This window comes from Apium graveolens, chromosome 5 (genome assembly GCF_009905375.1).
Source record: "Apium graveolens cultivar Ventura chromosome 5, ASM990537v1, whole genome shotgun sequence".
Classification (NCBI taxonomy): Eukaryota; Viridiplantae; Streptophyta; class Magnoliopsida; order Apiales; family Apiaceae; genus Apium; species Apium graveolens.
In genome coordinates this window covers 43,118,291-43,262,469 of record NC_133651.1, presented here as the reverse complement: position 1 = coordinate 43,262,469, position 144,179 = coordinate 43,118,291, and the positions used below count along the sequence as shown (strand labels likewise).

The 144,179-nt window shown below is 36.8% G+C and overlaps 1 non-coding gene across 1 annotated transcript; it reads right to left on the bottom strand.

Moving 5' to 3' along the window:
• Positions 1-116,187: 116,187 nt before the first annotated feature.
• Positions 116,188-116,292, bottom strand: LOC141662157 (small nucleolar RNA R71). The gene has a single exon (XR_012550284.1). It is a non-coding gene; the product is annotated as a small nucleolar RNA R71 (small nucleolar RNA).
• Positions 116,293-144,179: the final 27,887 nt, after the last annotated feature.

Here is a 144,179-nt window from a genome sequence, read left to right as displayed (position 1 = left end):
AGTTCAAAGAATATAAACATGAAGTGGAGAAACAAACCAAACACAGTATTATAACTCTTCGATCAGATCGAGGTGGTGAATACTTGAATGGAGAGTTTCTAGATTATCTTAAAGAAAATGGTATAGTCTCCCAGTGGACTCCTCCATATACTCTGCAGTTAAATGGGGTATCTGAAAGGAGAAATCGAACTTTGTTAGACATGGTTCGGTCCATGATGAGCTATGCGAATCTTCCAGCATTCCTATGGGGTTATGCATTGGAAACCTCAGCATATTTACTGAATAAGGTGCCTTCCAAATATGTTCCTCAAACACCATATGAGATATGGAAAGAAAGGAAACCGAGTCTTAAACACGTTATGATTTGGAGATGTCCAGCTTATGTCAAGAAAGTTGACCCAGATAAGCTGGAATCTCAATCCGTAAAATGTAATTTTGTGGGATATCCTAAAGAGACTTTGGGGTATTACTTTTACACCGATCATCGGGTATTTATCTCCAGACATGCTACCTTCTTGAAAAAGGAGTTTATCCTTGAAGGAAACAGTGGGAGAAAAATTGAACTTGATGAAGTTCAAGAAGCACAAACTACTACGGATCAAGTGGAAACACCTGTTCAGACTGAACAACCTTCTGTGTAACAGCCCATTCGTAGGACAGGGAGAGTGTCTCGCCAACCTGAGAGGTATTATGGCCATGTCATTGCGAATGATAATGAGTTGTCAATCGTTGATGATGACAACCCTGTGACCTATAATGAGGCTATGAGTAGTATTGACTCAGAGAAATGGCATAGTGCCATGAAATCCGAAATGGAATCTATGTATATTAACCAAGTATGGACTCTGGTTGAGGTGCCTGAAGGTGTTAAGCCTATTGGGTGCAAGTGGGTATACAAAAGAAAGATTGAAGCAGATGGACAGGTGGAGACCTATAAGGCCAGGCTCGTGGCAAAAAGATTCAAACAAAGGCAAGGGATTGACTTTGATGAAACTTTTTCGCCTGTAGCCCTGTTAAAATCAATTCGGATTTTTCTTGCGATTGCTGCTTACTACGACTATGAGATCTGGCAAATGGACGTGAAAACGGCCTTCCTCAATGGGGAACTTGAGGAGGAAGTGTATATGACACAGCCAGAGGGTTTTCTTTCCAAGGGAAATGAACACCTAGTGTGTAAGCTGCTGTGAACCATATATGGTTTAAGGCAAGCTTCTCATAGATGGAACATCCGTTTTGATGAGACAATCAAAGAGTTTGGTTTTATCAAAAACATAGATAAACCACGTGTCTACAACAAGGTTAGTGGGAGCGCGGTAACATTTCTTGTATTGTATGTGGATGACATACTTCTTATAGGAAATGATATACCGATGCTACAGTCAGTCAAAGTATGGCTATCAAAGAACTTCACCATGAAGGACTTGGGAGAAGCATCCTACATTCTTGGTATGCAGATCTATAGAGATATCTAGAAGAATGATAGGTCTTACCCAAGATACATACATCCAGAAAGTGCTTAAAAGGTTCATGGAAAACTCCAAAAGAGGTCTCATACCGATGAGCCATGGAGTGTCCCTTTCCAAAAAAAATGTCTCCTAAGACACCTGAGGAAAGAGAGCGTATGAGTAAGATTCCTTATGCTTCAGCAATAGGATCTATCATGTACGCGATGTTATGTACAAGGCCTGATGTTGCTTATTTAATTAGTGTGACGAGCAGATATCAGTCCAATCCAGGTGAAGACCACTGGAAAGCAGTGAAAAACATCCTTAAGTACTTGCGAAGGACTCAGGACATTTTTCTTGTTTTTGGTGGTGAATCTGAGTTAAAAATAGAGGAGATATCAACGTCGAGAGAGTTGACACACATAACAACATAGCAGACCCACTCACAAAGCCACTTTTTCAGAGTCACTTTGATTGTCATAAAGACAAGATGGGTATTAGATACCAGAGTGATTGGCTTTAGTACAAGTGGGAGATTGAAAGAGATATGTCCTACGTCCAATCATGTCTGAGGATTTAGGAATAACTTTTATGTAATCTGTTTTGATTTCATTGATATTAATAAAAGGCTTGTTTTGTTTTTATTGCGGGCTCTATCTATTTAAATGTTTAAATAAGATATACCACAGTTTAGAGTAAAGCTTTTTATGGATTGTGATGAGATCATAATAATGAGACCTAAAAGATGATAACTCTAAACTTAAATAGTTCCTGGTCGTAGGATTACTAACTGGTAATTAATAATCCGCAAAGATCGGTACATACTATGCTTGCTTCATTATGAAGGATGTCTATTCTCATAGACATTTGTGTGGTGACACTATAGCTAGTATGTAGGTGCTTATTATAGAATAAGTTCACTGAACATGACTCACACAGTTAAACAACTGATGGAGTTCACTCACGTGTCAGCAGTTGTTCACATAGTGATAGTTGTACAAGTATCCTTAGACTTGAGGTCATCATAGTCATCTTGTGTACACTGAACTATGCTTTGGTTTAGTTCTTAGTCTCAAGGGACAATTATAAGGGCTCTAGTGGGTATAGAAATTTGTACACGAAGATAGTGTATGATCAATAAAGGATCTACCCCTTCCAGTGAAGGAATAGAATGTTCAATGCTGATCCACTTATGCTAGTTCAGGAATCTCTGGCCAGAGTGAATGAAATTAGAAAGGAGTTTCTAATTTACATTAAATAGAACTAAGCATAGTGAATGGGAAAACAAGTGATTAAATAAGACAGGCTTGACACAAGTTCCGTGCCTTGTATTTAATCGTGACATTGCAGGGTAGAAGGAATTAATTGTACGGCAACTACTCACTGAATAGGTTCTTGGTATTCTAATCAGTGAATTCGTATTATCCGGATAGTCGCGATATGCTGAGACATATCCCTCACGATGTAGAATAAATATGATTAAATAATTAATCATATTTAATGAATTAGAGAATTTATATAAATAATGATAAAATAGTTTTATTATTATTTATTTCTACTACCGGCTTAATATTGAACCTACAGGGTCACACCATAAAAGAGAATGATTTAATGGTGGAGGAATTAATTAATAATGGCTGATAATTATTTATTTTTGAAATAAATAATTAATTGGCAAATTTAATAATTGATTAAATGAGATTTAATTGATAATAAATTAATTAAAAAAAGGTACTTAATATTATTAATTAAGAATTTAATTTTTGGAAATTAAATCAAGTGAGAGAATTATTTCTAAAGAGTTTAGAAAAATGATTAATAATTAAAAGGTGTTTTAATTATTAGTGAGAATAATAAAGGGTTAATAATAATAATATTTTATGGGAAAATTTTCAGCTGAAAATTTTGCCTATAAATATACTATTATAGACCCTATTTTTGCCTCAACCAAAAAGATTTACAAAACCCTAATTATCTCCATCTCCTCCTCCTTCATTACAACGTTTTCTTGGTGGATACCGGTGGAGTGCTTCACACTTGAGGAGCAGCTGCTAAGGATCTCCGTTCATCATTTTTGGATCGCCATTAAAGACCTCCCTCTTTCCATTAACGTAAAGCTTCTTAAGGTAAATATACTGAACTACGAATTAAATATTATTTTTCGCATGGATCCTGCGGAGGGATTCGGTTTTTTTTTAAGATTTAAATTTACATTTTCGCTGCGTTTATGTGCTAAAAACCCTTCACCGCTAACCTAACGCTCACTACATGGGTATTATTGCATAAGTCTTTTGGGACCTCATTCATTGCACGGTCAAATAAGCATTTTTGCTATGTGTTCAATAATAGTGTGAATCCTTTTATAATTCTAGTAGAAAGGAGGTGTTGTGAGTCATAATACGTTTATTGTCTATTCTGTTTATAAACATTTGATTGTTTTGATAATAGATAAGTTAGGGTTATTGATCTAGTATCGAGAGTATATCTGTTAAGCATCCTCACACGTATGTTTCTGGTTTGTGAGTTGGTTTGTGGGATTTATTCGAACTCTGTTTCAAGTTATTGCATTCTTAGAGGCATTGGCTTATTCATTTGTTTATGGTTATTCTGAGGGGATCGATTGCATTATCATTTAGTTGCATTCACGTAGTTGCATTCATGCATTGGGTTTGTTTTGTAGTTTTTAGTCTGTTTATGCTTGAGGACAAGCATCGATTCAAGTTTGGGGGTGTGATAAGTGGATTTTATATCCACTTGGAATGCTTTATTACAAGCATAAATTGATGTTTTGGACTCAAGTTGTTGGTATTTTGATGTGTTTTTGTGTTATTGCATTTCAGGTATCAGTTATATGAAGAAATGAGCTTTTAAAGGAAATATGATAAAAAGTAATCAGAATTGGAAGCCAAGGCCATTTTCAAGTTGTAGAGAATCTCAATAGCTTCGCGTGGGCAGTTGAATCGCCTAATTCTGACGAGTAGAACTCAAGTTATGGCCAAAATAATATTCATCAGAAATTTTTCCAAACAGGAGCTGAGCGCCCGCCCGGAGAGCTGAGCGCCCGCCCAGGAGAGCTGAGCGGCCGCCCAAGGTGCGGCTGGTCGCTGATTTCGCTGAAAAAGCCTTTTTTGAGTGGAATTTGACGATTTTAAGGGTCCAGGTCTACTAGGGGCGTATATATACTTAAAAAAGGGTTTTCATCATCCGGGAAGATTGGGATACCAAGGAGAAGACCTAGAAGTACAGAACAACTCCGAAAAAGAAGATCTTGTTTTCAACTTGTGATTCTTTGAATTAGCTATAACTTTGGATGCTCGTTTTCGTTCTTGTTGAACATAGATCTCGTTTATTCGTACTTTGATTATTATTCAGTTTATTAAGACCTTGTTTTATACCATGCTTTCATTGAAACCTATGGTGACAATGAGTTCAATTATGGGCTAATCGTTGTCATGGGATTCTAGCGGATTTACTTATGGATTTCAATAATTAAATTGTTCCGATATCTTGGTATGTGGTGATTGATTGATATCCTAGTATTAGTTGTGCTTATTCTCTTATGTGCGTAGCTAACATATAAGATAGCGTGTTAATCTCTATTAAAGCGACAGTGAATATAGAAGTTTAGAATTTTCCATGCTAGCATAGGTTCATGTATTGTATGCATGATTAGTGGGTAACTCTAACCGTTTTACTTGCCCTATGTAATCATTATGGATAACTTATGCTTAAACCGTTATGTTGTCAAATTCTATAGACATATATGGTCTCAATATAATTGGTGCCTATTCAACTTCTATCTCTTTTGTGGATGTCTGGTAGAATGGTACTCGTGCAACGAAAGTTGGTATTTATCAGTTTCGTGTTATCTGATTAGTGTCATCACCATCACATGCTAAGGTTAAGAATAATAAGACTATTGAATGAAGTATTTAATGAAGTTAGAATCTCATGTTTGTCATATATATTAATTTAACCATTCTTGTTCTCTTAGTTATAATTGTTAGTATAATCTCTTAGTTTAATAAAAACCCAATTTGTTATTTGTCTTAGCATTGAATGATAACCATACATTGTTGCATAAGTGCATAAATTGAACTTAACCTAAACCAGTCTCTGTGGGAACGAATCTGATTAATATCTTATACTACTTGCGAACGCGTATACTTGCGTGTATTTTAGTGCGTGTTTTCGCCCTAACAACATACAGTTTTTAAAAAAAACTGTTCCCACTAAACAAATGATTATTACTGTCTTTATCTCACATAAACCAATATTCTGATAAAATATAACCGTTCAAGTATTGACTTATAAATAAATCAAGTAAATAAATACTGCCACGTCATCATTAGAACTTGATTATTATCATAATTTAAAAGTCATCAGAATATGGCTTCTTTACTAAAAAAATTAATGTTTATTTCTGTAATTCTTCACACAAATACTGACATGGTTTCAACAGAACTTAATCATCAAAACTTCCATCAGAACTTTTCCTCAGAATTTATGCAACTGACACTTAAACTGTTCATCTAAAACAACATTGATCGCCACAGTAATTTTCATCATTCATATGGAGTGTAAGTGTGTGCATTAAGCTAAATATCAGACAAAGAGTAAAGTCTGATTCACTTCAGTACATCTTAGAAATAAGGCATAACTAAGAACTTTGCTTAAAATATGTCATTAGTCTGAAGTCTACTATAGAATGAGTTCATGCGTGAGTCCACCTCAACTGTTTTGTGCTCATTTTATGCATCTTTTGAAATTCCTTTTTACAGTGGCTTCTCAGTGTAAGTGAGTCACGACTGCTTATCAGAATTTATGCTGTTATCAGAGTATTTCTCCAGTAATCAGAGAATTTGAAAAGTCACCAAGAAAATTTTATTTTGCTTTTCTAATGCATATTACTTAATACCAGCAATGCACTTGGGTCTTCCCTACCACAAATATTTTTCTCTAGATCTCAAAGGAGTACTTGATATTTATTTCTTTTCTTTACTTTTTCTTTTGATAAGTGAGGCTTATCAACACTTAGTACGTCCATTAGATTTACTAACATCAGAACTTAACAGATAAGAAGCATTATTCTAGTTTTTGACTTAGTAATAAGATACACAAAGTAAACCTAACCAAGCTCAATATCAGAATTTGCTTATGTTAAAAGATTTCCACATAAACAATTACTTCAAACATGGGATCTTTAGTATATTAGAGACTAATAGGTCAACATCTAGCACAGTTATCCTCATTGGATTGAATAGTCACATAAACATTCATATCACTATCAGAGTTTAGAAATTCACATCAGACAACAATCATCACTTAGGTAAATTTCAATTTAAGCAAATATTACATAAAGAGAGTAATATCTGTAAATACTGATCATAAAGTCTGATGTATCATAATATAAACTAAACAGATTTAGAGAAAGAACCTAAAACCATTCCAAGTTCATTTACCAATCTGGTAAAAGTAGTTTCACATAGTGGTTTCATGAAGATATCTGCTAGTTGTTGATCGGTTGGAACAAAATGTAATTCTACTGTACCTTCCATCACATGTTCCCTTATGAAGTGGTACCTTATGTTGATGTGCTTTGTCATAGAGTGCTGAACTGGATTACCTGTCATAGCAATAGCACTTTGATTATCACAGTAAATAGGGATTTTAGAAAATTCTAACCCATAATCTAGTAGCTGATTCTTCATCCAAAGAATCTGTGCACAACAGCTTTCTGTAGCAATGTACTCTGCCTTTGTAGTTGATGTGGAAATTGACTTTTGTTTCTTGCTAAACCAAGAAATTAATCTGCCTCCAAGAAATTGGCAGCTTCCACTTGTGCTTTTTCCTGTCAATTTTGCACCCTGCAAAATCTGCATCTGAGTAACCTATTAGCTTAAAGTCTGATTCCCTAGGATACCACAATCCTAGATCATCAGTACCCTTAAGGTACTTGAAAATTCTTTTCACAGCTGTTAAGTGAGGTTCTCTTGGATCTGCTTGAAATCTTGCACAAAGACAGGTAGCATACATGAGATCAGGTCTACTTGCAGTTAGATAGAGTAATGAGCCTATCATACCTCTGTAATCAGTAATATCTACAGATATACCAGTATCCTTATCCAATTTTGTTACAGTGACCATATGAGTGGAGGCACTTGAACAGTCTTGCATTCCAAATTTCTTCAACAAATTTCTGGTGTACTTAGATTGACAAATAAAAGTTCCTTCTTCATCCTGATTGACTTGAAGGCCCAAAAAATAGCTAAGTTCTCTCATCATACTCATTTGATATCTTGACTGCATTAGCTTGGCAAACCTTTTACAAAGTCTGTCATTTGTAGAACCAAAAATGATATCATCAACATAAATCTGTACCAAAAGTAAGTCATATCCATGGTTGAGATAGAATAAGTTTTATCAATAGTCCCTCTGTTAAATCCACTTTCCAGAAGAAACTGAGCTAATGTCTCATACCATGCTCTTGGAGCTTGCTTAAGGCCATAAAGTGCTTTATCAAGTATGTAGACATGATTAGGAAATTTTGAATCTACAAAACTTGGAGGTTGTTAAACATATACTTCTTCTTCCAATTCTCCATTAAGAAAAGCACTTTTTACATCCATTTGAAAGACTATAAACTTTTTGTTAGCAGCATAAGCCAAAAATATCTTTATGGCTTCCAGTCTAGCAACTGGTGCAAATGTTTCATCATAATCAATTCCCTCCAGTTGAGAATATCCTTTTACAATCATTCTTGCATTATTCCTTGTAATTATGCCATCACTATCAGTTTTGTTCCCGAACACCCACTTTGTACCAACAACTGATCTGTCCTTTGGTCTTGGCACTAGGGTCTAGACTTTATTTCTTTCAAATTCATTTAACTCTTTCTGCATTGTTTGCACTCAATCAGCATCTTGAAGAGCTTCTTCCACTTTCTTTGGTTCAGCCTGAGAAAGAAAAGAGTGATAGAGACATTCATTTAATGTTGTTGTTCTAGTTCTTATACCTGCTTCAGGATCTCCAATAATCAAGTCAGGTGTATGTGCTTTAGTCTACTTTCTTGCGGATGGAAGATTATCTCTAGAACTGGATGCTCCCCCATGATCCATGCTGTCTCCATCAACATTTTCTGATGCTCCCCCTGAAATTATGCTCTCTGAATTGGATCCTTCAGAATTTGAGTTTCCAGAATTATCAGAACTTGGCCCATCAGAACTTGATGAATCAGAACTTGAAGAGCATGTTCTAGGCTCTAATGCTTCTTGAGATGTGGTTGGATCTTCAATATGCTCCCCCTGCACAGGTGCATTTTCCTTTGGCGTAGTCACCACAGTTTCAATAACATCAGAGTTTAACCCATCAGAGTTTGCAGTATCAGGATTTAGACTATCATAATTTACAGAATCAGAATTTAAAGCTTCATTCTCAAATCTCAGCTGATCATGATCATTGAAATCTTCAAGTCCAGTAATCTTCTTATCATCAAAAGAGACATTGATAGATTCCATGACAACCCTTGTTCTTAAATTGTAGACTCTGAAGGCTTTTGTGGAAAGTGGATATCCAACAAAAATTCCTTCATCAGCTTTTAGATCAAATTTGGATAGCTGTTCAGGATTAGTCTTAAGAACAAAACACTTGCATCCAAATACATGAAAGTACTTCAGATTTGGCTTCTTTTTCTTCACCATCTCATATGGTGTCTTTCCATGCTTGTTGATAAGTGTTACATTCTGAATAAAACAAGCAGTCTGCACAGCTTCAACCCAAAAGTAGGTTTGTAACTTTGCTTCATCAAGCATAGTTCGTGCAGCTTCAATAAGAGTTCTATTCTTTCTTTCAACAACTCCATTTTGCTGTGGAGTTCCAGGAGCAGAGAACTCCTGCTTTATTCCATGGTCTTTGCAGAACTCTTCCATGATCAAATTCTTGAACTCAGTGCCATTATCACTTCTTAAAATTTTCACAGAGTCTTTGACCAATTTATCCAGTTGTTTGACATGATTAATCAAGATAGATGCAGTTTCACTTTTTGTGTGCAAGAAATACACCCATGTATATCTGGTAAACTCATCTTCTATGACCATAATATATTTCTTCTTTGCAATAGACATGACATTCACTGGACCAAATAGATCAACATATAGTAGGTGATAAGGCTCAAGAATTGAAGATTCAGTCTTGCTCTTGAATGTGGATTTTCTTTGTTTTGCCTTTTGACATGAATCACAAAGGCCATCGGGAGCAAATACTAATTTTGGCAGTCCTCTCACAAGATCTTTCTTGACTAGTTCATTTATATTGTTCAAATTTAAATGAGAGTGTTTCTTGTGTCAGTGCAGCTTTTTTCAATTGATGTTCTACTCATTAGACAGATTGCAGAACCATCAGTACTTGTTGAAAGCTTGGCTTCATAAATGTTACCATGCCTGTATCCTTTCAGAACAACTTTGTCTGTAGATTTGCTTATAATTTCACAGTGTTCTTCAAAGAAATCCACATGATAACCTCTGTCACAGATTTGACTAACACTCGGTAGATTGTGTTTAAGTCCTGAGACCAGAGCTACTTGTTTAATGATGACATTCCAAAGATTGATATTGCCATATCCCAGTGTTTTTCCAATGTTGCCATCTCCATAAGAAACACTTGGGCCAGCCTTCTCCACAAAGTCTGATAGCAGGGCTTTATTTCCAGTAATATGTCCTGAACATCCACTGTCCAGAACTAGGATGTTTTTCCTGTTGCCCTGCAATCACAAAGACCACTAATGATTAGTTTTAAGGACCCAGATTTGCTTGGATCCTGTGGCCTTATTAAGTTTGTTAAAATTTGCAGCGGATTTAGCATAAGAGTTTATGTTAACATTTTTCTTATCAGTATTTGTACTATCAGACTTTGTATCAGAACTTACACTAGAAGGAACAATGCTAACTTTCTTTAAAGAAGGTTTTATTTGATAATAATCATAGTACAAACTATGATATTCCTTACAAGTATAAATGAAATGCCATAAACTGCCACAATGAAAACAAGTATTTTGTGGCTTAAACCTAACAGACTGACTCTTAACTCCTGACTTAGAAAGTAAGGAGTTTATATTCTTATTCTTCCTGCAAAAAGAAGTGTTAGGTCACACACACTGTAGAAGGGGGTTGAATACAGTGTATAGCACAATCAAATCGAATTCAAATAACACAAGTAACAGAAAACAAACTTTATTCAATGCAATAAACTCTGTTATAATATGGAACTGTCCTCTCTCAATGATGAACAAATATCACGAGAGCTGCTAGGGTTACAATTAATAATATTCTCGATAATGATAACACTTATAGTGTAAACCCTATGTCTGTGTTTATATATCACACAGTTACAAGATAATCGCTAATTGATATGGAATATAATTCAGCTTCCTAAAATATATCAATCAGTTATCTTTTCTTCCAAGTATTCCATTCTTCATAGAATTCCTTCTTCATGCATATCTCTTCTTACGTTTATCTTGATCTTCTTTCCTTTCAATCAGCCGTCTTCCTTATCTGAAAGTTTCCTTTAAGTTCTGATATTATCTCCTGATAATTATCTCCTGAACCTTAAGTACTGATCACTTAAGTTCTGACTTCAATATAAGTGCTGATTTCAGTTAAGTACTGATTTATCCTGTTTAAGTAAGATCTGAAAACTAAACATAAATCACATTAGTCATGACATTATCAAATATATCTAACAAGAAGCCAGATGGTTAGAATTTCCACATTTATAGCATTTCTTTCTAGGAGCATTAGGAACAGGCACATAATTATTGCTTTTATTCATACCTTCCTTTCCATTCTTATTTTTCCTAGGTGGCTTTACCTTGTTTACATTCTTAATCTCTTTCAGCTTATACTTAAGCTGCTTCTTTGTCATTAAGCCTATATTAACTTCAATTGTCTTATCCTGTTTTAATTTGTCAGAAGTTGACTCTGCCTTAACTTCTGTCTCAGTATCTTTCATCTTTTCAGAATCAGACTTTCAAGATTTAGCTACAAACTTAACAGGATTTAACTTTGGCTTAATAGTTTGTTTAACAATAATTGGCTTAATTTGTTCAGTTCCTGTTTCACTTTTATCATCTCCATAACCTAAGCCCTCTTTCTAGTTTCCACTACTTAATAAATTCTGAGTTATTCTGCCAAAGTTAGTCCAAGTCCTGATAATCTCTCTTTCCTTTTCTAACTCAGTTTTTAGAGATTGATTCAATTTTAACACTTCATCTCTAACATAAAAAGCATCATATCTTTCTTTCTGAGTTTGATGGAACATAACTAACTCTTTTTCTAAATAGTCATTCCTTTTCTTAAAAGCCAGATTTTCAGAAGTTAACCTATCACAAGTTAAAGTTTGATCTCTATAACTAATGAATATGGTTTTAAGATAAGATCTCAACTCAGTAATATCATCAGTATGAAAAGCATAAGTTGTTTGAGGTACCTTTAACTCAGCAGCATCAGAACTGCTATCAGCATTTGCCATCAAGGCATAGTTCACCTCATTATCAGAATCTGAAGTGTCTGCCCAGCTTTTCTTCTTTGTGACAAGTGTCTTGCCTTCGTCACCTTTTCCTTTCTTGTAATCAGGAGATATGTGGCCTTTCTCACCACAGTTGTAGCATTTAACATTTGAGTGATCTCCTCTATCAGACTTTCCAGCTTTGCCTTCAGATTTTCTGAATCCCTTCTTATCAGAACTTCCACTTTTCCTGGAAAACTTCTTTCCCCTTCTGAATTTCCTGTAGGTTATCTTTGTGATACCCTTCACCATAAGAGCACACAATTTTATTATCTCTTCATCAGCATCCATTTCAGATAGACTTTTAGTTTCTGAGTCCTCATCACTATCAGAACTTGATGACTCAGTATTAGACTTTGTGATGAGAGCATTTCCTTTGCCTTTCTTTGAGACATCCACTTTGGGGCATTCCTCCCCAGCCTTAAGAGCAACTGTTCTTGACTTTCTCTCATGCCTCTTGCTTCTTTGATCCATCTCAAGTTCATGAGTTTTGAGCATACCATAAATTTCATCAAGAGTAGTTTCATCAAGAGCATAATTGTCTCTTATAGTAGTTGCCTTCAAATCCAAACTTTTAGGAAGAGCTAAAAGGAATTTAAGATTAGTATCTTCAAGATCATATTCCTTATCCACCAGTGACATATCATTCAAGAGTTTGACAAATCTGTCATATAAACCAGTTAATGACTCATCAGGTTTTGAGTCAAAGTGCTCATACTCTTGAGTGAGTATAGTCCTCATGTTCTTCTTAATTGAATCAGTTCCCTAGCATCTTGTCTCCAAGGCATCCCATATCTCCTTTGCAATCTTGCAGTTAATTACCCTGTTTGACATGACATTATCAATGGCACTATGCAGCAAATGCCTTACCTTTGCATCCTTGGAAATAGATGAGATATCTTCAGCTGTATATTCACTTTTCTCCTTTGGTACAGTCTGTGCTGGCTGATCTACAACTACAACATAGAGCTTGGTTGGCTTATGTGGTCCTTCATTAATTCTGTCAAGGTATTCTGGATCTGTAGCTTCTAGAAACATAGTCATCCTCACTTTCCATATGGGATACTCAGAAGGTTTCAGTATGGGAACCCTAATAGTCTCATATCGATTATGGATTTGAGTCTTTGGAGTTTCTTCAGTTTTGGTGGGCTTGTTTGGAGTTTTCTCTTCTTCAGAAATGATTGTTTTGGATCTTTACTGTATATGTATTAACAGATTGCTTTGATACCACTTGTTAGGTCATACACACTGTAGAAGGGGGTTGAATACAGTGTATACTACAATTAAATCGAATTAAGAACACAAGTATGAAACACAGAATAATCTTATTAATAAAACAATATTACAATGTAACCGTTCTCTCTCAGTGATGAACAAATATCACGAGAGCTGCTAGGGTTACAATGAATAATATTCTCGATTATGATAACACTTATAGTGTAAACCCTATTATGTGTTTATATAGACACACAGTTACAAGATAAACTTCTAATTGATATCGAACATATGTCTGTATCCTAAAATATATTAACTAGTTATCTTTTCCTCCAAGTATTCTATTCTTCATAGAATTCTTCTCCATGCATATCTCTTCTTGTGTTTGCCTTAATCTTCTTTCCTCTAATCAGCCGCCTTCCTTTTCTGAATGTCTTCTTAAGTCCTGATATTATCTCCTGATAAATATCTTCTGATATCTTAAGTTCTGATAACTTAAGTTCTGATATCTTAAATTCTGACTTCAGTATAAGTACTGATTTCCATTTAAGTCCTTATCTGTCCTGTTAGTTAAGATCTGAAAACTAAACACAAATCATTAATAGACATGACATCACAAATATATCTAACAACTTACAGGATCAAGATTTATGTCATCATAATTTATAGAATAAAAATTTAAATCTTTATTATCAAATCTCAGCTGATCATGATCGTTGAAATCTTCAAGTCCGGTAATATTTTTATCATCAAAAGATACATTGATAGATTCCATGACAACCCTTGTTCTTAAATTGTAGACTCTGAAGGCTTTTGTGGAAAGTCCCTTCATCAACTTTTAGATCAAATTTTGACAGCTGTTCAGGATGAGTCTTAAGAACAAAAGCATTTATATCCAAATACATGAAAGTATTTCAGATTTGGCTTCTTTTTCTTCACTATCTCATATGGTATTTTTCCATGCTTGTTTATGAGTGTAACATTCTGTGTAAAACAAGCAGTCTGCACAGCTTCAGCCCAAAAGTAGGTTGGTAGCTTTGCTTCATTAAGCATAGTTCGTGCAACTTCAATGAGAGTCCTGTTCTTTCTTTCTACAACTCCATTTTACTGTGGAGTTCTAGGTGCAGAAAATTCCTTTTTTATTCCATGCTCTTTGCAGAACTCTTCCAAGATTAAATTCTTGAACTCAGTGCCATTATCACTTCTTATTATCTTAACATAATCTTTGACCAATTTATCCAGCTGTCTGACATGATCAGTTAGAGTAGATACAGTTTCATTCTTCTTGTGCAAGAAATACACCCAAGTGTATCTTGTGAACTCATCCACTATAACTATAACATATTTCTTATTTGTAATTGACATGACATTGACTGGACCAAATAGATCAACATGCAGGAAGTGATAAAGCTCAAGAATTGAGGATTCAGTTTTGCTCTTGAACTTTGTTCTGCCTTGTGATATGAATCACAAAGGCCATCAGGAACAAATACTGATTTTGGCAGTCCTCTCACAAGATCTTTCTTTACTAGCTCATTTTTGTTGTTGAAATTTAAATGAGAGAGTCTCTTGTGCCAATTCCAGCTTTCTTCAATTGATGCTCTTGTTGTGAATATGTTGTGTACCTGATGATCACTTAAACAAAACATCTAAGTAGATTTTACTTAGTGAAATAATGTAGCACTCGACGGATAAGAATTATAGTCCCGACGGATAACTCATTATAGTCCCGACGGATGATTAACTTATTATCCATCGAGTGAGTAGCTTATGTAATAATAAGTTTGTAGCACAGTGATGTATGCACCTTTGTATAGAATCTGTAGTAGCATATAAGTCATGTTGACTTTAACTAGATATGCAGAATAGGTTATTTATTTGTACATAAGTAATGTCTTGTAATTCTGTATAAGTGAAATGAAGTCAAGTGCCAAAATAGCTACCGACGGATTATTAACAAAGCCTTCGACGGATGATCAAATGACTATCAACGGATGTTTAACATAGCAGTCAACGGATGATCAATTAAGTCATCGACGGATGATCTGAAAGTCGACGGATGATCATATCAAGAATTCAAACATCAGTTGAACAGTGAAAGCTGACACACTGTTACGACCGGCATTTTATGTAATATTATTTGTGGATTGGGTATAATATTAAAGTCAAATGAAAATATATTCAATGATTGTACGCTAGTGTGAGTGAAAATTTTATTCAATGATTGTACGCTAGTGTGAGTGAAAATTTCTGCATTATAAATTTGCTTTGTGTAGTATATGATTTTTCAAAGCAAGAGTTTATTTAATTTCTTTATTTTTGATTTATAAGGAATATTCTAAGCTTTGGAAAAAATTTCTTTTAAAAGGTATTTTGTTCACAAATTTTGAAAATGATTTTATAAAGTCTCTAAAAATCCAAGTTATTTTATGGTATAAATTTTATAATTTTTGAACTTGTATTTTACTTTATAAAAATAAATCTTTATAAATTTTATTTGTTATAATTAGCAAATTACATGGCTACCCTTGCATGCAAATACTCTTCCAATTCAACTAAGGGGCAAGGAAGACATTTCCAACCCCACTCACTTTCATTCTACTAACCAAATTACCACTTTACCCTTGCATGCAAATCTACCTAACTATATTGGAAGGTTACTGTTGTAAAATCTCAAATCCACTCACTTTTGGCCAAATAAAAACCAAACTAACATGATTATTACTCCACATTCACCCCACCATTTCCACACTCCTCCTTTCCTCCCCCTCCCTCTCGGATTTTCCCCCTCCCCTCTCGGAAATTCCCAAAAACCGAGCCCCCATCCCCTTCTTTCTTCATTTCTCACTCAAACAATCATCCTATTATTAAGTAATCCTACTCCCTACATGTTGTTCTTGTATATCTTAAGAGTTTAGAGTAGAAAAACTTATGTGTTGACCTTGCATGGTGGTGTTTTGTTAAAACTTCAAGTGAATATCCTTGATTCTTGTGAATTCAAGGCTTTCACCATGAGTTATAGTAGCAAAGGGTTGAGAATGGCTAGACATGAGTATGCTACACTCATGCAATTGTTGTTTTCACCCTAATCCATTCGGCCATGACTTGATAGGAGCCGAATGGATGGTGTTTTGGTTGTCATGTTCCACTTCGTGTGTTTTTATGATGATAACATAAAAATCTTAGTGAAGTCTTGATAAAACTCTTTTCATGCTAAGTGATCATCTAGGTATATCTTATGCTAGGCTTGCATGTCAATTTTATGATAGAACATATGTAGAAAATGTGTTGTTTTGGTTTGAAAAACCCGAAGGCATGCATGCATGTGGATTTCTCTTAGAATGTTGTAAGATTTTGATCATTTGGAAAGATTTTGTTAGTGAGCCTTAATTTCAGTAGGAATAATGTGTTAATATTGAATTATGCTTCTTGTTGCATGGTAATAATTCGTGGTTATCTTTTATAAAAATATATATCTTGTTGTTTCAAAAGTATGAAGATTTGTGATTTGTGAAGTGTAGTCTCTTTTGTTTTTCCATAATTGTACCTTAGGTAAAGATGATCTCACCAAGGTTATTTTGAGAATAAGGGAGTTAGTTCAGTAGAATATCATGTATAAGTCTTGGTTTAAGTATTGAGTTGTTGTTAGTTGAGTTGTCAAGTCAAAACCTTGGAAAATGAGAGTTATAGTTTCTGCAGAAAAATCAGTATAGCACCCTGAGGTTTAGAGTGAGTTTTGACCATGTCATTGGTGTGCACTTTGAGGCCCAAGCTACCAGAAGTTAGTAATGGGAGTATATAAAAGGTTTTAGGAGTTGATTGGAGGTTTGCATGTCATTTGGTTAGGTGCACAAGTAGAATAACAAAATCTGTCCAGCAGGGGACAGTTTTGTTGCAACTTAGAAATAGGGAGATTTGACCATGTCATGGTAGGCCCTCATTAGGCCCAATTGGGCCTTAGTTAGAGGGAGTGTCAGAGAAGTTTTTACAACCATAGTTCATAGGATATGAGTTAGAACCATGTGTCACAAGTTAATTCAAGTCAGGGCATTTTCTTCCCAGAAAAACAGGGGAACCTTGGACTTTTAGCTTAGGTCCAAGAAGGCCCAAGCCAGGCCCTTGAGCCACATCAAGTTTGTGAGATGCCCTTAGGTCAGGAGAGTCTTGTGTAAAAGTTTTGAAGGAAAACTTGTAGTTTAAGAGTGTCTAATGTACTCAAAAAACCATAGTTGTCATTCTGACATTTGCACCAGTGAGCACTTTCACTTATCGCATAGTTTTAGAACACTTAGAAGTGAGTATTAGGTCGACCACCATAGTTGTAAGATATTATAAGGTCAGTAGAGAAAAAGAGACAAGTGAGGGTCAATAGGTTTTGGATAATTTAGGAAAGGCACATCGAGTTAGGAAGCCAAAATTTGAAGATCTTGTCTAGTTTAGCGACCAAGTGACTTAAGTTGTGAGTCGAGATCATCCAAGCCTCGTGTTGCATTATGATGTTATTTGGTATTAATATACGATATGTGATTATGTGGCTACGTGTGTGCATTTTGAAATATAAAGGTGGATATAAACTAAGTGCATATAGGCCTAAGTGCCATCCGTGTTTAATTTCGGGTTGTAAATAGGTTGAGATGGTAAGAATATATTATAATGAGGATTATTATTATTTATGTAGGATCTCGAGACGAGGAAAAACTTGCCATAAAAGTCGAGTGAAGCTCCAGTTGCTCCTACCAGTCAGACCAGACCGGCCTATCTCAAGGCAAGTGATTCAACTTGACCTTCATATTTACTATAAACAGTTCATATTTATCGATGCAATTATCCTGAGTCATTTTGATATGTTTAAATCTAGCATATCTCTCGCTTATCTTTGAATTACATAGAGATGTCATGAACCCTCAAGTATGTACTGCAAGAATTTCAAAAGTCTTTTCATGATAGTTAAATGCCATGATAAAATAAAGAGTTGTTATATTACTTGATTGATCCTCTTGATTAACATGATGATGATTCCTAAGTATTGATATCTCATCCTGATACTTGAACCCCTATAGAACCTTACCTTGAACTCTGATAGTCAGAAACTTACCAACATGATTCCTCATTGATTGATACCCTCTTTCCTATCCTATAGCTTGACAATTCTGATATATCCTGAGTTAAAGATCATTTCTTCATACCTTAACACCCTTAGTATTCATGAAGCTTATCTTCTTGATGTTCTAGCACTTGTACTTTGACGAGAAACCATTGCTTTAAGCCCAGTTTGACATTACCCCTTCATATTACCCATTAGTCTCACCATATTTTCCTGTCCAAGTTTTGACATATGAAAACCTTTTGGTTACCCTAATAGAGTAAAGTTTTGTGAATCATGGCCCTGAGATTTAATACCATATTTCCCGTGTTTCGAGTTGATCTATATTCCCTTAATAAAAATGTTTACCGTTAAAAGAGATTTTGTTACAATTCGGCATCAGCTTTTGAAATAAATTAAATGTGGGTTTTCAGTCCCAAAGGGGGATAAATGTTTTCTTGAATAGTGGATCTGGACTGAGACGCGAGTCCTTTCCACACTTATTTTAGGCTTAAAAGTTGCCTAGGGATTCCCGTTAATGTTTTAGAACCCAGCGAGGTTCGGGATTACTTCGCGGCTGATCACCGGCTGTAATCCGTAGCGTCATAAAATGATTTTGATTAAGACATGATTTTTTTTTAAAATTGTTTTGATACAAGCAAAATGATGCCATCTCACATAGTTTTATCTCTCGTTATCATTAGTTATGTCTTTCCATTGGCATTCTTAAAAGTATATCTCGATTTACGTTTTGTGTTGTGTTTTTAGCACTTGTTGAGCATTTGGCTCACTTCTTGCTTTACCCTGATATTACAGCTAGCAGCTATGGTTAGATTCAAGCAGACTGCCCGTAAGATCTGTGATGCTGATGCTTATGTTCGAGCTCAGGTAGAATAAGTAATAATAGTTGTGTGAGGACTCGGTATTTGTAACCAGATGTAATAGTTGGTAGTGTTGGGCTGTTCCAAACCCGAAACTGTAAGATCTTGGATTTGGTTGTGTATTCTTCATTAAAATGATGTAATAGCTATATTTATTTTGCTGTTAAAGTTGGGGGTGTGACAGGTTTTGGTATCAGAGCTAAGGTTTAGAGTCCCTGGACAGCCCAAATAGGTTATAGGATATGTTTGTAGGTTATAGATAATATGCGAGAGAGTAGGTTAAGTAAATTATTATTAATACTCCTCTTATTGGTTGTCAGCAAAGGGCGCATTCCTCATCATCCTCTAGGTCGGACGACACTATTGCTTTCACAGTGTATGCTGAGTTGAGGCGCGAGTTCGACATGCTTCAGGGCAAGTACGACCGACTGATAGACCGACTGAAGAACGTGTATCCGGACAGCCGAAACTATGAAGGGAAGCCCAAGGAGCAGATGACTGCGAGACTTGAGACCTTGGTTCAGTACGCCAACACTAAGCTTGAGGAGATGTCAGCACACCGGGACCGTACCAGCCAGTATGTCATTCAGATGGTGGCGGATGAGCTCCAGAGCATTGTAAAGACGCTTCGAGGGGAAAAGACTACCAAGCCCCGTTCAGATGGAGTGGAGCCTTAGTTCTTTCCATTTACCTTTCATGTTGTTGTACTGTCAGACTCTGTGGAATCCCCAGTTATTTCCGTTGTTTCCTTTAAATAAACCTGTTATTCCTAGAATCAGACCTTGTCCTAATCTTATGTACTGTGACCTTTAAAATTTCAATAATTATGTGCTATTGTTCCATTTGCTCTCAACTGTTATTTTATGTTCATATCTTCTTAATTTGGAAACTTGACCCCATATGTAAATGAGAATGCCATGCGATACCCTCGAATCATTTTATCATTCATATCTGTTTTGACACAACTCTTATTTCAGGATCATGCCTCCCAAAAAGAAGAACCCAACAACCACCTCCACCACAGACCCAAATATTCTTCGACTACTGGAAACCTTGCAACAGCAAACCAATGCTATAGCTCAACAATAACTAACTCTTCATCAACGAATTGAAAACCAAGATAACCATGAGCCACACCAACCACTTGAACTACCAGTACCACCTAGACAAATTGTCACTTTCAAGGCTTTTCAGAATGTGAATCCACCTGTATTTCATGATACCACTGATCCAGTGATAGCTAACACATGGATCAAGGAGATGGAAAGGGCTTTTGAGTTGGTACAGTTAGGAGACAATCAGAAGACGCCGTATGCTACTTACTTCTTGAAGGGAGAAGTCATCTATTGGTGGGAATCAGTAAAATCTATGGAAGTCACTCAGCAGGTTTCTTGGGAGAGATTTAATAAGTTATTTCTGGACAAGTATTACCCTAAGTACATGCAGAATCAGATGGAGCTAAAATTTCTTAAGTTGAAGCAAGGGAACATGACTATATTGGAGTATGAGAAGAAGTTCACTGAGTTGTCAAGGTTTATGACAAAGTATACTAGCACTGAGGAGGAAAAAGCAAAGAAATTTCAGCAAGGATTGGAGCCTTGGATCAGAGATAGGGTGGCTATGTTTGAGCTTGAAACTTATGCGGGAGTAGTACAAAAAGCTGCTCTGATTGAGAATAATGGGATGCAGTCAAGGAAAGAGAGGGATAACAAGAAGAGGAAGGTTCCATTTTATGGAGAAAAGTCTGAAGCTGGAAGTTCGCAAGATCGGAATATAAAGAGGATTGGTTTCCAGAAGGGCGGAAATTTTCAAAAGAAGGGAAATTTGGGCAAAAGGCAAGAATCAAAAGGGAACAACCAGGCAAGCCAAGGGCAAGTTGGAGAAAATAGGTTCCAGAGACCGGAATGCAAGCACTGTGGAAGAAGGCACCCTGGAGTATGCAATAAGCTGAGCATTTTATTTCGGTGTTTGATAAAAGCAGCAGAAGACTTTTGTTGATAAAAAACTTACAGAATCCAATCAAACAGAACACACAAGAGAAAAAGGAGCAGAAAACAAAAGCATAACATTTTATTTTTCATCTGCTTTTCTTCAAGATTAAATTTCTAGATTGTAAAGTTAAATCCAATCAACTAGAAATATTTATCTTGTTCTTGTGTATCAATCTAGCGGATTAAAATCCCTAGAACTTAATCTCAAATCGCATTTAGTATTTGATCTTTTAATTACAAAAATAGAAAAAGTTCATGTCGAATTTATTCTAGATTTGTAATAATTGATTTGAGATTAATCCCTTGTAACCGATACCGTAGTTGTAACACCTTTCAAGTTTAATAAAAGTTTTATTTAACTTGAATTTTGTTTCACAATTTTATTCCGCATTTTATTCGATTAAACGGTATTGTTTGCATTCAACCCCCCTTCTACAAACAAATTGGGACCTAACAATTGGTATCAGAGCCTTCTGATTAACGTACAAATCTAGATCCTAGACTTTTGTGTTTCTTTCACTTCTTGAATTTTTTATTCACTCAAAAAATTCATAATGACTACACAAAATGTTGGAACCGTTAAAATTCCACTTTTCGATAAAGAAAATTATGTTATGTGGAAGAAGAAGATGCTACTGTTTTTACAGGTTGCTAATCCCAAATATTTGCAAGTGTTGAAGAAGGGTCCAAAAATTCCTATGGTTATTGAACCAGAGATAATAGAAAATGATGTGGTGATCACCAAAGCGAGAACTTATGTGAAGGATCCTGAGGACTTCTCTCCTGCTGAAATAGAAGAAGCTTCCTTGTATGCTAGCCTTCAATTAATCTTAGTAGATTCCCTTAATCCCCTGATGAATAGACATGTGATGAATTGTAAAGATTCCAAACATATCTGGGAAACTATTGAGATTATTAATGAAGGCACAGAGGAAGTTAGGGAGAACAAACTAGAAATCCTAACCTCTGAGTATGAATACTTTAAATCCAATCCAGGGGAAGGAATCACTGAAGTGTTTGAGAGGTACAATGCATTGATCAACAACCTGAACATTAATGGTAAATACTATTCCATCAGGGAGGTCAACAAAAAGTTCCTTTTAACACTGCCAACTCATCTCGAACATAGAATCACTGCCATAAGAGAAGCAAGAGATCTGAGTGAGATTTCTTTGGAAAGGCTCTATGGTGTGTTAAAGACTTATGAGTTGGAGCAGATTCAGCAGAAGGAAGTTTACGGGAAAGGAAGAGTGGTCAGCACGTCTACTGCTCTAGTAGCTGATGAACAACAACAACAACCACAATATCAACAACAATCTCAACAGTCAGAAAGAATGGTACAGTCTTCCAAGGTTAAAGATAATGTGATAGTAGCAGAATTTGATTCTCCTACTACAAATCAATCAGGAGATGATTATTATTCCTTGGAAGAACTGGAGCAATTGGAGGATGAGTCAATGGCCCTGATTGTCAAGGGATTCTCAAATGTCAGATTCAAAAGGAATCCCAAGTTCAAGTACAAGTCCAACTACAACAGATTCCAGAAAGGTGGATCTTCATCCTCTAACACCAGCAGTGGTGGGTATAAAACAGGGATGGTTGATCGAAGCACCATTCGATGCTTCAACTGTAATGAGTTGGGACACTTTGCCACAGAATGTAGGAGGCCAAAACAAGCTAGGAAGAACTCTTACGATTCTAATCAGAAGAGTAAATCTGAAAGGGCTTACCTGGCAAAGGGAAGAAGCTGGGATGATACTGACAGTGAAGATGAAGAAGTTGGGAATCTTGCTCTCATGGCTAGTGATGCAAGCACCTCATCGTCAAGAAAAGAGGTAAAATTTACTGATGCTGAATTAGTTTATCATCTAGGAGGTTCCTTAGATTGTGCTCGTCATGATAATGAATTGTTAAATCAACAAATCAAAGACCTTGAGAAAGAGGTCAATGAATTAAGACTTGTACACATTAATCAAGATAAATTCAAGATCAAGTGTCTTTTCTAGAGAATAGAGTTGACTGTTATAGAAAACTTGAAACTATTCTTAAAGACAAGATCACTGGTCTTGAGGCTAAGGTTAAAGCTTACTTTAATTCTTGTTCGAAGTCCAAAGAGTTTTACAATAAGCAAGCTGTTAATCAAACATCTGGTATAGGTTATGATTATAATGCTGCTATTAGAAAATTAGGCATAAACTCCCCTCCTCATGTATGTGCTAAAGGCAGGGAAGTACCACATGTGCTTAAGGGTGTTGATGAACCCCTCTATAAAGAATCAATTGCTGAACCATTTGATGAGACCTCTTTTATTATTCAAGAAGAAATCCGTGCTGAAGATAATGTTAATGGGAAAGCTGTCTCCAAGTCAAGTGTGTCAAAAGTTCCATTCAAGGTTGTGAAAGCAACTGAGACTAACTCAGACACACATGAGTTGGATAACACAAATGCCATGTCTACCATGCATAAGTTGCCTATTGTTAATCTTTCTCATAAAGCATGTGGTGTTCCTGATTGTATGTCTTGTGCTTTTAATCTGATGTTTGCTTATTTTAATGGTAAGCATGTTTCTAATGATAAGACTACTCCTCGTCAGCATGTGAATAATAGAAAGCATGATAGGTCTAAGACTACTAGTCCTCCTAAAGCTAGAAAGGAGACATTTGTGCCTAAGCCTAAACAGAAATTTGTCAAGGCTGTTCACAAGGTCAAATGTTCAGTCATTGAGAACGTTGAGAATATTAAAATTAAGAATGTTGTTTTGCCTGATAAAGGCCAATTTTACAAGAATGCCGGATGTAATAACCCCAAAATTTTCAAATTTTTGTAACCCTTGTGAATAGTGTTTTAGCTGAATGAGAAAACTTTTCACGCCACACTATGTAGGGGTTCTGTTATGGATATTCTGGGATATTATTAGTACTCTATGTAGTATATAAGTGTATGTAAAGATCGTCAGAATCCAATTCCGAACACTTTGGTTTTTCCCGGAAATCCACAAGATACGGAGAGAATTGAGTATAAGGTAACAGGATAAAAAAAAAGGATTTAAATTAAAGGATTATAATAGAGGATCATAAAAAGGAATATAATGTATTGAGAAAGGTTAAGGGAACCTAAGTAATAAGATCCCGGGTATGATCCTTCAAACGATAAACGAGAACGAAAGTTAAGCGAACCGTATAACAGATCAGCGGTCATTAGGCAAACGATTAGGAAGTTAATCAAAGGGATTAGTGGGAATGATGTCATCCAACCAATAGAAAGAGGACAAGGAAGGGAGGATGACATCATGAGGATGACATAAGCATGACATGGGAAGGAAGGAGGTGTGGTAGCTTTGTAACCACACAAATTCAAGGGCAAAAAGGTAATTGACTAAATCAAATATAAAAACCAAGCAACCAAGCCAAGTAAAATCATTTTCATCAAAAATCAAAAAGCAACCAAGGCTTTGTTCTTGAAGCTCTCGGCTTTTCACTATTCAAAAGGCAAGAAGAATTTCAAAACTCAAGATCCAAGCCTCCTAAATTGGTAAGATAATTCCCTAATCATCTTCATGCTTAGTTAGGACTATATCATGAGTTTAAGCCATTAATTCCTTCTCAATCTTCTTCATTTAATCAAAGAAGAAGACAATGAATAGTGTTTTCAAGTTTTTAACTTGAAATTTTTCTTGTTTTTCTTGAAGATCCAAGCATTCTTAAGACTTCTCAAAGCTTCTTAAGGCTTCCTAGCTCCTCCCACCACTTCAAGGAAGGTATACCATCTCCAAACCCTAGATTCCTATATATTATAAGATGATTTTGATTAGTAGGATGATATTGTAGCTTGTTGTTATGATTTAGAGTTTGGGATTTGGAATGGTAGTGAAATGGAATGGTAATTGTTGTGGTTTTGATTTAAAAGAACTTAAGTATGATTAAAGTTAATTTTAGGCATAAGTATGAATGATTAAATTGAATTGGTTGGGATTTTTATGATGTGATAAGGATGGGTGTTGGTTGTATGTTGGATTTGAGGTTGGTTTGTGGTTGGTTTTGAATGGTTTAAAATTTGGAAATCGCGTAAACATAGCCGTCGTAACGTCCGATTTTCTTTGGACTGTTTTTGTGCATAGCATTAGGACCTGAGAACCCCCTTCTAGAATATGACCACTGCCATGTTTAGATAGCTCATGTTACGAGCTTCGTTTTGATATGTAGTTCGTTCGATTCCGATGCACGGTTTAGGAGAAACGACCGTTTCAAGTAACGGCGTTTCGCGAACGAAACTTTTTCCCTCGCCTTACTTTGAAACATAGGTTAAAGACCAAAAAGGGTTAATTAATGTATGAAACATTTATGTTAAGTGTGTTAGGCAGTTGGTAAGACACTCGCGAAGGAATCGCTTTAAAATTCGTAAAGGTTAAATTATTAAAAATGGTGGAGCCGAGGGTACCCGAGTGACTTAAGCAAATCAGTGAGCGCAAATCAAGCGTTAGAGTCTAAGTTAGTTAAAGTATAGATTTACAAGTGATTTTGGTTTAATTCCAACTTACTTGTTGTTTATAGGTTACCAGACTCGTCCCGAGCCTTTTATCACCCCAAGTCGCTCAGGCAAGTATTCTATCCGTTATACTGTTGTTGTGATGTATACATTTGTATATGCATGATCTTGCGATAAATGCATATTGGTTATTTAGCAAAATTCTTGCGATATATTGTAGCATGTGATATGGTATATATGCATGCCTGTTTCATATTCTTGAAATATATATCTGTTGATTCAGTTGATAATACCTATGCTAGAGAATAGCGGTAACTTGCATATACCCTTAGTATAGGGACCCAAAGGTGAAAATATTTTCTAAAACCGGGAGTCGAGGATCCCGAGTAGATTTTGTATATATGGATATGGATATATATATATTTATATATATATATGGTCATAGTTTTCAAAACTATTAATCGAATAAGGTTTATTCGATAACTTTAACTTTATTTTATTATTGAATATTATTTCGAATATTATTCGAAGGCGTATGACTCCTTTATATTAAATGAATATTATTTGAATATTCAATTGAGGATGTATGACTCACTTTATTTTATTTAATGAGTATTACTTGAATATTCCTCCGAGAACTTATGACTCCTTTTATTTTATTATCCGAATATTATTTGAATATTCATTCGAGGGCTTATGACTCAGTTTATATTATTTAATGAATATTTTTGAATATTCATTTGAGGATCTATGACTCCGATTATTGGCTGAGATTTGTTCTTTATTTTATTAAAGAATAAGGTGCAAATAATCAAACTTATTTTCGATTATTCAAATAAAGATAATACTTTCATATAAGTATATCTTTGGTTATTTAATACTCGTTTCAAGTATAAGTTTTAATACTTCTACTTCAATTATTTTTATAAAGATTATCCTTTATGGGAATATTATTTAAATAATAATATTCAGTCATTTTCTAAATATTCTGGGGACTGATTTACTTCATTAAATCAGCTTTACTCCAAACACTCTATAAAGTGTTTTCGAGTCTTCAAAATGATTTTTAAAGTTAGAGCGGATCCCAAAACTCATTTTTATATTTAAGATCTTCCTTTTTAAGGGGATTTAAATACTCGCTCAAAACCTGGGGAATCCGGCTCTGTGGTGTATTTTATATTCGCAACGAGGTTGCAGTTTTGGTAAATGAATTGGTTACTTGCCCAATGTTCGGGAAGTAAGCCCATCTAATTGAGTCGGCATAAGCGACAAGCCGGGGTACGGTCTATTATTGTGTAAGTGGCTGGGTGGCAGTCCATCAACGCGTAAGAGGCCGGGTGGCGGTCCAGCACAAGGTCCTTATGAGGCCAGGGTGATGACCGGTGGGGGATTCATCCATCTACTAGTAGAAAAGGTTACTTATTGGTATCTTTGCCTGATCAGCAAGATATCTGGTTTATGCCAAAATTCTTTTCCTTTCCAAAATTTATTGGATGTTTCAAACTCTGTTCATACTTTACATAACAGAGGTTCCAGGAAATGTTTAAAGAGATATATATGTGGATATATATATATATCGGGACTAAATAAAGTATCTCATAACTTTTTCATTCAATAATATTTCAAAGATTGAATCTATTCAAGTCTTAACTTGTGGTCTCATCTATGGGATGTTATTCTTAAAACTTATAATACTTTGAACGGTGGTAGTTCAAGTAGCTTTATAAATTATATAAGTGTGGTGAAGTATTGGTAACTTCATTCCTTGTTTTTACTTATATCTAGTAAGTAATTATCTTACACATGATAGAGATTCTATTAAGTATCCATTTAGATACTTATATTATTGTTATCACTATGTATTATCTTGCGAGCTGTAAGGCTCACTCTTGCTTTATTTCTTCATCACACAACAACAGTTAGGAGAGATGGCCAGACTCCAGCAGACCCAGCGCAAGCGCGTGGGAAGCGTCCCGCGTCTTCCCGATGATGTTGTAGCTGCTATAGCTGCAGAGGTAGATCCATTGTAGTTCAGACCATCTACTTTTGAGAATCAAATTATGTATAATTATAACTTGTGGCAGATAATGGCAATTAACTGTAAATTTATCAAGTAATCATTTTGGGTTGTAATAACTTTTAAATGGTGGATTCAAAGACTTGTACTTATTTCAATTTCATCTCTGAGACTATAACGGGTTGTGGTGTGTGTTAGTATGGGGTCACAGCATGAGGTTATTTATTATTAATTAAGTGAAGTGATATTGTGGAAAGAAAGACCGTGACAACCCGGATCCCCGACCCCGGATCTGGGGGTGTTACAGAAATGGTATCAGAGCTAAGCGTTATAAACCTCAGAGATGATGCGTCGATATAATAACAAACTCACAAAGATAATAAGAACTCTTGCCAAGTTCATGGTCGGACTACTTAAAGTAGTGCTGACAGTTAAAAACCCTTACGGGAACCCTTATAAGTATCATGATAGTAACTTAGCTCGTTTAATGTGTAGGCGCCTGAGATAGAGGACCCTGAGATGTTCGAGCGTGAGCATGATGAGGCATTGCTAGATGTTGAGGATCAGGAGGAGCCTGAGATGGAGGAGGATGAGGAGGACCCCTCAGAGGAGCCTGAGACGGAGGTCATTGCTGTTTCAGATGAGGAGGACCCCTCAGAGGAGTCAGCGACAGAGGTTATTGCTATTCCAGATGAGGAGGACCTGGATGAGGTCCCAGTAGCTGAGGAGCGTGTTGGACCTATGGTAGTGTATGCTGGTACCCCATTACCCACACTTCCGGTGGTCAGAGACCCTACCCCTCCACCACTATCTTGGATTCCTGATGATGACAGCTCAGAGACCCATACTTCCGAGCCTAGGCAGACCGAGGAGGCACCCTCAGCGGCTCCGGATTCACCACCTCTTGACCCTGCCCACAGGCAGTCTTCGTTAGCTCATGAATATGTTCAGGATGTATTGAGGACCCGAGTGGCTGTTGCCGAGGGCCGACTAGATGAGGCCAGGAGGGAGTTGGATGCAGAGAGGGCGGGTAGGCGTACCCGAGCTTATGAGACTAGGGCTTCTATACCCCGATCCTTGAGGAGGGAGCTTACGGGGATAGAGCTCACATCCCGAGCGAGGCTCAGATCGCTCCAGGGGGACAGGCATGGTAGGATCTCCAGACGGTAGGCCGACTATATCTTCCGTCGTACGATGGAAAGGGTTTGGGAGCTGACCCGCTCCGGTGTGTGATTCAGGATTGATGATGGAATAGTCTAGTTGTCTAGTTAGCCGAGGCCTTAGTAAGAGCCAATTTTCCGGGATAGTTGACTTGTATATAGCATCCCTTTTTCTGACTAGACAGATAGACTCTTGTGTATCACTTTTGGGACAGATGACTGTAGCACTGTTGTACTTTTGACCAGATCAAACTATGTATTTCTCGCATTATGTATATATTTGTTTCCTTTCGGTTCAGTTCCATAGTGACGGGATCACTGTTTTTATCATTATTATTACTGCACTTCGTATTAGAACTTTCTTAAAATAATAGAATTGCGATATACGTTCTCCCCATTATAAGAGCTGTGCAAGGCACAATATTGTATATGATTGTGACCTAAAGTTGAATTTTCCCAATAATTGTTTTTATAATTATCAGAATCATGCCGCCAAGAAAGATTGGAACTAGGGCGAACCCTGGATCTGAAGACCAGGGAAGCCATAACCAGGATGATAGGAACCAGGAGCACAGTGAAGAGGAAGATGAGGATTATGTGGAACAGGATGACTCCCTGTATGAAGAGGAAGAGGAAACATATGATGTTGAGGGATTTGAGATAGAGGCTGAAGAAGGAGAAACTGAGGTTGAGCAACCAGTACCAAACCCAGGCATGGATCCCATGGGCTAGTTCATGCAACTCCTAAGGCAGAATTTGGAACGTCAACCCAACCCACCCCCTCAAGGAAGTAACAATGCTGTGGCAAACTCTTTCAGGGCTTTTAAGTCCCTTAAGCCCCCTGAGTTCCACGGATCAGCCGACCCAGTTGAGGCAAGGGCATGGTTAAAGGAAATGGAGAAATCTTTTGAGATTTTGAGTACCGAGGAGGCACAGAAGACTGTATTTGCTACCTACCTTCTGAAAGGAGAAGCTAACTACTGGTGGGAGGCCAAGAAAAACATGGAGACAGATGCTATTATAACCTGGGAGAGATTTAGTCAGTTGTTTCTGGGAAAGTATTTCCCGAGGTTTATGGAAAACCAGATGGAGCTCAAGTTCTTGGAGCTAAAGCAGAATAACTTGTCTGTAGCAGAGTACGAGGCGAAATTTACTGAGTTATCAAGGTTTGTGCCGGAGTTTGTGAGCACCGAGGAAAAGAAAGCTAGGAGGTTTCAGCAGGGACTGAAACCGTGGATTCAGAATAGGGTGGCAATCCTTGAGCTTACGGACTATGCCACTCTGGTGCAAAAGGCAACGATTGTAGAAGTTGGAAGTGAACGGATGCAGAAGGAAAGAGAGAAGAAAGGAATAAAGAGGGAAAGTATGAGCATGGGTGGAGGTTCCGCAGGAAGGAGCTTCCCAACTAGATTTAATCGAGGAGCAGTGTCCCTACCAGGAAGGAACACTGGGTTTAAGCGTCCAATGAGTGTGAGTGTGAGCCAGGGCGGCCAGAAGTCAAGAATGTCCTATTCCAACCAGTCTCGACCCCCATTGCCAGCCTGTAACATATATGGAAGGAATCACACTGGGGAGTGTAAAGGAAAGCCAGTAACCTGTTTTAAGTGCGGTCGAGAAGGCCACTACTCAAATAAGTGCCCATCATCAACCCCTGCCGTCATTCCAACCGCCACTTGTCATCAGTGCGGACGCCCAGGTCATTGGAAGAGGGAATGCCCAATGAACAAACCAGCAGCTTCGGGAGCAAGCAGGGCTGCTTCCAATAAGCCACCTACTGCGAGGACTTTCAACATGACAGTCCAGGATGCTATGAAAGATTCAGATGTGATAGCAGGTACCCTTTCTCTAAATTCAGTCAGTGTAAATGTTTTATTTGATTCGGGAGCAACTAAATCTTTTATATCAAAGGACCTTGCGCGTAAGTTAAAACTTAAGGCTGAACCCTTGATAGAACCCTTACAAGTAGAAATAGCCAATCATGAAATTATTCCTGTTAACCAGATTCACCCCGCCTGTGAGATAGGCATAGGGGAGCAATCTTTCAGTGTTGATCTGATTCCTTTTAAATTAGGGGAGTTCGATGTGATTTTGGGAATGGACTGGCTATCTAGCAACGATGCTCAGATAGACTATAAAGGGAAGAAAGTTAAGTTAAATATCCCCGGGAAGAAAGAAGTTATATTTAGAGGAAAGAGGCAGACGCAGAAATTTTTGACTATGGCCCAGGCCAAAAGGATGCTACGAAAAGGAAGTGAGGCTTACCTAGCCTATGTGGTGGACACGCAGAAGGAGGTGCCCAACTTACAAGATATTCCAGTAGTCAACGAATTTGAAGATGTATTCCCCCAAGACCTTCCAGGATTACCACCCGATAGAGTGATTGAATTTGCTATTGAGTTGGCCCCAGGGACGGCGCCAGTTTCAAAAGCACCTTACCGGTTAGCCCCATTAGAAATGAAGGAATTAGCTATCCAATTGCAGGAACTCTTGGATAAGGGTATGATAAGACCCAGTGTGTCTCCGTGGGGAGCACCAGTTTTATTTGTTAAGAAGAAAGATGGGAGCATGAGTTTGTGCATAGACTATCGAGAATTGAACAAGCTAACCATAAAGAACAGGTACCCATTACCTAGAATAGACGATCTGTTCGACTAGCTAAAGGATGCTGTTTATTTTTCCAAGATCGACCTGAGAACTGGATATCACCAACTAAAGATTAAACCCGAAGATATTTCCAAGACAGCGTTCCGTACCAGGTATGGGCATTATGAGTTCTTGGTAATGTCCTTTGGATTAACCAACGCCCCAGCGGCTTTCATGGATTTAATGAATAGAGTATTTAAGAAGTACTTGGACAAGTGTGTGATAGTTTTTATCGATGATATTTTGATCTACTCAAGGACTGAGGCAGAACATGCAGAGCATTTGAGGATAGCTCTAGGAATACTCAGAGAGGAGCAGTTATATGCCAAATTCTCGAAGTGTGAATTCTGGCGGAATGAAGTACAGTTTTTAGGACATGTGATCAATAAAGAAGGAGTATTGGTCGACCCCTCCAAGATAGAGGCGGTCTCAAATTGGGAAAGGCCAACCACACCCACAGAGGTAAGGAGTTTCATAGGATTGGCCGGCTACTATCGTAGATTTGTTCAGGACTTTGTGAAGATCGCAGCCCCTTTGACACGACTTACTCGTAAGACAGAGAAGTTTGAATGGACGGAGAAATGCGAGAACAGTTTTCAGGAATTAAAGAAAAGGTTGATAACGGCTCCGGTATTGGCATTACCGGACGGAAAAGGAGATTTTGTGATATATAGTGACGCGTCGCACAAAGGATTAGGATGTGTGCTTATACAGCACGGTAGAGTTATTGCGTAAGCGTTGAGACAACTGAAGGAATACGAGGTTAGATATCCTACTCATGACCTTGAGCTCGCGGCAATAGTATTTGCTTTAAAAATTTGGAGGCACTACTTGTATGGAGAGAAGTGCGAGATTTTCACAGACCATAAGAGCCTCAAGTACATATTTACGCAGAAAGAGCTCAACATGCGCCAGAGGAGATGGTTAGAACTAATCAAGGACTATGATTGTGAGATTCTCTATCATCCAGGGAAAGCCAATGTGGTGGCTGATGCCCTTAGTAGAAAGGAGAGACTCAGAATGATAACGACTTCGGAAGAGTTGATAAGGGATTTTGAGAGAATGGAAGTAGAAGTAAAGGTAACCGGAACCGGAGCTGAAAAGCTTTTTGAGATCTCAATGCAGCCAGAGTTATTGGAAAAGATCAGATTGTGCCAGGAGAAAATAATGAATGAAGGCAGAGAGTCAATGACTGGAGAGGAGATCCATACTGAGAAAGATGATAAAGGGATAATGAGGTACTCCTACCGAATTTGGGTTCCGAATGTTCAAGAACTTAAAGATGAGATTTTGGATGAAAGCCATAGTTCAAGGTATTCCATTCACCCGGGAAGTACAAAGATGTATAGGGATTTGAAGGAATATTACTGGTGGCCCAACATGAAGAGGGACGTAGCAGAATGGGTAAACAAGTGTTTGACTTGCCAAAGAGTAAAGGCAGAGCACCAGAGACCCAGTGGTCTTTTGCGACCCCTGGAGATTCCCGAATGGAAATGGGAACAGATAGCGATGGATTTTGTTGTAGGCTTGCCAAGGACGAAAGCCAATCACGACGCCATTTGGGTAATTATAGACCGACTGACAAAGTCAGCTCATTTCATTCCTATCAATGAGAGATACACAGTCGATAGACTGGTGGACATTTACCTTAAGGAAATAGTGACACGATATGGAGTCCCAGCGTCCATTATCTCAGACCGAGACCCTAGGTTCAACTCCAGATTTTGGAGGAGCTTTCAGGAATGTGCGGGGACCAAGTTAAATATGAGTACCGCGTACCATCCCCAGACGGATCGACAGAGTGAAAGGACCATCCAGACACTAGAGGATATGTTGAGAGTCTGTGCAATAGACCTTAAAGGAAGTTGGGATGATCACTTGCCGTTGCTCGAGTTTTCTTATAACAATAGCTTTCATGCTAGCATCGGAATGCCGCCTTAGGAGGCCCTGTATGGAAGAAGGTGTCGATCTCCCTTATACTGGGATGAAGTAGGAGAGCGGAAGATGCTCGGACCCGAAATGGTCCAAAGGACCAAAGATATAGTGGATCTTATCAGAGGGTGACTTGTGGCAGCCCAAGATAGACAGAAGAAATATGCAGACCTAGCCCGAAAGGACAAGGAATATGAAGTAGGGGACTTAGTACTGCTGAAAGTATCCCCTTGGAAGGGATTAATGAGGTTCGGAAAGAAAGGAAAACTAAGCCCAAGATACATTGGACCTTTTGAGATATTAAGACGGATTGGAAAGTTAGCTTACGAGCTAGCCCTACCCCCTAATTTGCAACAAGTTCATAATGTGTTCCATGTGTCAATGCTAAGGAGGTATCATCGGGATGCCAGACACATAGTGGAGTACGAGCAGGTGGATATGCAGCCAGATCTAATTTACGTGGAGAAGCCAGTAAGGATTATGGATAAGAAGGAGCAGGTGCTTCGGAACAAAGTGATCAAGCTAGTCAGAGTACTATGGCAGAATCATAACGTGGAAGAATCAACTTGGGAACTAGAGAGCACAATGCTAGAAAAGTACCCCCATTTGTTTTCTGTTTGATTCCGGGACGGAATCCTTTTAAGGAGGGGAGACTGTAATAACCCCAAAATTTTCAACTTTTTGTAACCCTTGTGAATAGTGTTTTAGCTGAATGAGAAAACTTTTCACGCCACACTATGTAGGGGTTCTGTTATGGATATTCTGGGATATTATTAGTACTCTATGTAGTATATAAGTGTATGTAAAGATCGTCAGAATCCAATTCCGAACACTTTGGTTTTTCCCGGAAATCCACAAGATACGGAGAGAATTGAGTATAAGGTAACAGGATAAAAAAAAAGGATTTAAATTAAAGGATTATAATAGAGGATCATAAAAAGGAATATAATGTATTGAGAAAGGTTAAGGGAACCTAAGTAATAAGATCCCGGGTATGATCCTTCAAACGATAAACGAGAACGAAAGTTAAGCGAACCGTATAACAGATCAGCGGTCATTAGGCAAATGATTAGGAAGTTAATCAAAGGGATTAGTGGGGAATGATGTCATCCAACCAATAGAAAGAGGACAAGGAAGGGAGGATGACATCATGAGGATGACATAAGCATGACATGGGAAGGAAGGAGGTGTGGTAGCTTTGTAACCACACAAATTCAAGGGCAAAAAGGTAATTGACTAAATCAAATACAAAAACCAAGCAACCAAGCCAAGTAAAATCATTTTCATCAAAAATCAAAAAGCAACCAAGCCTTTGTTCTTGAAGCTCTCGGCTTTTCACTATTCAAAAGGCAAGAAGAATTTCAAAACTCAAGATCCAAGCCTCCTAAATTGGTAAGATAATTCCCTAATCATCTTCATGCTTAGTTAGGACTATATCATGAGTTTAAGCCGTTAATTCCTTCTCAATCTTCTTCATTTAATCAAAGAAGAAGACAATGAATAGTGTTTTCAAGTTTTTAACTTGAAATTTTTCTTGTTTTTCTTGAAGATCCAAGCATTCTTAAGACTTCTCAAAGCTTCTTAAGGCTTCCTAGCTCCTCCCACCACTTCAAGGAAGGTATACCATCTCCAAACCCTAGATTCCTATATATTATAAGATGATTTTGATTAGTAGGATGATATTGTAGCTTGTTGTTATGATTTAGAGTTTGGTATTTGGAATGGTAGTGAAATGGAATGGTAATTGTTGTGGTTTTGATTTAAAAGAACTTAAGTATGATTAAAGTTAAGTTTAGGCATAAGTATGAATGATTAAATTGAATTGGTTGGGATTGTTATGATGTGATAAGGATGGGTGTTGGTTGTATGTTGGATTTGAGGTTGGTTTGTGGTTGGTTTTGAATGGTTTAAAATTTGGAAATCGCGTAAACATAGCCGTCGTAACGTCCGATTTTCTTTGGACTGTTTTTGTGCATAGCATTAGGACCCGAGAACCCCCTGCTAGAATATGACCACTGCCATGTTTAGATAGCTCATGTTACGAGCTTCGTTTTGATATGTAGTTCGTTCGATTCCGATGCACGGTTTAGGAGAAACGACCGTTTCAAGTAACGGCGTTTCGCGAATGAAACTTTTTCCCTCGCCTTACTTTGAAACATAGGTTAAAGACCAAAAAGGGTTAATTAATGTATGAAACATTTATGGTAAGTGTGTTAGGCAGTTGGTAAGACACTCGCGAAGGAATCGCTTTAAAACTCGTAAAGGTTAAATTATTAAAAATGGTGGAGCCGAGGGTACCCGAGTGACTTAAGGAAATCAGTGAGCGCAAATCAAGCGTTAGAGTCTAAGTTAGTTAAAGTATAGATTTACAAGTGATTTTGGTTTAATTCCAACTTACTTGTTGTTTATAGGTTACCAGACTCGTCCCGAGCCTTTTATCACCCCAAGTCGCTCAGGCAAGTATTCTATCCGTTATACTGTTGTTGTGATGTATACATTTGTATATGCATGATCTTGCGATAAATGCATATTGGTTATTTAGCAAAATTCTTGCGATATATTGTAGCATGTGATATGGTATATATGTATGCCTGTTTCATATTCTTGAAATATATATCTGTTGGTTCAGTTGATAATACCTATGCTAGAGAATAGCAGTAACTTGCATATACCCTTAGTATAGGGACCCAAAGGTGAAAATATTTTCTAAAACCGGGAGTCGAGGATCCCGAGTAGATTTTGTATATATGGATATGGATATATATATATATATATTTATATATATATATGGTCATAGTTTTCAAAACTATTAATCGAATAAGGTTTATTCGATAACTTTAACTTTATTTTATTATTGAATATTATTTCGAATATTATTCGAAGGCGTATGACTCCTTTATATTAAATGAATATTATTTGAATATTCAATTGAGGATGTATGACTCACTTTATTTTATTTAATGAGTATTACTTGAATATTCCTCCGAGGACTTATGACTCCTTTTATTTTATTATCTGAATATTATTTGAATATTCATTCGAGGGCTTATGACTCAGTTTATATTATTTAATGAATATTTTTGAATATTCATTTGAGGATCTATGACTCCGATTATTGGCTGAGATTTGTTCTTTATTTTATTAAAGAATAAGGTGTAAATAATCAAACTTATTTTCGATTATTCAAATAAAGATAATACTTTCATATAAGTATATCTTTGGTTATTTAATACTCGTTTCAAGTATAAGTTTTAATACTTCTACTTCAATTATTTTTATAAAGATTATCCTTTATGGGAATATTATTTAAATAATAATATTCAGTCATTTTCTAAATATTCTGGGGACTGATTTACTTCATTAAATCAGCTTTACTCCAAACACTCTATAAAGTGTTTTCGAGTCTTCAAAATGATTTTTAAAGTTAGAGCGGATCCCAAAACTCATTTTTATATTTAAGATCTTCCTTTTTAAGGGGATTTAAATACTCGCTCAAAACCTGGGGAATCCGGCTCTGTGGTGTATTTTATATTCGCAACGAGGTTGCAGTTTTGGTAAATGAATTGATTACTTGCCCAATGTTCGGGAAGTAAGCCCATCTAATTGAGTCGGCATAAGCGACAGGCCGGGGTACGGTCTATTATTGTGTAAGTGGCTGGGTGGCAGTCCATCAACGCGTAAGAGGCCGGGTGGCGGTCCAGCACAAGGTCCTTATGAGGCCAGGGTGATGACCGGTGGGGGATTCATCCATCTACTAGTAGAAAAGGTTACTTATTGGTATCTTTGCCTGATCAGCAAGATATCTGGTTTATGCCAAAATTCTTTTCCTTTCCAAAATTTATTGGATGTTTCAAACTCTGTTCATACTTTACATAACAGAGGTTCCAGGAAATGTTTAAAGAGATATATATGTGGATATATATATATATCGGGACTAAATAAAGTATCTCATAACTTTTTCATTCAATAATATTTCAAAGATTGAATCTATTCAAGTCTTAACTTGTGGTCTCATCTATGGGATGTTATTCTTAAAACTTATAATACTTTGAACGGTGGTAGTTCATGTAGCTTTATAAATGATATAAGTGTGGTGAAGTATTGGTAACTTCATTCCTTGTTTTTACTTATATCTAGTAAGTAATTATCTTACACATGATAGAGATTCTATTAAGTATCCATTTAGATACTTATATTATTGTTATCACTATGTATCATCTTGCGAGCTGTAAGGCTCACTCTTGCTTTATTTCTTCATCACACAACAACAGTTAGGAGAGATGGCCAGACTCCAGCAGACCCAGCGCAAGCGCGTGGGAAGCGTCCCGCGTCTTCCCGATGATGTTGTAGCTGCTATAGCTGTAGAGGTAGATCCATTGTAGTTCAGACCATCTACTTTTGAGAATCAAATTATGTATAATTATAACTTGTGGCAGATAATGGCAATTAACTGTAAATTTATCAAGTAATCATTTTGGGTTGTAATAACTTTTAAATGGTGGATTCAAAGACTTGTACTTATTTCAATTTCATCTCTGAGACTATAACGGGTTGTGGTGTGTGTTAGTATGGGGTCACAGCATGAGGTTATTTATTATTAATTAAGTGAAGTGATATTGTGGAAAGAAAGACCGTGACAACCCGGATCCCCGACCCCGGATCTGGGGGTGTTACACCGGACCCAGAAATCATGATGCGGATCTCTCGAGTTGATCGGGACAAGACGTTGGATAAAGAATGAGATGGAATGGTATTGGGTATCTAGCTTCTAACAATCGCAGGAGCAGCATATCAGTAAAATGTTGAAAATAAAGACGGTGATATTTTGAGACAGAATGTCAGAATATATGCGGTTTTGCGAGTGTGACTAACTACTAAAAACCCAAAGGCAAGTACCCCTGATTTCACTTATCATTCAAGTGACGTTTATTTCGAATCATATCATGCAAGTATCCCTATCATCACTTATTGTTCAAGTGATATTTATTTTGAATCTTATCATGCAAGTATTGCTTTCCCTATTCAGTTCAAGATAGATAAATATTTTACATATCGTTGAATTAAATAATTCTGTTTATGCAAGTACCCTCTGCTATTCTATGTTCAGAATAGATTTACAAATGTTTTGGGTTTTGAGAAAAATGATTTTGTTGCAAGTATTCCTGCCCAAGTGAATGGGGGAATAAAATTATTTCGGGTATCGAGTATTATGACCCCTTTTTAATAAAAGGTTTTGAGATTGAATGGTTACTGGTAGCGTAAGAGGCCGAGGCACCGGTCCAGCGTGAGCTATTATACGGAAGTGCAATACAGAAGTGTAATATCTTACAAGGCTAGTTATGCCTTTTTCTGGCGCCCTATAGGTACCGTATGTCTTCGGGATACGGGTAGTACCTATATTAACGGTATGGCTGCGGGATACCGGTGTTGTTTCATGACTGATCATCAGGAACAGCATAGTGCATACTTTGGTTCCAATCGATATTATTATATTGCTTTTGATAATCTTTTAAGGAATGATTTATCAACTGATTCTGTTTTGGATTAAAAGTACTGATTCTATTTTGGATTAAAAGTGAATTGCGGTTTTGATTCAGATTCTGATTTATGCTGTTACTTACGTTGTTGTTAAATATCAAAGGTGGTATTAGTATAGATGATTGATGTTAACTTCAGTATGGAATATTGTGAGCATCAAAGTTCGTATTGATATCTAATTTGATATGACAGCAAAATAAGTATTAATTTCCAGAGTTCGGTTTTGAATAAAGTTTATGATTCAATCCATAATCATTGTTTCATGTTATTGTTGTTTACGATATTTCCGTTAACACTATTTTACGAGCTTTGCTCTCGTCAAGATTCAAAGTATTGCTGAAGCATTTCGCTCAAAAATATCAAAATGGTTTTGAATATAATTAAGGAATCAATTCTGGGATTCCTCAACTAAAATTTTATAATTCAGCAATTATATGATTTTAAATGTTCTGCTCTAATGCAGATGTCGGTTTTATGTCAAAACAACCATATATATGTCATAATGAACTTGCTGAGCATTTCTTTCGCTCATACTTGCCTGTTTTTAAATTTAACCTCCAGTGAGGATTAGCTTGCTGTTTAGCTGCGTAATTCGAGGAAGCAAAGAAGAAGCTCTTGGAAGGTGGTTGGTCCAGGGTTTGCGGACTAGTGTAAGTTTTATTGTGTAAAGTTATTTATATTAGATTATATTATAGTTGTATATTTTATTTGGGCCTAGTATACTTCATTTCGAAGTTATACTAGCGGGTTAAGTTTGGATATTGAGAATTATTGAAAAGAGTTTTAAAAGAAAGTGAGAAAAATTTATTTGTGGAATTTGGATATCTTGTTTCTAGAACTGTAACCTTAAAAGATCTTGGATTAGTTTGGGGTCATTTATGATAATTATCTTCCGCTGGCATTTATTTATTGATTTAACAGGTTAATTTGGATTGAAGTTTTATAGTGACGACCAAATCCTCTGACCCCGGATTTGGGGGCGTTACATCTAATCCATTTGTATTGCAGGGCATTAAACAGGTACAACCGGTAGTGTGGATTCTTGACAGCGGATCGTCAAGACATATGACCGGAGATAGAGCCCTGCTATCAAATGTGGTTGAGAAAGCTGGCCCAGTGGTTACCTTTGGAGATAACAGCAAAGGTTTAACGGAGGGATATGGCTGTTTGCTAGCTGGAAATGTTATCATTGAAAATGTATATGTTGTGCAAGGACTTGAACACAATCTGCTTAGCATTAGTCAGTTCTGTGACAACGGCTACAATGTTTTATTCGACAAGCTGAAGTGTCAGATTCTGCACAAGAAAAGTGAAAAACCCTCCTTAATGGGAATCCGGAAAGGAAATCTGTTCGTAGCTGACATGAACTCTGGAAGCAATCTTGAAGTCAATTGTTTCTATGCAAAGGCATCGTCAGATGAGAGTTGGCTATGGCACAAGAGACTTTCTCATCTCAATTTTAAAACAATGAATTCTCTTGTCAAAAGAGAATTGGTAAGAGGTCTGCCTCAGCTGGAATTCTCTCCAGAAGGACTATGTGAGGCTTACCAGAAAGGAAAGTCAAAGAAAGCAAGTCACAAAGGCACTGACACATCTTCCATAACTGGTGTTCTGCAATTATTGCACATGGATTTATTTGGTCCAGTTAATATCCTTTCAATGTCAAAGAAGTGTTACTGTCTTGTGATAGTTGATGACTATTCCAAGTATACGTGGGTTTTATTTCTTCACTCTAAGGATGAAACACCACAAGTTGTGATTGATCATATCAAGATGATTGAGTTAGATTCTAACGTCCCTGTTAGAGCAATAAGGTCAGATAATGGGACAAAATTCAAGAATGCATTTCTCAATGGATTCTGTACAGACAAAGGGATTGCCAGACAATTTTCAGCTCCTAGAACCCCTCAGCAAAATGGAGTGGTAGAAAGGAAGAATCGTACATTGATTGAAGCTGCAAGAACGATGTTAAGTGAATCAGGTCTTCCAGTGTACTTTTGGGCTGAAGCTGTCAATACTGCATGTTATACTCAGAATCGAACTCTAATCAACAAAGACTTCATGAAAACTCCTTATGAGATTTTGAATGAACAGAAACCTTCTATCAAATACTTTCATGTATTTGGTGCCAGATGCTTCGTGCTCAAGGATGGAGATGATCGTCGTGGTAAGTTCGAGGCAAAGGCATATGAGGGTATTTTTGTTGGATATGGAAGAAGATCATATAGAGTGTATATCATTGATCAACACAAAGTAACTGAAAGTGTCAATGTTACATTTGATGACACTAAACTCCCTAGTATCCAAACTGAAGATCCTTCTGAGAAACTGAAGTTTGATGATACATCAGATTCAGAATCAGAACATGGTCAAGAACCTGAGGTTGTTGCTGGTGAAGAACCTGTTAATCATGATGATACTCAAGGTAATAGTGATGGAAACTTTGGCAACAATGAAGATACCACTGCTACTGACGGAGAATCTTCAAGTCAACATGGCAACAACTCAGGGGGAGATACTGAAGGATCATCTAGCAGGACACAACATCACAATGAATTTCAAGGCGAATCATCAAGATCAAATCTTCCAAGATAGACTGTCTGGAATAAAGCTCACCCTTTTGAGTTGATTATTGGTGATCCAGATGTTGGAGTCAGAACTAGACGTGCTACTCAAAATGAGTGTCTGTTCTCAGGATTTCTTTCTGAGATGGAACCTAAGAAGATTGAAAAAGCACTAACCGATCCAGATTGGGTGATTGCTATGCAAGATGAGCTCAATCAGTTTGAAAGTCAACAAGTCTGGAAACTAGTACCTAGACCTACACACAAGAAAGCTGTTGGTACTAGGTGGGTATTCAGGAATAAACTAGATGAAGATGGTGTGGTTACGAGAAACAAGGCAAGACTGGTAGCAAAAGGGTATTCTCAAGCTGAAGTCATTGATTATGATGAAACCTATGCTCCAGTGGCTAGACTTGAGGCCATCAGGATAATTCTGGCATTCGCAGCATTCTCAAACTTTAAAGTTTATCAAATGGATGTCAAGAGCGCCTTTCTGAATGGAAAGCTGGATGAAGAGGTATATGTAGAGCAACCTCCTGGTTTTGAAGATCCAGATCATTTGCATTTTGTCTACTTTCTTTTCAAGGCAATCTATGGTCTCAAACAGTCTCCAAGAAAATGGTATGACACTCTCTCTGAATTTCTTATTGAAAATAGCTTTGTTAGAGGTGTCATAGACAAAACTCTCTTTTCTAAAAAACATAAGAATGATACTATATTAGTCCAAGTCTATGTGGATGATATAATATTTGGGTCTACTAATGATAATCTCTGTAAGAGATTTGCTAAGTTAATGCACAGCAAGTTTGAAATGAGCATGATGGGAGAGCTGAAGTTCTTCCTTGGATTACAAGTAAATCAAAGGTTAGATGGAACATTTATTTGTCAATCCAAGTATCTCAAGAAACTCCTCAAAAAGTACAATCTAGAGGACTCTGCATCAGCAAGGACTCCATCAACTACAGCTGTCAAGCTTGGACCATGTGAAAACTCCATTAAGGTAGATGTCACAAGCTACAGAGGTATGATTGGCTCGTTACTCTATCTTACTGCAAGTAGACCAGATATTATGTATGCTACATGCTTATGTGCAAGGTTCCAAGCGGATCCTAGAGATATTCATCTCATTGCTGTTAAACGAATCTTAAGATATCTTAAGGGAACACCAAATCTAGGTATTTGGTACCCTAAAGAATCTGGTTTTAACCTTGTCGGATATACAGATTCAGATTATGCAGGAAGTGTTGTTGATAGGAAAAGCACCTCAAGGAGTTGTCAATTCCTAGGTAGCAGACTAGTCTCATGGTACAGCAAGAAACAACAAACAGTTTCCAACTCAACGGCCGAGGCTGAATATATTGCTGCTGGAAGCTGCTGTGCTCAGATCTTGTGGATTAGGAACCAACTACGAGACTATGGCTCTGTATTGAACAAAATTCCTATTTTATGTGACAATACAAGTGCAATAGCCATCACCAACAACCCTGTGCAGCACTCGAGGACAAAGCACATTGACATCAGGTATCATTTTATTAGAGAGCACGTCATGAATGGTACTGTTGAACTATTTTTTGTTCCAACAGAAGAACAAATAGCAGATATTTTCACTAAACCACTTGACGAATCTACATTTACCAGATTAGTTGGTAAATTGGGCATGTTGAATAGTTTTAGTGATTAATTTAGTTAATATCTGGGATCTGTTCTTGAATGAATTTACAAATTTATTTTATCATTTTATCATATTTCTTGCTTATTTCTATGTAATTTATATTATCTTATCTGTTTTTATTTTCCCTACTTGTTAATTTAAAATATCTCAGAATATTTTATTTTCTCTAAAAATATTTTTCTATGAATTTTATTTGCTAAAATTCAATAGAAATCTATTTTTAGAATAAAAATAATAAATTCTGATATATTGTCTTTGTTTCTGTAAATATTATAAATCTGTATTTCAGTTTTACTAATTTGTTATATAATTTCAGTACATAGATATATATATATATTTATATAAGTCTGTACATATTTGATTGTATTTCTACTAAAATGACAATCGGCAAGACAATTGAAATTGTCTTGCTGAAAGTCATTTCAGTACTTATATATATATACTTATTTTCATGAAATCGGTTTATTTCCAGAATGACAATCGGCAAGACAATTGAAATTGTCTTGCTGAAAGTCATTTCGATATATAATTGTCATATTAGTGTTTTTCAGTATAGTTTATACTGGCAAGACAATCGGTATGACTATCAATTGTCTTGCCAGTTATAAACAATATATATATATATATATATATATATATTTTCTTTTATTTTATACTGGTATGACAATCGGTATGACTATCAGATTGTCATACCAGTTATATATACTCAGTGTTTATTTTGTTATTTCTTTTATTTCTGTTTTTTTTTCTTTCCTTTCTTTTGCCTGGTATGACAATCGGTATGACAATCCAGGATTGTCATACCAGCTGTAATATAAAGGCGTACAGTTCAGTTTTCCTTCAAATCACAACAGTTTTCTTTTCTTTCAAATATTCGAACAGTTTTCTCTCCTCTCTCTCTCTACTCGATCTAAATCAAACCCCAACTGCCATTGTTGATCTTAATTGCTCGAGTTTTTACTCAGCATACAAATTCATCACTTTGTGATATATACATACAAGTATATATATACAGAGGTGTTGTTGGATTTTTGTTTTTTTATACAAATCAAAATCAGTTTCTGTTTTTTTATTTTTTATTTATTTATTTTGGTTATTTTTAATTTTAATTTCAATTTCTGTTTTGTGTCTTTTGGCTTTTCAAAACTGCGTTTGTGAGTTAAGAATTTTAACGAGATACATTTCTGTCTAAATTTTTCGATTATAATTAATTTAATTCGAATTATTAAATTAATTTAATTAATTCGAATTTTCTTAATATTATTCTTAAAATTCTGAAAGTGTGTGTCTTATTATTATTTTAAATGGCTCTCAATTTCCAAATTGTCGCGCATAATCAGGTTGGTTATTTTAATCTAGAAAAATGTGATGTGGAAAAATTTAAGCCATGGATTCGATTGTTAGCTCTACTATTAAATCAAATGTGATTTTAAACGTCGATCTACTTAGACTGATTTGCACAACCTCTACTGTGGCCGATGATTCAAAATCTTTTTCATTCACCGTCGCAAACACACAGTATGTAGTTGATGAAACAGTCGTCAATCGTGCGTTAAATTTTCCACTAGACAATTTCTGTAATTTACCCTCGGAAAATGATATCACAAATTTTTTCCATGCTATTCACTATCAGGGGGTGATCAATTTAACCAAACTTTCTAAATCCAATTTGGTGTCTGAATGGGATATTTTCTTCGATACACTTTCCAAAGTGTTTGCCAACTGCACAAAATCCAATTTTCATAACATCACTTCCACTCTGCAGTATATTGGTCTTGCGGTTGTTTTCAATCAAAGGATAAATTTTGGCAAACTACTTTTTCCCATTCTCTTGAGACGTCTAACTTCTGCTTTACGTGATCATTCTGCAAATCGTAGGGTATCATGTTACTATGCTCGTTTTCTCATGCTTATAGCAGATCATCTTCTCTCACCTGAACACAAAGCCCTTTTTGCTAACTCTGCAGTAACCGAACCCCCTCCAGTTAGCAAAAAGATTTACACTCGCCAAGACACAACCTTCAAATTCATGCAAGTTCCAGTACTTGTATCTGCTTTCATGGCCACTTATATTCCTTTACCTATTTTCAATCTTCCCGGTCATGAACAGCAACCTCAACCTCCAGTGGTTCAAGCCACCCAGGCTCCTCCAACATCAGATGCTCTTCCATTACAGGTAGTAATTTCTCACTCTCACTCCCTTCCTAATTCTGTTGAAAGACCCCCGGTGGTTGATAGGGCTGACAATGAAGTTGTAGAACCACAGCTTCAATCCCAGGTCATAGAGCCAAACACAGAGTCACATTCTATCTCAACCTCTCCCCCACTATCTAAAATGTTACCCAGAAGATTACTAGGAAGTAGTACATTGTTAAATATGAGTGAACCCTCAGCTCTGCCTCCTCCTAAGAAAAGAAGAACATATTCTGAGGCATCTGAAAGCCCATCCTTGTCCTCCCAACAGGACATGGACTTTGAAATGGCCAATGAACAGTTACTAGAGGCATTCTCTCAACAGGATGCATCTATTGAAATTCGCCATAGGGCCATGGCATCTTGTACTGAGTCAAGCACAATTCCAGTACTCACAATGGAACCATACACTTCCCCAGATCATACTCAGGACACAGAGCGAGGAGTGCACGTAGAGTCGGTTACAGTGCCTGCCATAGTTACGGCAGAAGAGCAGTCACATGCTTCAGAGGGAAAATCTGACTCTCCGCCATCCTTAATAGAGTCATTTTCTCCCCTCCCAGATCAAACACCTCTGGCTCCCTCACGGGATTCTCTACTCGTAGATTTATCTGGAGAAAGTGGAGGGCAACTCGGTCAATCTATCCCTGAAGCAATTCAGACATCTATTTCACATGAAATGATAGGTTTGACTGAGGATCGGGACTCGCGAATTCCCATTGCACCACCACTGACCTCTCTTGAAGAGGCTAGGGTGATTTTTACTGTAGGTACAGAAGAACAGCAACAGGAAGACTCCTCACGAGCAATTATATTGAGAGAAACACAAGCACGTGAGGTGAGTGAACCAAACATGAGTGAAATTCAGGTGAGAGCACACACAGACACAGATACTCAAAACCTGTTAGCTCAAATTGCTGCTCTAAAAGAAGAACTTGCTAAAAGCCAAGCTGAAGCTCAAGCATTCAAAGCACAAGTGGTTGAACGGTCTTCTTCTTCCACCTCTGTCAACAATCAGCTGGCAATCATAAGGAATGACATCTCAGATCTCAAGACCACTGTAATACCAAAGCTCAATTCCATTCAGGACACTCCAACTTTATCAGCTGATGACATATCCAACTTCTGCTCTCTACATACAAGAATGACTTCTCTTGAAGACCTCGTTGAGATGAATCATTCACTGGACTCCTCAAGATTTCTAAAGATAGAGACGGGCATGGAACATCTCAATGAAGGGATGAAGCACCTATATTTCATGATCAAGAATTCTCATTGCCCTAATGAAGAACAAAGAACTTATTTTGAAGGACCGTCTGGTGGAGGATCAGGCTCTGGAGGTGATGGAGGTTCCAAAGGAAGGTCAGAAGAGGATCCCTCAACTAAGGGGGAGAAGAAAGGGAGTAGTGCCAAAGGGAAGGAAAAAGATACCTCTGCTGGAGACAAAGGAAAGGCTGATGATGTCTACTACAGTGGAGAACAGGATGACTTTGATATTTTTGACATTCCCACTGAACCAGTTCAGGAAGATAAAGATGGTTTATTTGAAGCTGAAGAGGAAAGTGATTTTAGAGAATGGGAAGAAGAAGCTCAAGTGGATCCTCTGTTTGAGAAAGAATTTCAGAAGGAGCAGTCAGAGATGAAAAGAAAAGAAGCTGAACTCAAGAAGGTCTCTCAGATCATTGACATGAGGAAAGACATTCAAAGAACAGAAACTCTTCAAAAGCAACGTCTTCATGACATTAAGGCTCAAGAAAGGAGAAGAGATGTCAGACTGAAGATTGGTGAAAAATGGGATGAAGCTAGGAGAGTACTTGATATGCCTCAGCTGAGCACTAACAATGATAGGCAGTTCTTACATCTTCTTGACAAGCTGGAAATCTCAAATCCTAACAATGACATGTACATGAATGCTATCAAGACTGAAGTCTCAAGGATCACAGCTGCTTTTGATAGATCCCTAAATGAGATGAGCATTTTTGTATATTGTCAGAGTGAAGGATCTTTCAAGGTGTCACTTCATCTATTTGAGAATCGTTCTTTGTCAGAGATTTGGGTTCTTTTAAACAAAGTCAAAAGAAGCTCAGAATTGAATGAAGTTCTTCGAGAATGGATTAAAGAGTTTGCCAGCAGGGCTAGTCCTCAAGTGGTCAACAATCCTCATCAGGTGAGATTCTTTAAGTCTGATTGTCTTCAAATCTATCAGCTAGATGTACAATCTCTTAAAGACTACTCAGCTAAGCATCTGGTCTGGATGGAACATCATTTAAGAACTGCTGGATACTCATCCATGTTGAAGACTCAAGCTGCTGATTTGATTCAAGCTTATTGTGAAAAGAATATTAAAAGGTACAATCAGATCAAGAATAAGCTGAAGTCAATTGGAGTTCAACTAGTCAGACCAGCAAGCTTCACTTCAGAAAAGGATCGTGTCTTTGACAAGGAATTGCTTCAAGATTTAGAAGAAGGTGAAGTCAGAAGAGAAGACAACTGAAGTCAATTAGCTCAAAACTCAATGTAATATGATTAGAGCTTTATGAATCAAGATAGTCTAATGTAGTTATATGTTCAGGCTAGAGGAACATCTATCTTGTATTCACTTGTAAATTTCATTTGGAATCTGGAAAATGTTAAATATAATCCAGAACTTTTCTGCTATTTACTTTGCATTACTGTTTATATCTTTTTCTTATTTGTTAGTTGAGTTATCCTCTAGGTATTTGTTGTTATTGTCTAACAAGCAAATAGGGGGAGATTGAAAGGCATATGCCATAGCCTATTCGTTTATTCGAGGATTTAACTCAACTCAAATAAGAATGTAATAAGTAAATAGTGGATCTATCATCAGAGAGATCTCACAAAGTAACATCTGTCAAAGGATAAAGAAACATTGTTCATCTGCAGACTTAAAGATTCACTGGAAGAAGTTCAAGAATTTGATCATGCCTCAGTGATATAAATCAAGATCGTGGATTTAATCAAGTGACAGAGATCTCGTCAGGGTATCATTTATTACAAGGATTTAATCAGAGTATCAAAGTCAAGACATGAAGAAATGTCACGGAAGTTAGTCACTCATGAACCAGACAGTACATCGAGTGTCAGCATTGAAGTGGCGGAATTGATTCATAAGTCTCAGTGATTTTTAGAAGATTGTCAGAAGAATGGATGCTGCTCAGGGTTAGTATTAATTCTCTATTAATTAATTAAGTCATATAATTTAATTAAGAAAATAAATTATATCTGCAAAGATTAATTTATTGATTAATTGAATTAAATTGATTAATTAATTTAGAATTAATATTGAGGATTTACAAGATTTTAATTGGTTTAAAATCTGCTTAAATTCAAAACAAGACAATTCATTTGAACTAGTATGACAATCGATATGACAATTGATAGTCATACCGAAAGTCATGCCAATACATTTAATTGTCTTATTAGAATTTCTGTTTAGATTAAAATCTGTTATTAATTCAGCAAGACAATTTATTTAAACTAATAGACAATCGGTATGACAATCAATAGTCATACCGAAAGTCTTGCTAGTTCATTTTGATTGTCTTGCTAGTTGTAAATATTGTCATACCGAAAGTCTTGCTGGCCAAAGAGATTGTCATGCCAGTACATTTTTCAGTTCGGTGTTTGATAAAAGCAGCAGAAGACTTTTGTTGATAAAAAACTTACAGAATCCAATCAAACAGAACACACAAGAGAAAAAGGAGCAGAAAACAAAAGCATAACATTTTATTTTTCATCTGCTTTTCTTCAAGATTAAATTTCTAGATTGTAAAGTTAAATCCAATCAACTAGAAATATTTATCTTGTTCTTGTGTATCAATCTAGCTGATTAAAATCCCTAGAACTTAATCTCAAATCGCATTTAGCATTTGATTTTTTAATTACAAAAATAGAAAAAGTTCATGTCGAATTTATTCTAGATTTGTAATAATTGATTTGAGATTAATCCCTTGTAACCGATACCGTAGTTGTAACACCTTTCAAGTTTAATAAAAGTTTTATTTAACTTGAATTTTGTTTCACAATTTTATTCCGCATTTTATTCGATTAAACGGTATTGTTTGCATTCAACCCCCCTTCTACAAACAAATTGGGACCTAACAGAGTGTAAGGCAACAGGACCAGTCAAAGCTCTGATGAATGTAGCAAATACTAGTACGAGTGTGCCAGTTGAGGTATTGGCATTACCTCCACCACCCGCACCAACCCCGCAAGCAACAACAAGGACATTTGATTTGAAGATGAAGGATGCTGTTCAGAATTCTGAGGTGATAGCAGGTACACTTTTACTCAATAATGTCAAAGCTAAAGTATTGATTGATTCGGGAGCAACAAGATCTTTCATATCAGAATCTTTTGTTGATAAGCTCCAATGTGATAAAATGGTTATGAGTGAGGTAGTAAATGTGGTAATTGCGAACCAAGAGAAGATTCCTGTGAATCAATTTTGTCCAAAGTGTGAGATTGATATTTTGGGGTATAAGTTCTCAGCCGACTTAATACTCTTGAAGTTGGGAGAGTTTGATATAATTTTAGGAATGGATTGGTTAGGAGAGAATAGCGCTCAGATAAATTGTAAGACCAAGAGAGTGTATTTAAAGACGAAGAGTGGAGAGAAGGTAGTATTTAAGGGGCAGAGGCAAGAGCAACTATTTCTTACAGTTGTTCAGGCTAAGAAGTTACTTAGAAAAGGTTGTGAGTCGTTCCTAGCATATGTAGTGGATTCAGAGAGAGGCAGCCTCAGAATGGAAGATATTCCTATAGTTAACGAGTTCCCCGATGTGTTTCCCAACGAACTACCAGGCTTACCACCAGATCGACAAATTGAGTTCGAGATCAACCTTGCTCCAGGCACGGAACCAGTTTCAAAGGCCCCGTATAGGATGGCACCAGCAAAAAATGAAAGAGTTGGCGAGCCAGCTACAAGAATTATTGGATAAGGGAGTGATACGGCCAAGTGCGTCGCCATGGGGAGCACCTGTTCTGTTTGTAAAGAAGAAAGATGGGAGTATGCGTCTATGCATAGATTATCTGGAGTTGAATAAGGTGACGATCAAGAACCGCTACCCGCTACCAAGGATAGATGACCTTTTTGATCAGTTGAAGGGAGCAAAATGCTTTTCGAAGATTGATTTGAGATCGGGATACCATCAATTAAAGATCAAAGAAGAAGATATTCCTAAGACCGCATTCAGGACCAGATATGGGCATTATGAATTCCTAGTAATGCCATTTGGATTGACCAACGCTCCGGCCGCATTTATGGATCTGATGAATCGGGTATTTAAGAAGTATTTGGACAAATTTGTCGTGGTATTCATTGATGACATCCTTATTTATTCTAAGTCGGAAGAAGAACATAAGCAGCACCTCTGGATAGCATTGGAGATACTCCGACAAGAGAAGTTGTATGCCAAGTTTACCAAATGTGAGTTTTGGTTAAAGGAAGTTCAATTTTTTGGGCATGTTATTGGAAATGAGGGAGTTAAAGTGGATCCGGCAAAGATTGAGGCAGTTATGAGCTGGGAGAGGCCAAAGACTCCTACGGAAGTGCGAAGTTTTCTAGGATTGGCCGGATACTATAGAAGATTCGTCAAGGATTTCTCGAAGATCGCCACGCCATTGACCAAGTTAACCAGAAAGAATCAAAAGTTTGAATGGAGTGCAGAATGTGAAGATAGCTTTCAAGAGTTGAAGCATAAGTTAGTAACAGCTCCGGTGTTGGTACTTCCAGATGATCAAGGAAATTTTGTAATATTCAGCGACGCTTCACATAAGGGTTTGGGTTGTGTGTTGATGCAACACAGTAAAGTGATCGCATATGCATCAAGACAGTTGAAGCCGCATGAGTTAAAGTACCCGACGCATGACTTGGAACTAGCCGCCATAGTGTTCACACTCAAGATCTGGAGACATTACCTCTATGGAGAGAAGTGTGAAATCTACACGGATCACAAGAGTTTAAAGTACATTTTTACTCAGAAAGAGCTCAATATGAGGCAGAGGAGATGGCTGGAATTGATCAAGGACTATGACTGTTTGATAAATTACCATCCTGGAAAGGCGAACGTAGTGGCCGATACTCTGAGTAGGAAGGAGAGACTGAATATGATGATAACATCAAAAGAGTTATCTGAAGAAATCGAAAGATTGGAATTGGAACTTTGTTCTTATGGAAAAGTCGAGGAAGTTTGTCGTGCAATGACCTTTCAGCCAACACTAGTGGAAAAGATAAAGAAGTGTCAAGAGGAAGTAATGGAAAAAGAGCAGAATCAGTTATCTGGAGAGGAGATTAATACTCAAAGGGATGAGCAAGGGATACTAAGGTTTTCATCCAGAATATGGATTCCCCATGTACCTGAATTAAAGAATGAGATCCTCCATGAAGCCCACAATTCGAAATTTTCAATCCACCCGGGAAGCACCAAGATGTATCGAGACTTAAAGAAGAACTTTTGGTGGCCAAATATGAAGCGAGACGTGGCGGAATGGGTTGCGAAGTGCTATACTTGTCAGAAAGTAAAGGCAGAACATCAACGACCAAGCGGATTAATTCAGCCCCGGAAGGTTCCAGAATGGAAATGGGAAAATATCGCTATGGACTTTATAGTGGGACTACCGCGAACGAAATCCGGGCATGATGCAATATGGGTTATAATTGATCGTCTTACGAAGTCGGCGCATTTCTTTCCAATAAATGAGAAGTCGTCACTGGACATATTGGTTCATATGTATATGCGCGAAATCGTACTAAGGCATGGAGTACCCGTATCAATAGTTTCAGACAGAGATCCCCGATTTAACTCAATATTCTGGAAGCAATTTCAGGAATGTCTTGGCACAAAGTTGAATATGAGCACGGCGTACCACCCGCAGACTGATGGCCAGAGTGAAAGGACAATTCAAACGATTGAAGACATGTTGCGCAGTTGTGCAATCGATTTTGCAGGAAGTTGGGACGACCATTTGCCGTTGATTGAATTCTCTTACAACAATAGCTATCATTCCAGTATCGGCATTCCACCATACGAAGCTTTGTACGGGCGAAAATGTAGATCACCAACAAGTTGGGATGAAGTAGGAGAAGGAAGAATTCTCGGCTCGGATTTGGTACAACAGTTGCATGACTCGGTGAAGTTAATTCAGAAAAGGTTGCTTGTTGCTCAAGATAGACAGAGGAAGTATGCGAATCCAGTGCGTAAGGACGTTCAATTCCAAATTGGCGAAGCTGTGTTGCTGAAGGTGTCACCTAGAAAAGGGTTGATGAGATTTGGCAAGAAAGGGAAGTTAGCACCTAGATACATAGGTCCTTTTGAGATTTTGAGTCAAGTGGGAAAGGTGGCCTATGAGTTGGCCTTACCACCTCAGTATCAGCATGTGCATAATGTGTTCCACGTGTCGTTGCTTAAGAAGTACAATCCTGACGCTAGCCATGTGATAGAATATGAACCTGTAGAAATTCAGGCAGACCTGTCATTTGTGGAGCAACCGGTTAAAATACTCGACTGGCAAGTAAAGAGTCTTAGAAATAAGTCAGTAAAGTTAGTAAAAGTACTTTGGAGGAACCCTAAGGTCGAAGAGTCGACCTGGGAGTTAGAGTCTAATATGCATTCCTGGCATCCTCATCTTTTCTCTTAGATTCTGGGGACAGAATCCCTTAAGGGGGAGAGGATGTTACGACCGGCATTTTATGTAATATTATTTGTGGATTGGGTATAATATTAAAGTCAAATGAAAATATATTCAATGATTGTACGCTAGTGTGAGTGAAAATTTCTGCATTATAAATTTGCTTTGTGTAGTATATGATTTTTCAAAGCAAGAGTTTATTTAATTTCTTTATTTTTGATTTATAAGGAATATTCTAAGCTTTGGAAAATTTTTCTTTTAAAAGGTATTTTGTTCACAAATTTTGAAAATGATTTTATAAAGCCTCTAAAAATCCAAGTTATTTTATGGTATAAATTTTATAATTTTTGAACTTGTATTTTACTTTATAAAAATAAATCTTTACAAATTTTATTTGTTATAATTAGCAAATTACATGGCTACCCTTGCATGCAAATACTCTTCCAATTCAACTAAGGGGCAAGGAAGACATTTCCAACCCCACTCACTTTCATTCTACTAACCAAATTATCACTTTACCCTTGCATGCAAATCTACCTAACTATATTGGAAGGTTACTTTTGTAAAATCTCAAATCCACTCACTTTTGGCCAAATAAAAACCAAACTAACATGATTATTACTCCATATTCACCCCACCATTTCCACACTCCTCATTTCCTCCCCCTCCCTCTCGGCTTTTCCCCCTCCCCTCTCAAAAATTCCCAAAAACCGAGCCCCCATCCCCTTCTTTCTTCATTTCTCACTCAAACAATCATCCTATTATTAAGTAATCCTACTCCCTACATGTTGTTCTTGTATATCTTAAGAGTTTAGAGTAGAAAAACTTATGTGTTGACCTTGCATGGTGGTGTTTTGTTAAAACTTCAAGTGAATATCCTTGATTCTTGTAAATTCAAGGCTTTCACCATGAGTTATAGTAGCAAAGGGTTGAGAATGGCTAGACATGAGTATGCTACACTCATGCAATTGTTGTTTTCACCCTAATCCATTCGGCCATGACTTGATAGGAGCCGAATGGATGGTGTTTTGGTTGTCATGTTCCACTTCGTGTGTTTTTATGATGATAACATAAAAATCTTAGTGAAGTCTTGATAAAACTCTTTTCATGCTAAGTGATCATTTAGGTATATCTTATGCTAGGCTTGCATGTCAATTTTATGATAGAACATATGTAGAAAATGTGTTGTTTTGGTTTGAAAAACCCGAAGGCATGCATGCATGTGGATTTCTCTTAGAATGTTGTAAGATTTTGATCATTTGGAAAGATTTTGTTAGTGAGCCTTAATTTCAGTAGGAATAATGTGTTAATATTGAATTATGCTTCTTGTTGCATGGTAATAATTCGTGGTTATCTTTTATAAAAATATATATCTTGTTGTTTCAAAAGTATGAAGATTTGTGATTTGTGAAGTGTAGTCTCTTTTGTTTTTCCATAATTGTACCTTAGGTAAGGATGATCTCACCAAGGTTATTTTGAGAATAAGGGAGTTAGTTCAGTAGAATACCATGTATAAGTCTTGGTTTAAGTATTGAGTTGTTGTTAGTTGAGTTGTCAAGTCAAAACCTTGGAAAATGAGAGTTATAGTTTCTGCAGAAAAATCAGTATAGCACCCTGAGGTTTAGAGTGAGTTTTGACCATGTCATTGGTGTGCACTTTGAGGCCCAAGCTACCATAAGTTAGTAGTGGGAGTATATAAAAGGTTTTAGGAGTTGATTGGAGGTTTGCATGTCATTTGGTTAGGTGCACAAGTAGAATAACAAAATCTGTCCAGCAGGGGACAGTTTTGTTGCAACTTAGAAATAGGGAGATTTGACCATGTCATGGGTAGGTCCTCATTAGGCCCAATTGGGCCTTAGTTAGAGGGAGTGTCAGAGAAGTTTTTCCAACCATAGTTCATAGGATATGAGTTAGAACCATGTGTCACAAGTTAATTCAAGTCAGGGCATTTTCTGCCCAGAAAAACAGGGGAACCTTGGACTTTTAGCTTAGGCCCAAGAAGGCCCAAGCCAGGCCCTTGAGCCACATCAAGTTTGTGAGATGCCCTTAGGTCAGGAGAGTCTTGTGTAAATGTTTTGAAGGAAAACTTGTAGTTAAGAGTGTCTAATGTACTCAAGAAACCATAGTTGTCATTCTGAAATTTGCACCAGTGAGCACTTTCACTTATCGCATAGTTTTAGAACACTTAGAAGTGAGTATTAGGTCGACCACCATAGTTGTAAGATAGTATAAGGTCAGTAGAGAAAAAGGCACAAGTGAGGGTCAATAGGTTTTGGATAATTTAGGAAAGGCACATCGAGTTAGGAAGCCAAAATTTGAAGATCTTGTCTAGTTTAGCGACCAAGTGACTTAAGTTGTGAGTCGAGATCATCCAAGCCTAGTGTTGTATTATGATGTTATTTGGTATTAATATACGATATGTGATTATGTGGCTATGTGTGTGCATTTTGAAATATAAAGGTGGATATAAACTAAGTGCATATAGGCCTATTGCCATCCGTGTTTAATTTCGGGTTGTAAATAGGTTGAGATGGTAAGAATATATTATAATGAGGATTATTATTATTTATGTAGGATCTCGAGACGAGGGAAAACTTGCCATAAAAGTTGAGTGAAGCTCCAGTTGCTCCTACCAGTCAGACCAGACCAGCCTATCTCAAGGCAAGTGATTCAACTTGACCTTCATATTTACTATAAACAGTTCATATTTATCGATGCAATTATCCTGAGTCATTTTGATATGTTTAAATCAAGCGTATCTCTCGCTTATCTTTGAATTACATAGAGATGCCATGAACCCTCAAGTATGTACTACAAGTAGTTCAAAAGTCTTTTCATGATAGTTAAATGTCATGATAAAATAAAGAGTTGTTATATTACTTGATTGATCCTCTTGATTAACATGATGATGATTCCTAAGTATTGATATCTCATCCTGATACTTGAACCCCTATAGAACCTTACCTTGAACTCTGATAGTCAGAAACTTACCAACATGATTCCTCATTGATTGATACCCTCTTTCCTATCCTAAAGCTTGACAATTCTGATATATCCTGAGTTAAAGATCATTTCTTCATACCTTAACACCCTTAGTATTCATGAAGCTTATCTTCTTGATGTTCTAGCACCTGTACCTTGACGAGAAACCATTGCTTTAAGCCCAGTTTGGCATTACCCCTTCATATTACCCATTAGTCTCACCATATTTTCCTGTCCAAGTTCTGACATATGAAAACCTTTTGGTTACCCTAATAGAGTAAAGTTTTGTGAATCATGGCCCTGAGATTTAATACCATATTTCCCGTGTTTCGAGTTGATCTATATTCCCTTAATAAAAATATTTACTGTTAAAAGAGATTTTGTTACAATTCGGCATCAGCTTTTGAAATAAATAAAATGTGGGTTTTCAGTCCCAAAGGGGGATAAATGTTTTCTTGAATAGTGGATCTGGACTGAGACGCGAGTCCTTTCCACACTTATTTTAGGCTTAAAAGTTGCCTAGGGATTCCCGTTAATGTTTTAGAACCCAGCGAGGTTCAGGATTACTTCGCGGCTGATCACCGGCTGTAATTCGTAGTGTCATAAAATGATTTTGATTAAGACAAGATTGTTTTTTAAAATTGTTTTGATACAAGCAAAATGATGCCATCTCACATAGTTTTATCTCTCGTTATCATTAGTTATGTCTTTCCATTGGCATTCTTAAAAGTATATCTCGATTTATGTTTTGTGTTGTGTTGTTAGCACTTGTTGAGCATTTGGCTCACTTCTTGCTTTACCCTAATATTACAGCTAGCAGCTATTGTTAGATTCAAGCAGACTGCCCGTAAGACCTGTGATGCTGATGCTTATGTTCGAGCTCGGGTAGAATAAGTAATAATAGTTGTGTGAGGACTCGGTATTTGTAACCAGATGTAATAGTTGGTAGTGTTGGGCTGTTCCAAACCCTAAATTGTAAGATCTTGGATTTGGTTGTGTATTCTTCATTAAAATGATGTAATAGCTATATTTATTTTGCTGTTAAAGTTGGGGGTGTGACACACGCAGCAGTCGAGTTGTATACAAACACATTGTGGAAGCCCATTAACTGGGTAATAGAGGACGAAAAGCAACAAAGATTAAGACTGTTAGATTTTATATTTGTTTAGTCTTTTTGACTTTGTAATCTTGGTATTATATAAACCAAGAGAGTAGCAAATAGAAAAATAACAGAGATAACTGATAGAAACTCAAAAACAGAGAAATCTTTGTAAGCATAATCTTTAGCATTTCCTGTATTCTCAGCAGTTTTATTTTGTAAGCAGCTGTGAGAATTTCTGCACACAGAATCCTCTCGATATATTATATATATCTCTGGTGGAATTTTTTAAATCCACCAGAAAGTTTTTAAAGACTCTTGTTTTTAATTACTTGTATTTTGATTCATTTAAGTTTAAATTCCGCATTGTGTTAATCAAAACAAATATATCAATAATCGAGTTGAACATTTTTATTTCAAGAAAAAGGTTCAAGAATTCCATTCAACCCCTCTTCTGTAATTCTTGCTACATTGTTAAGGGACTAACAATTGGTATCAGAACAAGCTCTTAATCTACAAAGAGTTTAAAGATCAAAACAATTCAGCAAGATGAACAAGAAAGATGTTGGAGTCAAGATTCCTTTTCTTGATAAAGATAATTACCATCATTGGAAGGTAAAGATGCATCTTCATATGTTTTCTCAAGATGAGGCCTGTGTGGACTGCATAGAAAGAGGCCCTCATGTTCCAATGAGAGCTGCAACAGGAAATGAGCCATCTGTTCCAAAGCCAAGGCATGAATGGTCTGATCCTGACATTGAACAAGTCAGGAAAGATAAAAAGGCCATGAACATTCTGTTCAATGGTGTTGATGCAGACATGTTTGATATCTAGGGATGTTCATGCTCAAATCACCAAGGTTCAAGGAATTGAGTCTTTTTGTGATGAAGCCTGGAAAAAAAATAAGGAGAAACTAGAACCTATTTTGGTAGATGGGTTGCTGACAGATGTAGACTCGACGGATGATGAGGACTATCTATCGGATAACAAAAAGTGTTATACGTCGAATGATAAAAATCCTCATCCGTCGGCTGTAAGCAAACCCATTAGGAAAGCCAAATTAATCAAGCTAAATGAAAAGTATGGGTTTGTTTCCAAGAACTTTATTTCAGGAGAGTCAAGTCAAGCTAAGAAAGGGAAAAAGGCTAATGTTGGTCACATGACTGTCAAACAGTTAAGTGACAGACTTGAGAAGATAGAGGTAAAAACAGAGACTAAAAGGAAAAACAATAGGTTTGGTAAAGTAGGGATTAACAAACACAATAACTACATACCTGATAAATATGCTCCTAGAAAAATCTGTGTCAAGTGTGATAGTGTAAATCATTTGTCTGTTAATTGCAAATCTGCCATGCCTACTCCCATGTCTGTTCAGCCTCAATTTCCTAACATGAATGCCATGCCTCCCATGCCTGTTAATGTTATGCCTACACAGAACATGAATGCACAGTTTGCTAATATGCCATTTGCACCTAATCCATATTATGCTGCATACAATATGCCTCAAATGCCATTTAGCATGCCTTACTGGAATAACATGTTTGCACCAAGCAGCCATTTCCTGTTAGCCATAACATGCATGATAATTCTGTTGCATTTATTGGTTTCAAAGGTACAACCCAATTGACTAAGGAAGAATCTGAAATTCCTAAGTTAAATGAGATAAGGCCTAAGAAACAGAAGAAGAAAGCTAACAAGGCAGGACCCAAGGAAACTTGGGTACCAAAATCAACTTAATTTGATTTTGATGTGTGCAGGGAAACAGAAAGAATCTTTGGTACTTGGATAGTGGCTGTTCAAGACACATGACTGGTGATTCTACCTTGCTCACAGAGTTTAAGGAGAGAGTTGGCCCAAGTATCAATTTTGGAGATGACAACAAAGGTTATACTGTGGGATATGGCTTGATTTCAAAGGACAATGTCATCATTGAAGAGGTTGCCTTAGTGGATGGTATCAAACACAATCTGTTGAGTATCAGCCAGCTTTGTGACAAAGGCAACTCAGTAACCTTCAACAAAGAAGCCTGTGTTGTGACTAACAATCAAAACAACAAAGTGGTTCTCACTGGTGTGAGAAGAGGAAATGTGTATCTAGCTGACTTCAATTCAACTAAAGCAGAATCTGTAACTTGTCTTCTCAATAAAGCAAATCAAGATGAAAGTTGGCTATGGTACAAGAAGCTATCCCATTTAAACTTCAAGACCATGAATGAGCTGGTAAAGAAAGAGCTAGTTAGAGGCATTCCTCTAGTGGAGTTTACAAAGGATGGACTGTGTGATGCCTGCCAAAAAAGGGAAGCAGATCAAAGCATCATTCCGAAAGAAACTTGATTCAGCAATTGAAGAGCCTCTGCAACTCCTTCACATGGATTTGTTTGGACCAGTCAATGTATTGTCAATTTCAAAGAAAAGATTTTGCCTAGTAATTGTAGATGATTTCTCAAAGTTCTCTTGGATATATTTCCTAAAGTCTAAAGATGAGGCTAGTGAAATCATCATCAATGACATAAGGCAAATTAACAATCATCCTGATTTCAAAGTTAGAAGAATCAGGAGTGACAATGGAACTGAGTTCAAGAACTATGTCATGAGAGCATTTTGTGAGGAAAATGGGATCTTGCATGAGTTTTCAGCAGCAAGGACTCCACAACAGAATGGAATAGTGGAGAGAAAGAATAGATCTCTTATTGAAGCTGCAAGGACAATGCTTGAAGAATCAAAATTACCAACATATTTCTGGGCTGAAGCTGTAAACACTGCATGCTACACTCAGAACATCTCTCTGATTAATCAAGCAAGATGCATGACACCTTATCAATTGTTCAAGAACAAGAAGCCAACTCTAAACTTTCTTCATGTCTTTGGCTGTAAATGCTATACTCTGAGAAATCAAACTGATCAAAATGGGAAGTTTGATGCCAAAGCAGATGAAGGAATTTTTGTTGGATATGCTGTTGGTAAAGCATATAGAGTCTACAATCTAAGAACCAACATTGTTGTGGAATCTATACATGTTGTGTTTGATGATAAAAAGATTGAAGGACTGAAAGATGGAGATTACCATGAGAGTCTCAAATTCGACAATGTTGAGATGGTTAGTGATGAAAGTGATGATGAGAGTGATCAAGAAACAGTGTCTAAGGATAATGCAGATAAATCTACCACCAATGAAGCACAAAACTCAACATCCATCGAGTTGCAAAATGCTTCATCCGTCGGAAGGTAATCTGTGTTATCCGTCAGTAGGCAACCTGCCTCATCCGTCGGTACTCAAGATTCACCATCCGTCGGGTTATCAAAAGAAGCAGGAAGTCAAGGCAGATCACCCATAGAAAGTACCCCTTTCTCAAATCATATATCCATAAACTCAGGGGGAGTTTCTAGCAATCATAACTCAATCACACATCAAGACAACATTGAGGTCTCTTCATCTAGAGCTAATCTACCTCAACCAAGGAAATGGACAAAAGATCACCCCTTTGAACTGATTATTGGTGATGTTTCTTCTAGAGTTCAAACCAGGAGAGCAACTCAAGAAGAATGTCTATACAACAGCTTTCTGTCAAAGGAAGAACCAAAGAAGGTAGAAGAAGTCTTGTTAGATCCTGATTGGATTTTAGCTATGCAGGAGGAGCTAAACCAATTTGAAAGGAATAAAGTATGGAAGCTGGTACCCAAGCCTAAAGGAAAGAATCCAATAGACACCAAATGGGTATTCCGAAACAAGATGGATGAAAATGGCATAGTAGTAAGGAACAAAGCCAGATTGGTTGCTAAAGGCTATTTCCAGCAAGAAGGGATAGATTTTGATGAAACATTTGCTCCTATTGCAAGACTTGAAGCCATTAGAATCTTCTTAGCCTATGCAGCCCATGCCAATTTCAAGGTCTATCAAATGGATGTCAAAAGTGCCTTTCTGAATGGAGATTTGGAGGAAGAAGTGTATAGTAGTCAACCTCCTGGCTTTGAAGATCCAAATTTTCCAGAGTATGTCTATTATCTACTGAAAGCACTTTATGGACTGAAGCAAGCACCTAGAGCCTGGTATGACACTTTATCAAAGTTCCTTTTGGAAAATCACTTCACAAGAGGTACTGTAGATAAAACTTTATTTTTCAGAAATGTTAATGGCTCTAGCATACTTGTTCAAATTTATGTAGATGATATTAACTTTGGCTCTACAGATGAGAAACTTTGTAAAAAGTTTGCCAAACTGATGCAAAGTAAGTATGAAATGAGTATGATGGGAGAACTAACTTACTTTCTTGGTTTACAAGTTAAGCAAGTTAGTGATGGAATATTCATTAGTCAAACTAAATATATTTTTGATCTTTTAAAGAAGTTTGATCTAATGGATTGCACATATGCAAAAACTCCCATGGCCACTGCAACTAAGCTTGAACTAAACACTACTGAAAAGTCTGTGGATATTTCAAGCTATAAAGGCATGGTTGGCTCAATTCTGTACTTAACAGCTAGTAGGCCAGATATAATGTTTGCTACATGCTTATGTGCTAGATTTCAGGCTGATCCTAGAGAGTCTCACTTAATAGCTATTAAGAGAATTTTCAGATATCTCAAGGGAACACCAAAACTTGGCATTTGGTATCCTAGAGATTCTGGTTTTGATCTAACTGGTTATTCAGATGCAGACTATGCAGGTTGCAGAATTGACAGAAAAAGCACAACAGGAACTTGTCAATTTCTAGGAAACAAGCTTGTGTCCTGGTTCAGTAAAAACCAAAATTCAGTTTCTACCTCTACAGCTGAAGCTGAATATATTGTTGCTGGCAGTTGCTGTGACAGATTTTATGGATGAAAAATCAATTGCTAGACTATGGTTTGCAAGTTGAGAGGATTCCTATTTTCTGTGATAACACAAGTGCAATTGCCATCACTGAAAATCCAGTGCAACATTCAAGGACAAAGCACATAGATATCAAGTACCATTTCATAAGGGAACATGTAATGAATGGTACTGTAGAGTTACATTTTGTTCCAAGTGAGAAGCAACTTGCAGATATTTTTACCAAGCCACTAGATGAATCCACCTTTTCTAGGTTGGTAAGTGAGTTAGGTATGCTTAATTATTCTTGAATTTATCTGAGTTATTTTTGCAAGTTGAAAAGTAGCCAGAAATTTAACTGACTTTTAGTCTTGAGTAAAATTTTGGCTCAGTCAAAATTTGCATCTCGACGGATGACCATTATCCATCGAGTTGAGTCATCCGTCGATATACTATATGCAAATAAAAATCAATTACTTTTCTGGAATCTTTTAAAACTCGACGGATAATAGTTTATCCTCATCCGTCGAAGTGTCTAAATCTTAACCGTTAATTCCCTGAACATTATCCATCGAGTATACTTACAGTTTGTAAGCATTACACGACGGATAATGGGTAGAATTTTTACAGTTTATTTTGAAACAGCTAATTTTAGACAATTTCTATTGGGTAATTTACTTTTCTTTATTATTTTCATCCGTTGTTTTTTAGTAAAGTATAAAAGCTTATTTCATTCTAATCATTTTCTTTTATCATTCTCAAATTCAACTGTGTTTATTTCATTCTCTCTCAAGCAAAAATCCTTTTTCTCTTCAAGCTTTCCTTCTCTAACAATGGCACCCGTAGTAAAGATTATGTCTCAGACTGGGTTCATTTATGAGAGGAACAACTTCACGGCTTTGGTCAACAAGGGTATTCAGCAATCAGAAGACTATCACAAGATGATGGACTTCGTGAAGAACTGCAAGTTAAGTTTTGCCATGCTTGAATCACCCACAATCTTTTGCGAAGTTGTAGAAGAGATGCGGACTTCAGCAATTTACAACTCTATTGACAAAACCATCACTCTGACCATCAAAGGTAATGAATTATGTATCAATAGTGATGTGATAAAAGCATGTTTCAAGATTCCTGATGATAATGTAACTTCACCACACACTGACACTGATTTGATCAATATGCTTAATTCCATGCATTATGCACTTCCTACTACTAAGCTAAGTGATATTAGGAGATTAGGTCTTAGGAAGGAATGGAGTTTTATGTGTGATGTTGTAACTAAAGTTTTCTATGGAAAAATCAGTAATTTTGATTCTGTGAACATTTCCATGCTTAACATGCTATACATGCTAGTTACAGACAAATTTTACAATTTCAGTGACCTTGTCATATATGAGTTAGGTTTTAAGCTAGGTGAGTTAGCCAAAAGGGGAAAGAACATATATTATGCTAGATTTTTTATGCTATTGGCTAACCATCTTTGTCAAGAAATTACACTTGAGAACACAAATAACAAATTAGCTTGTTGGGTTCAAGAGAGAAGAATCATTGCAGATTTGAACAGAGCCAACCACCATAGGGATGTGCCAATGTTCTATTTACCTGTAATGCTGACACCTCAGGTAAGTGAGGTAAGTTCATCCATACCCTCAACTATTCCAATCTCCTCTATTTCTTTGAGTTCAGGCATAGATATGGCAACTGTGACAATGACCAAACAGTTGCCTACCAAAGCTGCCAAAACAACTGTAATTTCCAAATCCAAATCAAAGAAAACCCCCTCTAGTATCTCTCAAAAGGTACCAGTTGAAAAATCTACCAAAGCCAAAGAGGGGAGTGTGAAGGAGGGTCAGATAGGTGAGGGAAGGGGTGAACATCAAAGAAACCCCAAGGATAAGGTTGGAGAGTTGAGTGAATCCCAGCCTAGCTGTAATAACCCCAATTTTTGGAATTTTTGAAACACCAATAGTGTTTTGCTGATTATGCTGAATAAGAAAACTTTTCATACCACACTATGTAGGGGCTCTTTTATTGATCTTCTGGGATATTATTAGTACTCTTTATGATAAATAAGTGTATGTAAAGATCGTCAAAATCCAAATTCGAACACTTTGATTTTTTCCCGAAAATCTACCAGATACAGAAAGATTTGAGTATAAGGTAACAGAATAAAAAGGATTTAAATTCAAGGATTAAAAGAGAGGATCATGGAAGGAATATAATGTATTGAGAAAGGTTAAAGAAACCTAAGTAATAAGATCCCGAGTATGATCCCTCAAACGATAAACGAAAACGAAAGTTAAGCGAACCGTATAACAGATCAGTGGTTATTAGGCAAGCAATTAAGAGTTAATCAAGGAGGTTAGGGATGATGATGTCATCAAACCAACAAGAAGAGGACAAGTGTGGAGGGTGACCTCACATGATGACCAAAGCATGACATAAGGGAAAGAAGTGTGGTTGATTTATAACCACACAATTTTTCATGGTTAAAAATGATTAAAACAAAACAAAAGTCAACCAACCAAGGCAAATCAAAACAAATCACAAAACACACAAAAGCTCTTCCCTTTTCTTCATCAAGCTCTCGGCCAAAATAAACACAGCAACTTCAAACTGCCATATCTCCTTCAATACTCACTCAAATGTTGTGTTCTATAGCTCGTTGGAAAGGTATTGAGATGGCCTATAACTTTTGTTCACAAGTCTCTTCCAAATAAGAATGGTAAGACCCTCATTTTTATAGTTCTTTCAATCGGACTTTTAGAAACTTTAAAGCCTAACTTTGTGTTCTTGATTTCTTTGGAAAGATCAAGCTTGTAGGAGGCTCCATAAGGCTTCCTAGTAAATTTCCACCCTCCAAGAAAGGTATAAATCTTCACACCCTTTAGTAATAAGTTTGAATGTTGAAGTTTGGAGATGGTTTGGATGGATGAGTAGTAATTTGAATGATAAGCATGATTCGAGCTTAATTGTTAAGTAGTTTAGTTGAATTTGGAGATGTTATAATATATGATTGGATTGAGATCCTTGAGCTTATTATGACTGAAATCAGTAGCATTGATGTGTATCTTGAGTTGTTGTTGATTGGTAGTTGGATTGATATGATTTGGAATGGTAAAAATTTGGGAAATCGCGTAAACATAGCCGTCGTAATGTCCGATTTACTTTAGACTGTTTTTGCTCTTAACATCAGGACCCGAGTACTCCCTGTTAGGTTTTAACCATTGCCATGATTAGATAGTTCATGTTACGGGCTTCGTTTTGATATGTGGTTCGTTTGAATCCGATGTACGGTTTAGGAGAAATGACCGTTTTAAGTAACTGCGTTTCGCGACCGAACCATTACCCCTCGCCTTACTTTGAAACCTAGGTTAAGGACCTTAAATGACTAATTGGGGTATGAAACATTTATGTAAAGTGGATTAGGCAGTTGGTAAGGTACTCGCGAAAGAATCGCCTTAAAAATCTTAATGGTTAATTTATTAAAAATGGTGGAGCCGAGGGTACTCGAGCGACTTAAGAGAATCAGTAAGCGCAAAGCGAGCGTTAGAGTCTAATTTGGTTAAAGTATAGATTTACAAGTGACTTTGGTTTAATTCCAACTTATATGTTGTTTATAGGTTACCAGACTCGCCCCAGGCCATTTATAACCCCCAGTCGCTCAGGTAAGTTTTCTACCCGTATAACTGTTGTTGTGATGTATATGTGTATATGCATGATCTTGTGATAAATGCATATTTGCTATTAGCAAATTCTTGCGATATATTGTAGCATGTGATATGGTATATATGTATGCCTGTTTCGTATTCTTGATTTATATATCTGTTGGTTCCAATACTTATTAGTTGCATAATACCTATGTTAGAGATAAGCAGTAGTGGCGTTTACCCTTAGTATAGGGGACCCAAAGGTGATAATTTTTCTAAACTGGGAGTCGATGTTCCCGAGTATAATATATATATACATATATATATTTATATATATATATAGATATAGTTTTCAAAACTATTAATCGAATAAGTTTTATTCGATAACTTTATTAATGAATATTATTTGGAATATTCATTCGAGAACTTATGACTCCGCTTATTTTATTTAATGAATATTATTTTGAATATTCATTCGAGGACTTATGACTCCGCTTATTTTATTTAATAAATATTATTTTGAATATTCATTCGAGGACTTATGACTCCGCTTATTTACTAAATAATATTCTTTATTTTATTAAAGAATAATGTTTCGATAATCAAACTTATTTTCGATTATTCAAATAAAGATCATACTTTCGTATAAGTATATCTTTGGTTATTAATATTCATTTCAAGTATGAGTTTTAAAACTTCTACTTCAATTATTTTTATAAAGATTATTCTTTATGGGAATATTATTTAAATAATAATATTCAGATATTTTCTAATATATTGGGACTGATTTATTTTATTAAATCAGCATTACTCCAAACATTCTTAAAAATATTTTCGAGTCTTCAAAATGATTTTTAAAAGTTAGGGCGGATCCCAAAACTCATTTTCAAATTTAAGATCTTCCTTTCGAAGGGGATTTAAATACTCGCTCAAAACCTGGGGGATCCGGCGTTGTGGTGTATTTTACATTCGCAACGTGGTTGCTGTTTTGAGAAAACAATTTGATTACTTGCCCAACGTTCGGGAAGTAAGTCCATCTAATTGAGTCGGCATAAGCGACAGGCCGGGGTACGGTCTATCAAAGTGTAAGTGGTTGGGTGGCAGTCCATCAACGCGTAAGAGGCCGGGTGGCGGTCCAGCACATGGTCCTTATGTGGCCAGGGTGATGACCGGTGGGGGATTCATCCATCTACTAGTAGAAAAGGTTACTTATTGGTATCTTTGCCTGATCAGCAAGATATCAGGTTTATGCCAAGGTTTTCTCCTTTCCAAATTCATTGGATATTGCAACTCTGTTTATAATTTTCATAACATAGGTTTTCAAGGAGTGTATGAAATGTATATATATAGGTGTGTATATAAATATCAGGACTTAATGAAGTATCTCGTAACTTCATTATTTATAATGATATTTCAAAGGTTGAATCTATTCAAGTCTTATCTTGTAGTCTCATCAGTGTGATGAACTTTTGAAACTAATTATAACTTGAACGGTGGTAGTTCAAGTAGTATTCGGAAAAGATATAAGTATATTGGAGTATCTTGTAACTTCATCTTTTAAACTTATATCTAGTTAATGATTATCTTATGCATGACAAAGATTTTCAGAAAAACGTTGAGACAAGGTTGGATATATGAGATCACCTTGCAACGATATTTTTATACAGTTATAAACTGGAACTCTATGTATATTATACATGTCAGAGGATTTCAAAGATTGTGAAAAGTATATATGTACATATACTGAATATTTTGCGACTTGGTCGCGTTAAGATATCAGCTTGGTTCATTTCTTCTTGACCAAGACTTTCATGAGTACTATGAGAATGCTCATATATTGTTAATCATTATACATATTATTTTGGTGGGCTTGTTGCTCACCCTTGCTTTCTTCTTTCATCACACAACAACAGATAGAAAAGATGAACAGGACCAAGCTCCCAATTCGTGAGCGGATAGGAAACGTTCCGCAGTTTCCTATAGGTGTTGATGTCGCTGTAGCTGAGGTAGGAACTACCAATAGGCTAGGATTTCAACTTTTGATGTACCAGACTTATGTATCTTTATTAAATGTAATAATGGCAAAGAAATGTAAATCTATTCAGAAACCCTTTTAAGGTGTAATGGCATAGAATTTTGGAATAAAATGACTCGTGTTATTTTTGGATATTCATCTCTGAGACTATAACTTGTGGTGTGTGTGTTTACTGTGGGGTCACAGTACAGAGTAGTTGATTGTTTATTAAAATTAGGTGTTATTAAGGGAAATGGAACTCGTGATGACCCGGATCCCCGACCCCGGATTTGGGGGTGTTACAGAAATGGTATCAGAGCTAAGCGTTATAAACCTCAGAGATGATGTGACGTTAAGATAATAAGTTCACTAAGATAATAAGAACTCTTGCCAAGTTTATAGTCGGGCTACCTAACATAGTACTGACAGTTAAAACCCTTATGGGAACCCTTATAAATATCGTGATAGAAGCGTAGTTCGTTATCGTATATGGTAGCGGGACTCCGAACCCTGAGGTTGAGGAGCAACAGCGCGATGATGTTTTATTACTAATTGGAGATCGGATTGTGGATCCGATAGAGCGTCCTAATGCAGGACCGGATGATGTTCATATTGAGGATGTAGTGGTTGAGGATGTTGTCCTAGATGGGATTGTTGCTGAGGAGGATCTCGTGGAGGATCCTAACAAGAATGACTAAAGGACCATTGAGGAATTAATGACCATGGTTAGGGAAACTACCAGAGGTAGGATTGGCCGGTCACTACCGGAGGTTCGTTCAAGTTTGTAAAGATAGTAGCCCCTTTAACGCGGCTTACTCATAAGACTGAGAAGTTCGAATGGACAGAGAAATGCGAGAACAGCCTTTAAGAACTGAAGCAAAGATTGGTGACGGCCCCTATAATGGCATTGCCGGATGGAAAAGAAGATTTTGTGATCTGTAGTGACGCTTCGCATAAGGAATTAAGGTGCTTCTTATACAGCACAACAAGGTAATCGCGTACGCGTCAAGACATCTAAGGGAATATAAAATTCGATATCCCCACCCATGAGCTTGGGCTCGTGGCAATAGTTTTGCCCTAAATATTGGAGGCACTACTTGTATGGAGAGAAGTGGGATATTTACACAAGCCATAAGTGCTCTAGTGCATTTTCACGCAGGAAGAGCTCAATATGCGCCAGAGGAGGTGATTAGAGCTAATCAAGGATTACGATTATGAGATTCTTTATCATCCAGGGAAAGCCAAAATGGTGACTAATGCCCTTAGTGTAAAGGAGAGACTCAAGATGATAATGTCTTTGGAAAAGTTGATAAGAGATTTTGAGAAAATGGAAATAGATATGAAGGTAATCGGAGCCGGTACCGAAAAGCTGTTTGAGATTGCAATACAGCCCGAATTATTGGAAAAGAACATATTATGCCAGAAAAAGTGATGAATGAAGGCAGAGAGCCAACAAATAGATAAGAGATTAATACCGAGAAAGATGATAAGGGAATAATGAGGTATTCCTACAGAATTTGGGTTCCAAATGTTCAAGAGCTTAAAGATGAAATCTTAGATGAAAGCTAGTTTGAGGAATAAGATTTAGAGCAAACCCTGAACGTGATAGTCAGGGAGGTCGCCATCAAGATAGAAGGAACCCATAACATAATGGAGTGCAAAATGAGGATTTAAAATATGTAGGATGACCCCGATTATGGGGAGAATGAGGGAACGTTCAGACTATGGAAACGGGAGTCGGGTAAGGAAAGGGGACCCGAGACGGTACTCCTATACGACAATTCATGCCCCTGTCTAAACAGAACTTATACTTTTATTCCTAACCACCACTTTGAGGAAACAATGCGGTGAGAAATTCTTTCAGGTTCTTTAAGTCGCTAAGCTCTTAGAGTTCCAAGGAACAAGCTGACCCAGTCGAGGCAAGAGCCTTGCTAAAGGAAATATAGGAATCATTTTAGATTCTAAATGATGGACGAATCACAAAAGACTATTTTTGTCACTTACCCTCCTAAGAGAAGGGCCACCACTGGTGAAAGACCAAGAAAGGCACGGAGCCAGAGGTTAGAATAAACTGATTAAAGTTCAGTTAATTGTTTTCGGGAAAGTAATTCCCAAGGTTATGGAGATAGTGTAAAAACTTTAGAGTCAGAACAAAGGCGGACGAGTATGATGAAATATGAAGCAAAGTTGTAAAAGTTGTCAAGATTCGTTCTGATGACAAGAATCCCAGAACGATGTGATGCTTGAAGTTAATGATTAGTGGGTTCATGAAATAATGATAAGAGAAAGGAAAATAAAAAGAAACTGAAGTGGAAAGGAATATAAAGGCAATAGAGTTTGAGGAATGATAAGGGAGTTGGGTATGAGGAAACCCTAATGACTCGTAGCAATAGAAATAGAAAAGTATGTAATCATCAGGATGAGGGTGATTCACCATGAGTTAAAGTTGATGATTGAAGGAATAAGAGATACATATATTTTATCCCCTGTAAGTTGGGAGAATTTGAGGAAACCTTGAGATAGTTCGAAGGATAAATATTGAGACGCGGATAGACTGAGGAGACAAGGAAGTAAGAAATTAGGAAAATTGGATGAAGGAAGTGACCTTCAATAATGTGAAGTGTAAGACCGGTGGCTTGATACCCAGGAAGGGAGACGCCAGGTATGAGAGATATCCCAACACTGAGATGACTGTTGAGATAAACAACAAAAGTAAATACGGAATTATTAAGAAGAAGTTCACGTTGAACACGACCAATATCATCCAGAACATCCTTGTTATCGTTACCAAATCAAGCAAGAATAGTAGATAACCGTAGTTATCTTTTGGAGGCCATATTGATTGACCTCATTTTGAATACAGATGTTATTGTGAAATTAGGCATATACTATCGAGGTGGGAATGATTGAATAAGACACCCTTATCAGGGATATATGACTTGATTTATCCATGGAAGGATGCATGTACCTTTTTAAAGGTGGCATTAAAGATAGAACATCGGTAACTTAAAATGAATCCTAGGGGAATGCATAAAGGTTGGCATTCCACCCTTAATAGGGACAACATAAGTTTTGACAGTATGAATTGGAAAGGATCAAGGTAGCAACAACTTTAAAGATCAGTAAAGAAATTTTTCAGAAGTACATAGACAATGGTTCTAGTATTAGTAAAGGGTATTTCGATATGCCCTGTATCTAGGGAATATAGGAGGAATGATTCAAGGATAACCTTAGAGGTTTTACAAGGAGAAAGGTAATATTCAAAATTCTCAAGAATAGAAATTTTGATAAAGGAAATGTGACGTAATTATAATGATGCCGAGTGGGGCACGTGTTAAACCACGAGAAAGTATGGATCGAACCAGTAAAGGTCGAAATTGTTCAGGGCAATTAGGACCTAAGATAAAAGATGTTCTAAGTATGATTGAGAGTCAGTCGTGACAGTGATTAAACTCTAAAGACAGGCAATAACTTATGGAAAAATGGTAATTTTTTTTTCTCTCACCAGGATTTAAGAAAAACATTTTCACATAAGCAGTGATTGAAATGAGGTAGAAAATTTAGTTGGAGGTGGTTAAAATGACATTGATTGTAAAGAAATTTTACTATCAGGAAAGGCCAAAGAGGTGGCCGACATTTTAAATGTAAGAGGATAATTATAGGCGCTCGTGCGAGAGAAATACAGTGATGATGGTTGAAGCCGGGAAGGTTGTATTACAGTTCGGAAGATTGACATTCCTTCTGATGACTGTGCAATACTCAACCGTAATAGTAGTTGGGTAAAGGTTTAATTCATGTAATTGCCTTGAGCGGGCTATCTATCTTAGAAGGTACTATCTTGAGATAAGCCAGGACCATCTTTCAAGAAGGACTAAACGAACCTTTGAGTTAAGTCTTCTATTGAAGGCATATGATTAAGAAGGGTATTAACTTGCTATAATTGCTTTGATTGAAATTCTTCTGCAATTTTATCTACTTCATGTCATGAAAGTACGTCAGAGTTTGGAGTGTTCTTCATGAATTATGATTAGTGATTATGTTAACTCCTTAGAAGTATTCTATACGATATATATGGACTCCGTATGGTTATATATTAAGATTTCATGGAAAGTGAATGACGACACTAGGTCAGTGGTGGACCATAGTAATGCATCAATGATTCTGCGAGTAATGAGCTGATTACAACCGTGAGAGTTGTATTGGAATGGATGTTGAGATTGAGTACCACTAATCGGGTCGTGGTAGTGCATAAGTTATCATTGATAGACTAATTAAGTAGAGTATCTACCTATTGAATATTTATTCCCTCTTATGAAAAGAGAGTCGTGTTACTATATGAGGAAGGTTGCGGTGCAGGCATAGAATTCTAGTAACGATGATGTCTAAAATGAGATCCCAGATTCGATTTTCGATATCGAGGAAGTTTCAAAGGTGATTGTGTATAAGCTCGAGGAAGAGCATGGGTCCATAGAATGATGGACGGAATAGCAAAAATATTTAGGCATGTGAAATACGATGCTATAATACTTAATGTTGATATAAATACATATATGTTTTGTTCTCCTATGACAAACCTCTATAGTTCAGAGGTAGATTTCAAGCCAGATATTTTATGGCAATAAATTTTTTTTTTTTACGAATATACAATTCTCTTCAGTTCGTTCTTTTCTCTTCTTTTCATTTCATGTAAGCTGAGAAGAACAACCCTTCCAAAAGGGGAGGTATTGCCGAATGACTATCTATCTGTGTGATAGAAGCCTAGTAGGATACCATCTATTATTTAATTGCTTGTCAAGTACTAAAGGTTGGCCACCTTCTGTACTAACTATGTGATATAACAAGTGTTCATGATCATAGTGATTTCTCAATAAATTCTTTTACTTCTATATGAATGACCAAGCTTTCGAAGATGGAAGCAGCTAAAGGAAGTAGTATCAGTACGGTGGTATTCCGATTCTAACGCGTTCGTGATACTAAGGTTGACGTGGTTATTAAAAGGTTATAGAACGCTAACGAGCAAAAGTGCAACCAGTATAGTATTATGTACGGAAGATAGTAATGACTACAAACTGGAAAAGAATGGGTATTGAGAAGCAAAAGCCATAGTGCTAGAAGCTATTATGAGAGTCTGTGCAATAGACTTGAATGAATTTAGAATGATCACTTAACGCGGATTGAGTTTTCTTATGAAAATAGATCATATGTCATTATCGAGATGTCGCCTTATAAGATCCTTAAGGGAAGACAATGTCGATCTCCCTTATGATATGATGATGTTGCAGAGCGCACGATGCTTAGACCAGCAGTGGTCCAAAGGACCAAGGATATAATAGATTTAATTAGAGGACGGCTGGTAGTAGCCCAAGATGGGCACACGAAGTATGTTGATTTGATATGAAAGGACAAGGAATATGAAGTAGGGGACCTAGTGCTGTTATAGGTATTCTCTTGGAAAGGATGGATGAGGTTCGGAAAGAAAAGAAAGCTAAGCCCATGAATTGTTGGACCATTTGAGGTATTAAGACGTACTGGGAAGTTAGCATATGAGCTAGCCCTACCCCCGAACATGTAGCAAGTTCATAACGTGTTCCACGTATCAATATTAAGGAAGTATAATTCGGATGCCAGACAAATAAGGGCATATGAGCGCATAGACATGCAACACGACGTAACCTATATGGAGCAACCAGGAAGGGTTATAGATTGAAAAAGGAACAAGTGCTTAGGAGAAGGGTTATCAAACTATTCAGAGTTTGATGGAAGAACCACAATGTGGGAAAATTTACTTGAGAATTAGAAAGTGCAATGCTAAGAAAGTATCCCTATTCATTTTCTATCTGATTCAGGGACGGAATCCTTTTAAGGAGGGGAGACTGTAATAACCCCAATTTTTGGAATTTTTGAAACCCTTATGAATAGTGTTTTGCTGATTATGCTGAATAAGAAAACTTTTCATGCCACACTATGTAGGGGCTCTTTTATTGATCTTCTGGGATATTATTAGTACTCTATATGATAAATAAGTGTATGTAAAGATCGTCAGAATCCAAATTCGAACACTTTGATTTTTTCCCGAAAATCTACCAGATACAGAAAGAATTGAGTATAAGGTAACAGAATAAAAAGGATTTAAATTCAAGGATTAAAAGAGAGGATCATGAAAGGAATATAATGTATTGAGAAAGGTTAAAGAAACCTAAGTAATAAGATCCCGGGTATGATCCCTCAAACGATAAACGAAAAACGAAAGTTAAGGGAACCGTATAACAGATCAGCGGTCATTAGGCAAGCAATTAAGAGTTAATCAAGGAGGTTAGGGATGATGATGTCATCAAACCAACAAGAAGAGGACAAGTGTGGAGGGTGACATCACATGATGATCAAAGCATGACATAAGGTAAAGAAGTGTGGTTGATTTATAACCACACAATTTTTCATGGTTAAAAATGATTAAAACAAAACAAAAGTCAACCAACCAAGGCAAATCAAAACAAATCACAAAAAACACAAAAGCTCTTCCCTTTTCTTCATCAAGCTCTCGGCCAAAATAAACACGGAAACTTCAAACTGCCATATCTCCTTCAATACTCACTCAAATGTTGTGTTATATAGCTCGTTGGAAAGGTATTGAGATGGCCTACAGCACTTGTTCACAAGTCTCGTCCAAATAAGCACGGTAAGACCCTCATGTTTACAGTTCTTTAAATCGGACTTTTAGAAACTTTAAAGCCTAACTTTGTGTTCTTGATTTCTTTGGAAAGATCAAGCTTGTAGGAGGCTCCATAAGGCTTCCTAGTAACTTTCCACCCTCCAAGAAAGGTATAAATCTTCACACCCTTTAGTAATAAGTTTGAATGTTGAAGTTTGGAGATGGTTTGGATGGATGAGTAGTAATTTGAATGATAAGCATGATTCGAGCTTAATTGTTAAGTAGTTTAGTTGAATTTGGAGATGTTATAATATATGATTGGATTGAGATCTTTGAGCTTATTATGACTGAAATCAGTAGCATTGATGTGTATCTTGATTTGTTGTTGATTGGTAGTTGGATTGATATGATTTGGAATGGTAAAAATTTGGGAAATCGCGTAAACATAGCCGTCGTAATGTCCGATTTACTTTAGACTGTTTTTGCTCTTAACATCAGGACCCAAGAACTCCCTGCTAGGTTTTGACCATTGCCATGATTAGATATTTCATGTTACGAGCTTCGTTTTGATATGTGGTTCGTTTGAATCCGATGTACGGTTTAGGAGAAACGACCGTTTTAAGTAACGGCGTTTCGCGACCGAACCATTACCCCTCGCCTTACTTTGAAACCTTGGTTAAGGACCTTAAATGACTAATTGGGGTATGAAACATTTATGTAAAGTGGATTAGGCAGTTGTTAAGGTACTCGCAAAAGAATCGCCTTAAAAACCTTAATGGTTAATTTATTAAAAATGGTGGAGCCGTGGGTACTCGAGGGTCTTAGGAGAATCAGTAAGCGCAAAGCGAGCGTTAGAGTCTAATTTGGTTAAAGTATAGATTTACAAGTGAATTTGGTTTAATTCCAACTTATATGTTGTTTATAGGTTACCAGACTCGCCCCAATCCATTTATAACCCCCAGTCGCTCAGGCAAGTTTTCTACCCGTATAACTGTTGTTGTGATGTATATGTGTATATGCATGATCTTGTGATAAATGCATATTTGTTATTAGCAAATTCTTGCGATATATTGTAGCATGTGATATGGTATATATGCATGCCTGTTTCGTATTCTTGATTTATATATCTGTTGGTTCAAATGCTTATTAGTTGCATAATACCTATGTTAGAGATAAGCAGTAGTGGCGTTTACCCTTAGTATAGGGGACCCAAAGGTGAACATTTTTCTAAATCGGGAGTCGATGTTCTCGAGTATAATATATATATATACATATATATATTTATATATATATAGTTTTCAAAACTATTAATTGAATAAGTTTTATTCGATAACTTTATTAATAAATATTATTTGGAATATTCATTCGAGGACTTATGACTCCGCTTATTTTATTTAATGAATATTATTTTGAATATTCATTCGAGGACTTATGACTCCGCTTATTTTATTTAATGAATATTACTTTTAATATTCATTCGAGAACTTATGACTCCGCTTATTTACTAAATAATATTCTTTATTTTATTAAAGAATAATGTTTCGATAATCAAACTTATTTTTGATTATTCAAATAAAGATCATACTTTCGTATAAGTATATCTTTGGTTATTAATATTCATTTCAAGTATGAGTTTTAAAACTTCTACTTCAATTATTTTTATAAAGATTATTCTTTATGGGAATATTATTTAAATAATAATATTCAGATATTTTCTAATATATTGGGACTGATTTATTTTATTAAATCAGAATTACTCCAAACATTCTTAAAAATGTTTTCGAGTCTTCAAAATAATTTTTAAAAGTTAGGGCGGATCCCAAAACTCATTTTCAAATTTAAGATCTTCCTTTCGAAGGGGATTTAAATACTCGCTCAAAACCTGGGGGATCCGGCGCTGTGGTGTATTTTACCTTCGCAACGTGGTTGCTGTTTTGAGAAAACAATTTGATTACTTGCCCAACGTTCGGGAAGTAAGTCCATCTAATTGAGTCGGCATAAGCGACAGGCCGGGGTATGGTCTATCAAAGTGTAAGTGGCTGGGTGGCAGTCCATCAACGCGTAAGAGGCCGGGTGGCGGTCCAGCACAAGGTCCTTATGTGGCCAGGGTGATGACCGGTGGGGGATTCATCCATCTACTAGTAGAAAAGGTTACTTATTGGTATCTTTGCCTGATCAGCAAGATATCAGGTTTATGCCAAGGTTTTCTCCTTTCCAAATTCATTGGATATTGCAACTCTGTTTATAATTTTCATAACAGAGGTTTTCAAGGAGTGTATGAAATGTATATATATAGGTGTGTATATATATATCAGGACTTAATGAAGTATCTCGTAACTTCATTATTTATAATAATATTTCAAAGATTGAATCTTTTCAAGTCTTATCTTGTAGTCTCATCAGTGTGATGAACTTTTGAAACTAATTATAACTTGAACGGTGGTAGTTCAAGTAGAATTCGGAAAAGATATAAGTATATTGGAGTATCTTGTAACTTCATCTTTTAAACTTATATCTAGTTAATGATTATCTTATGCATGACAAAGATTTTCAGAAAAATGTTGAGACAAGGTTGGATATATGAGATCACCTTGCAATGATATTTTTATACAGTTATAAACTGGAACTCTGTGTATATTATACATGTCAGAGGATTTTAAAGATTGTGAAAAGTATATATGTACATATACTGAATATTTTGTGACTTGGTCGCGTTAAGATATCAGCTTGGTTCATTTCTTCTTGACCAAGACTTTCATGAGTACTATGAGAATGCTCATATATTGTTAATCATTATACATTTTATTTTGGTGTTCTTGTTGCTCACCCTTGCTTTCTTCTTTCATCACACAACAACAGATAGAAAAGATGAACAGGACCAAGCTCCCAATTCGCGAGCGGATAGGAAATGTTCCACAGTATCCTATAGGCGTTGATGTCGCTGTAGCTGAGGTAGGAACTACCAATAGGCTAGGATTTTAACTTTTGATGTACCAGACTTATGTATCTTTATTAAATGTAATAATGGCAAAGAAATGTAAATCTATTCAGAAACCCTTTTAAGGTGTAATGGCATAGAATTTTGGAATAAAATGACTCGTGTTATTTTTGGATATTCATCTCTGAGACTATAACTTATGGTGTGTGCGTTTATTGTGGGGTCACAGTACAGAGTAGTTGATTGTTTATTCAGATTGGGTGTTATTAAGGGAAATGGAACTCGTGACGACCCGGATCCCTGACCCCGGATTTGGGGGTGTTACAGAAATGGTATCAGAGCTAAGCATTATAAACCTCAGAGATGATGTGACGTTAAGATAATAAGTTCAGTAAGATAATAAGAACTCTTTCCAAGTTTATAGTCGGGCTACCTAACGTAGTACTGACAGTTAAAACCCTTATGGGAACCCTTATAAATATCGTGATAGAAGCGTAGTTAGTTATCGTATATGGTAGCGGGACTCCGAACCCTGAGGTTGAGGAGCAACAGCGGGATGATGTTTTATTACTAATTGGAGATCGGATTGTGGATCCGATAGAGCGTCCTAACGCAGGACCGGATGATGTTCATATTGAGGATGTAGTGGTTGAGGATGTTATCCTAGATGGGATTGTTGCTGAGGAGGATCTCGTGGAGGATCCTAACAAGAATGAATAAAGGACCATTGAGGAATTAATGACCATGGTTAGGGAAACTACCAGAGGTAGGATTGGCCGGTCACTACCGGAGGTTCGTTCAAGTTTGTAAAGATAGTAGCCCCTTTAACGCGGCTTACTCATAAGACTGAGAAGTTCGAATGGACAGAGAAATGCGAGAACAGCCTTTAAGAACTGAAGCAAAGATTGGTGACGGCCCCTATGATGGCATTGCCGGATGGTAAAGAAGATTTTGTGATCTGTAGTGACGCTTCGCATAAGGAATTAAGGTGCTTCTTATACAGCACAACAAGGTAATCGCGTACGCGTCAAGACATCTAAGGGAATATAAAATTCGATATCCCCACCCATGAGCTTGGGCTCGTGGCAATAGTTTTGCCCTAAATATTGGAGGCACTACTTGTATGGAGAGAAGTGGGAGATTTACACAAGCCATAAGTGCTCTAGTGCATTTTCACGCAGGAAGAGCTCAATATGCGCCAGAGAAGGTGATTAGAGCTAATCAAGGATTACGTTTATGAGATTCTTTATCATCCAGGGAAAGCCAAAATGGTGACTAATGCCCTTAGTGTAAAGGAGAGACTCAAGATGATAATGTCTTTGGGAAAGTTGATAAGAGATTTTGAGAAAATGGAAATAGATATGAAGGTAATCGGAGCCGGTACCGAAAAGCTGTTTGAGATTGCAATACAGCCCGAATTATTGGAAAAGAACATATTATGCCAGAAAAAGTGATGAATGAAGGCAGAGAGCCAACAAATAGATAAAAGATTAATACCGAGAATAATGATAAGAAAATAATGAGGTATTCCTACAGAATTTGGGTTCCAAATGTTCAAGAGCTTAAAGATGAAATCTTAGATGAAAGCTAGTTTGAGGAATAAGATTTAGAGCAAACCCTGAACGTGATAGTCAGGGAGGTCGCCATCAAGATAGAAGGAACCCATAACATAATGGAGTGGAAAATGAGGATTTAAAACATGTAGGATGACCCCGATTATGGGGAGAATGAGGGAACGTTCAGACTATGGAAACGGGAGTCGAGTAAGGAAAAGGGACCCGAGACGGTACTCCTATACGACAATTCATGCCCCTGTCTAAACAGAACTTATACTTTTATTCCCAACCACCACCTTGAGGAAACAATGCGGTGAGAAATTCTTTCAGGTTCTTTAAGTCGCTAAGCTCTTAGAGTTCCAAGGAACAAGATGACCCAGTCGAGGCAAGAGCCTAGCTAAAGGAAATATAGGAATTATTTTAGATTCTAAATGATGGACGAATCACAAAAGACTATTTTTGTCACTTACCCTCCTAAGAGAAGGGCCACCACTAGTGAAAGACCAAGAAAGGCACGGAGCCAGAGGTTAGAATAAACTGATTAAAGTTCAGTCAATTGTTTTCAGGAAAGTAATTCCCAAGGTTATGGAGATAGTGTAAAAGCTTTAGAGTCAGAACAAAGGCGGACGAGTATGACGAAATATGAAGCTAAGTTGTAAAAGTTGTCAAGATTCGTTCTGATGACAAGAATCCTAGAACGATGTGATGCTTGAAGTTAATGATTAGTGGGTTCACGAAATAATGATAAGAGAAAGGAAAATAAAAGGAAACTGAAGTGGAAAGGAATATAAAGGCAATAGAGTTTGAGGAATGATAAGGGAGTTGGGTATGAGGAAACCCTAAAGACTCGTAGCAATAGAAATAGAAAAGTATGTAATCGTCAGGATGAGGGTGATTCACCATGAGTTAAAGTTGATGATTGAAGGAATAAGAGATACATATATTTTATCCCCTGTAAGTTGAGAGGATTTGAGGAAACCTTGAGATAGTTTGAAGGATAAATATTGAGACGCGGATAGACTGAGGAGACAAGGAAGTAAGAAATTAGGAAAATTGGATGAAGGAAGTGACCTTCAAGAATGTGAAGTGTAAGACCGGTGGCTTGATACCCAGGAAGGGAGACGCCAGGTATGAGAGATATCCCAACATTGAGATGACTGTTGAGATAAACAACAAAAGTAAATACGGAATTATTAAGAAGAAGTTCACGTTAAGCACGACCAATATCTTCCAGAACATCCTTGTTATCGTTACCAAATCAAGCAAGAAAAGTAGATAACCGTAGTTATCTTTTGGAGGCCATATTGATTGACCTCATTTTGAATACAGATGTTATTGTGAAATTAGGCATATACTATCGAGGTGGGAATGATTGAATAAGACACCCTTATCAGGGATATATGACTTGATTTATTCATGGAAGGATGCATGTACCTTTTTAAAGGTGGCATTAATGATAGAACATCGGTAACTTAAAATGAATCCTAGGGGAATGCATAAAGGTTGGCATTCCACCCTTAATAGGGACAACATGAGTTTTGACAGTATGAATTGGAAAGGATCAAGGTAGCAACAACCTTTAAAGATCAGTAAAGAAATTTTTCAGAAGTACATAGACAATGGTTCTAGTATTAGTAAAGGGTATTTCGATATGCCCTGTATCTAGGGAATACAGGAGGAACGATTCAAGGATAACTTTAGAGGTTTTACAAGGAGAAAGCTAATATTCAAAATTCTCAAGAATAGAAATTTTGATAAAGGAAATGTGACGTAATTATAATGATGCCAAGTGGGGCATGTGTTAAACCACGAGAAAGTATGGATCGAACCAGTAAAGGTCAAAATTGTTCAGGGCAATTAGGACCTAAGATAAAAGATGTTCTAAGTATGATTGAGAGTCAGTCGTGACAGTGATTAACCTCTAAAGACTAAGGCATTAACTTATGGAAAAATGGTAATTTTTTTTCTCTCACCACGATTTAAGAAAAACATTTTCACATAAGCAATGATTGAAATGAGGTAGAAAATTTAGTTGAAGGTGGTTAAAATGACATTGATTGTAAGGAAATTTTACTATCAGGAAAGGCCAAAGAGGTGGCTGACACTTTAAATGTAAGAGGATAATTATAGGCGCTCATGCGAGAGGAATACAGTGATGATGGTTGAAGCCGGGAAGGTTGTATTACGGTTCGGAAGATTGATATTCCTTCTGATGACTGTGCAATACTCAACCGTAATAGTAGTTGGGTAAAGGTTTAATTCATGTAATTGCCATGAGCGGGCTATCTATCTTAGAAGGTACTATCTTGAGATAAGCCAGGACCATGTTTCAAGAAGGACTAAACGAACCTTTGAGTTAAGTCTTCTATTGAAGGCATATGATTAAGAAGGGTATTAACCTGCTATCGTTGCTTTGATTGAAACTCTTCTGCAATTTTATCTACTTCATGTCATGAAAGTACGTCAGAGTTTGGAGTGTTCTTCATGAATTATGATTGGTGATTATGTTATCTCCTTAGAAGTATTCTATACGACATGTATGGACTCCGTATGGTTAGATATTGAGATTTCATGGAAAGTGAATGACGACAGTAGGTCAGTGGTGGACCGTAGTAATGCATCAATGATTCTGCGAGTAATGAGCTGATTACAACCGTGAGAGTTTTATTGGAATGGATGTTGAGATTGAGTACCACTAATCGGGTCGTGGTAGTGCATAAGTTATCATTGATAGACTAATTAAGTAGAGTATCTACCTATTGAATATTTATTCCCTCTTATGAAAAGAGAGTCGTGTTACTATATGAGGAAGGTTGCGGTGCAAGCATAGAATTCTAGTAACGATGATGTCTAGAATGAGATCCCAGATTCGATTTTCGATGTCGAGGAAGTTTCAAAGGTGATTGTGTATAAGCTCGAGGAAGAGCATGGGTCCATAGAATGATGGACGGAATAACAAAAATATTTAGGCATGTGAAATACGATGCTATAATACTTAATGTTGATATAAATACATATATGTTTTGTTCTCCTATGACAAACCTCTATAGTTCAGAGGTAGATTCCAAGCCAGATATTTTATGGCAATAAAATTTTTTTTTTTACGAATATACAATTCTCTTCAGTTCGTTCTTTTCTCTTCTTTTCATTTCATGTAAGCTGAGAAGAACAACCCTTCCAGAAGGGGAGGTATTGCCGAATGACTATCTATCTGTGTGATAGAAGCCTAGTAGGATACCATCTATTGTTTAATTGCTTGTCAAGTACTAAAGGCTGGCCACCTTCTGTACTAACTATGCGATATAACAAATGTTCATGATCATAGTGATCTCTCAATAAATTCTTTTACTTCTATATGAAGGACCAAGCTTTTGAAGATGAAAGCAGCTAAAGGAAGTAGTATCAATACGGTGGTATTCCGATTCTAACGTGTTCGTGATACTAAGGTTGACGTGGTTATTAAAAGGTTATAGAACGCTAACGAGCAAAAGTGTAACCAGTATAGTATTATGTACGGAAGATAGTAATGACTACAAACTGGAAAAGAATGGGTATTGAGAAGCAAAAGCCATAGTGCTAGAAGCTATGATGAGAGTCTGTGCAATAGACTTGAATGAATTTAGAATGATCACTTAACGCGGATTGAGTTTTCTTATGAAAAATAGATCATATGTCATTATCGAGATGTATTACGACCGACATTTTATGTATATTATTTGTGGATTGGGTATAATATTAAAGTCAAATGAAAATATATTCAATGATTGTACGCTAGTGTGAGTGAAAATTTCTGCATTATAAATTTGCTTTGTGTAGTATATGATTTTTCAAAGCAAGAGTTTATTTAATTTCTTTATTTTTGATTTATAAGGAATATTCTAAGCTTTGGAAAATTTTTCTTTTAAAAGGTATTTTGTTCACAAATTTTGAAAATGATTTTATAAAGTCTATAAAAATCCAAGTTATTTTATGGTATAAATTTTATAATTTTTGAACTTGTATTTTACTTTATAAAAATAAATCTTTATAAATTTTATTTGTTATAATTAGCAAATTACATGGCTACCCTTGCATGCAAATACTCTTCCAATTCAACTAAGGGGCAAGGAAGACATTTCCAACCCCACTCACTTTCATTCTACTAACCAAATTACCACTTTACCCTTGCATGCAAATCTACCTAACTATATTGGAAGGTTACTCTTGTAAAATCTCAAATCCACTCACTTTTGGCCAAATAAAAACCAAACTAACATGATTATTACTCCACATTCACCCCACCATTTCCACACTCCTCCTTTCCTCCCCCTCCCTCTCGGCTTTTCCCCTCCCCTCTCAGCAATTCCCAAAAACCGAGCCCCCATCCCCTTCTTTCTTCATTTCTCACTCAAACAATCATCCTATTATCAAGTAATCCTACTCCCTACATGTTGTTCTTGTATATCTTAAGAGTTTAGAGTAGAAAAACTTATGTGTTGACCTTGCATGGTGGTGTTTTGTTAAAACTCCAAGTGAATATCCTTGATTCTTGTAAATTCAAGGCTTTCACCATGAGTTATAGTAGAAAAGGGTTGAGAATGGCTAGATATGAGTATGCTACACTCATGCAATTGTTGTTTTCACCCTAATCCATTCGGCCATGACTTGATAGGAGCCGAATGGATGGTGTTTTGGTTGTCATGTTCCACTTTGTGTGTTTTTGTGATAATAACATAAAAATCTTAGTGAAGTCTTGATAAAACTCTTTGCATGATAAGTGATCATTTAGGTATATCTTATGCTAGGCTTGCATGTCAATTTTATGATAGAACATACGTAGAAAATGTGTTGTTTTGGTTTGAAAAACCCGAAGGCATGCATGCATGTGGATTTCTCTTAGAATGTTGTAAGATTTTGATCATTTGGAAAGATTTTGTTAGTGAGCCTTAATTTCAGTAGGAATAATGTGTTAATATTGAATTATGCTTCTTGTTTCATGGTAATAATTTGTGGTTATCTTTTATAAAAATATATATCTTGTTGTTTCAAAAGCATGAAGATTTGTGATTTGTGAAGTGTAGTCTCTTTTGTTTTGCCATAATTGTACCTTAGGTAAGGATGATATCACCAAGGTTATTTTGAGAATAAGGGAGTTAGTTCAGTAGAATACCATGTATAAGTCTTGGTTTAAGTATTGAGTTGTTGTTAGTTGAGTTGTCAAGTCAAAACCTTGGAAAATGAGAGTTATAGTTTCTGCAGAAAAATCAGTATAGCACCCTGAGGTTTAGAGTGAGTTTTGACCATGTCATTGGTGTGCACTTTGAGGCCCAAACTACCAGAAGTTAGTAATGGGAGTATATAAAAGGTTTTAGGAGTTGATTGTTGGTTTGCATGTCATTTGATTAGGTGCACAAGTAGAATAACAAAATCTGTCCAGCAGGGGACAGTTTTGTTGCAACTTAGAAATAGGGAGATTTGACCATGTCATGGGTAGGACCTCATTAGGCCCAATTGGGCCTTAGTTAGAGAGAGTGTCAGAGAAGTTTTTCCAACCATAGTTCATAGGATATGAGTTAGAACCATGTGTCACAAGTTAATTCAAGTCAGGGCATTTTCTGCCCAGAAAAACAGGGGAACCTTGGACTTTTAACTTAGGCCCAAGAAGGCCCAAGCCAGGCCCTTGAGCCACATCAAGTTTGTGAGATGCCCTTAGGTCAGGAGAGTCTTGTGTAAAAGTTTTGAAGGAAAACTTGCAGTTTAAGAGTGTCTAATGTACTCAAGAAACCATAGTTGTCATTCTGAAATTTGCACCAGTGAGCACTTTCACTTATCGCATAGTTTTACAACACTTAGAAGTGAGTATTAGGTCGACCACCATAGTTGTCAGATAGTATAGGGTCAGTAGAGAAAAAAGCACAACTGAGGGTCAATAGGTTTTGGATAATTTAGGAAAGGCACATTGAGTTAGGAAGCCAAAATTTGAAGATCTTGTCTAGTTTAGCGACCAAGTGACTTAAGTTGTGAGTCGAGATCATCCAAGCCTAGTGTTGCATTATGGTGTTATTTGGTATTAATATACGGTATGTGATTATGTGGCTACGTGTGTGCATTTTGAAATATAAATGTGGATATAAACTAAGTGCATATAGGCCTAAGTGCCATCCGTGTTTAATTTCGGGTTGTAAATAGGTTGAGATGGTAAGAATATATTATAATGAGGATTATTATTATTTATGTAGGATCTCGAGACGAGGGAAAACTTGCCATAAAAGTCGAGTGAAGCTCCAGTTGCTCCTACCAGTCAGACCAGACCAACCTATCTCAAGGCAAGTGATTCAACTTGACCTTCATATTTACTATAAACAGTTCATATTTATCGATGTAATTATCCTGAGTCATTTTGATATGTTTAAATTAGCGTATCTCTCGCTTATCTTTGAATTACATAGAGATGCCATGAACCCTCAAGTATGTACTGCAAGTAGTTCAAAAGTCTTTTCATGATAGTTAAATGCCATGATAAAATAAAGAGTTGTTATATTACTTGATTGATCCTCTTGATTAACATGATGATGATTCCTAAGTATTGATATCTCATCCTGATACTTGAACCCCTATAGAACCTTACCTTGAACTATGATAGTCAGAAACTTATCAACATGATTCCTCATTGATTGATACCCTCTTTCCTATCCTAAAGCTTGACAATTCTGATATATCCTGAGTTAAAGATCATTTCTTCATACCTTAACACCCTTAGTATTCATGAAGCTTATCTTCTTGATGTTCTAGCACCTGTACCTTGACGAGAAAGCATTGCTTTAAGCCCAGTTTGGCATTACCCCTTCATATTACCCATTAGTCTCACCATATTTTCCTGTCCAAGTTCTGACATATGAAAACCTTTTGGTTACCCTAATAGAGTAAAGTTTTGTGAATCATGGCCCTGAGATTTAATACCATATTTCCCGTGTTTCGTGTTGATCTATATTCCCTTAATAAAAATGTTTACTGTTAAAAGAGATTTTGTTACAATTCGGCATCAGCTTTTGAAATAAATAAAATGTGGGTTTTCAATCCCAAAGAGGGATAAATGTTTTCTTGAATAGTGGATCTGGACTGAGACGCGAGTCATTTCCACACTTATTTTAGGCTTAAAAGTTGCCTAGGGATTCCCGTTAATATTTTAGAACCTAGCGAGGTTCGGGATTACTTCGCGGCTGATCACCGGCTGTAATCCGTAGCGTCATAAAATGATTTTGATTAAGACATGATTTTTTTAAAAAATTGTTTTGATACAAGCAAAATGATGCCATCTCACATAGTTTTATCTCTCGTTATCATTAGTTATGTCTTTCCATTGGCATTCTTAAAAGTATATCTCGATTTATATTTTGTGTTGTGTTGTTAGCACTTGTTGAGCATTTGGCTCACTTCTTGCTTTACCCTGATATTACAGCTAGCAGCTATGGTTAGATTCAAGCAGACTGCCCGTAAGACCTGTGATGCTGATGCTTATTTCGAGCTCAGGTAGAATAAGTAATAATAGTTGTGTGAGGACTCGGTATTTGTAACCAGATGTAATAGTTGGTAGTGTTGGGCTGTTCCAAACCCTAAACTGTAAGATCTTGGATTTGGTTATGTATTCTTCATTAAAATGATGTAATAGCTATATTTATTTTGCTGTTAAAGTTGGGGGTGTGACAGGTTTTGGTATCAGAGCTAAGGTTTAGAGTCCCTGGACAGCCCAAATAGGTTATAGGATATGTGTGTAGGTTATAGATAATATGCGAGAGAGTAGGTTAAGTAAATTATTATTAATACTCCTCTTATTGGTTGTCAGCAAAGGGCACATTCCTCGTCATCCTCTGGGTCGGACGACACTATTGCTTTCACAGTGTATGCTGAGTTGAGGCGCGAGTTCGACATGCTTCAGGGCAAGTACGACCGACTGATAGACCGACTGAAGAATGTGTATCCGGACAGCCGAAACTACGAAGGGAAGCCCAATGAGCAGATGACTGCGAGACTTGAGACCTTGGTTTAGTGCGTTAACACTAAGCTTGAGGAGATGCCAGCGCACCGGGACCGTACCAGCCAGTATGTCATTCAGATGGTGGCGGATGAGCTCCAGAGCATTGTAAAGATGCTTAGAGAGGAAAAGACTACCAAGCCCCGTTCAGATGGAGTGGAGCCTTAGTTCTTTCCATTTACCTTTCATGTTGTTGTACTGTCAGACTCTGTGGAATCCCCAGTTGTTTCCGTTGTTTCCTTTAAATAAACCTATTATTCCTAGAATCAGACCTTGTCCTAATCCTATGTACCGTGACCTTTAAAATTTCAATAATTATGTGCTATTGTTCCATTTGCTCTCAACTATTATTTTATGTTCATATCTGCTTAATTTGGAAACTTGACCCCATATGTAAATGAGAATGCCATGCGATACCCTCGAATCATTTTATCATTCATATCTGTTTTAACATAACTCTTATTTCAGGATCATGCCTCCCAAAAAGAAGAACCCAACAACCACCTCCACCACAGACCCAAATATTCTTCGACTACTGGAAACCTTGCAACAGCAAACCAATGCTATAGCTCAACAACAACTAACTCTTCAACAACAAATTGAAAACCAAGATAACCGTGAGCCACACCAACCACCTGAACCACCAGTACCACCTAGACAAATTGTCACTTTCAAGGCTTTTCAGAATGTGAATCCACCTGTATTTCATGATACCACTGATCCAGTGATAGCTAACACATGGATCAAGGAGATGGAAAGGGATTTTGAGTTGGTACAGTTAGGAGACGATCAGAAGACGCCGTATGCTACTTACTTCTTGAAGGGGGAAGTCATCTATTGGTGGGAATCAGTAAAGGCTATGGAAGTCACTCAGCAGGTTTCTTGGGAGAGATTTAAGAAGTTATTTCTGGACAAGTATTACCCTAAGTACATGCAGAATCAGATGGAGCTAAAATTTCTTGAGTTGAAGCAAGGGAACATGACTGTATTAGAGTATGAGAAGAAGTTCACTGAGTTATCAAGGTTTGTGACAAAGTATACTAGCACTGAGGAGGAAAAAGCAAAGAAATTTCAGCAAGGATTGGAGCCTTGGATCAGAGATAGGGTGGCTATGTTTGAGCTTGAAACTTATGCGGGAGTAGTACAGAAAGCTGCTCTGATTGAGAATAATGGGATGCAGTCAAGGAAAGAGAGGGATAACAAGAAGAGGAAGGTTCCATTTTATGGAGAAAAGTCTGAAGCTGGAAGTTCGCAAGATCGGAATATAAAGAGGATTGGTTTCCAGAAGGGCGGAAATTTTCAAAAGAAGGGAAATTTGGGCAAAAGGCAAGAATCAAAAGGGAACAACCAGGCAAGCCAAGGGCAAGTTGGAGAAAACAGGTTCCAGAGACCGGAATGCAAGCACTGTGGAAGAAGGCACCCCGAAGTATGCAATAAGCTGAGCATGACCTGTTATAGGTGCAATCAGAAGGGACATTTGGCGAATGAGTGCAAGATGCCGAAGCCTGGAGTTACGTGCTACAAGTGTGGGAAGACTGGACACATGGCTAGGGAGTGTAAGGCAACAGGACCAGTCAAAGCTCTGATGAATGTAGCAAATACTAGTGCGAGTGTGCCAGTTGAGGTATTGGCATTACCTCCACCACCCGCACCAACCCCGCAAGCAACAGCAAGGACATTTGATTTGAAGAAGAAGGATGTTGTTCAGAATTCTGAGGTGATAGCAGGTACACTTTTACTCAATAATGTCAAAGCTAAAGTATTGATTGATTCGGGAGCAACAAGATCTTTCATATCAGAATCTTTTGTTGATAAGCTCCAATGTGATAAAATGGTTATGAGTGAGGTAGTAAATGTGGTAATTGCGAACCAAGAGAAGATTCCTGTGAATCAATTTTGTCCAAAGTGTGAGATTGATATTTTGGGGTATAAGTTCTCAGCCGACTTAATACTCTTCAAGTTGGGAGAGTTTGATATAATTTTAGGAATGGATTGGTTAGGAGAGAATAGCGCTCAGATAAATTGTAAGACCAAGAGAGTGTATTTAACGACGAAGAGTGGAGAGAAGGTAGTATTTAAGGGGCAGAGGCAAGAGCAACTATTTCTTATAGTTGTTCAGGCTAAGAAGTTACTTAGAAAAGGTTGTGAGTCGTTCCTAGCATATGTAGTGGATTCAGAGAGAGGCAGCCTCAGAATGGAAGATATTCCTATAGTTAACAAGTTCCCCGATGTGTTTCCCAACGAACTACCAGGCTTACCACCAGATCGACAAATTGAGTTCGAGATCAACCTTGCTCCAGGCACAGAACCAGTTTCAAAGGCCCCGTATAGGATGGCACCAGCAGAAATGAAAGAGTTGGCGAGCCAGCTACAAGAATTATTGGATAAGGGAGTGATACGGCCAAGTGCGTCGCCATGGGGAGCACATGTTCTGTTTGTAAAGAAGAAAGATGGGAGTATGCGTCTATGCATAGATTACCGGGAGTTGAATAAGGTGACGATCAAGAACCGCTACCCGCTACCAAGGATAGATGACCTTTTTGATCAGTTGAAGGGAGAAAAATGCTTTTCGAAGATTGATTTGAGATCGGGATACCATCAATTAAAGATCAAAGAAGAAGATATTCCTAAGACCGCATTCAGGACCAGATATGGGCATTATGAATTCCTGGTAATGCCGTTTGGATTGACCAACGCTCCGGCCGCATTTATGGATCTGATGAATCGGGTATTTAAGAAGTATTTGGACAAATTTGTCGTGGTATTCAATGATGACATCCTTATTTATTCTAAGTCGGAAGAAGAACATAAGTAGCACCTCTGGATAGCATTGGAGATACTCCGACAAGAGAAGTTGTATGCCAAGTTTACCAAATGTGAGTTTTGGTTAAAGGAAGTTCAATTTTTGGGGCATGTTATTGGAAATGAGGGAGTTAAAGTGGATCCGGCAAAGATTGAGGCAGTTATGAGCTGGGAGAGGCCAAAGACTCCTACGGAAGTGCGAAGTTTTCTAGGATTGGCCGGATACTATAGAAGATTCGTCAAGGATTTCTCGAAGATCGCCACGCCATTGACCAAGTTAACCAGAAAGAATCAAAAGTTTGAATGGAGTGCAGAATGTGAAGATAGCTTTCAAGAGTTGAAGCAGAAGTTAGTAACAGCTCCGGTGTTGGTACTTCCAGATGATCAAGGAAATTTTGTAATATTCAGCGACGCTTTACATAAGGGTTTGGGTTGTGTGTTGATGTAACACAGTAAAGTGATCGCATATGCATCAAGACAGTTGAAGCCGCATGAGTTAAAGTACCCGACGCATGACTTGGAACTAGCCGCCATAGTGTTCACACTCAAGATCTGGAGACATTACCTCTATGGAGAGAAGTGTGAAATCTACACGGATCACAAGAGTTTAAAGTACATTTTTACTCAGAAAGAGCTCAATATGAGGCAGAGGAGATGGCTGGAATTGATCAAGGACTATGACTGTTTGATAAATTACCATCCTGGAAAGGCGAACGTAGTGGCCGATACTCTGAGTAGGAAGGAGAGACTGAATATGATGATAACATCAAAAGAGTTATCTGAAGAAATCGAAAGATTGGAATTGGAACTTTGTTCTTATGGAAAAGTCGAGAAAGTTTGTCGTGCAATGACCTTTCAGCCAACACTAGTGGAAAAGATAAAGAAGTGTCAAGAGGAAGTAATGGAAAAAGAGAAGAATCAGTTATCTGGAGAGGAGATTAATACTCAAAGGGATGAGCAAGGGATACTAAGGTTTTCATCCAGAATATGGATTCCCAATGTACCTGAATTAAAGAATGAGATCCTCCATGAAGCCCACAATTCAAAATTTTCAATCCACCCGGGAAGCACCAAGATGTATCGAGACTTAAAGAAGAACTTTTGGTGGCCAAATATGAAGCGAGACGTGGCGGAATGGGTTGCGAAGTGCTATACTTGTCAGAAAGTAAAGGCAGAACATCAACGACCAAGCGGATTAATTCAGCCCCTGAAGGATCCAGAATGAAAATGGGAAAATATCGCTATGGACTTTATAGTGGGACTACCGTGAACGAAATCCGGGCATGACGCAATATGGGTTATAATTGATCGTCTTACGAAGTCGGCGCATTTCCTTCCAATAAATGAGAAGTCGTCACTGGACAAATTGGTTCATTTGTATGTGCGCAAAATCGTACTAAGGCATGGAGTACCCGTATCAATAGTTTCAGACAGAGATCCCCGATTTAACTTAAGATTCTGGAAGCAATTTCAGGAATGTCTTGGCACAAAGTTGAATATGAGCACGGCGTACCACCCGCAGACTGATGGCCAGAGTGAAAGGACAATTCAAACGATTGAAGGCATGTTACGCAGTTGTGCAATCAATTTTGCAAGAAGTTGGGACGACCATTTGCCGTTGATTGAATTCTCTTACAACAATAGCTATCATTCCAGTATCGGCATGCCACCATACGAAGCTTTGTACGGGAGAAAATATAGATCACCAACAAGTTGGGATGAAGTAGGAGAAGGAAGAATTCTCGGCTCGGATTTGGTACAACAGTTGCATGACTCAGTGAAGTTAATTTAGAAAAGGTTGCTTGCTGCTCAAGAAAGACAGAGGAAGTAAGCGGATCCAGCGCGTAAGGACGTTCAATTCCAAATTGGCGAAGCTGTGTTGCTGAAGGTGTCACCTAGAAAAGGGTTGATGAGATTTGGCAAGAAAGGGAAGTTAGCACCTAGATACATAGGTCCTTTTGAGATTTTGAGTCAAGTGGGAAAGGTGGCCTATGAGTTGGCCTTACCACCTCAGTATCAGCATGTGCATAATGTGTTCCACATGTCGTTACTTAAGAAGTACAATCCTGACGCTAGCCATGTGATAGAATATGGACCTGTAGAAATTCAGGCAGACCTGTCATTTGTGGAGCAACCGGTTAAAATACTCGACTGGCAAGTAAAGAGTCTTAGAAATAAGTCAGTAAAGTTAGTAAAAGTACTTTGGAGGAACCCTAAGGTCGAAGAGTCGACCTGGGAGTTAGAGTCTGATATGCATTCCCGGCATCCTCATCTTTTCTCTTAGATTCTGGGGACAGAATCCCTTAAGGGGGAGAGGATGTTACGACCGACATTTTATGTAATATTATTTGTGGATTGGGTATAATATTAAAGTCAAATGAAAATATATTCAATGATTGTACGCTAGTGTGAGTGAAAATTTCTGCATTATAAATTTGCTTTGTGTAGTATATGATTTTTCAAAGCAAGAGTTTATTTAATTTCTTTATTTTTGATTTATAAGGAATATTCTAAGCTTTGGAAAATTTTTCTTTTAAAAGGTATTTTGTTCACAAATTTTGAAAATGATTTTATAAAGTCTCTAAAAATCCAAGTTATTTTATGGTATAAATTTTATAATTTTTTAACTTGTATTTTACTTTATAAAAATAAATCTTTATAAATTTTATTTGTTATAATTAGAAAATTACATGGCTACCCTTGCATGCAAATACTCTTCCAATTCAACTAAGGGGCAAGGAAGACATTTCCAACCCCACTCACTTTCATTCTACTAACCAAATTACCACTTTACCCTTACATGCAAATCTACCTAACTATATTGGAAGGTTACTCTTGTAAAATCTCAAATCCACTCACTTTTGGCCAAATAAAAACCAAACTAACATGATTATTAGTCCACATTCACCCCACCATTTCCACACTCCTCCTTTCCTCCCCCTCCCTCTCGACTTTTCCCCCTCCCCTCTCGGCAATTCCCAAAAACCGAGCCCCCATCCCCTTCTTTCTTCATTTCTCACTCAAACAATCATCCTATTATCAAGTAATCCTACTCCCTACATGTTGTTCTTGTATATCTTAAGAGTTTAGAGTAGAAAAACTTATGTGTTGACCTTGCATGGTGGTGTTTTGTTAAAACTCCAAGTGAATATCCTTGATTCTTGTGAATTCAAGGCTTTCACCATGAGTTATAGTAGCAAAGGGTTGAGAATGGCTAGACATGAGTATGCTACACTCATGCAATTGTTGTTTTCACCCTAATCCATTCGGCCATGACTTGATAGGAGCCGAATGGATGGTGTTTTGGTTGTCATGTTCCACTTTGTGTGTTTTTGTGATGATAACATAAAAATCTTAGTGAAGTCTTGATAAAACTCTTTGCATGCTAAGTGATCATCTAGGTATATCTTATGCTAGGCTTGCATGTCAATTTTATGATAGAACATATGTAGAAAATGTGTTGTTTTGGTTTGAAAAACCCGAAGGCATGCATGCATGTGGATTTCTCTTAGAATGTTGTAAGATTTTGATCATTTAGAAAGATTTTGTTAGTGAGCCTTAATTTCAGTAGGAATAATGTGTTAATATTGAATTATGCTTCTTGTTGCATGGTAATAATTCGTGGTTATCTTTTATAAAAATATGTAACTTGTTGTTTCAAAAGCATGAAGATTTGTGATTTGTGAAGTGTAGTCTCTTTTGTTTTGCCATAATTGTACCTTAGGTAAGGATGATCTCACCAAGGTTATTTTGAGAATAAGGGAGTTAGTTCAGTAGAATACCATGTATAAGTCTTGGTTTAAGTATTGAGTTGTTGTTAGTTGAGTTGTCAAGTCAAAACCTTGGAAAATGAGAGTTATAGTTTCTGCAGAAAAATCAGTATAGCACCCTGAGGTTTAGAGTGAGTTTTGACCATGTCATTGGTGTGCACTTTGAGGCCCAAGCTACAAGAAGTTAGTAATGGGAGTATATAAAAGGTTTTAGGAGTTTATTGGAGGTTTGCATGTCATTCGGTTAGGTGCACAAGTAGAATAACAAAATCTGTCCAGCAGGGGACAGTTTTGTTGCAACTTAGAAATAGGGAGATTTGACGATGTCATGGGTAGGCCCTCATTAGGCCCAATTGGGCCTTAGTTAGAGGGAGTGTCAGAGAAGTTTTTCCAACCATAGTTCATAGGATATGAGTTAGAACCATAGTTTTGTGTAAAAGTTTTTCTCTACTGACCTTATACTATCTCACAAACATCAAGTTTGTGAGATGCCCTTAGGTCAGGAGAGTCTTGTGTAGAAGTTTTGAAGGAAAACTTGTAGTTTAAGAGTGTCTAATGTACTCAAGAAACCATAGTTGTCATTCTGAAATTTGCACCAGTGAGCACTTTCACTTATCGCATAGTTTTAGAACACTTAGAAGTGAGTATTAGGTCGACCACCATAGTTGTAAGATAGTATAAGGTCAGTAGAGAAAAAGGCACAAGTGAGGGTCAATAGGTTTTGGATAATTTAGGAAAGGCACATCGAGTTAGGAAGCCAAAATTTGAAGATCTTGTCTAGTTTAGCGACCAAGTGACTTAAGTTGTGAGTCGAGATCATCCAAGCCTATTGTTGCATTATGGTGTTATTTGGTATTAATATACGATATGTGATTATGTGGCTACGTGTGTGCATTTTGAAATATAAAGGTGGATATAAACTAAGTGCATATAGGCCTAAGTGTCATCCGTGTTTAATTTCGGGTTGTAAATAGGTTGAGATGGTAAGAATATATTATAATGAGGATTATTATTATTTATGTAGGATCTCGAGATGAGGGAAAACTTTCCATAAAAGTCGAGTGAAGCTCCAGTTGCTCCTACCAGTCAGACCAGACCAGCCTATCTCAAGGCAAGTGATTCAACTTGACCTTCATATTTACTATAAACAGTTCATATTTATCGATGCAATTATCCTGAGTCATTTTGATATGTTTAAATCAAGCGTATCTCTCGCTTATCTTTGAATTACATAGAGATGCCATGAACCCTCAAGTATGTATTGCAAGTATTTCAAAAGTTTTTTCATGATAGTTAAATGCCATGATAAAATAAAGAGTTGTTATATTACTTGATTGATCCTCTTGATTAACATGATGATGATTCCTAAGTATTGATATCTCATCCTGATACTTGAACCCCTATAGAACCTTACCTTGAACTCTGATAGTCAGAAACTTACCAACATGATTCCTCATTGATTGATACCCTCTTTCCTATCCTAAAGCTTGACAATAATGATATATCCTGAGTTAAAGATCATATCTTCATACCTTAACACCCTTAGTATTCATGAAGCTTATCTTCTTGATGTTCTAGCACCTGTACCTTGACGAGAAAGCATTGCTTCAAGCCCAGTTTGACATTACCCCTTCATATTACCCATTGGTCTCACCATATTTTCCTGTCCAAGTTCTGACATATGAAAACCTTTTGGTTACCCTAATAGAGTAAAGTTTTGTGAATCATGGCCCTGAGATTTAATACCATATTTCCCGTGTTTCGAGTTGATCTATATTCCCTTAGTAAAAATGTTTACTGTTAAAAGAGATTTTGTTACAATTCGGCATCAGCTTTTGAAATAAATAAAATGTGGGTTTTCAGTCCCAAAGGGGGATAAATTTTTTCTTAAATAGTGGATCTGGACTGAGACGCGAGTCCTTTCCACACTTATTTTAGGCTTAAAAGTTGCCTAGGGATTCCCGTTAATGTTTTAGAACCTAGCGAGGTTCGGGATTACTTCGCGGCTGATCACCGGCTGTAATCCATAGCGTCATAAAATGATTTTGATTAAGACATGATTTTTTTTAAAAATTGTTTTGATACAAGCAAAATGATGCCATCTCACATAGTTTTATCTCTCGCTATCATTAGTTATGTCTTTCCATTGGCATTCTTAAAAGTATATCTCGATTTATGTTTTGTGTTATGTTGTTAGCACTTGTTGAGCATTTGGCTCACTTCTTGTTTTACCCTGATATTACAGCTAGCAGCTATGGTTAGATTCAAGCAGACTGCCCGTAAGACCTGTGATGCTGATGCTTATGTTCGAGCTCAGGTAGAATAAGTAATAATAGTTGTGTGAGGACTCGGTATTTGTAACCAGATGTAATAGTTGGTAGTGTTGGGCTGTTCCAAACCCTAAACTATAAGATCTTGGATTTGGTTGTGTATTCTTCATTAAAATGATGTAATAGCTATATTTATTTTGCTGTTAAAGTTGGGGGTGTGACAAGATGTCGCCTTATAAGATCCTTAAGGGAAGACAATGTCGATCTCCCTTATGATATGATGATGTTGCAGAGCGCACGATGCTTAGACCAGCAGTGGTCCAAAGGACCAAGGATATAATAGATTTAATTAGATGACGGCTGGTAGTAGCCCAAGATGGGCACACGAAGTATGTTGATTTGATATGAACGGACAAGGAATAGGAAGTAGGGGACCTAGTGCTGTTATATGTATTCCCTTGGAAAGGATGGATGAGGTTCGGAAAGAAAAGAAAGCTAAGCCCACGAATTGTTGGACCCTTTGAGGTATTAAGACGTACTGGGAAGTTAGCATATGAGCTAGCCCTACCCCCGAACATGTAGCAAGTTCATAACGTGTTCCACGTATCAATATTAAGGAAGTATAATTCGGATGCCATACAAATAAGGGCATATGAGCGCATAGACATGCAACACGACGTAACCTATATGGAGCAACCAGGAAGGGTTATAGATTGAAAAAGGAACAAGTGCTTAGGAGAAGGGTTATCAAACTATTCAGAGTTTGATGGAAGAACCACAATGTGGGAAAATTTACTTGAGAATTAGAAAGTGCAATGCTAAGAAAGTATCCCTATTCATTTTCTATCTGATTCCGGGACGGAATCCTTTTAAGGAGGGGAGACTGTAATAACCCCAATTTTTGGAATTTTTGAAACCCTTATGAATAGTGTTTTGCTGATTATGCTGAATAAGAAAACTTTTCATGCCACACTATGTAGGGGCTCTTTTATTGATCTTCTGGGATATTATTAGTACTCTATATGATAAATAAGTGTATGTAAAGATCGTCAGAATCCAAATTCGAACACTTTGATTTTTTCCCGAAAATCTACCAGATACAGAAAGAATTGAGTATAAGGTAACAGAATAAAAAGGATTTAAATTCAAGGATTAAAAGAGAGGATCATGAAAGGAATATAATGTATTGAGAAAGGTTAAAGAAACCTAAGTAATAAGATCCCGGGTATGATCCCTCAAACGATAAACGAAAACGAAAGTTAAGCGAACCGTATAACAGATCAGCGGTCATTAGGCAAGCAATTAAGAGTTAATCAAGGAGGTTAGGGATGATGATGTCATCAAACCAACAAGAAGAGGACAAGTGTGGAGGGTGACATCACATGATGACCAAAGCATGACATAAGGGAAAGAAGTGTGGTTGATTTATAACCACACAATTTTTCATGGTTAAAAATGATTAAAACAAAACAAAAGTCAACCAACCAAGGCAAATCAAAACAAATCACAAAAAACACAAAAGCTCTTCCCTTTTCTTCATCAAGCTCTCGGCCAAAATAAACACAACAACTTCAAACTGCCATATCTCCTTCAATACTCACTCAAATGTTATGTTCTATATCTCGTTGGAAAGGTATTGAGATGGCCTACAACTCTTGTTCACAAGTCTCGTCCAAATAAGTATGGTACGACCCTCAATTTTACATTTCTTTCAATCGGACTTTTAGAAACTTTAAAGCCTAACTTTGTGTTCTTGATTTCTTTGGAAAGATCAAGCTTGTAGGAGGCTCCATAAGGCTTCCTAGTAACTTTCCACCCTCCAAGAAAGGTATAAATCTTCACACCCTTTAGTAATAAGTTTGAATGTTGAAGTTTGGAGATGGTTTGGATGGATGAGTAGTAATTTGAATGATAAGCATGATTCGAGCTTAATTGTTAAGTAGTTTAGTTGAATTTGGAGATATTATAATATATGATTGGATTGAGATACTTGAGCTTATTATGACTGAAATCAGTATCATTGATGTGTATCTTGAGTTGTTATTGATTGGTAGTTGGATTGATATGATTTGGAATGGTAAAAATTTGGGAAATCGTGTAAACATAGCCGTCATAATGTCCGATTTACTTTAGACTATTTTTGCTCTTAACATCAGGACCTGAGAACTCCCTGTTAGGTTTTGACCATTGCCATGATTAGATAGTTCATGTTACGAGCTTCGTTTTGATATGTGGTTCGTTTGAGTCCGATGTACGGTTTAGGAGAAACGACCGTTTTAAGTAACGGCGTTTCGTGACCGAACCATTACCCCTTGCCTTACTTTGAAACCTTGGTTAAGGACCTTAAATGACTAATTGGGGTATGAAACATTTATTTAAAGTGAATTAGGCAGTTGGTAAGGTACTCGCGAAAGAATCGCCTTAAAAACTGTTAGGTCCCAATGTGTTTGTAGAAGGGGGGTTGAATACAAACGTTACCAAATAATCGAATAAAATGCGGAATAAAAAATGTGAAACAAAATTCAAGTTAAATAAAAATATTATTAAACTTGAAATGTGTTACAACAACTGTATCGATTACAAGGTATTAATCTCAAATCAATTATTACAAATCTAGAATAAATTCGACATGAACTTTTTCTATTTTTGTAATTAAAAGATCAAATGCTAAATGCGATTTGAGATTAAGTTCTAGGGATTTTAATCCGCTAGATTGATATACAAGAACAAGATAAAGATTTCTAGTGGATTAGATTTAACATTACAATCTAGAAATTATGATCTTGAATAAAGCAGATGAAGGATGTTATATTTCAAGGCGGCTGCACTTTGTTCTTGACTTGTGTTTTTTTTATGAATAATGATATGCTGCTTCTCTGCTTCTATTTAATCAATCAGCTGAATCAATTGAATTGGAATGACAATCCTTTAAGCTTGTATGACTTTCGGTAGGACAATTGAATGAACTAGCAAGACAATCTGAATGAACTAGAATGACAATCAGAATGAACTAGCAAGACAATCATCCTCCTAGAGTGACTTTCGGTGAGACAATTGACAATGGCCTAGCATGACAATCGGTATGACAATCCTGATTGTCATGCTAGTTCATTTTCAATTGTCTTGCTGATTTAATGCTTGAATTTAATCCAATTAAACTTCTGAAAATTCCTAAAATTCCTAGAATTAATTCAGAATTAATTAATCAATTAATTCAATTAATAAATAACTTATTCTTCGCAGATATAATTTATTTTCTTAATTAAATCAGATGACTTAATTAATTAATAGAGAATTAATTCTAGTCTTGAGCAGCAACCATTCTTCTGCAAATCTTCTGAAAATCACTGAAAATTATGAATCAATTCCATCACTTCAACGTTGACACTCGATGTACTGTCTGGTTCATGAGTGACTAACTTCCGTGACGTTTCTTCATGTCTTGACTTTGACACTTTGATTTTCTTCAGATTAAATCCTTGTAATTTAATGATACCCTGACGAGATCTCTGTCACTTGATTAAATCCACGATCTTGATTTATATCACTGAGGCATGATCAACTTCTTGAACTTCTTCCAGTGAATTAACTCCTCAAGTCTGTAGATGAACCTTGTCTCTGAATCCTTTGACATATATTACTTTGCGAGATCTCTCTGACGGTCGATCCACTATTTACTTATTACATTCTTATTTGAGTTGAGTTGAATCCTCGAATATACAAATAGGTCTATGACATATGACTTACAATCTCCCCCTATTTGTTTGTTAGACAATAACACACAAATACCTAGAGGATAACTCAACTAACAAATAAGAAAAAGATATAAACATACATGCAAAGTAAATAGCAGAAAATTTCTGGATGAGATTTAACATTTTCCAGATTCCAAGTAGATGTTCCTCTAGACTGAACATATCTTCAAGTAGTTCCATCTTCATTTGTACAACCACATTTCCTGTTGAGAAGCCCATATCTCTTGCTTCTCCCCCTATGAGAATCAACTGATTAAAGAAGATCACCTTCGTTTTACCACCTCTCCCGTACAATAGGATCCGCAGATAAAAACCAATGGTACTCCCCTAACAGCTTCTTCCCTTATCAGAAAATCACCTTGTGTTTACCACCTCTCCCGTATAATAGGATCCGTAGTTAGAAACAACAATGGTGTGGTGTAGTGTACATGTAGGACCTTTTTCTTCCTCCCTGCTATTTCTCCCCCTTAGTTGAGGAATCCTCCAAACTATTACTTAAGCTTTTATCTCCCCCTTAAAGAAGGAATGTATGCCATCGTCTGAAGGAGTTCTCATATTTCACTTGGTTGGAAAGGAAATAACAAGTAGTTTCTGTTTCTTCCTCACTGTGAGTGTGTGATTGTGTTTAGTGTACCTCACATGAGTTTCACTCTTCTCTCCACTCGTGTTTACACTCATTCTCACAAGTGTATCACTCTTCTCTCATAGCTCCATAATCCAGCTGTACCTGCAAGGAACCAATGGTACTCCCCTAACAGCTTCTTCCCTTATCAGAAAATCACCTTGTGTTTACCACCTCTCCCGTATAATAGGATCCGTAGTTAGAAACAACAATGGTGTGGTGTAGTGTACATGTAGGACCTTTTTCTTCCTCCCTGCTATTTCTCCCCCTTAGTTGAGGAATCCTCCAAACTATTACTTAAGCTTTTATCTCCCCCTTAAAGAAGGAATGTATGCCGTCGTCTGAAGGAGTTCTCATATTTCACTTGGTTGGAAAGGAAATAACAAGTAGTTTCTGTTTCTTCCTCACTGTGAGTGTGTGATTGTGTTTAGTGTACCTCACATGAGTTTCACTCTTCTCTCCACTCGTGTTTACACTCATTCTCACAAGTGTATCACTCTTCTCTCATAGCTCCATAATCCAGCTGTACCTGCAAGGAAAATCACCTTAGCCATCCTTTAAGGAGGTCACAGGTGGTGCAATGGGAGTTCACAAATCCCCATCCTTGTTAAACTCGTCAGATAAATCTGAGTCATAATCTACAAGTTGCTAGTTTCCCTTTTAGGGTTCCAGATTTGAATTCTGGGAAGGTAAACAATGATCCAAAGAATTTAGCATAAAGATCATAGTTCCCTTCTAATGCCTGTGAAGACATTTCCTTGTGACTCATCAGGTAATATCTGAATCATTGTCAACAAGTTGCCGATCTGCACCTATGTCAGATCCACTATCCGCAGATGCATCCAGGGGATTTAAGCCTGGGGAGGTAGACACTGACCACTGACATATGGCTTTTGGATCAGTATCCTCTCCTAACACCTGTAAAGGCAATTGGTCCACTAACGAACCTTGAACAATCGAATTTGACCTTAAAATGGTCGAAACTCTTGTTTCCGTCAACTCATCCTTTGTGTGTGTAACCTCTCCTTGTGCATCAAGAATTGATTATGTTTGAAGTGGTGACACTACATCGGATACCTTGGCCGACAGGCAAAATTCAATAGACGCACCCTGTTAAGAGAATGAATCTAGTAACTGTTTTTGTGCCTTTTCAGCCATTACATCTTTTTGAGAAGATGTATGGGGGCTAGCAGTTGTCTCGGTTTAAATACTACTCATCTATGTAGGAGACAGAGCTACTGGGTTGACTACAGAATCTTCCTTATGTGGTGCACTAGGCACTATCTCCCTCACGCTCATTCATACTACTTTTAGTGGTAAAAGAGTGTTGGTTGGTTCTGTTTTTGTGTTTGTCTTTACAGTCTGGGATAGACGTTGTGGGTTTTCAACCTCATGACTGTCAATGAAAGAAAGCCATTGGAGACTGAACCTGTAACACAGAACATATGGTGATAGAGAGAAAATGATTTACAATAGTGATTTCAAAAGATTTTACATGAAATAAGAAAACACTAATGTAGAAAGAAGTTTGATTTTGTTTTTCAATATGAATGAGTTTTTGATAAAACATTGATCACTTAGGGTAAAGTCTAAGTAATTCTCATTCATATCAAAAGCTTACAAATATCTGCAACATAATGTTAACAAAATATCATTGACCGATACTTGTCAAGTACTTTAGATACTAATTGTTATGTTGCATAATCAATATACCACTGCACATATAAAACAATATGATTGTGCTTAGTGATAAGATAGTTATTAATATGACGACTCTACTTATTCATATAACATTATAACTTCTGTTAGAGTGCCATACCATGTCCTTGACGATTGCTTGAGCAGTATACTAGTTCATACCAACCTGAAGTGAGATTGTGAAGAAGAGATTGCATAGTCCGATAGATCTGCAGCTGCAAAGTCCATGAACTGTGGTGCACTGACTTCCTCTTTTAACTCACCAATCAGGAGTACACTTGTACACATCTTACTAGAGTACAATTCCAAGTGTAATGTGCAGCAGGTGCCTGATATGTCATAATATTCTCAAGTCTCGTCACTGGTGCTATATGTTAGATACTGCTTCCTGATAATAACCTAGCACAATATACAAAATTACAATGATAACATTCCCAGCTTGAAAACAGCCATATCCCTCAGATAAACCTTTGCTGTTATCTCCAAAGGTAACCATGGGGCCAGCTTTCTCAACCACATTTGATAGCAGGGCTCTATCTCCGGTCATATGTCTTGATGATCCACTTGTCAAGAATCCACACTACCGGTTACACCTGTATACTGCCCTGCACTTCAAATGGATTAGACCTTCTTCGGAACCCAAACTTGGTTGGGCCCGGCATACTTGTAGAACTGTCCTTTGTCAGACAAAACAACATTTTTAATTTTAATGGTCTCAACATTCTCAATGACTGAACATTTGACCTTGTAAACAGCCTTAACAAATTTCTGTTTAAGCTTAGGCACAAATGTCTCCTTTCTAGCCTTAGAAGGACTAGCAGTCTTAGACCTATCATGCTTCTTGTTATTCACATGCTGACGAGGAGTAGTCTTATCATTAGACACATGCTTACCATTAAAATAAGCATACATCATATTAAAAGCACAAGACATACAATTAGCAACACCACATGCTTTATGAGAGTGATTAACAGCAGGCAATTTATGCATGGTAGACATGGCATTATTGTTATCCAACTCATGTGTGTCTGAGTTAGTCTCAGTTGCTTTCGCAACTTTGACTGGAACTTTCGACTCACTTGACTTGGAAACAATCTTCTCATAAGCATGATCCTCAGCACGTATTTCTTCTTGAATAACAGAAGAGGTCGCATCAAATGGTTCAGCAATTGATGCTTTATAGAGGGGTTCATCAACACCCTTAAGCACATGTGGTACTTCCCTCCCTTTAGCACAGACATGGGGAGGGGAGTTTATGCCTAATTCTCCAATAGCAGCATTGTAATCATAACCTATTCCAGATGTTTGATTAACAGCTTGCTTACTGTAGAACTCTTTAGCCTTCGAACAAGAATTGAAGTAGGCTCTAACCTTAGTCTCAAGACCGGTGATCTTGTCTTTGAGAATAGTTTCGAGTTTTCTATAACAGTCAACTCTATTCTCTAGAAAAGATACCTGTTCTTTTAATTTGTCTTGATTAATGTGCACAAGTCTTAATTCATTGACCTCTTTCTCAAGGTCTGTGATCTGTAAACTTAACAGTTCATTATCACGACGTGCACAATCTAAGTTACCTCTTAGATGATAAACCATTTCAGCATCAGAAAGTTTTACCTCTATTCTTGACGATGAAGCTTTCCCATCAATAGCCATAAGAGCAAGATTTCCTTCATCTTCATCTTCACTGTCAGTATCATCCCAGCTTCTTCCCTTTGCCAGATAAGCCCTTTCAGAGTTCTTTCTTACTTGCTTTGGCTTCCTACATTCTGTGGCAAAGTGTCCCAACTCATTGCAGTTATAGCATCTAATGGTGCCCCGATCAACCATCCCTGTTTGGTATCCACCACTGCTGGTGTTAGAGGATGAAGATCCACCTTTCTGGAATTTGTTGTAGTTGGACTTGTACTTCAGCTTGGGATTCCTCTTGAATCTGACATGGGAGAATCTCTTGACAATTTGGGCCATTGACTCGTCTTCCAATTGCTCCAGCTCTTCCAAGGAATAAAAATCATCACTTGATTGATTTGTAGTAGGAGGATCATATTCTGCTACTAACATATTTTCCTCAGCCTTGGAATACTGTACCATTCTCTCCAATTGTTGAGATTGCTGTTGTTGTTGACCTTCAGCTACAAGTGCAGTAGATGTGCTGACCATTCTATCCTTCCCGTAGACTTCCTTCTGTTGAATCTGCTCCAACTCATAGGTTTTTAACACTCCATAGAGCCTGTCCAAAGAAATCTCACTCAGATCTCTAGCTTCTCTAATGGCAGTGATTCTATGTTCAAGATGAGTTGGTAGTGTTAAAAGAAACTTTTTGTTGACCTCCCTGACTGAATAATACTTTCCATTGATGTTCAGGTTGTTGATCAACGCATTGTATCTCTCAAACACTTCAGTAATTCCTTCTCCTGGATTTGATTTGAAATGTTCATATTCAGAGGTTAGGATCTCCAACTTGTTTTCCCTAACTTCCTCTGTGCCTTCATTAATTACCTCAATAGTTTCCCACATGTGTTTAGCATTTTTACAGTTCATCACATGTCTGTTCATCAGGGGATCAAGGGAATCAATTAATATTAATTGAAGGCTGGCATCCAAGGAGAATTCTTCCTTCTCAGCAGGAGTAAAATCTTCGGGCTCTTTTGGATAGGTTCTAGCTTCAGTAGTCACCACACCATCTATTATTACCTCCGGTTCAATAACCATCGGAGTTTTTATACCCTTCTTTAACAAGTTTGAATATTTGGGATTAGCAACTTGTAAAAATAATAGCATCTTCTTCTTCCACATGATATAATTCTCTTTATCAAATTGTGGAATTTTAACGGTTCCAACTTTATGTGAAGTCATTATGAATTTTTGAATGAATAAAAATTCAAGGAGTTGAAAAATCACAAAAGTCTAGGATCTTGATTTGTTCGTTAATCAGAAGGCTCTGATACCAATTGTTAGGTCCCAATGTGTTTGTAGAAGGGGGGTTGAATACAAACGTTACCAAATAATCGAATAAAATGCGGAATAAAAAATGTGAAACAAAATTCAAGTTAAATAAAAATATTATTAAACTTGAAATGTGTTACAACAACTGTATCGATTACAAGGTATTAATCTCAAATCAATTATTACAAATCTAGAATAAATTCGACATGAACTTTTTCTATTTTTGTAATTAAAAGATCAAATGCTAAATGCGATTTGAGATTAAGTTCTAGGGATTTTAATCCGCTAGATTGATATACAAGAACAAGATAAAGATTTCTAGTGGATTAGATTTAACATTACAATCTAGAAATTATGATCTTGAATAAAGCAGATGAAGGATGTTATATTTCAAGGCGGCTGCACTTTGTTCTTGACTTGTGTTTTTTTTATGAATAATGATATGCTGCTTCTCTGCTTCTATTTAATCAATCAGCTGAATCAATTGAATTGGAATGACAATCCTTTAAGCTTGTATGACTTTCGGTAGGACAATTGAATGAACTAGCAAGACAATCTGAATGAACTAGAATGACAATCAGAATGAACTAGCAAGACAATCATCCTCCTAGAGTGACTTTCGGTGAGACAATTGACAATGGCCTAGCATGACAATCGGTATGACAATCCTGATTGTCATGCTAGTTCATTTTCAATTGTCTTGCTGATTTAATGCTTGAATTTAATCCAATTAAACTTCTGAAAATTCCTAAAATTCCTAGAATTAATTCAGAATTAATTAATCAATTAATTCAATTAATAAATAACTTATTCTTCGCAGATATAATTTATTTTCTTAATTAAATCAGATGACTTAATTAATTAATAGAGAATTAATTCTAGTCTTGAGCAGCAACCATTCTTCTGCAAATCTTCTGAAAATCACTGAAAATTATGAATCAATTCCATCACTTCAACGTTGACACTCGATGTACTGTCTGGTTCATGAGTGACTAACTTCCGTGACGTTTCTTCATGTCTTGACTTTGACACTTTGATTTTCTTCAGATTAAATCCTTGTAATTTAATGATACCCTGACGAGATCTCTGTCACTTGATTAAATCCACGATCTTGATTTATATCACTGAGGCATGATCAACTTCTTGAACTTCTTCCAGTGAATTAACTCCTCAAGTCTGTAGATGAACCTTGTCTCTGAATCCTTTGACATATATTACTTTGCGAGATCTCTCTGACGGTCGATCCACTATTTACTTATTACATTCTTATTTGAGTTGAGTTGAATCCTCGAATATACAAATAGGTCTATGACATATGACTTACAAAAACCTTAATGGTTAATTTATTAAAAATGGTGGAGCCGAGGATACTCGAGCGACTTAAGAGAATCAGTAAGCGCAAAGCGAGCGTTAGAGTCTAATTTGGTTAAAGTATAGATTTACAAGTGACTTTGGTTTAATTCCAACTTATATGTTGTTTATAGGTTACCAGACTCACCCCAAGCCATTTATAACCCCCAGTCGCTCAGGCAAGTTTTCTACCCATATAACTGTTGTTGTGATGTATATGTGTATATGCATGATCTTGTGATAAATGCATATTTGTTATTAGCAAATTCTTGTGATATATTGTAGCATGTGATATGGTATATATGCATGCATGTTTCGTATTCTTGATTTATATATCTGTTGGTTCAAATGCTTATAAGTTGCATAATACCTATGTTAGAGATAAGCAGTAGTGGCGTTTACCCTTAGTATAGGGGACCCAAAGGTGAACATTTTTCTAAACCGGGAGTCGATGTTCCCGAGTATAATATATATATATATATATATTTATATATATATAGATATAGTTTTCAAAACTATTAATCGAATAAGTTTTATTCGATAACTTTATTAATGAATATTATTTGGAATATTCATTCGAGGACTTATGACTCCGCTTATTTTATTTAATGAATATTATTTTGAATATTCATTCGAGGACTTATGACTCCGCTTATTTTATTTAATGAATATTATTTTTAATATTCATTCGAGGACTTATGACTCCGCTTATTTACTAAATAATATTCTTTATTTTATTAAAGAATAATGTTTCGATAATCAAACTTATTTTCGATTATTCAAATAAAGATCATACTTTCGTATAAGTATATCTTTGGTTATTAATATTCATTTCAAGTATGAGTTTTAAAACTTCTACTTCAATTATTTTTATAAAGATTATTCTTTATGGGAATATTATTTAAATAATAATATTCAGATATTTTCTAATATATTGGGACTGATTTATTTTATTAAATCAGCATTACTCCAAACATTCTTAAAAATGTTTTCGAGTCTTCAAAATGATTTTTAAAAGTTAGGGCGGATCCCAAAACTCATTTTCAAATTTAAGATCTTCCTTTCGAAGGGGATTTAAATACTAGCTCAAAACCTGGGGGATCCGGCGCTGTGATGTATTTTACATTCGCAACGTGGTTGCTGTTTTGAGAAAACAATTTGATTACTTGCCCAACGTTCGGGAAGTAAGTCCATCTAATTGAGTCGGCATAAGCGACAGGCCGGGGTACGGTCTATCAAAGTGTAAGTGGCTGGGTGGCAGTCCATCAACGCGTAAGAGGCCGGGTGGCGGTCCGGCACAAAGTCCTTATGTGGCCAGGGTGATGACCGGTGGGGGATTCATCCATCTACTAGTAGAAAAGGTTACTTATTGGTATCTTTGCCTGATCAGCAAGATATCAGGTTTATGCCAAGGTTTTCTCCTTTCCAAATTCATTGGATATTGCAACTCTATTTATAATTTTCATAACAGAGGTTTTTAAGGAGTGTATGAAATGTATATATATATAGGTGTATATATATATATATATATATCAGGACTTAATGAAGTATCTCGTAACTTCATTATTTATAATGATATTTCAAAGATTGAATCTATTCAAGTCTTATCTTGTAGTCTCATCAGTGTGATGAACTTTTGAAACTAATTATAACTTGAACGGTGGTAGTTCAAGTAGTATTCGGAAAAGATATAAGTATATTGGAGTATCTTGTAACTTCATCTTTTAAACTTATATCTAGTTAATAATTATCTTATGCATGACAAAGATTTTCAGAAAAACGTTGAGACAAGGTTGGATATATGAGATCACCTTGTAACGATATTTTTATACAGTTATAAACTGGAACTCTGTGTATATTATACATGTCAGAGGATTTCAAAGATTGTGAAAAGTATATATGTACATATACTGAATATTTTGCGACTTGGTCGCGTTAAGATATCAGCTTGGTTCATTTCTTCTTGTCCAAGACTTTCATGAGTACTATGAGAATGCTCATATATTGTTAATCATTATACATATTATTTTGGTGGGCTTTTTGCTCACCCTTGCTTTCTTCTTTCATCACACAACAATAGATAGAAAAGATGAACAGGACCAAGCTCCCAATTCGCGAGCGGATAGGAAACGTTCCGCAGTTTCCTATAGGCGTTGATGTCGCTGTAGCTGAGGTAGGAACTACCAATAGGCTAGGATTTCAACTTTTGATGTACCAGACTTATGTATCTTTATTAAATGTAATAATGGCAAAGAAATGTAAATCTATTCAGAAACCCTTTTAAGGTGTAATGGCATAGAATTTTGGAATAAAATGACTCGTGTTATTTTTGGATATTCATCTCTGAGACTATAACATGTGGTGTGTGTGTTTATTGTGGGGTCACAGTACAGAGTAGTTGATTGTTTATTAAGATTGGGTGTTATTAAGGGAAATAGAACTCGTGACGACCCGGATCCCCGACCCCGGATTTGGGGGTGTTACAGAAATGGTATCAGAGCTAAGCGTTATAAACCTCAGAGATGATGTGACGTTAAGATAATAAGTTCACTAAGATAATAAGAACTTTTAGATGATTTGTTGGCTCACTTGTCAATTCTTTCAGATACTATTGTGACATCTGTGCCTCAAATAACTTCAATCAACACAGAGTCAACAATAGTTTCTCTTCCCACCTCATTCATTTCTACTCTCTCGATGAATATTGCTCATCCGTCGAGTAGTGATTGTATCCCGACGGATAAGCTTAACAGCAGTTATCCGTCGGATAGCTTTACCACTCACCCGATGGATATCACTTATCCGTCGAGTGTCTCTGCACAACTTCAAACTTCAATTATTTCTAGTGCAGAAGATTTAGTGGTAATACAATCACTCTTAGGACTGAGAGAGGAGAGTGCTTTGAGTGAGAGGCTGGGTTGCTCCCAGGCAAAAGGAGAGGAAAAGAGTGAATCTCAGCAATCCATTTATTCAGGATTGGCAAAAGTGAGTGAGAGGAGTCCCACCTTAGTAGGTGAAGGTGAGGGTGTGAGGGTGGGGAGCCAGGGTGAGACCCTGATGTAACAAAAGAGAGAATATGAAAGAAAGGAAGGTACAGGAGAAATAAGGGTGGATCCAGCCATTGCTAGTGAGTCAATGATTGTGGATGATGCTGAAAAGGGAAGACAATTTCAGCAACATTACAAAGCTGAAATTGATAACATTTCCTTGGATGCTGACACTTTTACTCATCCTGTGTCAGCCTATCAATTGTTGGCTGCTCAGGGCAATGTGGAGGCAGAGCAGACTTTGAATTTGGTGCACACCACATAATCTCTTCAAAGAGATAAAGCTGCTGTTAACAGGATGCCTTCTCAAGCTGGAGAGCCATCTGAAGAATTTGGAGTAAATTCTAATGATGATGACTCTGGTTCTTTGGATGGAAGCATGAACTTAGGGGGAGCTGAAGGCCCAAGTTCTGCTTTAAGTTTACCTGAATGAGCATGGGCAAAGGAATCTACACCAGGACAATTTGAGGTGTCTTTGGTCAAACAAGTAATAGCTATTCAACAGGCCCTTCAGGAAACTTCAGATGCTGGTACCAAGGCTGTTCTTCAAGCTCACCTAGACTCTCTACATCTAATAAAGATCCAGCACTTAAGACAGAATCTCAGTGTGGATGAATTGAAAAGAGATATAGCTGACTTGAAGACCTATAACTCTGAGAAGCTGGATTCAGTAATGCCATATGGTACCATGCAAGATCTACTACTAAGATTAAGGAGAGAATCAGAATCTGAAAAGAAGCTAACCAAGCTGGAAAACAGAGTTCAAGTTATTGAAGATTCAGTGGCTATTCTTCTTCAAAATCAACAGACTCAGACAAATCTTCTCATGCAACTGGCTAAAGCACAAGGCCTAACTCCTCAACTTGATGATAACAAAAAGGGGGAGAGAGAATCAAGTAAGGGGGAGAAAGGACCAACAGAGGGGGAGAAACTTCAAGTACAAATCAGCAAAGTAATTGTACCTTTAATTACTATCTCCAAGCCACCAGTTGCAGATGGTATAGATCTAATTGAAGCAGCAGCAACAAATTTAAAAGTTACTGAAAAAGGAAAGTTGAGTTTAATCAACTGGGAAAAGATTGATGAGGAAATTCAGAGAAAGTTTAAACTAGTTAAGGAGCCAGTTAAGTCAGCCATCCATCACTCTCATGTCAAGCCAATCAGTGTGAATGAGATGAGCATGAACTATCTGGAGAAAGGACAATCTTCCTGCATTAAATCACAAAAGGCTGAAATAATTCTCAAACCAAGGGCAAATTATCCAAAGTCATCTTTGAAGAATCCCTTGGACACTGTGTATGAGACACCCAAGCCTGATGAAAAGAAGCATCTGTCAAGATCCATTTTCTTCTATAAAGATCCAGCTGATTCAGCTTCAAAAAGGAGAATTGCTAAGATATTCAGAAATGGAAAGACATCCACAGTTTTTTCATGCAAAGAAAGAAGAAAAAGGCAGATTAAAGCAGGAAAAGAGGCAAGTTGCTCTAGATGCAAAGTCTAAACAAAAGAAAGAACAGATTGCTATCTTGGCCAAACTACAGGTTGTGAATTCTTCTCAACAAATTCCTTCTCAACTATCTGAAGCTGCTGAATCAAAGAAGAAGATTGAAGAACAGAAGAAATCCCCAAGAAAGAAAGAATTGGCTAGAAGAACTAAAAGGAAACTGGATGTTGTTGACAAGGAATTGGAAGATCAATTTCCTAAGGAATCCACACCAGCTGAAACTCAAGCATCAAAGCTCTCTGTGGTATTTGAAGACATAAAGGTGGTGGACCCCTACAGGAACATACATGGAGAGCCTATTGTGCCAAAGGATGAACCAATAGAGTGGGATAAATTACCAATTCCTGACTTCAACTTGCCAATCCCTAACAAGCCAAAAAGGACAAAATCAAGGGCAGTCAAGAAAGTGAAGCTGTCACCTCTCAAATCCAAGTTAGTATTTAAATCTCAACCCAAGGTCAACAGGGGAGACTACTTGTACTTGTGTGACATCAAAGAATTATCAGATCTAAACCTTTATCTGGAGGAACTGGATTAAGTAAGGGCAATTGATGCATACAGAAACCTACCTGAAAGGTTGGTGTTCAAGTACAAAGGAGGAAGGGAGATTTAGTGGCCTCTTCACAGGATACTTCAAGAAAGCCAAGCTATGTTGATCAAAGTCTATTCATCCTTCAAGAAAAACTTTGGGTTCAATATAACTGCAAGAAGACTAGTATTGAAGAAGATTGAAGAGTTGAGGAGTGTTAGAGCTAAAGATGCACTCCCAAAGACTCTAATCATCCCATACACAGGGAGAAGAGTGCATCTAAGGCCCTACTGGCTGATGGAATTCATGGATGACATGGGTGTGAGAAGATTCTTCAGACTAGAAGACCAATTGAGTATCTCTAGTAATGAGACTCTCTTGGAGATGCAAGAAATGCTAGATCTCTCAGAATCTGATGAACTAGAATTCCACAGGCAGCTCCAGAATCAAATTGAAGAAAACAACAGAAAGCTTGAAAGAAGATCCAGACCTTCAAGAAACTAGAAAAACCTGCTCAGGCTAGAGGAGCATCTTGAACTGACTGTGAGCCAAACCTTGTACATTTTGTTTAATTGAAGCACTTTCCGTTTTATCTACTTATCTTTAAAGATATATGTTCAGGATGTTTTGTTATCATCAAGTATCTCTGAATTTATGGCTATAATTCCAGTAAACATAAATTGGGGGAGATTGTTGTGAATATGTTGTGTACCTGATGATCACTTAAACAAAACATCTAAGTAGATTTTACTTAGTGAAATAATGTAGCACTCGACGGATAAGAATTATAGTCCCGACGGATAACTCATTATAGTCACGACGGATGATTAACTTATTATCCATCGAGTGAGTAGCTTATGTAATAATAAGTTTATAGCACAGTGATGTATGCACCTTTGTATAGAATCTGTAGTAGCATATAAGTCATGTTGACTTTAACTAGATATGCAGAATAGGTTGATTAATTGTACATAAGTAATGTCTTGTAATTCTGTATAAGTGAAATGAAGTCAAGTGCCAAAATAGCTACCGACGGATGATTAACAAAGCCTTCGACGGATGATCAAATGACTATCAACGGATGTTTAACATAGCAGTCGACGGATGATCAATTAAGTCATCGACGGATGATCTGAAAGTCGACGGATGATCATATCAAGAATTCAAACATCAGTTGAACAGTGAAAGCTGACACACAGCCGTCGAGTTGTATACAAACACATTATGGAAGCCCATTAACTGGGTAATAGAGGACGAAAAGCAGCAAAGATTAAGATTGTTAGATTTTATATTTGTTCAGTCTTTTTGACTTTGTAATCTTGGTATTATATAAACCAAGAGAGTAGCAAATAGAAAAATAACTGAGATAACTGAGAGAAACTCAAAAATAGAGAATTCTTTGTAAGCATAATCTTTAGCATTTCCTGTATTCTCAATAGTTCTATTTTGTAAGCAGCTGTGACCATTTCTGCACACAGAGTCCTCTCGATATATTATATATATCTCTGGTGAAATTGTTTAAATCCACCAGAAAGTTTATAAAGACTCTTGTTTTTAATTACTTGTGTTTTGATTCATTTAAGTTTATATTCCGCATTGTGCTAATCAAAACAAATATATCAATAATCGAGTTGAACATTTTTATTTCAAGAAAAAGGTTCAAGAATTCCATTCAACCCCCCTTCTATAATTCTTGCTACATTGTTAAGGGACTAACAGCTCTACTTAACAGACAGATTGTAGAACCATCAGAATTTGTTGAAAGTCTGGCTTCATATATGTTACCATGCCTGTAAACTTTCAAAACCACTTTGCCTATAGAATTACTTACAACTTCACAGTGTTCTTCAAAGAAATCCACATGATAACCTCTGTCACAGATTTGACTCACACTTAGCAAATTGTGTTTAAGTCCTGATACAAGAGCTACTGTTTCAATGATGACATTCCTAAGATTGATATTGCCATATCCCAGAGTCTTTCCCATGTGGCCTTCTCCATAAGAAACTCTTGGGCCAACTTTCTCCATAAAGTCTGATAGCAGGGCTTTATTTCCAGTCATATATCCTGAACATCCACTGTCCAGAACTAGGATATTTTTCCTGTTGCCCTGCAATCACAAAGACCACTATTGGTTAGTTTTAAGGAACCACACTTGCTTGGATCCTTTAGCCTTTTTAAGTTTTTTAGCATTTGCAGCGGATTTAGTTTCAGAGTTTATGCTAGTATGCTGTTTATCAGACTTTATATCAGACTTAGCATCAGACTTTACACTAGAAGGAATTATACTAACATTCTTTAAAGAAGGTTTTATTTGATAATAATCATAGTACAAAATATGATATTCCTTACAAGTATAAATAGAATGCCATAAACTACCACAATGAAAACAAGGATTTTGTAATTTAAACCTAACAGACTGACTCTTAACTCCTGATCTAGGATTAAAGAGTTTATATCTTTATTTTTCCTACAAAAAGAAGCAAGATGGTTAGTGTTTCCATAATTATAGCATTTCTTTCTAGAGCATTAGGAACAGGCATATAATTATTGCTTTTATTCACACCTTCCTTTCCATTCCTATTTTTCCTAGCTTCATTTACCTAGTTCATATTTCTAATCTCTTTCAGGTTATGCTTAAGCTACTTCTTAGTCATTAAACCTATGTTTACTGAAGCTGGTTTGTCCTGTTTTAATTTGTCAGAAGTTGACTTTTCTTTGACTTCTGTCCTAGAATCTATCATCTTTTCAGAATCAGACATTACATTTTTTGCTACAAACTTAACAGGATTAACTTTAGGCTTTTCAGCTTTCTTGTTAAGTTTGGTTTAGATGACACATTTTCCTTTTCTTCTTTATCATCTTCATAACTTAAGCCCTCTTTCCAGTTTCCACTACTTAGTATATTCTGAGTTGTTCTGCCAGAGTTAGTCCAAGTTTTGATGATTTCTCTTTCCTTTTCTAATTCAGATTTAAGAGATTTATTCAGTTTTAGCACTTCATCTCTAACATACAAAGCATCATCTCTTTCTTTCTGAGTTTGATGGAACATAACTAATTCTTTTCCTAAGTAGTCATTTCTGTTTCTAAGAGCAAGACTTTCAGATGTTAATCTTTCATTTGTTAAAGTTTGATCTCTAAAACTAATGAACATGGTTTTAAGATATAATCTCAACTTAGTAATATCATCAGTATAAAAAGCAAAAGTTGTTTGAGGTACCTTCAATTCAGCAGTTTCAGGACTGCTATTAGCATTTGCCATCAAGGCATAGTTTACCTCATCTTTAGAATCTGAAGTGTCTATCCATCTTTTCTTCTTTGTGACAAGTGCCTTGCCTTTATCACTTTTTCCTTTCTTCCAGTCAGGAGATATGTGGCTTCTTTCACCACAATTGTAGCATTTGACATTTGAGTTGTCTCATATGTTAGACTTTCCTCCTTTGCCTTCAGACTTTCTGAATCCTTTCTTTTCAGAACTTCCACCTTTCCTGGAAAACTTCTTGCCCTTTCTGAATTTCTTGTAGGCTATCTTTGTGATACCCTTCACCATAAGAGCACACAGTTGCATCATCTCTGCATCAACATCCACTTCAAATAAACTTTCAGTTTCTGAATCATCATCATCAGAATCTGATGATTCTGAATCAGACTTTATGATGAGAGCCTTTCCTTTGCCCCTCTTTGAGATAACGACTTTAGGAGATTCCTCCTCTGCTTTAAGAGCAACTGTCCTTGACTTTATTCCATGCCTCTTGCTCATTTGATCCACCTCAAGTTCATGAGTCTTGAGCATACCATAAATTTCATCAAGAGTAGTTTCAGTAAGGTCATAGTTGTCTCTTATGGTAGTAGACTTCAAATCCTAATTTTCAGGAAGAGCTAAAAGGAATTTTAGATTTGAATCTTCAAGATCATATTCCTTGTCCACCAGTGACAGATCATTCAAGAGTTTGGCAAACCTATCATATAAATCAGTTAAGGTCTCATCAGCTTTTGAGTCAAAGTGCTCATACTTTTGAGTGAGTATAGTCATCCTATTTTTTTTTATTGCATCAGTTCCCTGGCATCTTGTCTCCAAAGCATCCCATATCTCTTTTACAGTCTTGCATCCAATTACCCTGTTTGACATGACATTATCAATTGTACTATGTAGTAAATGTCTTACCCTTGCATCCTTGGAAATAGATGAGATATCTTCAGGTGTGTATTCACCTTTCTCCTTTGGTATGGTCTTTGCTGGTTGATCAGCAACTATAACAGAGAGCTTGGTAGGCTTATATGGTCCTTCATTAATTCTATCAAGGTATTCTGGATCTGTAGCTTCCGGGAACATAGCCATCTTCACTTTCCATATGTGATACTCAGATGGTCTCAGTATGGGAACCCTAATAGTCTCATATCGACTGTAGGTTTGAGTGTTTTGAGTATCTTGAGTTTTGGTGGGTTTAGTTGGAGTTTATGTTTCTTCAGACATGATTGATTGTTTGGATCTTACTGTATGTGTGTTAACAGAAAGGCTCTGATACCACTTGTTAGGTCACACAACACTATAGAAGGGGGTTGAATATAGTGTTTATACAATCAAATCGATTTATCAACACAAGTATATAACAGTAATCAAGTATATTCAATATAATAAACTCTATTACAATAGAACAGTTGATCTCTCTCAGTGATGAACAATATCACTAAGAGCTGCTAGGTTTCAATAAATAATGTTCTCGATAATGATAACACATATAGTGTAAACCCTAAGCTGTGTTTATATAGTACACAGTTACAAGATATCTTCTAATTGATATGGAATATAATTATGTCTCCTAAAATATATCAATCAGATATTATCTTCTACAAGTCTTCTAGTCATCTAACTCTTCATGCATATCTTCTATTGTTTTAGTCACGATCATTTCCTGTAAATCAGCTGCTTTCCTTATCTGAAGTATCCGCACTTAAGTCCTGATATAAATCCTGACGGCCTTAAGTTCTGATATAAGTTCTGACTTCAGTAAGTTCTGATTTCCAGTAAGTCCTGATATTAAGTTCTGAAAACTAAAAATATCTAACAGATAAGACTAAGGGCTGGTTACACTCTCTACCAGCTGGGTCGATTTCTACTTGGGAAGATCTTGCTCAAAAGTTTCTCACTAAATTCTTCCCTATGGCAAAGATATCCGCAATCAGGAATGCTCTTACTCAGTTTGTGCAACAATCAGAGGAATCTCTATGTGAAGCTTGGGAGCGTTATAAGGAGATGCTGAGAAAGTGTCCGCATCATAGAATACCCGACTGGATGGTGATGAATTACTTCTATAATGGGTTGGGAGCACAGTCGAGACCTATGCTCGATGCAGCATCAGGTGGAGCTCTATGGGCTAAAAGCTATGAGGAAGCTTATGAGTTGATCGAGATGATGGCTGCGAATGAATATCAGAACCCAACCTAGAGAATGCCACAGGGCAAGGTAGCATGAGTTCTTGAGTTGGATACAGCTACGGCTATCACTGCTCATCTAAAGGTGATAGCTATGAAAATCGATTCTCTGGACAACTATGGAGTTAATCAGCTAGCCAGTGTTTGTGAGTTGTGTGCAGGTGTGCATGTGACGGAGCATTATGTTATATCTTTTGAACCATCTCAATTTGTGAGAGCAACTTTCAGAGGCTGCAGCAACCAGTTCCTGCCACGTACCATTCTAACAACCGCAATCAACCGAACTTTAACCGGGGCAACAATCAGAATGCAATGCAACAGGCTTACTAGCAGTTTGGAAACAAGCCTTTAAATCCTCCTGGTTACCCGCAACAGTTTACACCAAGACATCAGTTTCAGCCACAGGGGATGCAACAACAATCTCATGAAGGTCCAGGTCCATCTGTTAATGAAAAATCTAAATTGGTGGAGTTGAGTGCAAAAGCCAAGCGGTTTCAATCAAGACTCTGGAGAACCAAATAGGGTAAATTGCCAATGCACTGTTGAGTCGGCCTTAAGGAACTCTTCTTAGTGATATAGAAGCTAATCCAGGCAAGTGGGAAGTTAAAGAACAGATTAATACAATCACCTTGAGGTCTGGAAAGATCGCAAACCCTCAAAATCATCAAGACGAAGAATCTGAATTTTTTTCTAGAATAAAGGCGTGCCCACGCCCATCAGCAGTGCGCCCGCGCCCTTGCCAATTTCATAAAGTGAAAAAATTGCTGATTCAGTTGTGAAAAGGGATGGCGAAGCGGAAACGAAGAAAGATTTTGCTAAAAACACAACTCCTGAGTAGAATATATGGGAGAAATAAGAATATCCGCCTCGCCCATTTCCTAAAAGACTTCATAAGAAGAAGTTTGATAAGCAGTTTGCCAAGTTTTTGGAGGTTTTCAAGAAATTGCACATCAACATACCTTTTGTAGAAGCTCTAGAACAGATGCCGAGCTATTCTAAGTTCATGAAGGGTATTCTATCTCGAAAGTTGAAGCTTGAGGAGTTGGAAACCATTGCTCTAACGAAAGAGTGCAGTATTGTGCTGCAACATAAATTGCCTCCGAAGCTTAAAGATCCTAAAAGCTTTATTATTCCTTGCACTATTGGAAACTTGTCTTTCGACAAGTGTTTATGTGACTTGAGAGCTATCATCAATCTGATGCCCTCATCTGTCTTCAAGAAACTTGGTTTGTCTGAGCCAAAACCGACAAACATGTCCTTATAGTTAGCTGATCGGACCATCACTTATCCACGAGGTATAGTTGTAATGCCCCCAAATCCGGGGTCAAGAATCTGGGTCGTCACGCCATCCTTCACTCATGTGTAACCTGTATTGATTTAATAATCCAACAGACCCCAATATCACGCACACACACACAAGTTATAGCCTTAGAAATGATGTACAAGATGTAATCTTCTTTTATTACACTCAAATGTACTTTACATGATCTTAAACAATTATTCGTAACCTCTACATAAAGTTACAATAATTACTACTATTATTTTATACCTATTTGGATACTTTGGTCCACCTGAGACAAAGTTGTAAGGGATTCTCCCCACGATTTCAAGTGACTAAGTCCCACACCGGCATACTGGTTATCTGCTGTGTTGTGACATTTAAAAGAAAGCAAGAGTGAGCTATAATGCCAAGCATAATAATGTACAGTATGAAATGACTGTATGATAAACTCAAGTATAATACCATATATGATAAATGCGTTTTATTCAAAATTAGTTTTCCTTGGTGATACACACCTTCTTTTAAAAACAATTCTTTAGTGAATTTATTATCCTGGGAATACCTTAATGGTAAACCCAGCTGCTAGGCTTGGGTTACGGTATTGCATCACAATTCCAATTGGAAGAATAGAACATTCACTGGAGCCCCCGAGATACGATGATCAGTTGTATAACGGTAACAATAACCTTTTTTACATGTAGAGGGACGACTTCCTAACATCCTGGTTGTCACCCAAGCCGCATTCGGGCTTTATATGCTTCCCCATTCCACCCGGGTATATTTTGCGTACTTCATATGTCCTTCAGTACACATGGTACCTTCTCATACTGAAAATAAATATGGCAGTCTCCCCAGTCCATGAAGTACTGGATCTCTACCCCTCTTTATCCTTTTAAGAATCCTATCATATACTTGGAATCATCGAACTATATGGAAGTTCCCCAAGCCTTTTGCTTGTTGATAGGCACAACTTTACCTCATATATATATACGTACTTCCGAAAGTTTTCGAAGAAAGTACTAAGGATGTGAGTTGACCATTGTCAACAGGTAAGTACATAAGGGGGAGTTTCTTTTAAAACTATATAGAAAATATTTAAAATAAGTCGAGATAATATTCTCCGACGATCTGAAATTATTCGAAAGATTTTTTGAAATACAGAAAGTATTTTAAATCATGTTTTATAATTCTTAAGTCATATAAATCATTTAATAAATAATTAATAAAAATAATTATTAAATAGCTAATCCTCGAATAATTATATCTTAAAAGAATATATTTGAAGTAGTATTCATCAACTAATTTATGTTTAGATAATTAAAGTAATCTTTATTAATTAATCAAATTTGAAATAATTAATCATTGGAGAATAATTCTCCTATATTAAATGAATAAATGAAATTATATTCATTATTCGAGTAATTAAATATAGTTGAGGGAATACGATTTTTGGAAATCGTTTTAATGAAAGTTCGAGGTATTTAGGGGTGTTTGGATAGCATATGGAAGGGGAATCGGGAATGATAATTGAGGGAATGGGAATGGGGGGTAACGGTAATGGGAATGACTTAACCAGAGGAGTTTGGATCGTCCTGGAATCGGAATGAGATTACTGAATCAAATTGTTTGGATTACCCTAAAATGGGAATGAGAATGCATTTTTTAAAAATATTAATTTCAAAAATAAAAATCAAATGAAAAATTGAGATCAATATAAGAAAATATATTTTAATATGAAAACTGAATTGGAATTAGTTTTTAATTATATAACAGTATAAACTTGTAACCCCCTGTAGGAACACCAATATAAACTTCTATTACAAAACTGAAACACAACAGAGTACCTAAATCACAAGAATTCAGAAGCATAAGCACATGGATATATGCAAGTCTACTCATCCTTTTAAACATAAATATATGGATATATTCTAAACCATATACATCCAATAATACCATTTTTAAAGTAATGGTGAAGAACAATAAAATCTGCTTATTACATTTGTAGGACATACAAATAAAAAAATCACTTTTTCTTCTTGGACAATATAAGGCCAAAAATATATTCTTTTCTCAACTCTACATTGGCATGATAAAAACTTTCAATTTATCGGGCTCGACCATAATAATTTCAGCAGCCTCCAACACTTGACCGCTTGACAATCCTTCCATTTGAGTTGACGCATCCATCACTTTACATGGCATGTCATCACTCTCGTTAGCAACCAACTTACCAAGATGCATGTCAACATTATCCATAAATGATCCTAATTTGCTAGACACATCATCAAATATGGCAACTAAATTTTTTTCGGTGTTGTCCTTTGATCGTTTTCTTTTACCCAATTTGGAAATAGAAGGACACTCTTGGTCAATTTCATCAGTGGACGCATTAACATTGATTTGGTTGTTTCATTACCCATGTTCTCAATTGCATCAGAGAATTGTTCAGCATGATTACCGGTTGCTCGATCGTTCCCCATCAATTGTCCAAGTGCATGAAAATGTGGAAACGAAATGCCCCACATTCCTCTAGCATCCTTGTGACTCTAATATTGTAAGATACAAAAAAAGAATTTAACAACCTAACTCCGGATTAGTGGAACATTAAAAACACATAGCCATAAAAGATACTGCTAGTTTACAGCCCTGATATTGCCATTTCTCAGGCGTGTCTATTTATAAATGTTGTGTATATTTTGTGTACTTGATGATTTCATGAACAAAACATCTTGGTAGATTTTACTCAGTGAAATTATGCAGCACTCGACGGATAAGGTTTATAGTCCCGATGGATGACTTAATATAGTCCCGACGGATGACTCAATATAGTCCCGACGGATGATGACTTATTACCCATCGAGTGAGTAGCTTGTGTAACAATAAGTCTGTAGCACATTTCTACAAACACCATTGTTTAGATTCTGTAAGTAGTATTCAAGTCATGTTGACTTTAACTAGATATGCTGAATAGGTTGATTAATTGTACATAGATGATGTCTTGTAATTCTGCATAAATGAAATAAAGTCAAGTGCCAGATTGCTACCCGACGGATAAACAGCAATGCCATTCGACGGATGGTCAACTAGACAACCCGACGAATGATCATGAACTCGACGGATGATCAGGAATTCGACGGATAAATAATTCAAATATCCATTGACAGTGACAACGCAGTCACATGCATCGAGTGTATGCAAATGGAATGTGGTAGCCTATTCAACTGGGTTTTCGAGAACAAAGAAGCATTGCCATTTCCATGCTATTATGAAGATAATCAAAGATGCTGGAATAGACTAATAAAGTAGCATTGTAATAGACTAGATAGTTTTTGTTTTATTATCCTGTCTCATTACTTTGTAATCTTGGTGATATATAAACCAAGAAGTAGCAACTAAGGAATAATCTAAGAGATAAGCAGAGAAATATTTGTAAGCAGAATTCTTAGCATTTCTCTGCATTCTTAGTTGTTCAATATTTGTAAGCAGTTGTGAGCTTTTTGCACACAGAATTCTCTCGATATATAATATATATCTCTGGTGGAATCATTCAAATCCACCAGAAAGTTTTTAAAGACTCTTGTTTTTAAATACTTGTGTTTTGATTCATTTAAGTAATTATTCCGCATTGTGCTAATCAATTCACACTTATATATATATTTTAGTTAGAATATTTTTAATCAAGAAAAAGTTTCAAGAATTCCATTCAACCTCCCTTCTGTAATTCTTGTGATATTGTTAAGGGACTAACAATTGGTATCAGAGCAAGCTCTTAAGTTACAAAGAGTTTAAAGATCAAAATAATACAGCAAGATGAACAAGAAGGATGTTGGAGTCAAGATCCCTTTTCTGGATAAAGATAATTACCATCATTGGAAGGTAAAGATGCATCTTCATTTACTTTCTCAAGATGAGGCCTATGTTGATTGCATAGAAAGAGGCCCTCATGTTCCAATGAGAGCTGCAACAGGAAACGAGCCATCAGTCCCCAAGCCAAGGCATGAATGGTCTGATCCTAACATTGAACAAGTCAGGAAAGATAAAAAGGCCATGAATATCCTGTTTAATGGAGTTGATGGAGATATGTTTGACAACATTATCAACTGCAAAACTGCCAAGGATGTTTGGGATACAATACAGATCATCTGTGATGGCACTGAGCAAGTTAGAGAAAATAAGATGCGGCTCATGATTCAGCAATATGAGCATTTTCATAATGAAGAAAGTGAGTCTCTCACTGACATTTTTAGTAGGTTTCAAAAACTACTAAATGCTCTAAAGTTGCATGGAAGGGTCTATCAGACAAAAGACTCCAATATGAAATTCCTTAGATCTCTTCCAAAGGAATGGAACCAATGACAGTCTCATTAACAAACTCACAAGATTATAAGGAGTTTACTTTGGAGAGACTGTATGGCATCCTGAAAACTTATGAGCTTGAAATAGAGAAAGATAAGAGGATGGAGAGAGGAAAAAAGAAATGAGGATCCATTGCACTAGTTGCTGAGTTGGAAAAAGAGAAGGAAGTGAAGATGGAAGCTATTGAGTCAACTTCAAGGGTCTGTGAAAGCAAGGGCAAGGGGCTTGCTGTAGAAAGTGAAGATTCTTTGAGCCAAGATGACATGGAAGACATTGATGAGCACTTAGCATTTCTTTCCAGAAGATTTGCCAAGCTCAAGTTCAATAAGAACTTTGGAGCAGCCAAGCCAAATAGAAACATGGTGGATAAATCAAAATTCAAATGTTTCAAATGTGGCTTGGCAGGGCATTTTGCCAGTGAGTGTAGGAAGTCAGATTCCAGCAAGAAAAAGTTTGAGCCTGTGGATTACAAGAAAAAATACTTTGAGCTGCTCAAACAAAAGGAAAGGGCTTTCATTACACAAGAAAATGATTGGGCAGCAGATGGTCTGGATGAAGATGAAGATGTCAGCTATGTCAATCTAGCTCTAATGGTCAAGTCTGATGAAACAGAAACAAGTTCTTCAAGCAATCAGGTAATTACTACAAACCTTGCACATTTATCTAAAACTGAGTGTAATGATGCTATAAATGACATGTCTACAGAGTTATATTATTTGCGTATTACACTTAAGTCTCTTACTAAAGAAAATGCTAAAATCAAAGAAAACAATTTGTTTTTGAGTGAGAGAAATAATGTGCTTGAGTCTCAATTCATTGATTTTGAAAAGTTAAGAATTGAGTGTAAGATTGCCAAGGAGGAATTAACTGAGTCCTTGAAGAAAGAAGAAATTTTGAAGAAGCAGCTCGAGCGTGAACAGGAGGTGATTAAGGCATGGAAAACATCTAGGGATGTCCATGCTCAAATCACCAAAGTTCAAGGAATTGAGTCTTTCTGTGATGCAGCCTGGAAAAAGAACAAAGAGAAACCAGAACCAAATTTGGTGGATGGAGTGCTAACAGATGTAGACTCGACGGATGATGAGGATCATCCGTCGGATAACAAAAAGGGTTATCCGCCGAATGATGAAAATCCTCATCCGTCGACTGTGAGCAAGCCTATCAGTAAAGCCAAACTTGTTAAGCTGAATGAGAAGTATGGATCTGTTTCCAAGAACTTTGTTTCAGGAGAATCGAGTCAAGTTAAGAAAGGGAAAAAGGCTAATGTTGGTCACATGACTGTCAAACAGTTAAGTGACAGACTTGAAAAGATTGAGGTAAAAACAGAGGCTAAAAAGAAAAATATAAATGGTAAAGTAGGGATTAACAAATACAATAACTACACACCTGATAAATATGCTCCTAGAAAAATCTGTGTCAAGTGTGATAGTGTAAATCATTTGTCTATTAATTGCAAATCTGCCATGCCTACTTCCATGTCTGTGCCACCTCACTTTCCCAACATGAATGTCATGCCTCCCATGCCTATGAATGCTATGTCTACACAGAATATGAATGCACAGTTTGCTAACATGCCATTTGCACCTAATCCTTATTATGCTGCATTTAGTATGCCACAAATGCCATTTAGCATGCCTTACTGGAATAACATGTTTACTAATAGCATGTCATTCCCTGTTGATTATAATATGCATGATAATTCTATTGCAATGAATGGTTTCAAAGGCCCAACTCAAATGACCAAGGATGAATCTGATATCCCAAGTCAAATGAGATAAAGCCTAAGAAACAGAAAAAGAAAGCTAACAAGGCAGGACCCAAGGAAACTTGGGTACCAAAATCAACTTGATTTGATTTTGATGTGTGTAGGGAAACAGAAAGAATCTTTTGTACTTGGATAGTGGTTGTTCAAGACACATGACTGGTGATTCTACCCTGCTCACAGAGTTTAAGGAAAGAGCTGGCCCAAGTATTACTTTTGGAGATGACAGCAAGGGTTATACTGTGGGATATGGCTTGATTTCAAAGGACAATGTCATCATTGAGGAGGTTGCCTTAGTGGATGGTCTCAAACACAATTTGTTAAGTATCATCCAGCTTTGTGATAAAGGTAACTCAGTAACCTTCAACTCAGAAGCCTGTGTTGTGACTAATAAAAGAAGCAACAAAGTGGTTCTCACTGGTGTGAGAAAAGGAAATGTGTACCTAGCTGATTTCAACTCATCTAATGCAGAATCTGATACTTGTCTCCTCAGTAAAGCAAGTCAGGATGAAAGTTGGCTATGGCACAAGAAGTTATCCCATTTAAACTTCAAGACCATGAATGAGCTAGTAAAGAAAGAACTGGTTAGAGGCATTCCTCTAGTGGAGTTTTCTAAGGATGAATTGTGTGATGCCTGCCAAAAAGGGAAGCAGATTAAAGCATCATTCAGGAAAAAACTTGATTCAACAATGGAAGAACCTTTACAACTGCTACACATGGATTTGTTTGGACCAGTCAATGTGTTGTCTATCTCAAGGAAAAGATTTTGACTAGTAACTGTAGATGATTTCTCAAAGTTCTCTTGGACATATTTCCTAAAGTCTAAAGATGAGGCTAGTGAAATCATCATCAATCACATAAGGCAAGTCAATAATCATCCTGATTTCAAGGTTAGAAGAATCAGGAGTGACAAAGGAACTGAGTTCAAGAATTCTGTCATGAGAGCATTTTGTGAGGAAAATGGGATTCTGCATGAGTTTTCAGCAGCAAGAACTCCACAACAGAATGGAGTAGTGGAAAGGAAGAACAGATCACTTATTGAAGCTGCAAGGACAATGCTTGAAGAATCTAAACTGCCAACATATTTCTGGGCTGAAACTGTAAATACTGCATGCTACACTCAGAATTTTTCACTGGTTAATCAAGCAAGATGCATGACTCCCTATCAATTGTTCAAGAACAAGAAGCCAACTCTAAATTTTCTCCATGTCTTTGGCTACAAATGCTATATTATGAGAAATCAAACTGATCAAAATGGGAAGTTTGATGCTAAAGCAGATGAAGGAATTTTTGTTGGATATGCTGTTGGTAAAGCATATAGAGTCTACAATCTAAGAACCAACATTGTTGTGGAATCAATACATGTTGTGTTTGATGATAAAAAGATTGAAGGACTGCAAGATGGAGATTACCATGAGAGCCTCAAATTTGATAATGTGGAGATGGTTAGTGATAAAAGTGATGATGAAAGTGATCAAAAAACAGTATCTAAGGATAATGCAGAAAAGTCTACTACCAATAAAGCATAAAACTCAACATCTGTCGAGTTGCATAATGCTTCATCCGTCGGGAGGCAATCTGTGTTATCCATCGGGAGACAACCAGCTTCATCCGTCGGTACTCAAAATTCACCATCTGTCGGGTTATCAAAAGGAGCAGGAAGTCAAGATAGATCACCAACAGAAAGTTCCCCTTCTCAAATCAAAGATCCACAAACTCAGGGGGAGTTTCTAACAGTAAAAACTCAATCACACATCAAGACAACAATGAGGCCTCTTCATCTAGAGCTAATCTACCTCAACAAAGGAAATGGACAAAAGATCACCCCTTTGAGCTCATAATTGGTGATGTATCTTCTAGAGTTCAAACAAGGAGAGCAACTCAAGAAGAATGTCTGTACAGCAGCTTTATTTCCAAGGAAGAACCAAAGAAGGTAGAAGAAGCTTTGTTGGATCCTGATTGGATTTTAGCTATGCAGGAGGAGCTAAACCAATTTGAAAGGAATAATGTATGGAAGCTGGTGCCCAAGCCTAAAGGAAAGAATCCAATAGACACCAAGTGGGTATTCAGAAACAAGATGGATGAAAATGGCATAGTAGTCAGGAACAAAGCTAGATTGGTTGCTAAGGGCTATTATCAACAAGAAGGAATAGATTGTGATGAAATATTTGCTCCTGTTGCAAGAATTAAAGCCATCAGAATCTTCTTAGCCTATGCAGCTCATGCCAATTTTAAGGTCTATAAAATGGATGTCAAAAGTGCCTTTCTGAATGGAGATTTGGAGGAAGAAGTCTATGTCAGTCAACCTCCTGGTTTTGAAGATCCAAATTTCCCAGAACATGTCTATTATCTCTTGAAAGCACTTTATGGGCTGAAGCAAGCACCTAGAGCCTGGTATGCCACTTTATCAAAGTTCCTTTTGGAAAATCACTTCACAAGAGGTATTGTAGATAAAACTTTATTTTTCAGAAATGTTAATGGTTCTAGTATACTTGTTCAAATTTATGTAGATGATATTATTTTTGGCTCTACAGATGAGAAACTTTGCAAAACGTTTGCCAAATTGATGCAAAGTAAGTATGAAATGAGTATGATGGGAGAACTGTCTTACTTTCTTCGTTTACAAGTTAAGCAAGTTAGTGATGGAATATTCATTAGTCAAACTAAATACATTTTTGATCTATTAAAGAAGTTTGATCTAGTGGATTGCACATCTGCAAAAACTCCCATGGCCACTGCAACTAAGCTTGAATTAAACACTACTGAAAAGTCTGTGGATATTTCAAGTTATAGGGGCATGGTTGGCTCACTTTTGTACTTAACAACTAGTAGGCCAGATATAATATTTGCTACATGTTTATGTGTTAGATTGATCCTAGAGAATCTCACTTAATAGCTATTAAGAGAATTTTCAGATATCTCAAGGGAACACCAAAACTTGGCATTTGGTACCCTAGAGATTCTGGTTTTAATCTAACTGGTTATTCAGATGCAGATTATGCAGGTTGTAGAATTGATAGAAAAAGTACAACAGGAACCTGTCAATTTCTTGGAAACAAGCTTGTGTTCTGGTTCAGTAAAAAGCAAAATTCAGTTTCTACTTCTACAGCTGAAGCTGAATATATTACTGCTGGTAGTTGCTGTGCACAGATATTATGGATGAAAAATCAATTGCTAGACTATGGTTTGCAAGTTGAGAGCATTCCTATTTTCTGTGATAACACAAGTACAATTGCCATCACTGAAAATCCAGTACAACATTCAAGGACAAAACATATAGACATCAAGTACCACTTCATAAGGGAATATGTAAAGAATGGTACTGTGGAACTTCATTTTGTTCCAAGTGAGAAGCAGCTTACAGATATCTTTACCAAGCCACTGGATGAATCCACATTTTCAAGGTTGGTAAGTGAGTTAGGTATGCTTAATTATTCTTAAATCCATATGAGTTAATTTGCAAGTTGTAATGCAGCCAGAAATTTAATTGATTTTTTAGTCTTTGATGAAATTTTGGCTAAGTCAAAATTTACATCTCGACGGATGATCTTTATCCATCGAGTTTGATCATCCGTCGGTATACTATTTGCTAATAAAAATCAATTATTTTTCTGGAATATTTTATAGCTCGACGGATAACAGTTTATCCTCATCCGTCGAATTGTCTTAATCACAGCCGTTAATTTCCTGTACATTATCCATCGAGTATACTTACAGTTTGTAAGCATAACACGACGGATAATGGGTGGAATTTTTACAGTTCATTTTTTTTAAACAGCTATTTTAGGCAATTTTTATTGGTTACTTTATTTTACTTTATTATTTTTAACAGTTATTTTTGAGATAGTATAAAAGCTTATTTCATTTCAATTGCTTTTCTTTTATCTTTCTCAAATCTACTCCTCAAATTTCATTCTCTCTCAAAGCACTTACTCTCTTTCTCTTCAAGCTCTTATTCTCTAACAATGGCGCCTGTTGTAAAGATTATATCTCAAACTGGGTTCATTTATGAGAAGAACAATTTCACTGCACTGGTGAACAAGGGTATTCAGCAATCTGGTGACTATCACAAGATGATGGACTTTGTGAAGAATTGCAAGCTCAGCTATGCCATGCTAGTATCACCCACAATCTTCTGTGAAGTTGTTGAAGAGATGTGAACCACTGCTACCTACAACTCAATATATAAGACAATCACACTCACCATTAAAGGTAAAGAGTTCTGTATCAATAGTGATTGTATAAAAGCATGTTTCAAGATTCCTGATAATACTGTGATCTCACCACACACTGACACTGATATAATCAATATGCTTAATTCCATGAACTATGCTCTTTCTACTTTTATGTTAAGTGACATTAGGAGAATGGGTCTTAGGAAAGAATGGAATTTTATGTGTGATATAGTGACAAAGGTCTTTTCAGGTAAAGTCAGTAATTTTGATTCAGTCAATATCTCTATGCTTAACATTCTCTACATGCTAGTTACAGATAAATTCTATGATTTCAGTGACCTTGTTTTGTTTGAGTTGGGCTATAAATTAGGAGAGTTAAATAAAAGAGGTAAGAATGTGTATTATGCTAGATTCTTTATGATGTTAGCTAACCACCTCTGTGAAGAGATTGTGCTTGAGAACCTAAACAATAAATTAGATTGTTGGGTTCAAGAGAGAAGGCTCATTGCAGATTTGAACAGGGCCAATCATCACAAGGATGTGCCATTGTTCTATTTTCCTGTAATGCAAGCACCTCAGGTAAGTGAGGTAAGTTCATCTATCCCTACCACTATTCCAACCTCACTAATTTCTTTGAGTTCCAGTGTGGCTATGGCAACTGTGTCAATGACCAAATAGTTGCCTACCCAAGCTACCAAAACTGCAAAAATTTTGAAACCCAAATCAAAGAAAGCCCCCTCTGGTATCTCCCAAAAGATGCCAGTTGAAAAATCCACTAAAACCAAAGAGGGGAGTGTGCAGGTGGGTAAGACAGGTGAGGGAAGGGGTGAACATAAAAGAAACCTTAAGGATAAGGATGGAGAGTTGAGTGGATCCTAGCCTAGCCACACTGCAGTTTCCCAACAAACTACAGTTCTTAAAAAGGATAAAAGCTTATTTCTAGCTGCATCCTCCCAAAATGATGTAGTTATTGAACAAAGCTCTCAACCAAGAGCATAGGCCAAGAGGGTTAGGGACACAAGTTCACCCCAAACTTATGCCAGAAAGAATAAATCTAAAATCCTTGGGGATGCACAGGGTACACACACTGTGCAAACTGGTGCTAAAGACATAGTCACTGCACCTTCATAAATTCAGGTTGATGTGGATCCAATAAATGTGGAGTCACAGCCAAAATCTCTAGTAATAAAAGCACCTCAAACACCAAATTCACCAACAAATTCTCTGGATGTGGATATAATAAACATATCAATTCCTGATTCCCCTTCTTTAACTCTGTTGGGGAAGCCAAAATCTAGTGCAAGTGAGCATCATCTTTTAGATGATTTGTTGGCTCACTTGCCAATTCTTTCAGGAACTGTTGTATAATATGTGCCCAAAATATCTTCAATCAGCAGAGAGTCAACAATAGTTTCTATTCCCAGTTCATTCATTTCTACTCTCTCGACGGATATTGCTCATCCGTCGAGTAGTGATTGTATCCCGACGGATAAGCTTAACAGTAGTTATCCGTCGGATAGCAAAACCACTCACTCGATGGATATCACTCATCCATCGAGTATCTCTGCACAGCTTCAAACTTCATTTATTTCAAGTACAGAAGATTTAGTGGTTGTACAATCGCTCTTAGGATTGAGAGAAAAGAGTGTTTTGAGTGAGAGTCTGGGTTGCTCCCAGGAAAAAGGAGAGGAAATGAGTGAAACTATGCAATTCATTTCTTCAAGATTGGCAAAAGAGAGTGAGTGGAGTCCCACCTTAGATGGTGAAGGTGAGGGTGTGAGGGTGGGGAGCCAGGGTGAGACCCTGATGCAACAAAAGAGAGAAAACGAGAGAAATGCAGGTATTGGAGCTATAAGGATGGATGTCATTGCTAGTGAGTTAATGAATGTCCAGGATGCAGACAGGGAGGGACTATCTCAGCATCCTAAAGTTGTTATAGATTCCACCTCCCTTGATGTTGAGGCATTTACTCACCCTGTTCCAGCTTATCAACTTCTAGCTAAACAGGGCAATGACAATGCAGAAAGGATGTTCAATCTGGTGCATACCACTCAGTCAATGCTAAGAGCCAAGGATGCCATCACAGCTTTGCCTTCTACAGCTGGTGATGTGGACTATGAGAATGGAGGTTCAGATGATTTCTTTGGTGATGGGAGTGGAGATAGTGAAGATGAGGCAATGGACATATGGGGAGAAGTAGGTTCAAGTTCAAGATCAGGTATGCCATCATGGGAATTTTCAAAGCACTGTGATGAGCACTACTTTAAGACAACCCTGATCCAACTAATCAATCAGACAAATACTGCTCTTCAAACCACTACTAATGCCAGCACCAAGAAGCTCCTTCAAGCACGTCTAGCCTCCCTGCAACTTTAACAAATTTAAGGCTTCCAACATGCTAGAGATGTTCAAACCATCAAGGGTGACATTGATGAGATGAAGAAGGCCATTTCAGACAAAATGGATTCTAAGCTTCCAGAAGCAACAATGTTTGACATCAAGAGGCAATTAAAGAAAAATTTTGATCTTGCAACCAAGATAGATGCCTTGGATACAAGAATGTCAGCCATGGAAGCATCTTTGACAGCCATTCATCTTCATCAAGCTCAACAAAGAGATTTACTTCAAAAATTGGTGGCTGCTCAAACCCCCTCCTCCAATCAACTTGATAACAAAAAGGGGGAGAAAGGACCAAGTGAGGGGGAGAAGCTTCAAATTCAAATCAGTAAAGTAATTGTGCCTTCAATTATACTATCTCAAAGCCACCAGTTATAGACAGTATAGATCTGATCAATGTAGCAGCAGCCAACATAAGAGCAGCTGATAAGGAAAAGTTGAGTTTAGTCAACTGGGAGAAGATTGATGAAGAAATACAAAAGAAGTTTGAACTTGTCAAGGAGCCAGTTAAGTCAGCCATCCATCACTCTCAAGTCAAGCAAATTAGTGTGAATGAGATGAGCATGAACTATCTGGAAAGGGGACAGCCATCCTGCATCAAATCTCCAAAGGCTGAAACAATTCTGAAACCAAGGGTAAACTACTCAAAATCATCATTGAAAAACCCTTTGGATACTATGTATGAGACACCTAAGCCTGATGAAAAGAAGCTTCTGTCAAGATAAATTGCTTTCTACAAAGATCCAGCTGATTCAGCTTCCAAAAGAAGAATTGCTAAAATTTTCAGGAATGGGAAAGAAATTTGTGTGGTGGCTGGACATCCTCAATTTGCTCAAGCAAAGAGAGAAGAAAAGGCTAGATTAAAGCAGGAAAAGATGCAAGCTGCTCTGAATGCTAAAAAGACTAAACAAAAGAAAGAGCAAATTGCTACCTTGGCCAAGCTACATGCTGTAAATTCATCACAACAAATTCCTTCTCAGCCATCTGAAGTTATTGAATCAAAGAAGCAAGTTGAACAACAGAAGAAATCTACAAGAATCAAGGAATTGGATAAAATAACTAAAAGGAAACTGGACATTGTTGATAAGGAATTGGAGAATCAATTTCCCAAGGAATCCACTCCAACTACAACTCAAGCATCAAAACCCTCTATGGTATTTGAAGATATCAAAGTGGTGGATCCCTACAGGAACATCCATGGTGAACCTATTGTGCCTAAGGATGAACCAGTAGAATGGGAGAACATACCAATTCCTGACTTCTATTTTCCAATCCTTAACAAGCCAAGAAAAACAAAGTCAAGAGCAGTCAAGAAAGTGAAGCCGTCACCTCTCAAATCCAAATCAGTAGTCAAAGCTTAATCTAAAGTCAATAAGGGAGATTGCATGTACTTGTGTGACATCAAAGAATTTTCTGATCTAAACCTCTATCTAGATGAACTAGATGAAGTGAGAGGAATTGATGCATACAGAAACCTACCTGAAAGGTTAGTGTTCAAGTACAAAGGAGGAAAGGAGATTCAGTGGCCACTTCACAGGATCCTTCAAGAAAGCCAAGCTGTACTGATTAAAGTTTATTCATCCTTCAAGAAGAACTTTGGGTTCAATATTACTGCAAGAAGATTGGTACTGAAGAAGATTGAAGAACTAAGGAGTGTTAGAGCTAAAGATGCACTCCCAAAGACTCTAATTATCCCTTACACAGAGAGAAGAGTGCATCTAAGGCCCTACTGTCTGATGGAGTTCATGGATGACAAAGGAGTGAGAAGATTTTTCAGATTAGACCAATTGAGCATCTCCAGCAATGAGACTCTTTTGGAAATGCAAGGAAAGTTAAATCTCTCAGAATCTGATGAACTGGAATTCCACAGGCAGCTCCAAAATCAGATTGAGGAAAACAACAGAAAGCTTGGAAAGAGATCCAGACCTTCAAGGAACTAGATAAATCTGCTCAGGCTAGAGGAGCATCTTGAAAATGACTGTAAGCAAAACTTTGTACATTTTGTTAATTAAAGCACTTTTCAGTATTATCTACTGTCTTTTAAAAGTTGTATTTTTAAGATGTTTTGTTATCATCAAGTGTCTCTTAATTTATGGCTACAATTCCAGTAGACATAAATTGGGGGAGATTGTTGTGTATATGTTGTGTACTTGATGATTTCATGAATAAAATATCTTGGTAGATTTTACTTAGTGAAATAATGTAGCACTCGACGGATAAGGTTTATAGTCCCGACGGATGACTCAATATAGTCCCGACGGATGATGACTTATTACCCATCGAGTGAGTATCTTGTGTAACAATAAGTCTGTAGCACATTTCTACATACACCATTGTTTAGATTCTGTAAGTAGTATTCATGTCATGTTGACTTTAACTAGATATGCAGAATAGGTTGATTAATTATACATAGATGATGTCTTGTAATTATGCATAAATGAAATAAAGTCAAGTGCCAGATTGCTACCCGACGGATAAACAACAATGCCATTCGACGGATGATCAACTAGACAACCCGACGGATGATCATGAACTCGACGGATGATCATGAATTTGACGGATAAAGAATTCAAATATCCATTGACAGTGAAAACACAGTCACGTGCGTCGAGTGTATGCAAATGGAATGTGGTAGCCTATTCAACTGGGTTTTCGAGAACAAAGAAGCATTGCCATTTCCATGCTATTATGAAGATATTCAAAGATGTTGGAATAGAGTAATGAAGTAGCATTGTAATAGACGATAGTTTTTGTTTTATTATCATGTCTCATTACTTTGTAATCTTGGTGATATATAAACCAAGAAGTAGCAACTAAGGAATAATCTAAGAGATAAGCAGAGAAACATTTGTAAACAGAATTCTTAGCATTTCTCTGCATTCTTAGTTGTTCAATATTTGTAAGCAGCTGTGAGCTTTTTGAACACAGAGTTCTCTCGATATATATTATATATCTCTGGTGGAATAATTCAAATCCACCAGAAAGTTTGTAAAGACTCTTGTTTTTAATTACTTGTGTTTTAATTCATTTAAATAACTATTCTGCATTGTGCTAATCAATTCACACTTATATATATATTCGAGTTAGAATATTTTTAATCAAGAAAAATTTTCAAGAATTTCATTCAACCCCGTTCTATAATTCTTATGATATTGTTAAGGGACTAACAATAAAATACAACACTTGCATCATCACTTCTTGTCTTGACCATACAAGATATTACATGTGCAGAAAGAGAAAACTAGCCAAAATGAACAAACGGGCCATCTCAAAACCCATCCAAACACCATTCAAGATAGAAAAATCAGGCCCATTTGCATTCGAAACACAGTCAGGAACCTCATGGGTTGCTAATCTAAAAGAACCATCTTCAGCACCAGTAATAATGTTTGAAAAGCCATTAATAAATTACCTCACATTCAAAGACTTGATAGCTGCCACCTCACACTTTGGAAAAGAGTCACTACTAGCAGAAGGGAGATGTGGGCCAGTCTACAGAGCGGTGTTGCTAGGTGACCTCCACGTGGAAATAAAAGTACTTGAAAATGCCAGAGATATTGATCATGATAAAGCTAAAGTCATGTTTAAAGATATCTCAAAGCTTAAACACCCTAATTTATTGCCTATTTCTAGATACTGCATTGCAAGTAAATTTAAATTTGTGTTGATATTCTTGTGTTTGTGTCTAAATTTTCACCATTTTTTGATACAATTTTTACTAGTATTGGTCAGATTCTTATTGCATTATCTTTTTATTATAAAGTAGCTTCACTTGTGGATTCCTATACTTGGGGTACAATAACAAAATTACTGAACTCTTGGACAATATGTTATAGGCATTCAAATTCATATATTCAACATTGAATAAACGTAATTCTCTGATCATTTTCACTTAAATCCGCTGCTATTCAAGATATTTATTAATAGAAGTGTTAACAAAGTAAGATTTCAGGGAAACATATCACCGATCATCTTGTCTTAATTTCTGCATTTATATAAATACTAGTACAAGTGTTAATATATGCATTTATCTTTGATTTATAACATCAAATAAAAGATAATCGGGGAAAAAGAAGGAACAGTTTAAAACATGCATAACTAGAAGTCAAATTGCAAAGTCACGAAGAAAGCACAAATAGATAAACAAATAGTAGTAGCATAAAACATATGCAGATGCAGTATCAAGAAATGCTGGAACCGGTCTTGGTTAGTCTGCTAGTTTTGTACCAAATCAGCTGGCTGGTGTCTGCTATGCAACTTGATCTGCCTTTTACGGGAAAGTAATTAAGCTATTCTGAACGAATTCCCACTTTCCCAGTTTGACTGTTATCAAACTTGTATGGTTTTTTATATAATTCAAGGGTAATGCATACATGTGCTGCTTCTCGACATTGTTTCTCTGGCTTAACCGTCATCTTATCTATTCATATCTCCGGGACACTCGAAATTAGTAAATATTGTTATAAACATTTTAATGACTTCGTAACTGTTTACAATAATCAAAGTTTTCATTTATCTTGTTTGCGGCTTATCCAGCCTTCCAGGGATCCTCACTCAGCCACTCTCCTACTTCCACTAAAAAAATTAGTAATTCATTTCTCAGTTGCAATCAATCCAGTAGAATTAACAGTACACAGTGCCGATCTTACCCGATAATCATTTCTTTAGCCTACTCGGGCAAGTTATTTACTTGCTCAGGGAATTAAAGAACTCCTTGAGTGATAACAATTGGTTCAAAATATATCTTGTTTAATAAACTTGCCATATACTTCTAAGATTTTAGCCATTCAAAAACTGGTCCTAAAAGTGTTGCTTAGTATTAATACACAAGATAATATACGAGTACTATAAACTAATGGTTAATGCAAGACATTGTTCATTTCTAAAGTTAAAGTTCTCATATATAAAATCTCTATGAGATAAACAAGTATACATTAGAATAGATAAACAAATAGTAGTAGCATAAAACATATGCAGAGAGGCAGTATTAGTCCGTAGAATAACTACGTACCATACATCATTCGTCATAAACACTTTTATCATATTGGATTTTTTTTGTTCGTCTCATCCTAACCAAATCCAGAACTGCCCCGCATATCAGCTATAACATTGTATTTTCTTTTCAAATATTCCCACCTTGACTCTATATGGGGATTTGCCTTCATGCCAACCAAGTAGCCATCCCTCCATCCCTTCTCATTCTTCCAATTTGTATCAAATGCTACTTCTTGAAGAGTTTCAATGAGAGCCCGATCCTCATCAATAGTCAAATTCCTCTTTTTTTGCCCTCTTCCTGAATTCATCCTATATATAAAATGACACGATAAGCATAACATTTCTTAGAATTAAGAATTACCCATATTACGAAAATCATTTAGCAACACGTCATTTTGCCAAATAATACATATACGTAGTAAAATTGACTTCAAATCCATTAATACTACACTTGATCATAAAAATAATACATACACATATACGAGTGTATGATATATAGCTTAAATATAAATTTAAATTTACCTTACCTTGAGAATAGATCTAAATAATGTAAATTCGAACTTGCAATTCGTAGTGAGTGCACACTCGCTGATTTCGGAGAAGTAAAAGAAGAGGGGAGAGAACAATACAAGAACAAAGGGGAGAGAGAGAGAAAATTGTGAGTGTATATTTCTGAGAGAGAGATGGAAGGAGATACAACAAGAGAGAGGATTAACGGAGAGATAACGAGAGAGGGAGAGAGAGAGAGGAGCGAAGAAACAGAAGAGGGAGAGAGAGATAGAAGGAGAAAATAGCGAGAGATTAGAGAAATCGACAGAGAAGAGAATGAAAGAAATATCATAGTAAAAAATAGAATAAGTTAATCGGGAATACATTTAAAATCCCGGGGTATCGATAAGGTTTGGGTCACCCGGTTAATAGAAAATGGGTTCCCATTCCTGGGCCTCTAAAATTTAATCTAAGCAACATAGCTAGGGAGTAGGGTTCCCATTCCCATTAACCAAGCCCATTAACCCCTAACCAAACAACCCCTTAATATTTCACAAATGGACGTCAAGTCCCTTGAAATAAAATAATTACGGACTTTTAATCATCCAAAACATCTACGGGATGATTCCCGGGTTTATATTTTATAAAAACAAAACTGATCGACTTTCGGTCTTACAACTTATACATCACGCTCTACTATAGCTTTAATATTCTTAAATAAAGCACCTCCGGAATACTTCCGGGTTTTCATCAATTTTTACTGACCGATCCTCGGTCTAAAATATATACACGCCACACTACTCGCTAGCGTTAACGTTCTCAAATATAAACTCCTCCGGGATACTTCCGGGTTTTTATAAGCTTACACCGACCAACTCTCGGTCTACATATAACATTTTGAACTCGGCATGAACATATACCAGAAATTATCAACAATTGAGTAATGTAATACATCTCAAACTTCGTAAAACAGTTTAAAGCAATCTCATGCATATATCACAGTTTTGTAAAATATTCACAACACAACAGTTCTTAAAGGTAGGGTTTGAAAACTTGCCTGGGTATTTCGAGGTGGAGGATGTTGCGGCGCCCTCCAAACCCAAGTCAAAAGTTTGGGGTCCACACACACACACCTTATTTATAACCTGCTTATAACAATAACAGAGATAACAATAATATGTTGTGACCCTACTTACCAACTACCACGGACCGCAACAGGTTAAAGTATGTACACAAGCCACACATACACACTTATATTACAAACGCCCAAATCCCAACTATTCAAACTTAAAACCGAATATTAAACATCATTACAAACTTTAGAAACTTAAACTATTCCAAAAGCTGTCAGCTAGCTTAACTCGATCAACCTGGACCCCTAGCTCTCGCACTGGATTGGGGATCCTCGCTACCAACAGGATCCTTCTTAACTGGAAAAGAACATAAACAATATCGCACAAATGAGCTAACTAGCTCAGCAAGTCACATTGACAAGACTGAGAATAATGATCATCAAGTGAAAAGAGTTAAGGTATCAAGTGGACAATGATTAATGATTTAGAATTGGATATTATATTTTTATTTTAAAAACCAAGGTTAGGCGGCTGATCAGTCACGCACTAACCCCGAGCAAGGCACACAGCTCTGCTCTAATTATTGGATCCAAGGCACACATTAGCCTACCTTGACCACCAATCTGGTCTGACCACGAATCTGGCCCATAATTTTATAAAACAATCCAATTCTATCACAATAACATAATAAATAATGTAAAGCAATAAACAGAATCATAAACAATATTGGATTTCCAATCATGAGAGGGTTTCAATCTTCATAAGAAAACAATATGGCAATTTCAAAGAATGGCTATCAGGTGGTGAAAGAATTGGATAACATAAGAATCAAAGTTTCAAGGTTATAAGGATTTGGTCTTTCAAAGCATAAGGTATAATGGTTTGAATCTGTAAGCAATCTTGATTCAGTGTTCGGTATTTAGTTTGTATGTATTTGTGGAGTAGTATCATATATTTGTGGTTCGTATTTGGGTAATCAATAATCAATGGTTCGGAAAGAATAAGGTTTACGGCTCAAAGATCAATAGTTGGAAGCAAGGTTTAGGGTTTAGTGCTCCAAAGTACTTGCAATATAAAACAGAACTATCATCTATTCACAATATATCTCGAGAAAGTTCAGAATATTTGCCTGATATTAGCTTGCTATACTATACTAACTTCCAATTACAATCTTCTATTCCTCGACTACTTGCTTTCCTTTCCTACGCCTTGCCTCTTCTGCTCATATATCATAAGTATCTATTGATACTCAACTCATACATTTTTATTCGGTATACACTTCTATCTACCCTTCGTTTTACCCAAATCCGATTAACGGATTAAAAGTTATACTAAAAACAAGTAAACATTGATCAGATAGTCCGACAGTCAAACAAACAAGTCACATATAACACATAGCACGTCAAACAATCAATGAAATTTCATTTATAAGGAAATCTCGGGTCATAAACAGTCTTTCGGGTATTTAATATGATTTTAAAACATTTTTCAGAGTAAAAACGGGTCGTTAGATGAATTGTAAAGCAACAAACAGGGTTCGGTTGGCCCAATCTGGCTTCAAAATAATTTTATAATAATTATCGATCCTTGAAAATAATTTAAAATAATATTTTAAAGTTCAAAACTATTTTTTAAAATTTTTAAGTCATTTAAAAATAAATAAATCCAATTAAATAATTAATTACAATCAATTAATAAATAATTAAACTAATTAATCAATTAATATTTAAATTAATTGATCAATTAATCAATTATTTATTAATTAAAATTAATTAATTACGTAATTTAGATTTATTTTTGAATTAAAAACAAATTTTGGAATTAAAATAAATGATTTTTGGAATTTTTGAAAATAAAAATCAATTTTAGAAATGAATTTATAAAAGAAATCCAGTTTTTAAAAGATTTTAAAACAAAAATCCAGTTCCTGAAAGTTTCAGAAACTTTCAGGTATCAATTTGTAAATATGCCAAAAACACTTCTGATTTAGGAGATTTTTGGATTAAAATCGGGTCAAACCGGGTTTAAATCCGAGTCACCAAGAACAGAATCGGGTTCTTCAAGAACCCAGATTCCGGTGACCGGAAATCAACTCCGGCGAGCCCCAATTCGGCCAAAAACAAGGTAATTTAACAGGATTCAAGTGGGGGTTTTGTTCTAATTCACTCCAGGAGTCCAAATCAAGCAACACATGGTTCAAACGACGTATGTAACTGAAAATCCGGCCAAACACGAACAAAATCCGGCGACCTCAACCCGAGAAACGATAAACTCAACTCCGTGCTTATCAGGAATCGTTTTTTATATGTGAATACATGGTTCGATTGCAAATTTGATAAGGATGTTAGATATATTTGATAATGTCATGGCTAATATGATTTATGTTTAGTTTTCAGATCTTACTTAACAGGACAAATCAGTACTTAACTGGGAATCAGTACTTATACTGGAAATCAGGACTTAAGGATATCAGTACTTATATTATCAGGAGATAATCATCAGAAGATGGATATCAGAACTTAAGTGTTGAAGGACGATTAGATAAGGATAGTAGCTGATTAAAGGAAAGAAGATCGAGATAAACATAAGAAGAGATATGTATGAAGAAGGAGTTCTGTGAAGAATGGAATACTTGGAAGAAAAGATATCTGATTGATATATTTTAGGAAGCAGAATTATATTCCATATCAATTAGCGATTATCTTGTAACTGTGTAGTATATAAATACAGACATAGGGGTTACACTATAAGTATTATCATATTCGAGAAGATTATTTATTGAAACCCTAGCAGCTCTCGTGATATCTGTTCATCACTGAGAGGTAACAGTTCCATACTGTAACAGAGTTTATTGTTTCAATAAAGTTTGTTTTCTGTTACTTAAGATATTAAAGTTCGATTTGATTGTATTAATCACTGTATTCACCTCCTCTACAGTGTGTGTGTGTGACCAAACAAGTGGTATCAGAGCCTATCTGTTAACACACATACAATTAAAGATCCAAACACAATCATGTCTGACACAGAAACTCCAACTAAGCCTACCAAAACTGAAGAACCTCCAAAGACACAAATTCAAAGTCGGTATGAAACGATCAGAGTTCCCATACTGAGACAATCTGAATATGTCATATGGAAGGTGAGGATGACCATGTTTCTGGAAGCTACAGATCCAGAATATCTTGATAGAATCAAGGAAGGGCCTCACAAACCAACCAAGCTCGCTATTGCAGTTGCAGGTGAAGCAACAAAAACCGTACCAAAGGAAAAGAGTGATTATACTGCTGAAGATATCGCATCAATTGCTAAGGATGCTAAGGTACGACACTTACTGCATAGTGCCATTGATAATGTAATGTCAAACAGGGTAATTAACTGCAAGACTGCTAAAGAGATATGGGATGCTCTAGAAACAAGGTGTCAGGGAACTGATACGATTAAAAAGAACAGGAAGACAATACTCACTCAAGAGTATGAACACTTTGATTCAAAGGCTAATGAATCATTGACTGATTTATATGATAGATTTGTCAAACTCTTGAATGATCTGTCACTGGTTAATAAGGAGTATGATCTTGAAGATTCAAACCTTAAATTCCTGTTAGCTCTTCCTGAATGTTGGGATTTGAAGGCAACAACAATAAGAGATAATTACAATCTTGATGAAACAACTCTTGATGAAATTTATGGAATGCTCAAGACTCATGAACTTGAGATGGAACAAAGAAGCAAGAGAAAAGGAGGAAAGTCAAGAACAGTTGCTCTTAAGGCTGAAGAAGAATCCCCCAAGGCAGCTACCTCAAGGAAAGACAAGGGTAAAGCTCTTTTAACAAAGTCTGATACTGAGTCATCAAGTTCTGAAAGTGATGATGACTCAGATTCTGAAAGCTTGCCTGAGACTGATGCTGATGAGGAGATGATGAAGCTGTGTGCTCTTATGGTGAAAGGGATCACAAAGATTGCATACAGGAAGTTTAGGAAGGGAAAGAAGTTTTCCAGGAAAGGCATAAATTCTGATAAGAAGAATTTCAGAAGATCTGAAGGCAGAGGAGGAAAGTCTGATAGAAGAGATTATACCAATGTCAAATGCTATAACTGTGGTGAGAAAGGCCACATATCTCCTGATTGCAAGAAGGTAAAGGGTGACAAAGTCAAGGCTCTTCTCACAAAGCAGAAAAACTGGACAGACACCTTAGACTCTGAAAGTGAGGAGAACTATGCATTGATGGCAAATGCTGATAAAGAAAGTGCTGAGAGCAGTTCTGAAACTGCTGAAACAAAGGTACCTCAGACTACTTATGCTTTTCATATTGATGATATTAATGAGTTGAGAAGATATCTTAAAACCATGTTTGTTAGTTATAGAGATCAAACTTTAACATGTGAAAGATTAACTTCTGAAAATCTTGCTTTTAAGAAAAGAAATGATTTCTTAGAAAAAGAGTTAGTTATGTTCCATCAAACTCAGAAGGATAGAGATGATGATCTTTATGTTAGGGATGAAGTGCTAAAAATGAATGAATCTCTAAAAACTGAGTTAGAAAAGGAAAGAGAAATAATCAGGACTTGGACTAACTCCGGCAGAACAACTCAAAATTTGTTAAGTAGTGAAAATTGGAAAGAGGGCTTAGGTTATGGAGAGGATAAGAATGATAAAGGAACTGTAGAAATTAAGCCTGTTGTTAAGCAAAAGCCAAAGTTAAAACTTGTTAAGTTTGTAACTGAAAAGTCTGATAATGATAAATCAGAAGTTAGAGAGGGATTAACTTCTGACAAACTAAAACAGGAAAAGACAGCTGAAGTAAACATAGGCTTAATGACTAAGAAGCAGCTTAAGCATAAGCTGAAAGATGTTAAGAATGCAACCAAGGTAAAATCACCTATGAAAAATAGGAATGGAAAGGAAGGTGTGAATAAAAGTAACGATTATAAACATGTTCCTGATGCTCCTAGGAAAACATGTCATAACTGTGGAAGTTCTAACCATCTGGCTTCTTTTTGCAGGAAGAATAAGAACATTAACTCCTTACCTTCAAAATCAGGAGTTAAGAGTCAGTCTGTTAGATATAAACCATAAAATCCTTGTTTTCATTGTGGTAGTTTATGGCATTCCATTTATACTGGTAAGGAATATCATAGTTTGTACTATGATTATTATCAAATAAAACCTTCTTTGAAGAAAGTTTCCATTGTTCCTTCTAGTGTAAATTCTGATACAAAGTCTGATAGTGTAAATTCTGATAAGAAAAATGTTAACATAAACTCTGATGCTAAATCCGCTACAAATGTTAACAAACTTGATAAGGCCAAAGGATCCAAGCAAGTCTGGGTCCTTAAAACTAATCATTAGTGGTCTTTGTGATTGTAGGGCAACAGAAAAAATATTCTAGTTCTGGACAGTGGATGTTCAGGACATATGACTGGAAATAAGGCCCTGCTATCAGACTTTGTGGAGAAAGCTAGCCCAAGTGTTTCTTATGGAGATGGCAATATTGGAAAAACATTGGGATATGGCAATATCAATCTTGGGAATGTCATCATTAAAGAAGTAGCTCTGGTCTCAGGACTTAAACACAATCTGCTGAGTATAAGTCAAATCTGTGACAGAGGTTATCATGTTGATTTCTTTGAAGAACACTGTGAAGTTGTGAGTAAATCTAAAGGCAAAGTTGTTCTGAAAGGATACAGGCGGGGTAACATTTATGCAGCTAAGCTTTCAACAAGTACTGATGGTTCTGCAATCTGTCTGATGAGTAGAGCATCAATTGAAGAAAGCTGGAATTGGCACAAGAAACTCTCTCATTTAAATTTCAACAACATAAATGAACTGGTCAAGAAAGATCTTGTGAGAGGACTGCCAAAGTTAGTATTTGCTCCTGATGGCCTTTGTGATTCTTGTCAGAAGGCCAAACAAAGAAAATCTTCATTCAAGAGCAAGACTGAATCATTAATTCTTGAGCCTTATCATCTACTACATATTGATCTATTTGGTCCAGTAAATATCATGTCTTTTGCAAAGAAGAAATATGCATTGGTCATAGTGGATGAGTTCACTAGATACACATGGGTGTATTTCTTGCACACAAAAAGTGAAACTGCATCTATCTTGATTGATCATGTCAAACATCTGGATAAATTGGTCAAAGATTCTGTGAAAACCTTAAGGAGTGATAATGACACTGAGTTCAAGAATTTGATAATGGAAGAGTTCTGCAAAAACCATGGAATAAAGCAGGAATTTTCTGCTCCTGGAACTCCACAGCAAAATGGAGTTGTTGAAAGGAAGAATAGAACTCTCATTGAAGTTGCACGTACAATGCTTGAAGAAGCAAAGATTCCAACCTATTTCTGGGCTGAAGCTGTGCAGACTGCTTGTTTTACTCAAAATGCAACACTCATTAACAAGCAAGGAAAAACACCATATGAGATGGTGAAGAAAAAGAAGCCAAATCTGAAGTACTTTCATGTATTTGGATGCAAGTGTTTTGTTCTCAAGACTCATCCTGAACAGCTATCAAAGTTTGATCTAAAAGCTGATGAAGGAATCTTTGTTGGATATCCACTTTCCACAAAAGCCTTCAGAGTCTATAATTTGAGAACAAAAGTGGTCATGGAATCTATCAATGTCTCCTTTGATGACAAGAAGATTACTGGTCTTGAAGAGTTTATTGACCATGATCAGCTGAGATTTGAAAATGAAGACTCAAAATCTGATGCTAAAAATCCTGACAGTCTAAATCCTGATACTGTAAATTCTGATGGATTAAACTCTGATGTTACTGAAACTGTGGTAACTACGCCAAAGGAAGATGCACCTGTGCAGGGGGAGCATACTCAACATCTTACCACATCTCAAGAAACATCAGAGCATACGTCTAGATCTTCAAGTTCTGATTCGTCAAGTTTTGATAAGCAAAGTTCTGACAGTGCTGAAAATCTAAATTCTGAGGAATCCAACTCAGAGAGCATAGTTTCAGGGGGAGCATCAGAAAATGAAAATGAAGACAGCATGGATTATGGGGGAGCATCCAGTTCTAGAGAAAATCTTCCATCTGCAAGGAAGTGGACAAAATCACATACACCTGATTTGATAATTGGAAATCCTGATGCAGGTGTCAGAACTAGAACAGGTACTTCAAACGAATGTCTTTACAATTCTTTTCTCTCTCAGACTGAGCCAAAGAAAGTGGAAGAAGCTCTTCAAGATG